Source organism: Haliotis rubra, unplaced genomic scaffold (genome assembly GCF_003918875.1).
Source record: "Haliotis rubra isolate DU_JTF1 unplaced genomic scaffold, ASM391887v1 Scf271, whole genome shotgun sequence".
In the NCBI taxonomy this organism is placed as follows: Eukaryota; Metazoa; Mollusca; class Gastropoda; order Lepetellida; family Haliotidae; genus Haliotis; species Haliotis rubra.
Genome location: NW_025766792.1, coordinates 394,072 through 538,250, shown reverse-complemented (window position 1 = coordinate 538,250; position 144,179 = coordinate 394,072). Strand labels below are relative to the sequence as shown.

Genomic DNA, 144,179 nt, shown 5'->3' with positions numbered 1-144,179 from the left:
ATGTCAAATATTTAGGTGTGTATATAGAAAAGTGGAAGGAGAGCATTGAAAGGTTTTTAAAGTTCTGCTCCAGAAAGGAGCACTATCACCAATTTCAGTCTATGTCAAACTTGTTGCCATGGAAACGCCAAAAATATTTTATTCAGAATTCCAAAACTACCAAAAGGCACCAGAACACCACCAGATCTATCTATGTGCCAAGTTTGGTGAAGAAATATTGAACACTTTTAGAGTTCTGCTCCGGAAAAGACAAATGTGCACGGACAGACAGACGGACGCACGGACGGAGTCCATTTTAATACTCCCCGCAAAACATCTGACACAATGTACACAACTGAGCGCATTCATACAATTTGCAGACAGAAGTGATCCTAGAGAATACTACTTGTGGTGTTCTCAACAAGTTGTCATCACCATCAACTAAACTGTTTGCCAGCACAGGAACCGATCATAATTTATGGCTGTGAGGTGGGGGTTTGGTTTAGTTGATGATGATATTAAGGGGGGGCAGCCCCATTTAGTTCGGGTGGGGGTGGGTGGAGTTGTCAGCAATTTCGTACATGAATATATCTAAAAATTATGCTTAAAAATTAGGGGGGTGTCACTTACTCTGTATGCAAATTTTTGGGGGAGGGGTTCATTCACATTGCACATGCTTCTGCATAAAAATCATCCCCCACTTTCCATAAATTATGAACGGTCCCTAAAGACAAGTCCCCAAGATATGTTTCAGTTTACGAAATGAAACCAAGAAAGTATCTAGGACCTAAACAATTTCCACAACTAAAAACCAAAACCGGTTCAGGGAGTACTGCCGGTTGTCCTGGTTATAAGAGCATGCTGGATAGTGCCAGCATCGTGGAATCCCTTCAGCTCAACATCCAGCAAATGGACATTTTCACAAGTACCCTGTATGACATCAAAGTCTGCAGTGAAGCTCACCTGTTTGAGTCCGACCACACCCACCAGCTTGCCAGTGTTGGTCACATACGCATGGTTCAGCCCCAGCAGAGAAAACAGGGAGTGCACCTGAAACAAAAAACCAGTGTCTCTTTATGAATATCAGCTCTTTCCACACAATGTTAGGCCGCTTGAAATATTCAAATACAAAGTCTCAGTGTTAGTAGAGATGCATTTGTATGCCTTGAAGTACTTCTCTTACCTTATGCAGGGAGGTCCTCTCTACCAGCTGGAAGGGGGCGGGGTCTATTTGTACACCCTCCCACTGTACTTCTCTTACCTTATGCAGGGAGGTCCTCTCTACCAGCTGGAAGGGGGCGGGGTCTATTTGTACGCCCTCCCACTGTACTTCTCTTACCTTATGCAGGGAGGTCCTCTCTACCAGCTGGAAGGGGGCGGGGTCTATTTGTACGCCCTCCCACTGTACTTCTCTTACCTTATGCAGGGAGGTCCTCTCTACCAGCTGGAAGGGGGCGGGGTCTATTTGTACGCCCTCCCACTGTATGCCTTGAAGTAGCTGTGACTGTTCCCATGCCTCTTGCTGTCAATAAATAAACAACATTCCACTGAAAAATCAAATGAGCCTTCAGTTTTGTTTGTTGTGGTTTAAATCTGGATGACACAACCTAGTGATTGACATAGTGAGCATCCATCTAAGCATTTGGAATATGATGTCGTGCATCAACCACGTCGGCAAGCCTGAACACCCAATCCTGTTAAACAACTTAAAAGCCACTTCCCCAATCTACCACATACACCATTAAAACAAACTGAGTCAGTATGATTAAATTTGAGCATTGATCCATCAAATATGGTCTTCATACAATGTACCCACATGAGGATTCAAACCCAGACCTTGGGTGTGCCAAGCACTACTTTACCACTGGGCTACCCTGATGCCCGTCATGATAGAGATTGAAAACCTGCCTGACATAGCCGTTCACAAAATCCTACAAGTAAAATACCTTACCAATACCTTGATCATGATACTGGCCAATAATATAGCATGTTTCAGTATCAGACAGTCCACATGCAACACAGCAAATAAAACATTGTGGGAGATTTGCATACACAGTGTAAAACGTTTACAGGCAGAGACAATGCAAATAATATCATGGTACATTACCACATATCAAATGGCTGGGCAATCATAGAGTTGAAGTTCATTTAAACTTTATCTGCAGAACATGTCTGGTTTGGACAAGGGAATCGTACACAATGGAAGCTTATATACCAAAATAGTTCTTGGAAAAGTTATTCTGAATGAAATTCTATCTGCTTCCAAGCTATCATTCCCCTGATGAAGGAGTCAGAATATACTCCGAAATGTCGTGTTCCTAATATTCCAATTTACGAATATTTTCCCCTTTCATGTGCATCACTTCTTAATGACATTCAAAGGAATTTGTAAGTGTGAGGCTTCAAAAATACTTTATGGTCACCACTGGTAGAATTGTAGCCTTTAGACTTTCATTTTCACCCCCCAAACAAGAAGACAGAGGTCATCCTGGCTGGAGAATAATCTTACCTCTTCTTGGGGCAGGTTTTTCACCTTCATGGGCTCTGGGGGCTAAAATTGGAAAAACAAAATACAACCACTCAAGCATGCTGCAGGGTGGACTAGCAGGCTACATCTCAACTGAGGTCAACACTACCAAGCAACAACTGGTGATAAAAATGGATTATGAAAAACATGACATACTAGCAGGCTACATCTCAACTGGACGATCAAACTGAACGATGATTAAAAACTAGCAAGCAACAACTGGTGATAAGACTGGATTATTAAAAACTGAGGATAGAAACATGTACTAGCAAGCCACAACTGGTGATAATCCAAAAACATAGGACACTGACATCACTGCCATCAATGCCATGAATCCAGGCAGAGTAAATCATTCAGGCACGTCACACTTTGTAACAACATGTAGAGTCTAACTTACCAGCTTGACCTTCTTACACAGACTGTGAAGACTGCCCTTCTGGAAATAAATTCAAATCACTTAGACACAAAGGTATAGTGGTGCTTCACAGGAATTGGTTCACGCTCAAGTGTAGACAACAGATCAGCAGGTCTACTGCCTTCCACGGAACACAGAGCCAGAATGGACAAGAGAGAGAATCTCAGATTACAATTTATATTCAGCAGATCCTGGCAGCTAAGGGAGGCAACTGTGAGAAAGTCATAGGAGTTATAAATGCCTAATGTTGCATCAACAATTGCAGGGTGAAGTGAGTGAGTTTAATTTTTTGCCACTTTTAGCAACATTCCAGCAATATCACAGCGTGGGACACCAGGAATGGGCTTCACACATTGTACACATATGGGGAATTGAACCCCGGTGTTTTTAGCAGGCCAAGCGAATGTTTTAACCATTAGGTTACCCCACCTCTCTGCGGTGGGTGGAAATGAGGTGAGGTGAGGTGAAGTGATGTGCAGGAATGTGAGGTGAGGTGAGGTGGGTGAGGCGAGGTGGAGTGGATGGGAATGAGGTGAGGTGAGGTGAGGTTTGATATTGATGATTATTGCAACCCATGATGAAGTGGCCATGTATCATGCTCCTGTACTTGTTCTGCGGACATGTCAACCATGTCAACATTCTAGTCCCAAACATCATGATGTACATTATGTAAACAAACAGATTCTCCTGTTTACTGACCTGTATTGTAAATGGTCTGTCTTCAACAATACTTTCTTTTCTTTGATTGGCAAGTTTTCTGTAAAATTTATTAACATCACCTGAAATAGACAAACAGGTGACAGTCAAACAGCTACAAACAGTAGTGAAGTTCAGTTCCGGGAAATAACATCGTAATGGTGAGTGGACACATGGCATGACAATCTCACCTTTGAGGTCCCCCGTGCTGGCTCTCCGCGGCAAGTCTTGAGACGAGGAAGACTTCTTCAGAATGGAGCGGAGAGGGCCTTGGTAAGTGTTGTAGTTGTCAGCACTGTGCATGTTGAGGGAGTCGTTGGAAGGCTGGCAAGAAAAACGCCAAAGCAGTTTTTATGATAAACGAAAGTACAGTTGAAAATACCACAGAAGTGCCTCTGAAGGTACATTTGACTGATCGGAAGGTCTTGGGTTCGATCTCCGACCGCATCATACCAAAAGACGTTACAATATGGTACTTGTTGGTCCCTGCCTGGCGCTCGGCATTAATGTCTGAGTGGGGTATTCCTGCTTCACTGCGGCATGGTATCTCAGTGGGCTAGCACTATAAAACCAGCTTAAGTCTGGGCTAGTACAAGCAGCCGCACATACATACACGTCGTCATATGAGTGAAATATTCTCAAGCACGACATAAAACCCAATTTCACCTCACCTCACATTTGACTGATTGGGATGTCAATCTAACAGATGTATTATCTGTTGTATAATTTTCCATGCTTCATGCATTACAAATCCTGCATTAATCAGGGTCTCACAACATGAGCCTTGGATCATAAAGATCATAAGTCAATGTTAAAATATGGTAACTGACGTTGTCTGGGGTAACACTGAAGAGGCTTGGAATGGCTAAGTCACCATAGCTGAGGTGATACCGTGGAAGAATTAACCAGTGAATGAATATTGCTGTTAATGAAAAGTTTACTTGTCCAAAACAAAATTAATCCAGACAGTCAGTGAAGGCTGGAGCAGCTTTTCACAAACCAACTGTACATGTACGCCACAAACTCTGATAACATGATCCATTAAAACTCCTAAAGTTCTTCTAGCCTTGGGAGACGTTTAACATTAACCAAACATACATCGCCAAGCAAGGGAGTGCCAACCTCCAACTGCTCACCACTGTCAGCATATTCATCTGGATGTCATTCCCGTTGGATGGAGGTACTGGTGGAGGGTCATCCACTTTGGTCACTACAAACCGAGGTCGAGGTGGGAGGTCTGCATCAGGTATGACGGCCAGGGAGGCCATTGATGGTGAGGAGCGACCGGACTCCAGGTCGTCCAGGGGGTCGGTGCTGTATGTCTGGTCGTAGCTGAGGTGAAGCAATAGCATCCGCTCAAGCTCATAGCGCTGTATGGAGCCCAGGAGCACCATGGAGTCTGGAGGAGGAGGGAGAGGGTACACGGATCATACTTACAACTACAGTCTACTACATTCTACTACAGTCAAGCACCGTTGTCTCGATATTCATGGTACCAAGAAAAAATAGCGGTTATCCGAACTTCGAGACATCATCACATATCACTATGAAAGAAAACAAAATGCTTCTCAGTATGTTTTGATTTGAAACTATAATCCGTTATCAGTAGTGTATAGTCGTAACAGTGAGTACTTCCTAATTAAATCCTTCTTAATCAATCCTAATAATAATATTAAATAACAAACAAGTGACAGCTTCAACTCAATTAGCCCTGATTAGTTTACATTACCGCATCCCTTTGATTCATGTCGCACTGTGTGTAAACGTCCTCAGTTCAGAGGGATACTTGCTCATGAAAGGTAGGTGAATATCGAGTTTCTTTGCAAATATCGAGTTAAAACTGTAATGTTGCTTGTTGGCACCATGAAATTATGTCTAGATATCCGAAATATCGAGACATCTGTACTGAGTTAAAAGAGCTTGAATAATGATATCCAGACAACCGAGATATCGAGTTATCAGAGTTCGACACAACGGTGTTTGACTGTACTTAGGTAGAGTAGGGATATAACTTAACTGGTGAGTCTCTTGAGGGTTTATAGCACACCTGGTCTGTAGTAGAGGAGGTATATAACTTAACTGGTAAGTCTCTGAAGGGTCGGTCTGTCATACAATAGGTATATAAGGAGGTATATAACACACCTAATCTGTAGTAGGGGAGGTATATAACTTAACTGGTAAGTCTCTAAAGGGTCGGTCTGTCGTACAATAGGTATATAAGGAGGTATAAAACACACCTGGTCTGTAGTAGAGGAGGTATATAACTTAACTGGTAAGTCTCTGAAGGGTCGGTCTGTCGTACAATAGGTATATAAGGAGGTATATAACACACCTAATCTGTAGTAGAGGAGGTATAAAACTTAACTGGTAAGTCTCTGAAGGGTCGGTCTGTCGTACAATAGGTATATAAGGAGGTATATAACACACCTGGGGAGTCCACAAGGGGGTAGCACCTGAAGAATGTGGTTGACATAAGTCGATGGAGATCACCGTAGGTGGAGTTGAAGGCAATGTAGCCGATGTCCTTCACCATAAAGTCCTCCACAAACACATTCCAGGTGCTGAAAGTAAGTACAGGCACTTATATGGTTGATAACCAAATAAAAACATGGAAGTGGGCAGTATTATCACGGTGGGTCAGCTTTGAGTGTGAAGAAAGTCAGACATTTACAACTTGTTGAAACCCACCAGCGTGGATACGTACTGACAGAAACATCTAGGGCTAACCACAATCATAGGTTCCTGGCAGGCTCAAGGGGTGCAACTCTTCACAGCTAACTGCCTCCAGAATATTTTTTATATCAGCAGATGATTCACTATAATAGTAATTTGGCATAAGATGAAAACTGCAGCTTACGAGGAAATATAACAGGTCCTTACAGACTTACATGAGTCTCAGACTAGCCGACTCATGTTGTTTTTTTCAAGATCAAGATGGTTTATTGTACATAAGGCCTCTGGCCCGTATACATTGTAATGACAGGCAAGGTATGGACATTGCAAACAGTGGAAAGCATCATAACATTGTGAAATTAGTTGACAGTGAATGTGTTAAAAACAGGCTAATATTACAAGGACAGATTCGTCTTTTGATGAATTCTTATAAGTGTTTCCCTTGTAGGGTGACCCCGATATTTCTGTGGAATGACTCTTATTATGCTCTGTACGTGACTCAGGTTCAAAATTAACATAAGCAACATACTTTCAGCCATGTTGACCACTCATTACATTCACGACATTAGAAAGTGGGGACGCTCTCTGTGAACATGAAACAACCTCAGATACTAGAGACTGGCATGATGCGAGAGTGAGTTGGGTTTTATGCTGCTTTTAGCAATATTCAAGCAATATTACGGTGGGGGACACCAGAAATGGGCTTCACACATTGTACCCATGTGGGGATTCGAACCCGGGCATTCGGCATGACGAGTGAACGCTTTAACCACTAGGCTACCCCACCGCCCCACTGGCATGATGATTTGGGTACGTTCTCCAACAAGGAACCCCCTATCGTGTCTACGTGGAAGAGTGTTAGATATTCCCCCGCACCTTGACTTGCTGGACACGATGTCTGGCAGGTACGGCAGTCTCTTCAGACGGATGATGCTGTCGTAGAAGGATGGCTCAAACAGGTTGGCCACAGCATTTGCAATCAGCACCGACAACTGAAACACAACACAGAGGTTACAGATTCCTCAACACAGCTGGAGGACTGACTGACTGAGTTTATATTTACGCTGCTTTTAGTAATATTCCAGCAATATCACGGCGGGGGACACCAGAAATGGGCTTCACACATTGTGCCCATGTGGGGAATCGGGTCTTCGGCGTGACGAGCCAACGCTTTAACCACTAGGCTACCCCACCGCCCCACAGCTGGAGGAAGTCTACTGGGGATGAACTTGTCACCACCGGACACAAGCAGCAATGTCACGTACAGTGAGACAGTTTAGTCTCACTCTAGTTGATCTACCTGTTTAATTTTTTTGTGAAAATGTTACATAATACTCACTACCAGGGATTTTAATAAGAATTGTAAACCAAAAGTCACCATGTTCTTTAATCTGATTGGTTGAAAACGTGATCGAATGGTATTCAATTACCGGAAATTGCAAGACTATTCGCTGCGTATTACTACTTACAAACATCACACACACCATTGTATTGTTGCGTTGTCAACAGTGGTGACGTCATTCAAATCATATTGTGACATAAAGTCGGAATGACGTCACAAATGAACCAGCTGAAACGGTCAGCTGATGACACTTCAATGCTGTACCTGTACTCGATGTCATTGTCAAGGAGTTCCGACAGTAAAACCCATGTGGGCCTTTTGGTTTACTTTTGTGTTCACAATGTCGATAAACATCATGTGGTGGCCAATTTCCGGGTGTTATTGAGTATTTGAAGCACTGGAATATTTCATTTGAAACCTCCGGCTTCAATTCCCATGCTTCAAATACTCAATAACACATGATGTTTATCTCCTAATGGGAATTTATAGCAGTTTGGACACAATACCACAAACATTGTCAAACTTTTGTGCTGGTAATTGAGCTATATTCACCAGAAGTATGTCATGATGAGTTTGATCTCAGAAAAGTCAGGTGTCATGGGGAAAGGTTTCATCTGCTGTGATCAGGGTCACCATTACCATCCAAAATTGACGAAACCAACACAATCAAATGACATCACTATTCTCTCTGCTTCAGAGTGAGTGAGTGAGTGAGTTTAATTTTACGCCATACTCAGCAATATTCCAGCTATATGGCATCGGTCTGTAAATAATCGTGCCTGCACCAGACTATCCAGTGATCAACGCAATTGGGAACCGATGACATGTGTCAACCAAGCCAGCGAGCCTGACCACCCGATCCCGTTAGTCGCCTCTTACAAGCATGGGTTATTACTGAAGATCAATATTCTAACCCGGGTCTTCATGGGTCTGTCTGCTTCAGAAGCTGGTCAGCTGCATTGTTTGACATTGAGGAAACTGGCTCACCGGTTAAACTGGACAGGCTGAGACACTGACATTCGACTCATGTTGACATATTTAATTATAAGAAACACTGGGATGAAAGTACCTGCATGTTAACCAGTATGACACACGGAATGTGGAACCGAGACTCAACTTACCACTGCAGGGAGCACATGGCTGATCTGCCCAGTCACCTCAAACACAATCACAGCTGTTGAAATTGTCCGTGTCACGCTGCCTGACAGCGACGCAGCCCCTGAATCAGAAATGAGTGGTAAAAATTGAAGAGAACTGAAAGTATGTGATTACAGTTTATGGCAGGATCCATAAGTAATGTCAAACAAATATTACATGATGTCTACAGTATGTTGTCTATTTATTTTCTTATCCTGCATTACATACAGCACAGTTCTCTCACTAACGAAATCCACACTGGCAATAAATGACGAACAAGATAGTGTCTTCAGCACCTCTTTTTGCCCAACATGGCCTCTGTGATGCCTGGCGGAGGAAGACATCCCACTTTACGTGGCCTCTGTGATGCCTGGCGGAGGAAGACATCCCACTTGACGTGGCCTCTGTGATGCCTGGTGGAGGAAGACATCCCACTTTACGTGGCCTCTGTGATGCCTGGCGGAGGAAGACGTCCCACTTTACGTGGCCTCTGTGATGCCTGGCGGAGGAGGAAGACATCCCACTTGGATGCGTGGCCTCTGTGATGCCTGGTGGAGGAAGACATCCCACTTTACGGGCCTCTGTGATGCCTGGTGGAGGAAGACATCCCACTTGTACGCGGGCCTCTGTGATGCCTGGTGGAGGAAGACATCCCACTTTACGTGGCCTCTGTGATGCCTGGTGGAGGAAGACATCCCACTTTACGTGGCCTCTGTGATGCCTGGTGGAGGAAGACATCCCACTTTACATGGCCTCTGTGATGCCTGGCGGAGGAAGACATCCCACTTTACGTGGCCTCTGTGATGCCTGGTGGAGGAAGACATCCCACTTTACATGTCTTCAAACACAACAACTGGACCAACTGCTGGCACAGAGCTGGATGCATTCCAGGAACAACTACTCTGTCTGTGGGGGACAGGCGATCCCATAGGTGGGACAGGCGACGATCCCATAGGTGGGACAGGCGATCCCATAGGTGGGACATAGGTGGGACAGGTGATCAGTAAGGACATCCCTGCATCTTGCCCCACCAGAATTCTGGATCCGACCCTGAGCGTATGTATGTGTACGTGCGTGTATACGTGCACACTCACAACTTCTGTTTGAGGACATCAAGTATAAGGGTGATATGAGAAGCCTTTAGGGGAATGCCACTGATGATAAGAAGTTGGCGTTCTATGGAATGACAACAGAAAAATATCCATCTATGTCCTCCCCGTATAGTCGGATTCTGATGACAGCATGGCTGATCCTGTCAACACACTTGTCTGCAGCACATACTAATGTCCTTTCAACTAGTTTACATTGGTAAGTGTATTTATCAAGTTAATCATGTGAAACATGCCACACTGCAAAACTGGAGTGTTACCTACCTACAACAGCGTAACCTCCAGGTACTATTTACCTACCTACAACAGCGTAACCTCCAGGTACTATTTACCTACCTCCAACAGCGTAACCTCCAGGTACTATTTACCTACCTCCAACAGCGTAACCTCCAGGTGCTATTTACCTACCTACAACAGCGTAACCTCCAGGTGCTATTTACCTACCTACAACAGCGTAACCTCCAGGTACTATTTACCTACCTACAACAGCGTAACCTCCAGGTACTATTTACCTACCTCCAACAGCGTAACCTCCAGGTACTATTTACCTACCTACAACAGCGTAACCTCCAGGTACTATTTACCTACCTACAACAGCTGTAACCTCCAGGTACTATTTACCTACCTACAACAGCGTAACCTCCAGGTACTATTTACCTACCTACAACAGCGTAACCTCCAGGTGCTATTTACCTACCTCCAACAGCGTAACCTCCAGGTACTATTTACCTACCTACAACAGCTGTAACCTCCAGGTACTATTTACCTACCTACAACAGCTGTAACCTCCAGGTACTATTTACCTACCTACAACAGTGTAACCTCCAGGTACTATTTACCTACCTACAACAGTGTAACCTCCAGGTACTATTTACCTACCTACAACAGCCGTGAACCTCCAGGTACTATTTACCTACCTACAACAGCTAACCTCCAGGTGCTATTTACCTACCTACAACAGCTGTAACCTCCAGGTACTATTTACCTACCTACAACAGCGAACCTCCAGGTACTATTTACCTACCTACAACAGCTGTAACCTCCAGGTACTATTTACCTACCTACAACAGCGTAACCTCCAGGTACTATTTACCTACCTACAACAGCTCCAGCAACCTCCAGGTGCTATTTACCTACCTACAACAGCGTAACCTCCAGGTACTATTTACCTACCTACAACAGCGTAACCTCCAGGTACTATTTACCTACCTCCAACAGCGTAACCTCCAGGTACTATTTACCTACCTCCAACAGCATAACCTCCAGGTACTATTTACCTACCTACAACAGCGTAACCTCCAGGTACTATTTACCTACCTACAACAGCGTAACCTCCAGGTACTATTTACCTACCTACAACAGCGTAACCTCCAGGTGCTATTTGCCTACCTACCTACAACAGCCGTGAACCTCCAGGTACTATTTACCTACCTCCAACAGCGTGCCTGAACCTCCAGGTGCTATTTACCTACCTACAACAGCGTAACCTCCAGGTACTATTTACCTACCTCCAACAGCGTAACCTCCAGGTACTATTTACCTACCTCCAACAGCGTAACCTCCAGGTACTATTTACCTACCTACAACAGTGTAACTTCCATACCTACAACAGCGTAACCTCCAGGTACTATTTACCTACCTCCAACAGCGTAACCTCCAGGTACTATTTACCTACCTACAACAGCGTAACCTCCAGGTACTATTTTCCTCAGCACATCTCCGGATTTGATGCCTCCGGGAAACCAGGCAGCCATACTTTCTCCCACCAGACGACCGAATGCGGCACCTAGACCACGGGAAGTGGAGTTATAATCCAGCAAAAACACACAGATGTTGTCATGCTTTCACAACACAACCACAAAGATGTTACTTCTCAGATTATCAAACACAACGTAGGTGACCAATATAAGCAAACACTGAACATGGTCGCCACACATGGTCCACCCAGCAAATACGTCCCAGAAAGAGGAGTCAAGGCAAGTACTGAAAGTATGTGTCAGTCTTAGAGGAGTGAGTGAGTGAGTGAGATTAGTTTTACGCTGCGCACAGCAATATTCCAGCTATATGGCGGCAATCTGTAAATAATCAAGTCAGGACCTGACAATCCACTGATCAACGGCATGAACATCGATATGCAAAACTGGGAACCAATGACATGTGTCAACCAAGTCAGCGAACCTGACCACCCGATCCCGTTAGTTGCCTCTTACGACAAGCATGGGTTATTGAAGATCAATATTCTAACCCGGACCTTCATGGGCCAGTCTTACAGGAATGACTATGTTTGAGGGTGATACATATTTCACTTACCTACAGTGAAGACTGGCACAAATATTCCTGCAGGAATGGGGAGAGTGTTTGAGAACACCCCCATCTGGAACTGAAAGCAGATCAGGACAGTTTTAGCAATGTTACATAAAGGTCAGGTTTGTGTCTTCAAGAAGAAATGCCATTCAGTCATGGCTATGGTAGCTGAGGATATCAAGAAACTTGCAAAACATCTGATTGATATCAATCAGCTATACCCTAAGGTAGAACAGGTATTAACATACAGTTAATCAAAATACATACTGAGTGAATGCTATCTAATGCCACAGTCAGCCATACTTGACACACGTAAAGTCTGAACCAGGTCACCCAGTGGCTGAAAGCATGAACAACAATCCATGGCTAGGTCACGACGACACACAATCAGCTAGACCACCTGATGCCTGTTGTCTCATCATGTACCTGGTTGTCCATGAAATCTCCACAAGGCTACTCACAAATTGTTTCGGGGACTGACTAAGTTTGGTTTTACACCGCTTTTAGCAATATTCCAGCAACATCACGGCAGGGGACACCAGAAATGGGCTTCACACATTGTACCCATGTGGGGATTCGAACCCGGGTCTTCGGCGTGACGAGCCAACGCTTTAACCATTAGGCTACCCCACCGCCCAATTGTTTCGGGGAAGTGAGGCTTGTAACATATGACTGACTCTAATGTTCCAAGTGAATCATTCATGGGACCCAGAATATTCTGTGGAGCTTGTCATGACATCCATACTACGGTCATACTCTCCATACTGCGGTGTCCCGCTGGAGGTGTTTGATGTCAGTACTCACTGTCATGATGATGAAGAGCACCAGAGTGACGTAGATGTTGGTCTGTGGGTGGCGCCAGTGCTGCAGGATGGCTTCATCGTCCAAGTCCTCCGCCTGCCCCGTTGTCCAGGTGATGTTGCTGAACAACTCGTTGATTGCTTGACGATTGGTCAGCTGCACAGTAGATATAAACATGTATTAACCATATTCCTATATGAACACAGACCGGTTTGCTGGACCAAGGTAGTCCTACATTACATGGATCTTAGCAATATGTACACCCCATAGATGAACATCTGACGGACAAGATAATTGATCCGCAGGATCTCTATGTTTATTTTAGGAATTACCTACACACTTTGAGGTTCATATTTATACAGCCTGGAATTATTGCAAAAAGGCTTTGGAAGTGTTACCTGTTATCAGTGTCTGTTTAACATGATACACTCAATTATGATTATCGAATAGAAAGACATCAAAATGAAATTATATGATGTATATATAAAAGAAACAGAATCAGATATTTCATAGTCGGCTGGCAACTGAAACCTGAGGAACACTGATGAGGTGAGGTGAGGTGAACCACTACACCACAGAGGCGGTCGAACACTGATGACATAGATGAGATAACCAAGAACTCACGTGTCCAGCGAAGAACTGACCGAGGCCTGGAGGGAATGTCAGAGATGAGATCACCAGAGCCACCAGCCCCGGGTAGATAAATCGACTGTGGACAGAGGAATCGGGTGTCACGGCAGATACAAAAAAAACACGAGTGACAAAATACAAGTGACAGTAAGAATTTTCAAATTACAAGTGAGTGAGGGAGTGAGAGGGTTTGGTTTAATGCTAGTTTAATTTGACCTGTAATTTATTTTGAGTTCTGACGAGAGTCCTAGATGTTAACCACTTTGGTAAAACCCTAGATGATGGTGCTGACAAATCTAGACATCTAATCTGGCTGAAACTGGTCACCTTGTCTACACATGCTACATGGATATTTAACACATAAAAAGGTGGCCTCAATTAATGGTTTTCAAAACTAAGGTCAGTCTTTGTGATTTGACTTGAGCTGAAGCAATTGACAGAATAGAAAAATGTATAAAAAAAAGTATAGAGATCTGATGTTTTGTTGGACAGACTGAACAAACGTTCATTTGAACTCTGCTGACTCACACACTGTGAGTGCTTCAAAGGAAGTCAAACCAACAAGGACAACAAATGTAAACTATGGATAGATGACAACAGATGACAACTACAGATGAGTCACCACCATTAACACAACACTTACACACTGACATGACCCTAGGGCCTGTTAATCACGCAGTCAAATCTGCAGGTTTCAAATAAAACCCCTTCAGTCAACATATTGTTATTCATGACCTCCCTGCCACAATCAAAGTGTCCAACAGCCCCAGGCAGTATCTACTTCATCACAGAGTACACTTGTAGCTGTCCGTAACCATAACAACAGCTGTACAAATAACACACAGCCTCAAGGGATGTAAACTGTAAAAACAATATTTGCTCTGAACATGTAGAACATGTAGAACATGTATAACATGGCATTCAACATGGTTCTACCTGCAGGCCTGGAGCAGTGAACTAGATACAATGGAAGATCAGTGAATCTACACAAGGGGAGAGGGCCTCATTGTATCTGTTCTGTGTATTGTGCATTGTGTTCTTAGTGACATTTGCATAGTCAGTGGGGTTTGGGCAATATTCCAGAACTCAGTTGGGACACCTTGGTTTAACACTGTGCCATTCTGGGGATAATGACTTGGGCTAAGTCAGTGTGTGGCATAACCACTAGGTTATGTTAACTGCCTTATCATATCCCAGAACATGTGATGAGCAGGTGTCCCAGAACACATGATCCACAGACACAGGTGTCTCAGAACAGGATTCACAGACACAGGTGTCACAGGACATGATTCACAGATACAGGTGTCCCAAAACATGCGATGCATTGACACAGGTGTCCCAGAACATGTGATGCACACACAGGTGTCCTAGAACATCTGATGCACAGACACAGGTGTCCCAGAACATCTGATGCACGGACACAAGTGTCCCAGAACATCTGATGCACAGACCCAGGTGTCCCAGAACATGTGATACACACACAGGTGTCCCAAAACATATGATTCACAGACCCAGGTGTCCCAGAACATGCGATGCACAGACACAGGTGTCCCAGAACATGATACACAGACACAGGTGTCCCAGAATATGTGATGGATGGACACAGGTGTCCAGAGCACGTGATACACAGACAGGTGTCCCAGAACATGATTCACAGATACAGGTGTCTGAGAAGATGTGATGCATGGACACAGGTGTCCCAGAACATGTGATACACACACAGGTGTCCCAAAACATATGATTCACAGACACAGGTGTCACAGAACATGTGATGCACAGACACAGGTGTCACAGAATATGTGATGCACAGACTCAGGTGTACCTGAACATGGGATACACAGACACAGGTGTCCCAAAACATATGATTCACAGACACAAGTGTCACAGAACATATGATTCACAGACACAAGTGTCACAGAACATATGTTTCACAGACCCAGGTGTCACAGAACATGTGATGCACAGACACAGGTGTCCTAGAACATCTGATGCACAGACACAGGTGTCACAGAACATGATTCACAGACACAGGTGTCCCAGAACATATGATACAGAGACACAGGTGTCCCATAACATGTGATGCACAGACACAGGTGTCTCAGAACATGTGATGCACAGACACAGGTGTCCCAGAATATGTGATGCATGGACACAGGTGTCCAGAGCATGTGATACACAGACAGGTGTCCCAGAACATGATTCACAGACACAGGTGTCCCAGAACATGTGATGCACAGACAAAGGTGTCCTAGAACATGATGCACAGACATAGGTGTCTCAGAACATGTGATGTATGGACACAGGTGTCCCAGAACATGTCATACACAGACAGTTGTCCCAAAACACGGAATACACAGACACAGGTTTCCCAGAACATATGATTCACAAACACAGGTGTCCAGAACATGTGATGCACAGACACAGGTGTCCCAGAACATGTGATGCACAGACACAGGTGTCCCAGAACATGTGATGCACAGGACACAGGTGTCCCAGAACATGTGATGCACGGACACAGGTGTCCCGAACATGATACACAGACACAGGTGTCCCCGAACACGTGATACACAGACACAAGTGTCCCAGAACATGTGATGCACAGACACCCAACACATGAGGCACAGGGAGGCAGTTCAAGTTTACACTAAACATAATTATTTTATAAGAATACAGTTCAAACCTAAAGAAAAATAGTACCTCTAGCAATGTCGAAGCAGAATGACAAGCACTTACTTTTTCTGTAAAAATAAAGATATTCTCTTATGTCTTCTCATCAATAAGATTATCTTTCTGTGCATTAAAATAAACAATGCGCCTCCGAATCCACAGGCAACTCTGAAATACAGAAGAAGAATATGAACTGCAGAATCATCAAGTTTGAACTATGCTCTGGTGAAAATCAAACACTGACATCAATACAATGTTACAAGGCTACATAGCTCTTACCAGCAGTAACACATAATGTGTTTATGTTCTTTGATACTACAAATGTGTCTTTATAGAGTGCCAGCATCAAGACATGTTGTGACGCATGAAGATCTGGGTAAAAATTGGTCTTCAACAACCCACGCTTGTCATTAGAGACAACTGATGGGATCGCATGGGCAGGCTTGCTGACTTGAACGACACATGTCATCATATCCCAGTTGATGCTCATGCTGTTGATCACTGGATTGTCTCATCCAGAATCGATTATTTACAGACCGCCGCCACATGGCTGGAATATTGCTGAGTGTGGCATTAAACAACAAACACACAAAATACATGTTGTGCAAGCTCAAAGTGCCAGTCAGTTCATGATATATTATCTTGCCTCACACATAAATGTCGTTTTCTGATAGGCTGAGCTCTCTTCCATTATTTTCAATGTACCCCGCTTACAAGCGAGTAACATTTTCTATGTACCCAGCTGGGAATGCCCAACTCATTTGCTACTTCGTAGTAGCAATTCTTTATCTCGAATTATATTGAATCACGTATGATGTACGGAAATTACTGATGTTTTACGAATGCAAATCGATGGAAGGGAGATAAACTCTAAATTTGTTTTTCTTGTCGTCTTATCGTCTGGTACTATGATCTGATACCCGTGCTTTGAACAGTTCAGAATTACCATTGAGGTGTTCAGTAAGATAAATACACTGTTCACTGGTCCCTCTGCGGCATGGTACCTCAGTGGGCTAGCACTATAAAACCAGCTTAAGTCTGGGCTAGTACAAGCAGCCGCACATACACATACACACGCATGCACGTCGTCATATGAGCGAAATATTCTCAAGCACGACGTAAAATCCAATTTCACCTCACCTCACCATGTTCAAATCTGCTATCACCTCATCTGAAACTGATCATTATAAGTTGTTCACTGGTCTGGAGGGGGACATGGGTTGATGTACCCTCGATGTTTGTTTATGTTCCCCTAAAAGAAGCTCAGGGAACATAAACAAACATCGAGGGTAAATCAACCCATGTCCCCCTCCAGACCAGTGAACAACTTATAATGATCAGTTTCAGATGAGGTGATAGCAGATTTGAACATGGTGAGGTGAGGTGAAATTGGATTTTACGTCGTGCTTGAGAATATTTCGCTCATATGACGATCGCATGCATGTGTGTGTATGTACCATGCTGCTTGTACTAGCCCAGACTTAAGCTGGTTTTATAGTGCTAACCCACTGAGGTACCATGCCGCAGTGAAGCATGAATACCCCACTCAGACACATTATACTGACTCCAAGCCGACCAGTCCTTGTTGTACCCATTAATGCCGAGCGCCAGGCAGGGACCAACAAGTACCATATTTTAACGTCTTTTGGTATGACGCGGTCGGGGATCGAACCCGCGACCTTCCGCTCTCCGGGTGGACGCTCTAACCACTACACCATGGAGGCGGTCGATTTGAACATGGCTTCAACTGAACATGATTTATACACAGAGGTAGTTTGTTTCATAATTCTGGCATGGCAACAGAGATTTCATGCCATAATTTGCCATAGTTTGTAATGTGTGAATGATCAGAGTGAGTGAGTGAGTTTAGTTTTACACCACTTTTAGCAATATTCCAGCAATATCACGGCGGGGGACACCAGAAATGGACTTCACACATTGCATCCATGTGGGGAATGGAACCCCGGATCTTCGGCGTGACGAGCCAACGCTTTAACCACTAGGATACCCCACCGCCCTGAATGATCACAGACATGGACTTTCCATGCAGTGACCTCTGATGTTTGTACTTGTCCTGTAGACTGCCCACATAAAGCAACGTGTCTAAATAAACTGTAATGAGTCCACCACAATGGCCACCTACCCTATTGCAGCAAAAGCAATCAACTCCAACGCATCAAAAGGAAACTCTGTACGTAAACTAGTCCTGAAAACGGCAGTAATTGTTTCTGAAAAGAAAAACATTATGATGACTTTTAAGGATAATCCAATAATTATATATCAAACAAGTGTTTGCCACTGATATGGCAATGTCCCCCGCCGCTAAAGAATGGAATATCTATATTTACTACTTTTTATTTTTTGGTCACATGCAAGATGCCTGAAATGGTGTCTGCATAATCACCCAATGTAGGCTGTCAACATACTTGAAAACATTAGGTGCAATGGTTTATGAGATATCGCATTTAAATAAGTTTGAAAAGTGGTCAAAGTGTCATGGTGACCTTAAAGATAAGGTCAAGGTCACCAAAATCAACTGGTGTCTGCGTAATCCCCCAATGTAGGCTGCCACCAAATTTGAAGATATTGGATACCACAGTCCATGAGATATCACTTTATCAAGAGTTTGAAAAGTGGTCAGTGTCATGGTGACCTTGAGGATATGGTCAAGGTCACCAAAATCCACTGGTGTCTGGGTAATCCCCCAATGTAGACTGTCACCAAATTTGAAGACATTGGAAACAACAGTTCATGAGATATGGCGTTAAGAAGACTTTGAAAAGTGGTCAAAGTGTCGTGGTGACCTTAATGATAAGGTCAAGGTCACCAAAATCAACTGGTGTCTGCGTAATCCCCCAATGTAGGCTGTCACCAATTTGAAGACATTGGGTACAACAGTCCATGAGATATCGCGTTAACAAAAAACGGCGGACGGACAGACACTGCTGAATACATAGTCCTCCATTCCGCGTTAGGGCGGGTGACAACAAAACAACTTCAGGGTAATATGTACTTTGATTTTACCATTCCTGTCCACTGATGAGGGATAAAGCAGAAATGATGGTGAATGAGGTCTAGACACTGTATCAAATGGTGTATCCTGACATGCGCAAATCTCAGCAAAGTCAGATCTGTTACTCAGATTTGATACCTGACCTTATCAAGATTTGACAATCAACCACAAGAAGCCTGGCCAGATGTAGCAGAGTGACTTTCATGTACAAAATTAGAAGGATGGAAGAAAGTAAGTGAGTGAGTATGGTTTTATGCCACTATTAGCAATATTCCAGCAATATCACAGCAGGGGACACCAGAAATGGGCTTCACATACTGTCAACATGTGTGGAAACAAACCCGGGTCTTCAGTAAGACAAGCAAATGCTTTAACCACTAGGCTACCCCACCGCCCCTCAAAGAGATGTCCAGGGTTTAAATAGTAATATTCATCTTCAATGACTATTGTCCGGAAGGGAGGATTTCTGGTGAAGTGTTTCACGGAGCCTAGTGTAACCAGATAGATGGATCCCTCCTCACCTTCATCTTTGAACCACAGAGCTAGCAGCCGGAACACGAGGGCTCCACAGACGGCCGAGAAGAATCAGCGCCAGTAGTTCCTCACGGCGAAATAGGTCGCTGTTACTTCAATACTGAACAGCACACCTGTCGAAACAGATCTAAACTGTATACATCCAGTTTCAGGTCCAAAGGAATATCTTTAAGAGAACAACTTACTAACAACTGTTACAGGTATTTGTCTGGGATCTTCAGGCAGGTAAATCAGCTTGGTAAGTTGTGAAAAACAACAACTTAACTCTGAGACATTTCAGCACTCAATTTCTCATAAAATGAATCTTGAAGTTTTTATTGTTACAGAAAGAGCAATTTTATGAACAGTGATTCAATATACCTTCAACTTGGCCTATGAGGGAGTGAGTTTAGTTTTACGCCACACTCAGCAATATTCCAGCTATATGGCGGTGGTCTGAAATAATCGAGTCTGGACCAGACAATCCAGTGATCAACAGCATGAGCATTGATCTACACAACTGGGAACCGATGACACGTGTCAACCAAGTCAGCAAGCCTGACCACCCGATCCCGTTAGTCGCCTCTTGCGACAAGCATGGGTTACTGAAGATCAATTCTAACACATATCTCGGCCTTTGAGAAAGCCTGTCTGTCACTTAATAATGGCTGATTAAATCTCTCTATTGTGTGTCAGCTCCTCCTTTACTTCAACTCATGTTCATCCCGACACGCTTACCTCCGATGGGGGCAGCGAAGGTTCCTGCCACACCCACAGCACACGCTGCAGCCAACATCTCCGACCGCCGAGATTCATTCTGAAAATATGAACACACATGAATACTGCAAGCACAGGGAATTCATGGAGCGTCTTACCTCCATTTGTCTTAGTTGTCAAACACACCAGACAAAATAGCTGCATCAACTTGTGCAAGAAGTTGACATGTCAACCCAAAGTAAAATCTTTTAAACAAAAAGCATATTTATCATTGTATATCTTAAAAGTTTGAAATGAATTCTTATGAACATGAAATATTGCATATCATAATTCATTAATAAACACAGTAAGATTTATAATTCAATCTAACACAATCCATATTTGCTGATATATCATTGTTTGATCTATCAGGGGTGGAAATAACTTTAAAATTGATAGTGTACTCCGGTACAGTGGCACATGAAATGTCACTTGCCCTGATAACTTTTCCACTATACCGACCGTTTTCCTGCTGATTTTTTAAATAAACAACATAATTAACATTGGAAAGTCAACTGGACACCGGTACAGTGTGATATACAAATTTGCTTGCCCGACAGAAAAAAACACTGGACTCAGACGTCGGGCAATGGGTTATTTCCACCCCTGTCTATATACAAGTTCCACGTACCTCAAATATCCCTCTGAAGGAGAGAATCATTTTACTGAGTAGAGTGGCCACAATACTGGCTATATGGACAAAGGGACCCTGAAAAGAGAAAGACAGTTATCATCTTGTACTAATAACTATCTGTTGGCTTCTATACAGAGAGTTTACATGGAGTCCAAGTTCCATGTAGCCAGACTTGATGCTACACTCTAGATTTCATGTTTTGAATCTATCCAATGTCAGTGTTGAGAACTTGGTTGAATGTGATCTCATAGTGTTGAGAACTTGGTGGAATGTGATCTCATACAGTGTTGAGAACTTGGTGGAATGTGATCTCATACAGTGTTGAGAACTTGATGGAATGTGATCTCATACAGTGTTGAGAACTTGATGGAATGTGATCTCATACAGTGTTGAGAACTTGGTGGAATGTGATCTCATACAGTGTTGAGAACTTGGTGGAATGTGATCTCATACAGTGTTGAGAACTTGGTGGAATGTGATCTCATACAGTGTTGAGAACTTGGTGGAATGTGATCTCATACAGTGTTGACAACATGGTGGAATGTGATCTCATACAGTGTTGACAACTTGGTTGAATGTGATCTCATAGTGTTGAGAACTTGGTGGAATGTGATCTCATACAGTGTTGATAACTTGGTGGAATGTGATCTCATACAGTGTTGAGAACTTGGTGGAATGTGATCTCATACAGTGTTGAGAACTTGATGGAATGTGATCTCATACAGTGTTGAGAACTTGATGGAATGTGATCTCATACAGTGTTGAGAACTTGGTGGAATGTGATCTCATACAGTGTTGACAACTTGGTGGAATGTGATCTCATACAGTGTTGAGAACTTGGTGGAATGTCTCATACAGTGTTGACAACTTGGTGGAATGTGATCAGTGTTGACAACTTGGTGGAATGTGATACAGTGTTGACAACTTGGTGGAATGTGATCTCATACAGTGTTGATCTCATACAGTGTTGAAACTTGGTGGAATGTGATCTCATACAGTGTTGAGAACTTGGTGGAATGTGATCTCATACAGTGTTGAGAACTTGGTGGAATGTGATCTCATACAGTGTTGACAACTTGGTGGAATGTGATCTCATACAGTGTTGACAACTTGGTGGAATGTGATCTCATACAGTGTTGACAACTTGGTGGAATGTGATCTCATACAGTGGTCTTGAACTATCCAGCCTTGGAGTCGTGTTCTGTGCTTTCTGTTCTGTGAAGCAGCAGTGATGTAATATTTCAGATCATATGGGAGACGGTAGCCTGTCAGGATAACAACATTAAGTTCTGATCAGAGCAGGGATAGAGAACTATGTTTACCTGATCAGGTCAAATGTTGATTTTTGGCAATATATTCTTGGTAGGGATCTGAAAGTTATTGCGTTCTTGTGCATTCATAAATGAGTGAGTGAGTGAGTGAGTGAGTGAGTGAGTGAGTGAGTGAGTGAGTGAGTGAGTGAGTGAGTGAGTGAGTGAGTGAGTGAGTGAGTGAGTGAGTGAGTGAGTGAGTGAGTGAGTGAGTGAGTGAGTGAGTGAGTGAGTGAGTGCGGTTTTACGCCGCTTTTAGCAATATTCCAGCAACACAGCAGGGGACACCAAGAATGGGCTTTACACTTTTTACCCATGTGGGGTATTGAACCTGGGCCTTCGGTGTGATGAGTGAACACTTTAAACACTAGGCTATCCCACAGCTCCCACGCATAAAGGAGGAAATATAACATATTACGCATATATAAATATAATTTATTATGGATAGTGGACAGACAATCAAGCCATGCTGGCAATGGCTGAGAGGAAAGCTCGTAAGTGGATGAGAGCTGATGAAAACGGTCTCCATTATCGTGCCACTGCTTCTGAAGAAGACCTGATCAGAGGTAGGGAGAGGTAGACTGACTGACTGACTGAATTTTGGTTTTACGCCGCTTTTAGCAATATTCCAGCAACATCACGGCGGGGACACCAGAAATGGGCTTCACAAATTGTACCCATGTGGGGATTCAAACCCGGGTCTTCGGCATGACGAGCCAACGCTTTAACCACTGGGCTACCCCACGGCCCCGGGATAGGTAGAACCCATGTCCCTCAATATGTCAGCTAACTACCTACCGGTACCTTCGTTAACATTCAATCTTCATAGCAACTGCCATCATCCTATCACTATCTTTGTTTTGAAGACGATCTCAAAGTTACGGTGTGATAACATATCCAAATTTGTACTGAACTGATAAAACCATTTGTCATATTTATTTCCACAAACACAGGAAAGAACTATTTTCTGCCTGGGGTGTGGGCATTTGGATTACGCATGAGAACAGGGTTTACCTCAAAACTAGTTCAGACACAGTTCGCAGTAAAAAGGGCATCTGATGACAAGATTAAACTGTATAATGACAGCCGACATATGGCTATGATTGCGTTGGAGTATTCGATCAAATTATCGTGATTAGTTATCATACCCCTGAGTACCCAGGGTGCTCAATACAGCATCACTGACTTAGTCTTGGCCTTAGTTTAACCTACAGATCATCATCTCACTGTCTCCAATATACTCACCTCCTTCCCCAGTGGCAGAGTGCTGCCCAGTGATGAACACAGGCCTATAACTTTGGCAATCAATGTTCGAAATGTGAGGTATTCTTTAAGTACCACTCCTCTCAATATAGTCTTCATCTCGGGAATACCAGACCCTACAGCCAGAAAATAAGGTTTTAAAACCAATAGAAAATCAAGACAAAACAACATGGAACAAGACATTTCACAGAACACAGAACAAGCATTTCAGACTACACACAGCAAGGCATTTCTCAAAACAAGCATTTCAGACTACACACAGCAAGGCATTTCTCAAAACAAGGCATTCACACAAAACAAGCATTTCAGACTACACACAGCAAGGCATTTCTCAAAACAAGGCATTCACACAAAACAAGCATTTCAGACTACACGCAGCAAGGCATTTCTTAAAACAAAGCATTCACACAAAACAAGCATTTCAGACTACACCCAGCAAGGCTTTTCTCAAAACAAGCATTTCAGACTACACACAGCAAGGCATTTCTGAAAACAAAGCATTCACACAAAACAAGCATTTCAGACTACATGCAGCAAGGCTTTTCTCAAAACAAGCATTTCAGACTACACGCAGCAAGGCATTTCTTAAAACAAAGCATTCACACAAAACAAGCATTTCAGACTACACCCAGCAAGGCTTTTCTCAAAACAAGCATTTCAGACTACACGCAGCAAGGCATTTCTTAAAACAAAGCATTCACACAAAACAAGCATTTCAGACTACACCCAGCAAGGCTTTTCTCAAAACAAGCATTTCAGACTACACACAGCAAGGCATTTCTCAAAACAAGGCATTCACACAAAACAAGCATTTCAGACTACATGCAGCAAGGCATTTCTCAAAACAAGCATTTCAGACAACACAACAAGGCATTTCTCAAAACAAGCATTTCAGACTACACCCAGCAAGGCATTTCTCAAAACAAGCATTTCAGACTACACACAGCAAGGCATTTCTCAAAACAAGGCATAAAAAAAACCCACAAAAAAGTCATTTCACACAGAACAAGGAATTTCACACAAAAACAAAACAATGCATTTCACATATGAAAATAACACTTTTCACTCAGAACAAGCCATTCACACAAAACAAAGCATTTCAGACAACACTGAACAAGGCATTTCGCACAGAAACAAATCAATGCATTTCAGATACAAAACTGATGGTCCTTTTACAAGAAATGAGGAATCCACAAAAAATGCATAATTTCACAGAACACTAAATACAAGACATCACTGGCATCCTAGTATGTAAAGATGTGTAGAAACAGTTAGACACAACCTTCAAACAGAGCCAGGTATAAGTAATTAAATAGCTGTGTTCACATTGGCAGCAAACATAACTCTTAGAGTGAGTGAGTAAGTGAGTATGGTTCTATGCCGCTTTTAGCAATATTCCAGCAATATCTCTATGGGGACACCAAAAATGGGCTTCACACATTGTACCCATGTGGGGAATCGAACCCGGGTCTTCGGCATGAAGAGTGAATGCTTTAACCACTTGGCTACCGCACCGCAGGCATAACTCTTAGAGTGGATGTGATCTGACAGACTTAAACTGTAGAGCTTGTTGTCCTAGGTATCATCCCTACGTAAAGAGCTACAAGAAGCAGACACCAACAAGTTAGGAAGTAAGATATGGGTTAGATAACACCAGGTGTTCACACATAAGGCACTTAAACACCTTAGTGAAGCATTTCTCTGCCTTGCAATCTCCATTTACAGTAGTATGTTGAATATAGATAACAAATTATTTCCTTACCCACAGCTTGAGGTGAGACGAGGTGTGTGAAGCCCGTGGCAAATAAAATAAAAAGCACAGAGTAGGAGATCCATGCGAAGTATTGCAGTGCGATGGAGAACTCCAGCTCCTTGTAGAGCCAGAACTTGGCTGAAACATACACAGGACAAACATCACGGGAGGCTCTAAACATCATGGAAGGCTCTAAACATCATGGAGGGCTCTAAACATCACAGCAGGCTCTAAACATCATGGAGGGCTCTAAACATCATGGAGGGCTCTAAACATCATGGAAGGCTCTAAACATCATGGAGGGCTCTAAACATCATGGAAGGCTCTAAACATCATGGAAGGCTCTAATGGGAGGCTCAAACGATCATGGGAGACTCTAAAGATCATGGGAGGCTCTAAAGATCATGGGAGGCTCTAAAGATCATGGGAGGCTCTAAAGATCATGGGAGGCTCTAAAGATCATGGGAGGCTCTAAAGATCATGGGAGGCTCTAAAGATCATGGGAGGCTCTAAAGATCATGGGAGGCTCTAAAGATCATGGGAGGCTCTAAAGATCATGGGAGGCTCTAAAGATCATGGGAGGCTCTAAAGATCATGGGAGGCTCTAAAGATCATGGGAGGCTCTAAAGATCATGGGAGGCTCTAAAGATCATGGGAGGCTCTAAAGATCATGGGAGGCTCTAATGGGAGGCTCTAATCATCATGGGAGGCTCTAAACATCACGGGGGAGGCTCTAAGGCTCTAAACATCATGGGAGGCTCTAAACATCATGGAGGCTCTAAACATCATGGGGGCTCTAAACATCATGAGGCTCTAAACATCATGGGAGGCTCTAAACATCATGGGAGGCCCTAAACATCATGGGAGGCTCTAAACATCATGGGAGGCTCTAAACATCATGGGAGGCTCTAAACATCATGGGAGGCTCTAAACATCATGGGAGGCTCTAAACATCATGGGAGGCTCTAAACATCATGGGAGGCTCTAAACATCATGGGAGGCCCTAAACATCATGGGAGGCTCTAAACATCATGGGAGGCTCTAAACATCATGGGAGGCTCTAAACATCATGGGAGGCTCTAAACATCATGGGAGGCTCTAAACATCATGGGAGGCCATCATGGGAGGCTCTAAACATCATGGGAGGCTCTAAACATCATGGGAGGCTCTAAACATCATGGGAGGCTCTAAACATCATGGGAGGCTCCTAAACATCATGGGAGGCTCTAAACATGGGGAGGCTCTAAACATCATGGGAGGCTCTAAACATCATGGGAGGCCCTAAACATCATGGGACGCTTCTAAACATCATGGGAGGCTCATGGGAGGCTCTAAACATCATGGGAGGCCCTAAACATCATGGGGGGCTCTAAACATCATGGGAGGCCCTAAACACATCATGGGGGCTCTAAACATCATGGGAGGCTCTAACATGGGAGGCTCTAAACATCATGGGAGGCTCTAAACATCATGGGAGGCTCTAAACATCATGGGAGGCTCTAAACATCATGGGAGGCTCTAAACATCATGGGAGGCTCTAAACATCATGGGAGGCCCTAAACACCATGGGAGGCTCTAAACATCATGGGAGGCCCTAAACACCATGGGGAGGCCCTAAATCATCATGGGAGGCTCTAAACATCATGGGAGGCTCTAAACATCATGGGAGGCTCTAAACATCATGGGAGGCTCTAAACATCATGGGAGGCTCTAAACATCATGGGAGGCTCTAATGGAAGGCTCTAAACATCATGGAAGGCTCTAAACATCATGGGAGGCTCTAAACATCATGGGAGGCTCTAATCATCATGGGAGGCTCTAAACATCATGGGAGGCTCTAAACATCATGGGAGGCTCTAAACATCATGGAAGGCTCTAAACATCATGGAAGGCTCTAAACATCATGGGAGGCTCTAAACATCATGGGAGGCTCTAAACATCATGGGAGGCTCTAAACACCATGGGAGGCTCTAAACATCATAGGAAGCTCTAATCATCATGGAAGGCTCTAAACATCATAGGAGGCTCTAAACGTCATGGGAGGCTCATGGGAGCAAACTGAACAGTCACAAACATCTGACGTCTCTTTACGACAGTGCCACATCTCATTGTCAAGTTTGTAAAAAACCTTAGCTGTTAATTCCGTGTTCTATGTTTCCATTAAGGATATCACTGAAACAAAGGTCAATTAGTCAGTAGTAGCAGGTAGTAACAGCTGCCAACCAATGAAGCTTATTTTACTGGCGTGAAATTGTCCAAAACACATTGTTGCAAAAGTTTGGTGATCTACAACATCATTAAGGAAATGTTTCTTTCTGTCTACTCAACCTAGAGTTATAGAGAAAGATCTCATACTTCTTTGTTTAGTCTGGCTCACCAATATTCCCCCTATAACTCTTCCCATACGCAAAAATATTTTCACAGCTGCACATATATCCTAAGGACGTGATATTATGTCCAGTCATCTACAACCCTTGCATACGACCAGAGTTTTCCAGCTGTAGCCTCTGAATTCGATGGACGAGATATTACGTCCGATGCTTTACAATGTTTCCATACAAGGGACGTGATAACTCATCTACTCATAGTAAACATATTTCACTGTTTTCTAGTCGTGTATCCTCGCCCTTCGAATGCAATTCGTGTACTTTGTGACAGTGTAATTTTTAGGATTTTTTGATTATCTCCCTTGGTCAAAACCATATGACCTTGACATTCAGTCACCATACAGTGTTAAATGGCTGGTTGTTGAGATCAGCTCAGACTGCAAGCCAAGCTCTATCTGCCATTTGTGATTGTGAGCTGTTACGATGTTCTTTGATTGTGAGAGCAATGTTCTTTGACCGTTCTTTGACCGTTGACTGCTCTTATAGTTGTTACCACAGGTAACACTCGTTTCATCTAAGTGATGACATAAATCTACTAAATTGTGGTTGTTCTTCCACCGTAGTGTAGTCACTGTATTGAAAGAAATTGTCACAATTACAAAAAAAACCCTGCATTTCCAATGTTTCTGTGCTAAAGACAACCTACTTTTTACTCTTTTTGTCTGAAATAGTTTAATGAAAGTGAATAAACATGTTTGGAAAACATTTCAGTTCATATGGATTTTAATGTTATGTTAGTCATGAATGGTCCATGTCAACCGTTGTAACCATGGAGACGTGATATCACGTCCCTCGTATGTAAGTGTCATGTTGCTAAAAATAGTCTCGTATTGAAGGGTTGTGACCCCTCAGACGCGATATCTCGTCCTTCGAATGGAAAAAGTTAAGATGGCACTCTTGTAAATAACCCAGTCTGAACAAGACAATCCAGTGACTGACATCATCAGCATCGATGTACGCAACTAAGATGAGATGCATCAAACCAAGTGAGTCTGACCACCAGATCCTGTTCGTCACCTCTAATGAGATTTGACATATACTTCAATATGACCCCACGAGTCACAACTGCCTGACCAGCCAGGGATGTGATCTTCGTATTAAAACCATCATACTTTACATACTGTAAACGTAGTATATTTCGCGCAGGTTTTATTTTCGCGCAAAACATTTTAGCGCGAAAATTTATGCACCGCGAATAAACCATAACACATCAAGTTTGAAGACAGAAATCTACGGGAATCTTAAAATGACGACTGATAGTAGCATAAACAATCATACTTAACTGTCGCTGTAATGGATTTCCCAAAACATAATTAAATAATGAGCCAAATCCCATCGCCGAATTAGCGAAAACAGCAATGTGTGTTGTGGCCGCCATGGAAATTGGTCACATGACAGATGGTTTGATACAAAACAGATTACCATGAAACGACTCGAAAGAAATAATACAGCAGTATTTTATTTATTCATTTAGATACAAACGTATCATCATGAAGCGAATAGTCACTTAACACTCAATCATCTCATTCACAACAACCCGGCTTGTTTGAAATCACAAAAAGCTTCATATACAGTATAAGTTAATTCGCCAGATCGTCAGAATTCGGAACATAAGACTGATGTGTTTTTCATCTCTTCCGGGAGTAAACGGGTTACTGTGTACTAGTATATCGCACAGATAGGGATTTCCTGTGAGTAAGCAATAAACGCCGCCTGACAGGTTAAGCCACTCTGTTTGTTTTCACTGCTATTAGTGGCGGCCAAAGAGACAGCTGGTAGTTCCGGCAATTACTGATTGCGCGAATAATTGACCGCGCGATGTAGTCTAAATTGTCAATTCCGCGAAAATTGCACCACGCGAAAATAAGTATGTTTACAGTACTTCAAAAACAGACTAAGACAGTCATTATCTCTGTCCCCGAATATAACTAGCATCCATTGTTTGTATTCTCGTGAAGCATTGAACATATATCAAACATTATTGTATTTACATAAGTCAAACTGTTGTCATACATACCTTCTTGGCACTTCTCTATGACGTAATCCATGGAAAAACTCAGGAACGCCATGAGAACACCCAGTAGGGCCAGGAACAGCCAGTCCTCGCCTATCTTCCTGAATATGAAGTCTTTCACAACTGAACATCGTCCTGAAAGGTGAACAGAAGGCAGCATACAGAATCAGGAATATTCTCTCCATGATTCCACAGTTAGAGAGTACATGCCATGGTACTCAGAGACAACAGGGTGAATTGGATATCTTAAACATCTTAAAACCCTGTATATCTTCAATGTTGCATATCTTACAATCAACTGTTAATATGTTGCATATCTTACATTCAACTGTTAATATGTTGCATTTCTTACAATCAACTGTTAATATGTTGCATATCTTACATTCAACTGTTAATATGTTGCATATCTTACAATCAACTGTTAATATGTTGCATATCTTACATTCAACTGTTAATATGTTGCATATCTTACATTCAACTGTTAATATGTTGCATATCTTACAATCAACTGTTAATATGTTGCATATCTTACAATCAACTGTTAATATGTTGCATATCTTACAATCAACTGTTAATATGTTGCATATCTTACATTCAACTGTTAATATGTTGCATATCTTACAATCAACTGTTAATATGTTGCATATCTTACAATCAACTGTTAATATGTTGCATATCTTACAATCAACTGTTAATATGTGTTATCTTACAATAACTGTTAATATGTTTCTTATATCTGTAATCAACTGTTAATATGTTGCATATCTTACATTCAACTGTTAATATGTTGCATATCTTACATTCAACTGTTAATATGTTGCATATCTTACAATCAACTGTTAATATGTTGCATATCTTACATTCAACTGTTAATATGTTGCATATCTTACAATCAACTGTTAATATGTTGCATATCTTACATTCAACTGTTAATAAGTTGCATATCTTACAATCAACTGTTAATATGTTGCATATCTTACATTCAACTGTTAATATGTTGCATATCTTACATTCAACTGTTAATATGTTGCATATCTTACAATCAACTGTTAATATGTTGCATATCTTACATTCAACTGTTAATAAGTTGCATATCTTACAATCAACTGTTAATATGTTGCATATCTTACATTCAACTTCTTTTTTTTGCATTCTCCCGAATCAACTTTCAACATTGCTAGTTCTTGCCCCTTCTTCAGGTGGATGCAGAAGGGCAAGAAGGGGCAAGAACTAGCCCAGAAACGTCGGGAGAAAAAAAAAGAAAAAAGTTATTATCCATAACATTTGTCTAGTATCACTACATCAACTTGCTAACAATGTAGTATATCTAACATTCAACTGTTATCATTGTATTTCTTACATTCAACTGTTAACAACAGTGTATATCTTACATTCAACTGTTAACAACAGTGTATGTCTTACATTCAACTGTTAACAACAGTGTATATCTTACATTCAACTGTTAACAACAGTGTATATCTTACATTCAACTGTTAACAACAGTGTATGTCTTACATTCAACTGTTAACAACAGTGTATATCTTACATTCAACTGTTAACAACAGTGTATATCTTACATTCAACTGTTAACAACAGTGTGTATGTCTTACATTCAACTGTTAACAACAGTGTATATCTTACATTCAACTGTTAACAACAGTGTATATCTTACATTCAACTGTTAACAACAGTGTATATCTTACATTCAACTGTTAACAACAGTGTATATCTTACATTCAACTGTTAACAACAGTGTATATCTTACATTCAACTGTTAACAACAGTGTATATCTTACATTCAACTGTTAACAACAGTGTATATCTTACATTCAACTGTTAACAACAGTGTATATCTTACATTCAACTGTTAACAACAGTGTATGTCTTACATTCAACTGTTAACAACAGTGTATATCTTACATTCAACTGTTAACAACAGTGTATGTCTTACATTCAACTGTTAACAACAGTGTATGTCTTACATTCAACTGTTAACAACAGTGTATGTCTTACATTCAACTGTTAACAACAGTGTATATCTTACATTCAACAGTTAACAACAGTGTATATCTTACATTCAACTGTAAACAACAGTGTATATCTTACATTCAACTGTTAACAATAGTGTATATCTTACATTCAACTGTTAACAACAGTGTATATCTTACATTCAACTGTTAACAACAGTGTATATCTTACATTCAACTGTTAACAAGTGTATATCTTACATTCAACTGTTAACAACAGTGTATATCATACATTCAACTGTTAACAACAGTGTATATCTTACATTCAACTGTTAACAACAGTGTATATCATACATTCAACTGTTAACAACAGTGTATATCATACATTCAACAGTTAACAACAGTGTATATCTTACATTCAACTGTAAACAACAGTGTATATCATACATTCAACTGTTAACAACAGTGTATATCTTACATTCAACTGTTAACAACAGTGTATATCTTACATTCAACAGTTAACAACAGTGTATATCTTACATTCAACTGTAAACAACAGTGTATATCATACATTCAACTGTTAACAACAGTGTATATCTTACATTCAACTGTTAACAACAGTGTATATCTTACATTCAACTGTTAACAACAGTGTATATCTTACATTCAACTGTTAACAAGTGTATATCTTACATTCAACTGTTAACAACAGTGTATATCATACATTCAACTGTTAACAACAGTGTATATCATACATTCAACTGCTAACAACAGTGTATCTTACTCAAGTAAATCCATATTCCTGAGGGTGGTTTTTCTTCCTCTCTTTGTAACTTAGCTTCTTTCCTCAACCTCTTTGCTGTGAATTTGGCAAAAGAACCAAGTTCCCTTGTGTATCTTCCATACAGCTGAAGGTAGAAGGAAGAGACATTGTGAAGGACATAACTCTATAGTACAGTTACGTAATGCAGAAATAGACAGTGGTTATGTTGTCATGGTAACTATATGATACATACAGCTGAAGGTAGCTGACTGACTAAGTTTGGTTTTACGCCACTTTTCGCAATATTCCAGCAACATCACGGCGGGGGACACCAGAAATGGACTTCACACATTGTACCCATGTCGGGATTCGAACCCGGGTCTTTGGCGTGACGAGCCAACGCTTTAACCGCTAGGCTACCCCACCGCCCCCCAGCTGAAGGTAGAAGGAAGACACATTGTGAAGGACATAACCCTATAGTACAGCTACGTCACGGCGCGCGGAAATAGACAGTGGTTATGTTGTCATGGTAACTATATGATACATACAGCTGAAGGTAGAAGGAAGACACATTGTGAAGGACATAACCCTATAGTACAGCTACGTAATGCGGAAATAGACAGTGGTCATGTTGTCATGGTAACTATATGATACATACAGCTGAAGGTAGAAGGAAGACACATTGTGAAGGACATAACCCTATAGTACAGCTACGTACTTCGGAAATAGACAGTGGTCATGTTGTCACAGCAACTATATGATACATACCGCTGAAGGTAGAAGGAAGACACATTGTGAAGGACATAACCCTATAGTACAGCTACGTCATGCGGAAATAGACAGTGGTCATGTTGTCACAGCAACTATATGATACATACATAATACACACAAGGTCCACACAATACATCCATGATACAAGGCACACTTCTTGGGTCCATTCTGGCATTTAGAAGTTGTACATTGATGTCCAAGATATTTTTATGGATTAAACTTCTTTTTTAATTTCTCTCACAACGTTTCGAGACCATTCCAGGTCCCTTCATCAGGTGAACTGATGAGTTCACCTGATGAAGGGACCTGGAATGGTCTCGAAACGTTATGAGAGAAATTAAAAAAGAAGTTTAATCCATAAAAATATCTTGGACATTCTGTTGTTGTTTTTAAAAAACAAACAATAATCACAATTTTTTAAAAATATTTCTTCTTACACTGGCACTTCAGCACGTTCAGGTACATGTATATTATTCACTGCAATGGAGGTCATGTGATGCCATTATCCAATCTGTCAGATCGATAAAACATTATATGTACCATATTTTCTATAGTACAATTCACATCCCTTTTCAAGGCTACATCTGTTTAGTGGTGACGAGCTTGTTACACAGAGATAATGAGTTCCAATCTTGTTTCATATAATCAAAAGACATTACTGTAACCATGGTAACTAATCTGTACCATTAATTACAAAGTTAATCTTGTTTTTACATATTGCTGTTATAACATTTTCTCATATCTCACTTTACCTTCGAATCTTTTATGATAATATTAATTTCATTCAAAATTGCATTCTGTATAGAATAGACTCCGAAAACACGACAATAGTTGTGCACGATGTTTAGTCCGAGGCCGGTAGCCGAGGACTAGACTTCGCACAACTATTGTCGTGTTTGAGGAGTCTATTCTACTTTAAATCCTAATTCAAGACTCCGTTATCCAAGTTGTTGGATATTGGCGCCTTAAAATAGAGCAGCTACAGTGGTGTGAAAAAGCCGAAAGCTTGACGTGCATTTCTCGCATATCGCTGACTATTGGAGACCTTTATAAGGCGGCGTACACGTGCATGATAGTTGCAACAACCACATTGAGATTTACACGTTCAGTGAGTATGTCGAAGCGACACCGATGGAGAAATATTCCTTACCCAGACCAAATTCTCACAAGATGCTGAGATTTCATTTGATGAAACAGACGATACTCTGAGTTTCAAGAACTGATAGATTCAGACTATGCAAAGCCCGATTTTGATATTGAATATGACTCTGACAAATCTGAAATAAAAGTAGGCAATGATTCCTCTGATGAAGAGCTTTTCTACGCTTCACAACAAATTGAAAAAAGAATTTTCCAGCTGCACTAGTTCTTCTCGCTTTGGAAAGCCCCTGACCAACGAGGAATGTATGGATTTACAAAATATGTCTAAAAATAAAAATACTGACAAAAATGTCAGTGGGCCGTTCGTATATTTGACTCATGGTACAAGGAAAGAAAGGGCAGATTTTACGCGCTTTTGGGCAGACTCTTTTGAAGTTAAGTGATGAGGATTTATGTAAACAATTGGTATTGTTTGTGACAGAAGTGAAAAACCAGAAAGGAGGCTAATACCATGGAAATACCATTCATGAAATCCTCATGTCAATTCAGTATTTCCTCCGAAAACGGTAGGGATGTAAACTTCAATGCTGATTTTGAATTTGCCCTCTGAGGAAAATGTTAGGCGAAAAAATGAGATCATTGGCCCAGAGTGGAATCGTATTCATAAGCTTAAAGCTGACGTGATAACTCGCATGAACAGGAGGATTTACTATGGCAGAAGGGGATACTGGGCGATGAAACACCACAAAAACTTCTGGACACAATGTTTTACATAAATGGTATATGCTTTTGTCTTCGGGTGGGATGAACATCATTCGTTGAAAACTGGGGAGAGAGGCAATTTCAGCATTGTGATGAAGAATGGTCAAAAGCATTTACGATATTCTGAGGGTGTGACAAAACAAACAACGGAGGTCTGAAACACAAAAAAATGTAAGTCCTAAGTGTGTGGTAGTTGCAGAAAATAAGGAAAATCCCCAACGATGTCCTGTCAGGATTTATGAGAAGTACATGTCATTAAGGTTTGTGCTGATATAGTGTAACTGTAATATCCCCCACACCCCACACCTCAACATCCCGCACCTCCACAACCCAACATCTTCACACCTTACATAAGTCCCCATGGACCCTAATTATGGTGGTCAACCTTCTATAGCCCATGTTTTATATTGTAACGTGTTCCTAAATTGAAATGTTTTATTTCTTCATGCTAGTTTCACGCTCATAACTGTGATATTCTTGTAATTTTACTGTCCTTTGTTGACAGGGTTTTACAATTTATCATTAATTTATTTGTACAGATTGTTCTCGTCACCATTTGCCTGAGATATTGCCGCTGTGACGCGTAAATATTAACTCACTCACACCTCATGCCCCAACATCTCACAATTCAAGACCCCACACCTCCACACCCCCATGAAAATGCATGCTCACAATAGTTATTGTTATACTGCAGTGATATAAACCGCACAATGTATTTTAATACCCCTCACCAATCAGTTTGTTGGCATAACTCTCAACTATTATTGCTGAAAAGGCACCCACAAAGTTCTAATCCTTGCATGATTACGACAGAAAGGGTAGTCTCAGATGCCACTGTTCGCTATGCAGAGTTGCGTCCCTTGTGCATGCCAGGAAGTTCTACACGCATGACACATTCGACATTTGGAGCTTTCCTTCCACTTTTAGCTGATAATACCGTGAATATAGCTGGAATAGTGCTCAAAGCGGCGTTGATCCATGCTTACTGTTCACGTAGTACTGTATGTAATGTATGAAGTTTTCATTCAAAGAAAGGTTGTAATGTATTATTTCTACCTGACTGATCATGATATGGTCTTCTCATCATGATATGGTCTTCTAATCACACAAATCGCATAACAAACCCTAAAAGTCTATTCGCTGCCAGTTGACAGTGGGGTTTGATTCGCTTAATAAATCTAATAAACGCTTACTTTTCGCTTTAGAATTAGAACATACTTTGAATTTAAGCGCTGCAAGTCCACTTTCTCTATTTTATGACAATTTCAAACACAGAGTCTGTCTTTATAACAAAACGCTTTTACTGCTTTCTTGAACAGACCAAGTGAGCGACGCATTTTACGTCCGGTGCTTTGAAATACCCCAAGCCTGACACTTGGTACTGCTCCAGTAGCAGTGGGGAGGCACACCTTGTCTGGCGTTGTGAAGAGGCTGTGCGAAAATGGCTGGCTTTAAGGGATTCTTCACAAACCATTCTCTCGAAAGTCACGACAGCCACACTTCTATACGAAGTCCGCATAGACGAGCAGCTGATCGCCGAAAGAACCGGACATAGATCCTCGGCAATCAGAGAGTAAGTAACTCTCATTTGTATTTTATCTAATATATACACGCTGCTTCATTCATACGTGCTGAAAAACACACCAATATTTTAAAATTTAATATCCAAACTTGAAAGTTATGATAAGATGTATTGGGTTTCATTATTAAAACCTAATGTATAAATTCAGAAGAATGTTATCATGCATTGTGCATACTGATAGGACAGATTAATACTGTGTTCCTTCCTACAGGTACAAACGGACAAGCGACCAGTTGCTGAAGGTTGTCGACGACGTCAGACAAAACAAACGCCGAGCAAAGCCTGCAACTTCTGCTGCGACATTACCATGCTCTTCCCGCCAGGAATCCTCATGCACTTCCTCGCCAGCTCCGACAAGTCTCAAACCACGCCAATATCATTTACAGTTGAGAGAAAGGGAACCAAGATTTCGCTCAAAATGTAGAGAAAAATAAATTCCTGAATGGTTTGTGTTTTTTGTTTGTATATTTTGAAAAGGCTTCAGTGAGTAGTGGAATAGGTTTCACCAATTCAGTAGACCGAAAAATAGTCCTAGTACTATTGGCCTCCTACTTAGCACTATTGGTGCCCTACTTAATACTATTGGCGCCCTACTTAGCACTATTGGCGCCCTACTTCGCACTATTGGCTTCCCACTAGGAACTAATGGCTTGTGCCCATGGAACTAACCAACTCCAATTTAGGTTTAAATATTGTTACGGTAAGTTAAGCTCAATCACGTGTACAAAGGCTGCTGGGCACATTGTACCAATTTACCATAATCACTGACCATGACAATAAAATTACCAGTACTGAAACTTTGAACCAAGCTGTCAGAGAATTGACGTACATCACACTATCATCTATGCCATACGCGACTCCTAAACTGTTGCAGTTGTCGTTTGACTATTATTATGATTATAAGTCAATACACGTGTTATGATATACGGGCTCAAGTCCAAATTTATATTGGCTAATATTGTTATGTGCTGTCTGTTGGCTGAAGCCAGGCGGTGTAGTGATGCCTATACACTGTTTATGACAGGGCAGTTTTTCTGTAACTTGTACTCTCTGGGGAAGATTGTACAGTTTTTCTGTAACTTGTACTCTCGAGGGAAGATTGTACAGTTTTTCTGTAACTTGTACTCTCGAGGGAAGATTGTACAGTTTTTCTGTAACTTGTACTCTCTGGGGACGATTGTACAGTTTTTCTGTAACTTGTACTCTCGGGGGAAGATTGTACAGTTTTTCTGTAACTTGTACTCTCGGGGGAAGATTGTACAGTTTTTCTGTAACTTGTACTCTCGGGGGAAGATTGTACAGTTTTTCTGTAACTTGTACTCTCGGGGGAAGATTGTACAGTTTTTCTGTAACTTGTACTCTCGGGAAGATTGTACAGTTTTTCTGTAACTTAATCTCGGGAAGATTGTACAGTTTTTCTGTAACTTGTACTCTCGGGGGAAGATTGTACAGTTTTTCTGTAACTTGTACTCTCGGGGGAAGATTGTACAGTTTTTCTGTAACTTGTACTCTCGGGGGACGATTGTACAGTTTTTCTGTAACTTGTACTCTCGGGGACGATTGTACAGTTTTTCTGTAACTTGTACTCTCGGGGGAAGATTGTACAGTTTTTCTGTAACTTGTACTCTCGGGGGAAGATTGTACAGTTTTTCTGTAACTTGTACTCTCGGGGGAAGATTGTACAGTTTTTCTGTAACTTGTACTCTCGGGGGAAGATTGTACAGTTTTTCTGTAACTTGTACTCTCGGGGGCAGATTGTACTCATGTGTTACACAGGAAGACATGATACACGCACTAGTGGTTTCTAGGCATAGTGCTCATTTTGGGGGTTTGAAATATTTTATGAGTATCTGTACAAAATCAGCTCCATATTAATCACTGTATGGTGAATTCATTGTGTATTGCATTGCTGGTTGTATGATAAACAGAATATACACGATTCACACATGAAATGCAAACATAATACACAGAATACACACATGGTACACACGCAACACACACGACTGACAAATGCCATAAACATGATACAGACACATATGATACATATAAGATGATATGATACTCACAACCCACATGACACATATATCACACACACAATACACACATCCATGATACACACAACCAACATGACACATACATCACACACAATACACACATCCATGATACACACAACCCATGACACATACATCACACACACACACGATACACATCCATGATACACACAACCCACATGACACATACATCACACACACAATACACACATCCATGATACACACAACCCACATGACATATACATCACACACACATACACACAACCCACATGACACATACATCACACACACACACATACACACAACCCACATACATCACACACACGATACACATCCATGACACACACAACCCACATGACACATATCACATACACACACGATACACATGACACACATCCATGATACACACAGCCCACATGACACATACATCACACACATGATACACACAACCCACATCCATGATACACAACCCACATTACATATATCACACACACGATACACAACACACATGTATGATACACACAAGCAACATGACACATACATCACATACGATACACACACACACGATACATAACACACACGAAACACATGATAGATCTTCCTCGATAATCTCCAGGGTATACGTTACGATAAATCTCCACTAACCCCTGGATGCATCTACGGCTCGGCCTGATGATTAAATATTACCTCCCTTGGCTGGCGTTTTATCCAATCAGGTGTCTACGCTGGGAAGATGAGCGTACCAATCACAACTCGCTTTCGCTTCAAACCAACTAAACTTGGCAACACTATAATATATTGTTGCAGAGGTACTCTGAAAGAGGTAGAAGGAGTTCTTGCATATACTTTTTTTAAGATTTCAGATCTGTCAATTTGTCAGTATGATTTCCCCAAAAAATCTGAGTGGTACTGCGAACAAACCTTTGTGACTGCGACCGCTATCTTTGTTGACACTGGCAAGCTCAGATGTAACGGCGGCTTAGATGATTGGCTACTGTGAGAATGCAGAGCCAGCAAAGGGAGGTAATAAAATTATAGGGGCGAGGCATAGATGCACCCAGGGTATAGTGGAGGTTTATCGTAACGTAAACCCTGTAGATTATCGAGGATGATGATAGATATGATACTCAGGATTTGACTTTATGTTTGACAGCTTGAGACCTTCATACAATCAATGTCCATACAATTCGATAATTGAACCTGATGATACTCGTACTTTTCCATATTTGTATCAATACATGACCTAGCAATAAAATACTTCCATAGTGTAGTGAGCTCAGTTCTAACATGGTAATGTGCCTCAGGATTTCAACCATGTCTACAAATATCTCTACTGTGGTAGTATTTTGTAATCTACATTTCATTTGTATTTTTAAAGTGTCATCATATTATGGATATACGCTTATGCATATCAGCAGGGTTTTACATGACGCTTATTTGACGATTCCTGCTTATTTGACGCAACAATTTTGTTAAAGACTCTCAAAATATTATCATACGAGTCAGGCTTGACGCAAGTTTTATGACTGGCCCTCAGAATTCAGTTCAGAGTCAATAAAATCAATTTGATAACAAAGAATGATCGTTTTTGTGAGGACTTAATTAATTTAGATATTTCTTTCAATTCATGTTAAAAACAGTATGTTACAGTGAATAAATCACAAGCCTGATTATTTGTTCAGTATACTGGAGTTTGTTATGAATGAACTGAACAGTGAAAAATATACTGTTTATTAACTAACATATAAATGACAATACAACACAAAACAATAAAATCTTTGCAAAACGCTTGGTTTTTTATATACACACAAAAATATTATGCAAAAAATTTCACAGACTCCCAAATACTGAAAATGACTCCCCAAAATAAATACTGTTTTTCAAAGTCTGAGTAAAACCCTGTATCAGTTTGTACTGACACAGAACACTGAGGCAATGTACAGTGTTTCGGTTTCATTCATCAACAATACTTCAGGATACATTAGTACGCCACTCCATCGTGTTTGTGACATTCTGACAGTCAGTCAGCAGTGCAAGAGTTAATCACATTGTAATGCATAATGCTCTGCTTAAAGTCGAGGGTGTTCTTCAAACAAATGTCAAATCAAAATATTTTCTTACCATAATATCTGAAAGTAGTAAAACTCAACATGTGAATGTTTTAAGTTTCATGACAAAAGCATATTTTTCTCACCCTTCCCGTAACTACGGTAACTCAATACAGCACCTGTGTACACTGAAGCCATGGCAACTGCACCCAACCCACACACTTTGTTACATCAAATGAGAAGCTGGCAAGTCAACACTCAGGGTGGACTCCCCGCCCGCCTTCTCATCACTCCGGAATGCAACTCAGCTACATCCCACAAATTCTTCTCAAAAATAAATTGAAAGGCAAAGATATTTTCATGGCAAAGAAAAATAATAAGCTGTAAAAAGTGTAAGATCCTTCGGTAGTACCAAAAGGCTTGATTTAAGGAAAATAAAACCGACTTGCACCCAGTGCAACCTTAGGTTATAACAGGTTGCACCAGACAACTGGTTGCACCTGCTGCTTAATATAGACTTATATACAAAGTTTGAGTTTTGGTATTATTCAGCACTGCGCGTCATCAGCATCCAGGCTGTTCAATCATTCTGTTTGCCAGTTAAATCGCACTGGCAGGCTGCATAAGCGCCCTGCGATGTTTAGTGAGTGTAAGACTGTTGTGTTTTAGCGTCATTACAAAACAGCATAAACAAGAATAGCGTGAGTGCGTGAGTGAGTAGTGAGTGCGTGGTGCGTGAGTGAGTGAGGTGCGTGCGTGCGTGCGTGCGTGCGTGCGTGAGTGAGTGAGTGAGTGAGTGAGTGAGTTTATTTTTACAGGCATTTAGCAATATTCCAGCAATATCACGGCGGGGGACACCAGAAATGGGCTTCACACATTGTACCCATGTGGGGAATCGGACCCGGGTTTTCGGCGTGACGAGCCAACACTTTAACCACCATCCCTAAACAATAATGCAGAACTGAAACAGGAAAGCTTTTATAAAATCAGTTCATTTCCTGCATATATAAGTCGTTAACAAAGGATGAATATTGATGAACCCATGGGAAATCAACACAGAAACCTCCGCATCCCCCCTCTGTCTGTGTGTGTGTGTGTGAGTGTGTGAGAGAGAGAGGGTGATTGTGTATGAGTGAATGTATGTGCATTCATCCATGCATGCACATTTGTGTGTCTTTTTAGTGGCTACTTTCACTAGTCTAGATTTTAGAGGTGTGATGATATAGAAATTTCTTGATACGATATCTTGGAACGATCCAATTTCATTTGATGCATATCACAAAAAGCTATCTTTAGTTAGTTTCTTTAAAAAAGTATATTTTGATAGCAAGTAACAATGTAAATTTGACATAACCGTCAATTACTAGTGACAGTTAAAAATTTCAAGGTCAACAATACATACGATACGAAAAAGGTATTGATATATTTATCGTCAGATAAAGTATCACGATTATCGATACTACGATGTATACTGGAATCGCAAACTGAAAAGACTTTTATCACTGTCAATCACTGTCATAATAACGGTGACACAACATTCATAAAGATCGAAGATTGATCGAAAGTAATATTTTTGTTCTTGTTGGCAAACTTAAATTCCACAGGCCACTCCTGAACAGCTGTATGTGAGCCCTGTGGTGCACTTGAGACGAAAATACATCTCTTTCAATGTAGATAAAGTAATCGATTGATGCAGGACAAGATAAAACACAGGTGTTCCATGAATACAGACATATCAATCAATGTGCACAAATGTGTACCATGCCGGTGATGTATAGACACACATAAACAACATCACTGAACTGTTGAATGTTCCAGGGATATAAAACTGAACCATTGAATGTTCCATGAATACAGACATCAATCAATGTGTACTGATGTGTACCATGCCTGTGATGTATAGCGACAGGTAAACAACATCACTGAACTGTTGAATGTTCCAGGGATACAGAACTGAACTGTTGAATGTTCCAGGGATACAGAACTGAACTGTTGAATGTTCCAGGGATATAGACATATCAATGTGTACAGATGTGTACCATGCCGGTGATGTATACCGACACGTAAACAACATCACTGAACTGTTGAATGTTCCAGGGATACAGAACTGAACTGTTGAATGTTCCAGGGATACAGACATCAATCAATGTGTACAGACGTGTACCATGCCGGTGATGTATAGCGACACATAAACAACATCACTGAACTGTTGAATGTTCCAGGGATACAGAACTGAACTGTGGAATGTTCCAGGGATATAGACATTTCAATGTGTACAGATGTGTACCATGCCAATGATGTACAGCAACAGATAAACAACATCACTGAACTGTTGAATGTTCCAGGGATACAGAACTGAACTGTTGAATGTTCCAGGGATACAGACATCAATCAATGTGTACAGACGTGTACCATGCTGGTGATGTATAGCGACACGTAAACATCACTGAACTGTTGAATGTTCCAGGGATACAGAACTGAACTGTTGAATGTTCCAGGGATACAGAACTGAACTGTTGAATGTTCCAGGGATATAGACATATCAATGTGTACAGATGTGTACCATGCCAGTGATGTACAGCGACACATAAACAACATCACTGAACTGTTGAATGTTCCAGGGATACAGAACTGAACTGTTGAATGTTCCAGGGATACAGACATATCAATGTGTATAGATGTGTACCATGCCGGTGATGGTAAACAACATCACCATGATCACTGAACTGTTGAATGTTGAAATAATCCATAGTTCTCAACTCAGGTGACAACTTATGATGCTTAGTCAACTTAATTGTTGCCTTATATGCCTCTTTATTCCGGTTGCCATGGTTACTGTGTTTAGAAAACTTCCATTACCTAATTAACCAGGGGAAGACTTTCGTAGTTAATTTTAGTCATCTGAAAAACTCACTATACTCAGGAGTATTCCAGCTATATGGCAGCGGTCAGTAAATAATGGAGTCTGGACCAGACACTCCAGTGATCAACAGCATCAGCATCGATCTATGCAACTGGGGTACGATGACATGTGTCAACCAAGTCAGCGAGGCTGACCACCCGATCATGTTAGTCACCCCTTACAACAAGCATGGGTTACTGAAGACCAATTCTAACCCGGATCTTCTGTAATTAAAGATGAATAAAATGGTGTGTGAGGTGTGTGTATGTGTGTGTCATTTCCGTGTAACGTATGTTTGTCTGGAAATATCAAACCAGTTACTATTGCTGATCGACTGTTCTGGGGACTTCCATCGTAAAGCAAATTTGTCCAGCTATTAACGTCTAAATCAAACATAACTTTTGTTTATTTGTCAAGATTCATAAAATGGTCAACTTTAGACATGCTAGAGTTACCTGTCCAAGTCTATGCATTTATCATATAATAATGCAGGTGTGGGGGTCAACGAGTCCAAGTCTTTCCCTTCATTAAACTTCGGTTTTCTTGGTACATAAAACTGAGCAAGCAGACAAAGAGGACATTCAGGGAGCCAAACTTTATCCTACTGACCAAAGTCTAATCCTTCTCACTTGATCATAACAAGTGTTTCTATATAATAAATAAACTGTAAGTTATTTGTGGGATCCGCTTGGCTCACTAAATATTTTTTTTAATACACATATGTTCCCATAAACCAGAAAACAATTTAGATCACACCCACTAACAAACTAAGGCTTCCTGATTGGCTGATAATATAATCTGCAGGTCTGTGTCTTTACTGCACTGAACCATGTGTCACTATTTTATGCTTTGGTCTACACAAATGTACAAATGTGTAATTTTTCATACCTCCAAATACTCCCAAAAATTATTGAAACTAATTCTTCATTAAAGACAGTGTTCCAAATTAAGTATGAAAGTTAAGGGGTGCTCAGCACATATTTAATTCAAACACTGAAATATCTCCCTCATTGTAACTCCACCTACATAATATTGCTGAAATCAAATTTTTAAAATATGAAATAAAATTTCATCACTGTAATTTATAATCATGAAATTGTAGATTGTTCTGGTCTAATAATTATATTCATGAAGTGATTTCTATAAACACATACAGATTGCATTGTACCAGGTATTACACATGCAACTATTTTGTTCAATGATACCACAAGTTTAGTCCTTGTAAAATATCATTCCTTGGTTTTACAATAACTGACTTAACTGTCCCTGACGAATTTCTCTCTTAATGTATGACCATCCTGGATACGTTTCTGACTTTGGTGTAAGTTATTACATTTCAGGGTAGTAAAAGTTTATGGTCACAATGTTTATTTGCTTAGGCTGTACATTCCCTTGTGTTTATTTTACTCTAGTCCATTTGAGCGTGGATGTGAAATTAAGACAAAGCACTTGTGACCAAAATATTATACAAACATAAATAGCCTAATCATGCTAATCACAATACCAATACGAATGTTCGATGAAAAGCTGTTATACATCCACACGTTACAGCATCGTCAACACTTCATGACACGAAATAAGGGTACGCACTTGTCAATTCGTGAGTCTCAGCTGATGGACAACACGTTGCTGTCAACAACCTGACAATGTCACATAAGTATTAAAGTTAAGGATCAAATACTGTAATTCTGTGCAAGTTGACTTCGGTATGTCTTCTTGTGTGAAATTCTGATACTATCTGTTGCCGGCGAGAGCAGACTCAACACATTATCGTACTTACCAAGGTTTGCTCGTATCCAAACTTCTGACGTTCCGCCATCTTTGAAGCGCCCTCTGTCGGTAATCCAATAAGCGCAATTGATTGGTTAAAAGTACATCGCTGAAAGTAAAGTAAATGTTATATGAGCATCTTCAAAACTGGTAACGTTCTTCGGTTTGAATAAAAAGAAATAAAAGAAATATCTACCCTTCATTACGTTATTTCTTAAACGAAATATAACTCATTTGAAATAGATATATTTCTTTACGTAGTTCCGACAATAAAATATTTTTACCTACAATGAAAATTAAGAAATATTTTATTCATATAAAAGAAATATGATACATTCCTCAGAAATCTTGAACGACATCTCAGTTATTTATCTAAAATCGTAAATCATCTTTTGAAACACCCTGGGGCAATGGAGTATACAAACCATATCTATCATATACCGTACATACGGTGACCGGCTACCGTCGATCTCTAATTGTGACGGCAAACTGCCTGTTTAAACTTTGTGCACTGTCAAATATATCACTGTTATGACGTAATTAACACCTCAAGGACTGATTGACAAGTGCTGATTTCACATGACCAAGTTCACATCAATCACAGCCAAGCTGAAGGACTTGTTTGTCAACATTTTTGCTCAATGTAAATTAGCTAACAAAGGGAATGGGTGTGAAAGTCTCACCAGCGGCCCGGTGTCATGACAGTTAGAGGATTCGAAAGAGAACAGTAAAGGAAAAAAATGTTTGTTCGAAATTCACTTGATGATTCACTCAGATTTAAAAGTTTACGTCTGTTAATTAACGCGGACATAATAAATCACTGTTACTTGACACATGTGTTTTTTACAGATTAAAATATAATGCAGCAGATGAGTGGTTTAATCTTCTTCTTATTATTACTATTATTCATGATATTATTTTCGTCATCGTCGTCTTCATCATCATCAACAACATCAACATCATCATCATCATCATCAACAACATCATCATCAACAACATCATCATCATCATCATCATCATCATCATCATCATCATCATCATCATCATCATCATCATCATCATCATCATCAACAACATCATCATCAACAACATCATCATCATCATCATCATCATCATCATCATCATCATCATCATCATCATCATCAACATCATCATCATCAACAACATCATCATCATCATCATCATCATCATCATCATCATCATCATCATCATCATCATCATCATCATCATCATCATCATCATCCTTCTTTCTGTTTCAAGGTTGATAACGCGTTCAAGGCAATATATAGACCGTGTGTTTGTTTACCACAGTGTACAACATATAATCAACATATTCAGACGTAGGTTTGTTTATCGATAGTCTGACTTAGTTCAGTCCCGACGCAATGATAACAGCAGTCGTCGGTGCAGTCGTAAATGGGCTGCACATCGTGCACACTCCGCCGTTGGATGGGCAGCAGGAATGAACAGGTCAGACTTGCTGGAGGCACACACTTGTACATCTTGAACCAGTGATACTCGTGTTTGCCTCACCAAAAACAACAAAGCTGGACAAAACGGAGACAACAAAGAACAGGAAAAACATCAAAGCTGCAGAAATTCTGAAACAAACACATCGTAGACTAACCCGTTATCATCGAGCTTAATTACTATAGTACGTGCGCGCATTCAGAGAGAGAACTCTCATATTATAGTCAGTGAGGGTTGGGGGTTTTACCCCGGTTTGACAATGATCTACCAACAACATAGGACATACACAAACTGGATCCATGCATCGGACAATGTCGGGAATCGAACCAGGATCTCAGTGTGACGGGCGAACGCGTTCACCACTGGGCTACATTGACACCACTGAATAAGGAGTAATACATTCATGTCACCATGTAGTGCAACCTTGTTAACTGGAAGATTGACCTCAGGTCTTAGGTTGATTTGTCCTGTCTGCTGGACCAACCGGAGCAGTTCAATCTGTCATGAAACCTTCTGGACCAATCGGAGCAGTTCAATCTGCCATGAAACCTTGTGGACCAACCGGAGCAGTTCAATCTGCCATGAAACCTTGTGGACCAACCGGAGCAGTTCAATCTGCCATGAAACCTTGTGGACCAACCGGAGCAGTTCAATCTGCCATGAAACCTCCTGGACCAACCGGAGCAGTTCAATCTGCCATGAAAGCCAATCTGCCATGGGACCAACCGGAGCAGTTCAATCTGCCATGAAACCTTCTGGACCAACCGGAGCAGTTCAATCTGCCATGAAACCTTCTGGACCAACCGGAGCAGTTCAATCTGCCATGAAACCTTCTGGACCAACCAGGGCAGTTCAATCTGCCATGAAACCTTCTGGACCAACCGGGGCAGTTCAATCTGCCATGAAACCTTCTGGACCAACCGGAGCAGTTCAATCTGCCATGAAACCTTCTGGACCAACCGGAGCAGTTCAATCTGCCATGAAACCTTCTGGACCAACCGGAGCAGTTCAATCTGCCATGAAACCTTCTGGACCAACCGGAGCAGTTCAATCTGCCATGAAACCTTCTGGACCAACCGGAGCAGTTCAATCTGCCATGAAACCTTCTGGACCAACCGGAGCAGTTCAATCTGCCATGAAACCTTCTGGACCAACCGGAGCAGTTCAATCTGCCATGAAACCTTCTGGACCAACCGGAGCAGTTCAATCTGCCATGAAACCTTCTGGACCAACCAGGGAAGTTCAATCTGCCATGAAACCTTCTGGACCAACCGGAGCAGTTCAATCTGCCATGAAACCTCCTGTTTCAATCTGCCATGAAACCTTCTGGATCAACAAGGGAAGTTCAATCTGCCATGAAACCTTCTGGACCAACCGGAGCAGTTCAATCTGCCATGAAACCACCTGGATCAACCAGGGAAGTTCAATCTGCCATGAAACCTTGTGGACCAACCGGAGCAGTTCAATCTGCCATGAAACCACCTGGACCAACCAGGGCAGTTCAATCTGCCATGAAACCTTCTGGACCAACCGGAGCAGTTCAATCTGCCATGAAACCTTCTGGACCAACCGGAGCAGTTTAATCTGCCATGAAACCTTCTGGACCAACCGGAGCAGTTCAATCTGCCATGAAACCTTCTGGACCAACCGGAGCAGTTTAATCTGCCATGAAACCTCCTGGACCAACGGGAGCAGTTCAATCTGCCATGAAACCTTCTGGACCAACCGGAGCAGTTCAATCTGCCATGAAACCTTCTGGACCAACCGGGGCAGTTCAATCATGAATTGTACACAACACTGACATGTAGGGGTCAGTGTAAACAATAAACATCCCTATGGGTTTATGTATCACTACAGAATCTGGGATTCGATCCCGCGGACATCGGATCCAGACACAGTAAAGGGACGCAAGTCCGAGTTAGACGAAACAGTCCATGACATATAATGTATGAGAAAAACAAAACTTAAAACTCACATTAATTAATCCCGGGGGTACATGTAAACACTGTGACGCAAACAACATGGATACCCAGTTTAACAGAACTCTTGAACATGGCTTGTAACATATATCCTTGAGCGGCGCACAGTAGTCTGACGTCATATCAATGTGTGCTGTAACGGGTTTACTTAACGTCGGTCACGACATGCATAAGGTTTAACGACACCTATCTCTGTCATCACAAGTGTAAATAAAACCGATTTTACAGGTCAGTGACTTTCAGGCAGTCGTGAAGCTATTGACACTTGTGAGAAGAGTGATGGTCGGATGGGAGTACAAGATCACCTGATCTCGTATGAAACTTAACCTCTGACCTATCAATGCTCGGGTACATTTCAACCCACGTGGGTGAGTGAGTTTAGTTTTACGCCGCTTTTGGCAATGTTCCAGCAATATCACGGCAGGGGACACCAGAAATGGGCTTCACACATTGTACCCATGTGGGGAATCTAACCCGGGTCTTCAGCGTGACAAGCGAACGCTTTAACCACTAGGCTAGCCCACTGCCCGATATTATTTAGAAGATAAAGGTGTCCACCGCCGTCATATTGCTGGAATATTGCTACAAGCGGCGTAAAACCATACTCACTCACTCTAAATAATATATTCTGAAATGCAAAACCAAATGGTGAAAGTGAATTATACAATAACAGCAACATGCAGGGCGGGCATCAGGAGGTGAAGACATGGTTAAGTCATGGAGCGGCGAGTAATGGCGTCTGTCATGGGCTGACTGAACATGCGGGAGTCATTAGGCGCACATTGGGTGTATAAGGAAAGAAAGGCTAGATGGAAGTAGGAATTGGTGAGGTGAAATTGGGTTTAACGTCGTGCTGGAGAATATTTCGCTCATATGACGACGTGCATGCGTGTGTATGTGTATGTGCGGCTGCTTGTACTAGCCCAGACTGAAGCTGGTTTTATAGTGCTAGCCAAATGAGATACCATGCCGCAGTGAAGCATGAATACCCCACTCAGACACATACTGACTCCGAGCCGACCAGTCCTTGTTGTACCCATTAATGCCGAGCGCCAGACAGGGACCAACAAGCATATTTTAACGTCTTTTGGTATGACGCGGTCGGGGATCGAACCCGCGACCTTCCGCTCTCCGGGCGGACGCTTTAACCACTACACCTCGGAGGCGGTCAGGTAAAAATTGGAATATTAATGCATTATATCAGTATTCATGCACACATGTAAATGAAATAATGTACATGCAAGAACACTTCATTCTATATGAAAATATGAATATGAAATGTGCTTCGACGTTTATCGGTAAAGTTGACAGAGCTATAGTAGGGCTATTGTTGACAGTGCTTGTCAGCAGACTCACGTGAAATCAAAAGCAGAGGGGGATATTATGTCTAAATTTTTACACAGGGATTTAAATATTTAAAACATTAATATTTGGGTCATGGATGGCCCAGGTTGAAGGGGAGTTGCGTCCCGTTGTCTGAGCAGGATCTTTCGATATAGTGGGTTCAAATCTCAGATGTGCGCCGATTTTGATACTTGATTTACTTACTTTCATGAATTTTAGCTTTACTCGTGATTTAACTGAATACCTAAATGATTATATCGGCCTTTCCTATGAATACATTTATGGTATAAAATTTATAAACGATGATTAACGAGATTTTTATCCATTACATCATGTTTTGGTTGACTGAAACGTAGCCTTATTATATTTATGTAAGTTTATTAATTGTATTTGATATTAAATTGTATTTTAATATGCCACATGGTTTATTCATTGCTCTGTGGGCTATGGTGACAGCTGGTAGGGAAACGAAGCCGTGGCAATATCAACTACAGTCATCTCACAGGAACTGACCTAACAGTAGAGTCGTAAGTGGGCGTCTTGTAACTTCTGACGCCCAGTGGTGGGTTTACCTCTGTATACAGCGTGGCAATGTATACCAGTGACAACAGTTTAAACCGCCATTCATTGTCTTTATCCTCTCCCTCGTTATAGGGCGGGTGACTGTGCGCCGGATGGGCTGTTTCGTCACTTGGAAAGCCAGAGTTTCAATTCATTATGAAGAAAATATGCTGAGTCGTCATTAATTTTTCGTTTTGATGTCATAATGTGATCTCAGCTAGAGATTCTTACTTTGGAAACATGTTAAAGCGAGTGCCACACCAAATTCCCTATTCGCTTGTGTCTATCCTAGTACATAAGCCAGTGTATGTTCAGCCAGGCTGTTGATAAAAGCCGTTTATGTGAGCATATAACCCTGTGTAAATTATGATATAAGTCGTAAACGTTGGTATGAGACAGTGTATTTAAGCCACTGTGTGAGTATTTAAGCCACTGTGTGTTAGTATTTAAGCCACTGTGTGTACATATTTAAGTCACTGTGTGAGTATTTAAGCCACTGTGTGTAAGTATTTAAGTCACTGTGTGTAAGTATTTAAGCCACTGTGTGTTAGTATTTAATCTGCTGTGTGTTAGTATTTAAACTGCTGTGTTAGTATTTAAGCCACTATGTGTTAGTATATAAGCCACTGTGTGATAGTATTTAAGCTGCTGTGTGTAAGTATTTAAGCCACTGTGTGTAAGTATTTAAGCCACTGTGTGTTAGTATTTAAGCTGCTGTGTTAGTATTTAAGTCACTGTGTGTTAGTATTTAAGCCACTGTGTGTTAGTATTTAAGCTGCTATGTTTAAGTATTTAAGCTGCTGTGTGTTAGTATTTAAGCCACTGTGTGTTAGTATTTAAGCCACTGTGTGTTAGTATTTAAACCACTGTGTGTTAGTATTTAAGCTGCTGTGTTTAAGTATTTAAGCCACTGTGTGTTAGTATTTAAGGTGCTGTGTGTTAGTATTTAAGCCACTGTGTGTTAGTATTTAAGCCACTCTGTGTTAGTATTTAAGTCACTGTGTTAGTATTTAAGCCACTGTGTGTAAGTATTTAAGCCACTGTGTGTTAGTATTTAAGCTGCTGTGTTAGTATTTAAGCCACTGTGTTTTAGTATTTAAGCCACTGTGTGTTAGTATTTAAGCCACCGTGTGTTAGCATTTAAGCTGCTGTGTGTTAGTATTTAAGCCACTCTGTGTTAGTATTTAAGTCACTGTGTTAGTATTTAAGCCACTGTGTGTAAGTATTTAAGCCACTGTGTGTTAGTATTTAAGCTGCTGTGTTAGTATTTAAGCCACTGTGTCTTAGTATTTAAGCTGCTGTGTGTTAGTATTTAAGCCACTGTGTTTAAGTATTTAAGCTGCTGTGTGTTAGTATTTAAGCCACTGTGTGTTAGTATTTAAGCCACTGTGTGTTAGTATTTAAGCCACTGTGTGTTAGTATTTAAGCCACTGTGTGTTAGTATTTAGGCTGCTGTGTTTAAGTATTTAAGCTGCTGTGTGTTAGTATTTAAGCCACTGTGTGTTAGTATTTAAGTGACTGTGTTAGTATTTAAGCCACTGTGTGTTAGTATTTAAGTCACTGTGTGTTAGTATTTAAGCCACTGTGTGTTAGTATTTAAGCCACTGTGTGTTAGTATTTAAGCCACTGTGTGTTAGTATTTAAGCCACTGTGTGTTAGTATTTAGGCTGCTGTGTTTAAGTATTTAAGCTGCTGTGTGTTAGTATTTAAGCCACCGAGTATTAGTATTTAAGCCACTGTGTGTTAGTATTTAAGTGACTGTGTTAGTATTTAAGCTACTGTGTGTTAGTATTTAAGCCACTGTGTGTTAGTATTTAAGCCACTGTGTGTTAGTATTTAAGTCACTGTGTGTTAGTATTTAAGCCACTGTGTGTTAGTATTTAAGTCACTGTGTCTTAGTATTTAAGCCACTGTGTGTTAGTATTTAAGCCACTGTGTGTTATTATTTAAGCCACTGTGTGTTAGTATTTAAGTCACTGTGTCTTAGTATTTAAGCCACTGTGTGTTAGTATTTAAGTCACTGTGTCTTAGTATTTAAGCCACTGTGTGTTAGTATTTAAGCCACTGTGTGTTAGTATTTAAGCCACTGTGTGTTAGTATTTAAGCCAGACTGATCAGTGCAGAATGACCCAGGTAGACCTTGAAATTTCTGTAACCAAATCACGTCACGACTCGATTCAAAGTCTGGTCTACAATATCTATACGACGTTGGACCACCACAAGGCCGTTCATGTAGACTCATAAACAGAAATATGCTTAGCAGTATTCCGGCTTATGAACGAAAACAAATAATTGGATCTCATACTTAAATGCGAATTCGTAGACATGTAAACTTAATTCCCCCTCAAACGTAAACCCCCAATGATTTTTTGTTTTGTTTAAAGTTTAAAAAAATATATACCAATCATCACACAAATCAATTATTTGGAAAACAATATCTGATAATAAGGGTTTCCAGATTAACCGATGACCGTTGTAACGAGCCTTTACTTCAGTGGGATGTTGTGTTTAGTTAGTTCAGTAGCGGTGCACTTAACCCCAAACAAAACATATTTCTGTTTATGTTTTTTGTAAGTTATTTTGTTATCTATCTAGCCTTGTGACGCTTTACGTAAACAATATAATATTTGGATTCGGTGAGTATGTATACTGATCATGATGACGGCGGAAGGTATACGGTTATTTAGGTAAATATGGCAAGCACGATATTGTGGACGACTCACTGGAAATCACAGCTCGAAAATATATAGAGCAATTATTTGTTGCGCTTATATGTATTCATTTTCAGTCGGGGTGAGCGCGTGCAGTGTGCCGCGTCTGAATATTCAGCAGCCGGAGACAATGTAAAGAACACACCCCAGTGTCACTCAGTGCTCGGAAATATCAGATATATACTTACATACTGACACTGCCTCTGTATGGCTTGTAATTATACTCTGACAGCCGGAAATTCACAAGTAGTTTAAAAGGGCATCTGATTACTAGTAATTACATGTATCTTCAAATGATCGTTACTTCAACAGGTGTATGCTCAGTTAGATTACTAACACAAATCAGGTATGTTGACTACATAAAAGGTTTTACATGTTGTTCAGAGTCGTAATATGGGTACCCGGTAGTTTCCGAATTATGAAAAAAACCGTAAACTGCAAAACGTGGCATAACCGATTTGCTTATTATGTGTTAAAATTAATGAAATTTGCAACATCGACGACGCATGTCCTCCACGACAACGTAGATTATAACGGTAACGTCTTTATACCAGTGACGTTTATTAGAGACAGCATAAACAAACAAGGTGAGGGGTTACACGACACAATTACTAGACAGATCTTGTATTGCTAGAATATATTTGGGCCTATGACGAGCGGAGTCGTGACAGGTGAACATGTTTGTTGCTTCATCACATGGCATTTACAGATGTTACCACGGACGTCTACATCAGTCACGTGACATGGGTAGCCTGTACCCATCGTGGGCCAGGGAGCTGGATAAAGCAGGGGCGTGTCGTCAAGTAAGGTCACATGACGAGGCTGGTGAAATAGAATTATAATTTAAAATAGTCGTTCTGACGCATGTCGATAACATGCAAGTAAGTGAATGTCTTTGTGTAAATTCATCTATATGTGGAGTACTTGAAGCCGGAGTAAACTCATTTTCCTGCATGCAGCCTAATGTAACAACGACATCGATGACTTAGATGATTGTGATACAGCCCCCACCCCCATCTCTCTGTGTGAATCACCTGGCGTGTACAGGTGTTCCAAGAAAGCACTGCATATTATCTGTGATCACGCCTCCACTGACGGTGTGGATCAATCACCAGGTATATTGATACATCAGTCATAAGTGTCGCGGACAGCTCCCACGGGCGGTGTATGGTTGGTTGAGGTATGGCGCACTATGGAACGAACATCTGTCTGTTTCCACAGGTTCTGGGGCGTTTTTATGTCTGACCTGCACGTCTTCGTCTTCATCACTGTGTCTGAGGGGCGGTGGGGTAGCCTAGTGGTTAAAGCGTTCGCTCGTCACGTCGAAGGCCCGGGTTCGATTCCCCACATGGGTACAATGTGTCAAGCCCATTTCTGGTGTCCCCCGCCGTGATATTGCTGGAATATTGCTAAAAGTGGCGTAAAACTAAACTCACTCACTGTGTCTGGTTCTACACAACTTCCGGCCTCTATCCATTGACGTCCTCTGCATCTATCTACCTAAGTCACCGATCTATCTATAGCTATCCTTATATATCTATATCTAACTATATATATCCATATCTAGATATATCCACCTCCTCTCTCTCTCTCTCTCTCCATATCAATCTATATATATATGTATATCTGTCCATATCTATTCATATCTATCTATCTATCTATCTATCTATCTATATGTGCTCCCACCTAACGGTTTCATGTACCCACATATCCATCCATCCATTTTTATCTACCATAACTCACCTATCCTTCCATCTCTATCCTTCCATGTCTATCCTTCCACTTATGCACAATGTATGAAAACATTACACAATGTCATGCCTGCGAATAAACTACATGTCTGGCGAAATACAGTGGTGACTTGACACGTGGGCATGAATTACAGGGCGCCAAGTTGTGTCGACAACGCTGACAACGTCGTGAGACGTGACAGTTTTCTACAAGTCGCACGACAAGGTCACTGTGAGGTGAATCTAACTTGTTCACAGCGCGAGCAGGTTTCTAGCACGCCCTGAGATATTGGTACAAGATGTGGAGTAGATATATAATGGAATATGGAGAACATGGATAGTTGAACACTTTTCATAAACTCTCATTGGTCCATATAATTTACAATGGTCATTAATTAGTAAACCGGACAAGATCTATGGTACATTTCACCCATCATGCATTTGCTATTTCCAATGGTGTAAATAATAAATGACACAATGAACACAAACAGTAATTTCATATTTTCAAATAACACTTTCGTTCATTGTTTCAGACGTTAAGCATATTACGTACTGTTACATACTGGTGCTTAGCAAATGGTATTCAGATGTCAGTATTCAAATGTGGTGCTATATAGAGAATATCTTTATGGCCGGACTTTGTTGGAAACCTTCACAGTATCCTAGAATATGGCCGCTCTGACGGCAAAAGTAGCCGAGCCGGGGGGACCAATGTCGGGGCTTTATGAGACTCGGTGTACACTTTTGACAAGTGTGATTTATCATTTAGCGTAACGGTTGCATTGTGTTATCTTTAGGGAACATTAGCATCAGATGAATATGTCAGACACCGATCCCGTGTGATTATACAGAGCAGCCTATTTTCTTAAACAAAACCAGCTAAGAATTTAAATGTAAACTATCAACGTAAACTTTAAAGCAATACAGCCCTTTCAAGGATCATAGGAAATCTCTGCGACATGTCCTATCTACGATTCCGAGTATATTGTGAGACAGATGTTTTGAATAACTATCAACTGGTGGTGATACCGGGTGTTCTCCATAAGGTCAGCGTATCCTGCCTGACTAGTGTCACAAAAACACGCAAAGGCAAGTCAATTGTTCACCAGAATATACACGGGAACATATGGTATCAATATCTGACATCATTTGTGTGACTAAGACGTCACAAGCCCTCCTCGTGTCTCACAGCCAACACGTTTGGAATGTTCAGACCTTGAATGTTGTAGTGAGTGAGTTTGGTTTTACGCCGCTTTAGCAATATTCCAGCAACATCACGGCGGGGGACACCAGAAATGGGCTTCACACATTGTACCCGTGTGGGGAATCGAACCCGGGTCTTCGGCGTGACAAGCGAACGCTTTAACCACTAGGCTACCTCACCGCCCCTTGGATGTTGTAATCATGATCATAAGCGTATGTTATGTGTAACGTAAGTAATTGGTTTATAGCGACAAAAAAGAAAAAGCAGTTATAGATAAAACCGCTTTTATAGTACAGTACAATAAAATAGGTGGCATCCCAAAACTTGTGGTTTTTTTATCATCCGGGGCCATAGGGTAGCCTAGTGGTTAAAGCATTCGCTCGCCACGCCGAAGATCCGGGTACAATGGGTACAATATGTGAAGCCCATTTGTGGTGTCCCCCGCCGTGATATTGTTGGAATATTGCTAAAGCGGCGTAAAACCATACTCACTCACTCATTCACTCTTTGTCATCCATCAAACAATTCCTATGATTTCATTGTTGATACGCTGTCTCCAGATGGTAGATGTACATTTCATTATTCATCCATCAAGTCAACATCAAAATCTATCAATTTTTCGTTATCGATTTAATGAATAATTCTTTCGGCACTAAGTCACGAGAGATCTTATCGTACTGATCTCATACCTTCCCCTAATACACGTGAAATAAGTAACAGACGGTCACGGAGTGTGAAATGACGTTATATGACCGCGGCATCAGCTGATCGCGTTACACAACTTGACGGTCATGTCACACAATGGGGTCACCTTGCAACTGAGTATCATCGCATCTTTATTATTTTCAACACCACGTACAGTGTTATTAACAAGATGATATCTTCCCCTGGGGTTTCTTGACGCCTACTTTGAAGTATTCATCTATGTCGACTTGACGTCATCCATCACGCATGGCCCTGGGGGTATGCTGGCTAAGTTTGGAAGTACAGATCATACTGTAGTGTAGTTGGATGGGTGACAATGTTAGGCAGCTTGATTCCTGGGAGATTGTCGAAGGCTTCGGCTCTGACCCACACTGTAGTGTCTCCTGACACAGTTGACAGTTCGAGATAGGCATTTTCACTCAGCAGTGAATGGGTACCCGGTAGGCTACTGTTAACTTCCTAGCGCTTTGCAGACAGCAAGGGTTGCATGTTCCTAAGGGAGCTGAGAAATCAGTCCACATTAAATACCGATGTGTACGCCTCTACGTTTCAGCAGGGGGTCTGGGAAGAGTGAGTGAGTGAGTTTTACGCCGCACTCAGCACTATTCCAGCTATATGGCGGCAGTCTGTAAATAATCGATAGTCTAGGGATCTAGAGCATGAACACCGATCTACGCAATTGGGATACAGTGACCTGTGTGAGCCCACTCAGCGAGCCTGACCACCCTATCCCGTCTTGGGAAGATTGTCAAGAGCTGACTTTACTCCCACTGTGGCAGAGCTTGAATTGGCCCAGGACTATTTGTAGTTTGGGTTGGGTGTTCAGTAAATGAACCATTGTTTTCACCTGAATCAGATATGATTATTCCAGGCTACTGTGATACTGCAGGGATATTGCTGACTGCGGCGTATAACAACATGCATTAGCATGTTACACTCACGGGTAAAGATGTGCTGTTTCTTACTCCGCTGTATATGTTTGAGTTGTTTAAACAGTCACCCACGTAAGATGGAGGCTTGTCTGGTTGCCTGTCATCGTTCCACGATGTTGATGCTCATTGCTTCATCCACTGGTTTGCCCCATCCGAGTTAATATATTGCTGAAGGCTGAATCACTCAACCCCACTCACAACCTCACCCACTACAACAGAATCTCACCCACAAACACACAACCTCACCCACTACAACACAACCTCACCCACTACAACACAACCTCACCCACTACAACACAACCTCACCCACTACAACACAACCTCACCCACTACAACACAATCTCACCTACAAACACACAACCACATCCACTGATACACAACCTCACCCACTGATACACAACCTCACCCACTGATACACAACCCCACCCACTACAACACCTCACCCACTGATACACAATCTGACCCACTACAACACAACCTCATCCACTGATACACAACCTCACCCACTACAACACAACCTCATCCACTGATACACAACCTCACCCACTGATACACAACCTCACCCACTGATACACAACCTCACCCACTGATACACAATCTGACCCACTACAACACAACCTCATCTACTGATACACAACCTCACCCACTACAACACAACCTCACCCACTGATACACAATCTGACCCACTACAACACAACCTCATCCACTGATACACAACCTCACCCACTACAACACAACCTCATCCACTGATACACAACCCCACCCACTACAACACCTCACCCACTGATACACAATCTGACCCACTACAACACAACCTCATCCACTGATACACAATCTGACCCACTACAACACAACCTCATCCACTGATACACAACCTCACCCACTACAACACAACCTCATCCACTGATACACAACCTCACCCACTGATACACAATCTCACCCACTGATACACAACCTCACCCACTGATACACAACCTCATCCACTGATACACAACCTCACCCACTACAACACAACCTCATCCACTGATACACAACCTCACCCACTGATACACAACCTCACCCACTGATACACAACCTCACCCACTGATACACAACCCCACCCACTACAACACCTCACCCACTGATACACAATCTGACCCACTACAACACAACCTCACCCACTACAACACAACCTCATCCACTGATACACAAACTTACCCACTAACACACAAGCTCACCCACTACAACACAACATCACCCACTAACACACAACCTCACCCGCTGATACACAACCTCACCCACTACAACACAACCTTACCCACTACAACACATCGTCCAAATACATGTACACACAACCTCACCCGCTGATACACAACCTCACCCACTACAACACAGCCTCACCCACTAACACACAACCTCACCCACTGATACGGCAATTCTTCACACACTTACACCTGTGCAATGTAACAAATGCAGGTTACAGGTAGAAGTCAGTATTATGTTACACCCATCTAAGTACACCAGCTGATTGAATAATACCAGAGGGCCTCCGGGGGCTCAGTTTACGGTGTCACATGTATACTGCACTAACACTCAACAGGCACACACACCAGCCTCTCCATCCCACACCAGCCTCTCCATCCCATACCAGCCTGTCATCAAATCTTCGCATGTTATTTTAATTAGTTAATATATAATATATACCAAATTGTGACATTAAAAAGTGGCCACCATTTCGTCACCTGTATTATGATTTCAATCGTTTGATGGAGTGTGTAGCATCCAAATTTCGACTTGTTTGTCGGACTTTGCTTCTTATGTGAAGACGGTGTTAAGTTCTGTTTCCCTTCATCTCAATCATCCACACACCACAGAATGTATGCAGGCACGAAACAGGTGTGTGTGTGTGTGTGTGTGTGTTAATTTATGAAAAGTATTGAAAATCAAAATGAAATTGTAGTTATGATAAGGTAGATATGGTTTCGTCTTATTTGCAAAATTTTCTATACTGTTTAAAGGTACTGTTTACACATGAATTGATGTATTGTAAAACAAATTCGTAACGTTGTAAAGATTATTGTCATGAGTTCAGTAAATGATGAAACTCAGTGAAACTTGGCGAATTCGTAACAAAACTTTACACCAAAACGCAGCTGTTTACATGCACAATATTTGCACATGCTTTTCAGCGATTTGATGTAATTCATCTGCATAGAGTTTGCAGCTGGCTCCCCCAAGTTAGGGGAGAAATTCATCTTCGATGTAAACACATATATATAAACATAACATATAGTGAGTGCTTTAAGTGAGTCTAAACTTTTGTGTCTAGACATATATAGATTACCAACGTAGTGGTTTCGTTATAGCTTTTATCGTACCATGGTGGGACAATGAGGACTTATTCAACACAATTAACACATTAAATACAATATTCAAACACATCATGGTTCGTCATATACAACAATGAATATATAAATGTGAAAGTACTTACCTGGCACAGCGAAACAAGTGACACAATGTGTTATCCTGCTCTAGAATATCTTAACACAGTTTGGATTGCTCCGACACAGTTTCCTTGCGTGGGACTCTCCGTCTCCGCCTGTCGTATCTCCGCCCCGATCACAGTTGTCGCCAATATGTATATGAGCTTTCCCATCTGATATTCTATCTACCTACATTACAGATGTCATACACACATACATCAAGCACTGTCTTAACGGATGGTAAATGCTTCAGGCATTTCGCCTCAAGGTAAGTTTGGCTTGCGTACCTACCACACAAGTTACCTCCCTTTGGTATACAGACATAGGATGGTAGGTACACGTATTTGTAGAGCCATTGTCTTACACAAGTGTTATTTATATGGTTTTTAAAATATGTGCTGTAACAATTCGTATTATTTATATAACAGATTTAGGATTGCTGTATAATGTCATATAGTTAGACTGTCTTTATAAGACAAGAGTTCATGGTGACTTGCTCTAGAATATTTTGGAGTTCGGTGATTTTTGTATTGTTTAACTGTTTGGTCGTTCGTTACTAGCTTAAGGTAAGTATTGGACCGTTTCACTGAATTTTGTCTTTAACTGTGTGCACACATACTGACATGTCTCTACTGGGCTCCTGATCTAGAACTTGTGGTTACATTTACAAAATGGCCTCATCTTTATCCGTGCACAATTTTTTTGCTCAACGTTCTTTACACGAAGCCGATGAGGTTAAAGGTCACTCCAGTAGCACGTGGTTTGGGTTGCCAGGTAACCATGGATGTTTTTTTGTTTTTTGACCATGCTGTGGAGGAAGTGTTTCCAGTTTCACCTGGGGGTTCTGGTCACTGGTTGACAGGATGACCCTAACTGCTGTGTGGAGTGTTTCCAGTTTCACCTGGGGGTTCTGGTCACTGGTTGACAGGATGACCCTAACTGCTGTGTGGAGTGTGTCCAGTTTCACCTGGGGGTTCTGGTCACTGGTTGACAGGATGACCCTAACTGCTGTGTGGAGTGTGTCCAGTTTCACCTGGGGGTTCTGGTCACTGGTTGACAGGATGACCCTAACTGCTGTGTGGAGTGTGTCCACTGCTGGTCACTGGTTGACAGGATGACCCTAACTGCTGTGTGGAGTGTGTCCAGTTTCACCTGGGGTTCTGGTCACTGGTCACTGGTTGACAGGATGACTGCTGTGTGGAGTGTGTCCAGTTTCACCTGGGGGTTCTGGTCACTGGTTCACAGGATGACCCTAACTGCTGTGTGGAGTGTGTCCAGTTTCACCTGGGGGTTCTGGTCACTGGTTCACAGGATGACCCTAACTGCTGTGTGGAGTGTTTCCAGTTTCACCTGGGGGTTCTGGTCACTGGTTCACAGGATGACCCTAACTGCTGTGTGGAGTGTTTCCAGTTTCACCTGGGGGTTCTGGTCACTGGTTCACAGGATGACCCTAACTGCTGTGTGTGAGTGTTTCGTTTCACCTGGGGTTCTGGTCACTGGTTCACAGGATGACCCTAACTGCTGTGTGGAGTGTTTCCAGTTTCACCTGGGGGTTCTGGTCACTGGTTCACAGGATGACCCTAACTGCTGTGTGGAGTGTTTCCAGTTTCACCTGGGGGTTCTGGTCACTGGTTCACAGGATGACCCTAACTGCTGTGTGGAGTGTTTCCAGTTTCACCTGACTGTGTGGACAGTTTGTTGGTGACATGGCGCATGGTTCACAGGATGACCCTAACACGTCACATGTCACTGGTTCACAGGATGACCCTGACATTGATAGAAAACACTTCTGGTCACTGGTGACATGCCGCATGACGTCACATGTTGGTGACATGGCGCATGACGTCTCATGTTGTGACATGCCGCTTGACGTCACATTTTGGTGACATGGCGCATGACGTCACATGTTGGTGACATGGCGCATGACGTCACATGTTGGTGACATGTCGAATGACGTCACATGTTGGTGACATGCCGCTTGACGTCACATGTTGGTGACGTGCCGCATGACGTCACATGTTGGTGACATGCCGCTTGACGTCTCATGTTGTGACATGCCGCTTGACGTCACATGTTGGTGACATGTCGAATGACGTCACATGTTGGCATGGTGACTGAAGAAGATATCTGCCGGAACCATGTATTGGAATTATTGCCGTGACTCTGTAACCGGAAGATGTGTACTTTCCTCTTTTCTTCTGGAACCCAAAAGCTCCATGACATCCCGTTCAAAGTGCGAGGTATTGCTGGGTATCAAAGGAACCTTAACCCTTACTATTATTATATAAGGACGGGCTTTCTTAGACTAACATCTAGTCTTTGAAATGAACATTTTTACATTTTTCATAAAATATAATAAAAAAGAGCCCAGAGACCTTCTGGACTTGTCACATATTCTAGACTTGCACGGGTTGTATTGGGTAGATTGGTTTCAGGGTCTGTATGACAAACTAGGACGACTTTCTTCATGTTCAGACACAAAGTTTAGTCAAGTGGAATTTAGTTAACACCTTGTGGACTCTCCAAAACTCAAATTATTACTTAATTCTATGGCAATCTCAGAACAGAATCAAGTTCAATGACGTCAGAACATTTGATTTTTCAACTTTATACATCACTATCCCACACGACAAACTCAAGTGAAGTTTCATTCCTTGAGGGAAATTTGTCAAAAATGAAAAGAAATGCCATCTGACTTGAAAACATTTTGTGAAATGTGGGACTTTCTCATAAAAAACCCCGTCTGTGTGAAATTTGAGGCTTTAAGACAGGTGTTTAGGAAGCAAGCATCCTACGGGCACCAGTCTGTTCCCGTTCTTGCCGATATGTTTCTATGTTTTGTTTGGATTGCCTAAATCAAAGCAAGGAAATTTGACCAAGAGCGGATGCTGAAACTTTCGGTATACAATGGCCTGATGATGTGCGCTAATGGTTAAACACTACGTCACTTCCGCTGATTTACCCACGTGTGTTAGAAGTATAGACACCAGTGAAACCGACTGCCAGTTTCATAGTTACATCCAAACATAAATACTCAGAGTGACAGACACCTTCCAACAATAGACACAAGAGGCATGACGTCCATCTACTGGGGTACTTTTTAAAATTTCAGTTCTTGTTCAAAAGTTGTTCGTATAGCCTTACGCCATTCAATACCTCAGGACAGGTCGCTAAAGGTTTGTAATGGGCGTGTGGAGGAAATTTCCACATTTGATGCCCCAGTGAGGAAGTCTGATGTCAGCTTCAGTTCCCTACTGAGGTCTTTTGGCCTGGTTTTTTTTTCATTCAAGGACGATTGCCACCCTCAGGACCCTTCTACCCCGGTACCACCCTTGCCAGTGACTGACAGACGGGTGCTAATGGGGTAGAAGGGTAATCGTACAGTCGACAGTCGACGTTTTGTAAATATGTATTCTCCATTCGCTAGATTGCTTGGGTCAAGGACTGACAAAAATCTCCGGATGTTTGGTTCAGAGGTTTACTTGGTGCCAGTGGTTGAAGTATTTCAGAGAACACGACTGAAGCCTGGATCAAAGGTTAACATGGTAACCCAAGATGTTTGATTGGAAGATTTACGTTTTTACCTTTGGGGGATTTTGTTTTGTTATGGTAGCTTAGACAGATGGGGTGTAGTTTCTCGTGTTCTTGGTGAACATGAGTGTAGGGTTCAAGGGTGTTCTTGGTGAGCATGAGTGTAGGGTTCAATGGTGTTCTTGGTGAGCATGAGTGTAGGGTTCAATGGTGTTCTTGGTGAGCATGAGTGTAGGGTTCAATGGTGTTCTTGGTAGCCATGGCTGTAGGGTTCAAGGGTGTTCTTGGTGACCATGGCTGTAGGGTTCAAGGGTGTTCTTGGTGAGCCATGGCTGTAGGGTTCAATGGTGTTCTTGGTGAGCCATGGCTGTAGGGTTCAAACGTGTTCTTGGTAGTCATGGCTGGAGGGTTCAAGCGGTGTTCTTGGTAGTCCATGGCTGTAGGGTTCAAGGGTGTTCTTGGTAGCCATGGCTGGAGGGTTCAAGGGTGTTCTTGGTAGCCATGGCTGTAGGGTTCAAGGGTGTTCTTGGTAGCCATGGCTGTAGGGTTCAAGGGTGTTCTTGGTAGCCATGGCTGTAGGGTTCAAGGGTGTTCTTGGTAGCCATGGCTGTAGGGTTCAAGGGTGTTCTTGGTAGCCATGGCTGTAGGGTTCAAGGGTGTTCTTGGTAGCCATGGCTGTAGGGTTCAAGCGTGTTCTTGGTAGCCATGGCTGTAGGGTTCAAGGGTGTTCTTGGTAGCCATGGCTGGAGGGTTCAAGCGTGTTCTTGGTAGCCATGGCTGTAGGGTTCAAGGGTGTTCTTGGTAGCCATGGCTGTAGGGTTCAAGCGTGTTCTTGGTAGCCATGGCTGTAGGGTTCAAGGGTGTTCTTGGTAGCCATGGCTGTAGGGTTCAAGGGTGTTCTTGGTAGCCATGGCTGTAGGGTTCAAACGTGTTCTTGGTAGTCATGGCTGTAGGGTTCAAGCGCGTTCTTGGTAGTCATGGCTGTAGGGTTCAAGCGTGTTCTTGGTAGCCATGGCTGTAGGGTTCAAGGGGTGTTCTTGGTAGCCATGGCTGTAGGGTTCAAGCGTGTTCTTGGTAGTCATGGCTGTAGGGTTCATGGGCGTTCTTGGTAGTCATGGCTGTAGGGTTCAAGCGTGTTCTTGGTAGCCATGGCTGTAGGGTTCAAGGGTGTTCTTGGAGGCTATGGCTGTAGGTTCAAGCGCGTTCTTGGTAGCCATGGCTGTAGGGTACAAGGGTGTTCTTTGGTAGCCATGGCTGTAGAGATCAAGGGCGTTCTTGGTAGCCCGTTCTGAAAGCGGCGACGGAACCTGGGGCCCATCTCTGGCGCAGTGTGTATCGGACACTCGGAGCCCAATGTCTGTTGTTATAGGGAAGATCTGTATCACCTGGCGCAGTGTGTATCGGACACGCGGAGCCCAATGTATGCATTGTTATAGGGAAGATCTGTATCACTCTGGCGCAGTGTGTATCGGACACGCGGAGCCCAATGTACCGTTTTATAGGGAAGATCTGTATCACTCTGGCGCAGTGTGTATCGGACACGCGGAGCCCAATGTCTGTTGTTATAGGGAAGATCTGTATCACTCTGGCGCAGTGTGTATCGGACACGCGGAGCCCAATGTCTGTTGTTATAGGGAAGATCTGTATCACCTCTGGCGCAGTGTGTATCGGACACGCAGAGCCCAATGTATGTTGTTATAGGGAAGATCTGTATCACTCTGGCGCAGTGTGTATCGGACACGCGGAACCCATTGTCTGTTGTTATAGGGAAGATCTGTATCACTCTGGCGCTGTTTGTATCGGACACGCGGAGCCCAATGTCTGTTGTTATAGGGAAGATCTGTATCACTCTGGCGCAGTGTGTATCGGACACGCGGACGCCCAATTGTATACGCTGTTATAGGGAAGACCTGTATCACTCTGGCGCAGTGTAATATCGGACACGCGGAGCCCAATATATTTTGGTATAAGGAAGATCTGTATCACTAAAGTCTGTATCGGACACGCGACATTTGTACGTTGTTATAGGGAAGACCTGTATCACTCTGGCGCAGTGTGTATCGGAGACGCGGAGCCCAATGTCTGTTGTTATAGGGAAGATCTGTATCACTCTGGCGCAGTGTGTATCGGACACGCGGAGCCCAATGTCTGTTGTTATAGGAAGATCTGTATCACTCTGGCGCAGTGTGTATCGGACACGCGGAGCCCAATGTGTACCGCTGCTGTTATAGGGAAGATCTGTATCACTCTGGCGCAGTGTATCGGACACGCGGAGCCCAACGTCTGTTGTTATAGGAAGATCTGCATCACTCTGGCGGAGTGTGTATCGGACACGCGGAGCCCAATGTCTGTTGTTATAGGGAAGATCTGTATCACTCTGGCGCAGTGTGTATCGGACACGCGGAGCCCAATGTACGTTGTTATAGGGAAGATCTGTATCACTCTGGCGCAGTGTGTATCGGACACGCGGAGCCCAATGTCTATTGTTATAGGGAAGATCTGTATCACTCTGGCGCAGTGTGTATCGGACACGCGGAGCCCAATGTCTGTTGTTATAGGGAAGATCTGTATCACTCTGGTGCAGTGTGTATCGGACACGCGGAGCCCAATGTCTGTTGTTATAGGGAAGATCTGTATCACTCTCGGCGCAGTGTGTATCGGACACGCGGAGCCCAATGTACGTTGTTATAGGGAAGATCTGTATCACTCTGGCGCAGTGTGTATCGGACACGTGGAGCCCATTGTCTGTTGTTATAGGAAAGATCTGTATCACTCTGGCGCTGTTTGTATCGGACACGCGGAGCCCAATGCCCGTTGTTATAGGAAGATCTGTATCACTCTGGCGCAGTGTGTATCGGACACGCGGAGCCCAATGTCTGTTGTTATAGGGAAGATCTGTATCACTCTGGCGCAGTGTGTATCGGACACGCGGAGCCCAATGTACGTTGTTATAGGGAAGACCTGTATCACTCTGGCGCAGTGTGTATCGGACACGCGGAGCCCAACGTCTGTTGTTATAGGGAAGATCTGTATCACTCTGGCGCAGTGTGTATCGGACACGCGGAGCCCAACGTCTGTTGGTATAAGGAAGATCTGTATCACTCTGGCGCAGTCTGTATCGGACACGCGGAGCCCAATGTACGTTGTTATAGGGAAGATCTGTATCACTCTGACGCAGTGTGTATCGGACACGCGGAGCCCAATGTACGTTGTTATAGGGAAGATCTGTATCACTCTGGCGCAGTGTGTATCGGACACGCGGAGCCCAAATGTCTGTTGGTATAAGGAAGATCTGTATCACTCTGGCGCAGTGTGTATCGGACACGCGGGAGCCCAATGTACGTTGTTATAGGGAAGACCTGTATCACTCTGGCGCAGTGTGTATCGGACACGCGGATGGTTCAATGTCTGTTGTTATAGGGAAGATCTGTATCACTCGGCGCAGTGTATCGACACGCGAGCCCAATGTATGCCGTTATAGGGAAGATCTGTATCACTCTGGCGCAGTGTTGTATCGGACACGCGGAGCCCAATGTCTGTTGTTATAGGGAAGATCTGTATCACTCTGGCGCAGTGTGTATCGGACACGCGGAGCCCAATGTACGTTGTTATAGGAAGATCTGTATCACTCTGGCGCAGTGTGTATCGGACACGCGGAGCCCAATGTACGTTGTTATAGGAAGATCTGTATCACCTCTGGCGCAGTGTGTATCGGACACGCGGAGCCCAATGTCTGTTGTTATAGGGAAGATCTGTATCACTCTGGCGCAGTGTGTATCGGACACGCGGAGCCCAATGTACGTTGTTATAGGGAAGATCTGTATCACTCTGGCGCAGTGTGTATCGGACACGCGGAGCCCAATGTCTGTTGTTATAGGGAAGATCTGTATCACTCTGGCGCAGTGTGTATCGGACACGCGGAGCCCAATGTCTGTTGTTATAGGGAAGATCTGTATCACTCTGGCGCAGTGTGTATCGGACACGCGGAGCCCAATGTCTGTTGTTATAGGGAAGATCTGTATCACTCTGGCGCAGTGTGTATCGGACACGCGGAGCCCAATGTCTGTTGTTATAGGGAAGATCTGTATCACTCTGGCGCAGTGTGTATCGGACACGCGGGAGCCCAATGTACCGTTGTTATAGGGAAGATCTGTATCACTCTGGCGCAGTGTGTATCGGACACGCGGAGCCCAATGTCTGTTGTTATAGGAAGATCTGTATCACACCTGGCGCAGTGTGTATCGGACACGCGGAGCCCAATGTCTGTTGTTATAGGGAAGATCTGTATCACTCTGGCGCAGTGTGTATCGGACACGCGGAGCCCAATGTCCGTTGTTATAGGGAAGATCTGTATCACTCTGGCGCAGTGTGTATCGGACACGCGGAGCCCAATGTCTGTTGTTATAGGGAAGATCTGTATCACTCTGGCGCAGTGTGTATCGGACACGCGGAGCCCAATGTCTGTTGTTATAGGGAAGATCTGTATCACTCTGGCGCAGTGTGTATCGGACACGCGGAGCCCAATGTCTGTTGTTATAGGGAAGATCTGTATCACTCTGGCGCAGTGTGTATCGGACACGCGGAGCCCAATGTCTGTTGTTATAGGGAAGATCTGTATCACTCTGGCGCAGTGTGTATCGGACACGCGGAGCCCAATGTACCGTTGTTATAGGGAAGATCTGTATCACTCTGGCGCAGTGTGTATCGGACACGCGGAGCCCAATGTCTGTTGTTATAGGGAAGATCTGTATCACTCTGGCGCAGTGTGTATCGGACACGTGGAGCCCAATGTCTGTTGTTATAGGAAAGATCTGTATCACTCTGGCGCAGTGTGTATCGGACACGCGGAGCCCAATGTCTGCTGTTATAGGGAAGATCTGTATCACTCTGGCGCAGTGTGTATCGGACACGCGGAGCCCAATGTCTGTTGTTATAGGGAAGATCTGTATCACTCTGGCGCAGTGTGTATCGGACACGCGGAGCCCAATGTCTGTTGTTATAGGGAAGATCTGTATCACTCTGGCGCAGTGTGTATCGGACACGCGGAGCCCATTGTCTGTTGTTATAGGGAAATCTAAATGTAACTTGGGTAGTGGGTACTAGGTTTAGAAAACATGAGTGAGTGAGTGAGTGAGTGAGTGGTTTAGTGTGTGAGTGAGTGAGTGAGTGAGTGAGTGTGCTCCACTTTCAAATCATCCTGTATGAATTAGTCGTGTAGGTCTGGTACAATTCCTTCTCCTGGGTGAGTGATTCGGTTCTATTACGGAGAGTAACAGTTGCCAAATACAAGCACAATAGTGAAATGAGCTAACACAGCTGACATGCGACAGCTTCAAGTCTTTCTGTTTCTCCCGTAGTATATTATTTACTCTCCATCAATTTGTATTCTTCATCAAAGGTTTGACACTTTTTAAATAATTCAAAACAATAATGAAATAATAAGATTTTTAGAGTTGCAAAATATATTCTACAATCGAAAGAACCGCAAGTGATTATACCCCATGCATATTGATAACCTTAGATGCATATTGATAACCTTAGATGCATATTGATAACTTTAGATGCATATTGATAACCTTTGATGCATATTAATAACCTCAGCTGCATATTGATAACCTCAGATGCGTATTGATAACCTTAGATGCATATTAATAACCTCAGATGCATATTGATAACCTCAGATGCATATTGATAACCTCAGATGCATATTGATAACCTCAGATGCATATTGATAACCTTAGATGCATATTGATAACCTTAGATGCATATTATTGATAACCTTAGATGCATATTGATAACCTTAGATGCATATTGATAACTTTAGATGCATATTGATAACCTTGCAGATGATGCATATTGATAACCTCAGATGCATATTGATAACTTCAGATACATATTGATAACCTCAGATGCATATTGATAGCCTTAGATGCATATTGATAACCTTAGATGCATATTGATAACCTTAGATGCATATTGATAACTTTAGATGCATATTGATAACCTTAGATGCATATTGATAACCTCAGATGCATATTGATAACTTTATATGCATATTGATAACCTCAGATGCATATTGATAACTTTGGATGTATATTGATAACCTAAGATGCATATTGATAACCTTAGATGCATATTGATAACCTTAGATGCATATTGATAACCTTAGATGCATATTGATAACTTTAGATGCATATTGATAACCTCCGATGCATATTGATAACTTTAGATGCATATTGATAACTTTAGATGCATATTGATAACTTTAGATGCATATTGATAACCTCCGATGTATACTGAAAGGCAAAAGAAATGTCGTAATATTGGAAATGACATTTAAGTATCAATGGAACATTTGAACCTATTTTTTTAAATAATACGCCACTGAAATGCAGTACCGACTTTCATCAGAGAAGATAACCCCTCTCCATTGTCCCCCACGACAGTTTTGCCGCTGTTGTGTCCACTTGGATACGTTCCCGGCGGTGACGTTGGGTGAATATGGGTCTCCTGGCAGGACATCGACAAAACAGGTTCCTGGCTTGGAGACGTCGCCGAATGGTAGGTCACTGACTGGTCGCTGGTGGTTTCCTATGGTCACCCAAGCTGTTTCTCTGGCCCTTGCGAATAGGTCTTGCACGTGTTGATGGACGATATGACGGTCCTGGCGACGTGTTGTTACACGGGGTTGACCACTACGTGGACGGTCATCAGTGCTGCTGGTGGCGTTGTATCGCACTCTAAGACGTTCTATCGTTCGTACGCTGCAACTGAAGTCATTAGCAATGACTCGAGCATGTTGACCAGCGTGCAGACGTCCAATAGCTTGTTGTGGTTGATCTCTCGTTAACCTAGTCATAGCTGCTGTGTTCAGAAAACAAGTGAACGATTGCCATTCAAGCCGGCAATTTATGCCTGAATGCATTTATGATGCACGTGCATCTCGATTTCAATGTTGTGTTTGTGGAACTTTTCCCTCTCCAAAACAAAAACATTTCTAACTTCAATCTCAAACAATACTTTATTGGGCAATGCAGGCTATACGACCACGATTCATGTTTCCTCAAACTTGACTTCTGGTGTATATTTAAAAAATAGGTTCAAATACTCCATTGATACTCAAATGTCATTTCTAATATTACGACGTTTCTTTTGCCTTTCAGTATATCACCGTGGAAGGAGTAGTCTGTCTCACAGTCCCTCAACCGCTTTATTTACCTTCAGCCCAGTCCTTTCTGCAGTGTTAAAACTCTAAATGAAGCAAGTCTAGGTTTCCTCACGTTCAGGTTCTGAATGTCCCATCTCACTATGGCTCCTTTTCATTTTAAAGGGAATTAATTGTTTTTATCAAAATTATATTATATTCAGAGACTAAGCATTGGTCTAGTTTAAGGATGTGAACGAGGTGTGTATGTGTGTTGCGGGAGGCGTGCGTGGTAGCCATTGTCTCATGTGAACCGATACTTGCAGGTGGTGCATGACAACATAGCAGGTCTTTAAGATATTCAATTCGCTCATTATATTTTAGTGTTCTGTGCCATTGGTCCATTGACACGATATTGCGATTGACATACTGGAGATATCTAGTGTCTAAATTAGGGCTGGGACGGGTACTCGGGTACTCGAATCCGGGTCGGGTACACCTGGAATCGAGTCCTATTTCTAGGAATCGAGTACCCGGAAAGGGAGAGAACTCTGTAATGTCAAGGGCAGATAATAACTTGTCTTTTTCATAATTGACGTAACACACATTTACATCATTGGTATTGTCCGATTAATGAAGGTTATTATTAACGACTGTAATTTATCTACGCATGAGCGGCGGTAACGAAAAGTTCTGTGTTTTAACGAGGAACGTAATACTGATACTCTTTATATTGGTTAAATAGACGTAAATTAAATAGCCTAAGATCTGTTTTAATGTCTTATTGCCATACTTTCAAGTTTCTATAATAATCTCTGTCAACCCGTGATTGAATATTCAGACAGTTGACAGAAGCGCTGTATTCCTTACATTTTCGGGTACTCGATTCCGATTCGGGTAAGCACATGCGGGTACTCGATTCCATTTATTCCTACCCGTCCCAGCCCCTAGTCTAAATCACCACTTGTCTTCAGAGACAAAAGTGTCCAATGGCCTATATATCCAGGACAAACTACACTTGGATGTCCGCCAGTTGACATGCTGCCTCGGGCAGATGGTCACTACCAGACCTGGAAAACACACGAAGAAAATGATGTAAAATTTACCATCTTCGTGATTTCTGTTCTCACTCTATAAATGTACATATAATATGTTTTCCTCACAACGTAACCCTAAGCCCTAACCTCTCTATATAAATATGGCGGTGGGGTAGCCTAGTGGTTAAAGCGTTTGCTCCTCACGCCGAAGACCCGGGTTCGATTCCCCACACGGGTACAATGTGTGAAGCCCACTTCAGTGTCCGCCGCCGTGATGTTGTTGGAATATTGCTAAAAGCGGCGTAAAACTAAAGTCACTCACTATATACATGTATATATACTATTGTCCCTGACAACGTGTCACTTTGGGGCAAAACAACATGCAGCCAGATACACTGGACAAAATAAGTAAGGGATATTGGTATTTTTATGATTGATATTTTATCAGTGTGTCAGTGAATAAATAGATCATTATTCATAATTTCAAAATTTACATATATCCCTCACTATTTTTGTCCAGTTTATATTGAAATATTTCTATGCCCATGATGTAAAACATGAACCGGTATATTTTACAACATATTCCCCGACTTACGTCGACCATAGTTCTCTTTATTTTTCTATACGTTGAGCATCCACTTGCATTAACGTGCATCAAGAACGCCTGCATATGCTGTATATCAAATAAGAGCTCTTGACTTCTACAATATTGTTACCAGATTAGGGGTATACACTCGTGCCACATGGTTTAATGATCGTATCACTCGTGGATGTTGTTATTTCGGCGTCACTTACAGTTACAGCATTTAAAGGAGACACTCCATGCCGGGTATGTGGAGGGCGTCATATATCAGCAGTTGCTTTTATGTTTTCGATATGACTGGTTGTAAATGATCTCTTTATGTCAAATAGACTGACTTGACACAAACTGCTCCCTTCTCTACTAAAATCTCTACTCTGCTAAGCCAGGTGATGTATCATAATCTGTTGTTTCAATTCACTGCACTTCCTGGGCTGTCCTATTACCTAAAAAGGGGTGATGGGGAGTTGTTGTTTTAACATTGTGTGGTAGTATTGGAATGTCGACGTTTTGGGATATAACCACGAATGATACATTGCAGTATGCAGGTGATTCTAGTATTGTTTTATCATGTAGGAATCAATAGCTCAAATAAATCTTTAGATCAGTATTAAAGGTTAGTGAGGGTAGGGGTGATGGGTGGAGTGGTAGTGGTGGGGGTGGGGGGCATAGATGGGTGGATGGGTGAGGATGGGTGGCTTAATAGATGGGTGAGGTGTCATGGGTGGAGAGAGATGGGTGAGAGAGAGAGAGAGAGAGAGAGAGAGAGAGAGGAGAGAGAGAGAGAGAGAGAGAGAGAGAGAGAGAGAGAGAGAGAGAGAGAGAGAGAGAGAGAGAGGGGGGGAGAGAGGAGAGAGAAAGAGGGAGAGAGAGAACGTGTTTTTTTCCTGTTACAAGGTAAGGCTAAGCTTCATTATTCCCAGAACAAACCGAGTTAAGTGAACGTGAATGTTTTCCACTCGATGCATTCCGCGTGCAACAGATTGAGTACATACACAGGGTCTATTGACGACAGGGGCTACCGTCAGCCCAGTCTAGCAGACCCACATGTTGACGATGCACACGTGGACTACAGGGCTTGCACTGTCAGCCCAGTCTAGCAGACCCACATGTTGACGATGCACACGTGGACTACAGGGCTTACACTGTCAGCCCAGTCTAGCAGACCCACATGTTGACGATGCACACGTGGACTACAGGGCTTACACCATCAGCCCAGTCTAGCAGACCCACATGTTGACGATGCACGCGTGGACTACACTTGCACCGTCAGCCCAGTCTAGCAGACCCACATGTTGACGATGCACGCGTGACTACAGGGCTTACACTGTCAGCCCAGTCTAGCAGACCCACATGTTGACGATGCACGCGTGGACTACAGGGCTTTGCACCGTCAGCCCAGTCTAGCAGACCCACATGTTGACGATGCACGCGTGGGACTACAGGGCTTGCACTACGTCAGCCCAGTCTAGCAGACCCACATGTTGACGATGCACGCCCAGTCGTGGACTACAGGGCTTACACTGTCAGCCCAGTCTAGCAGACCCACATGTTGACGATGCACGCGTGGACTACAGGGCTTACCCACATGTTGACGATGCACGCGTGGACTACAGGGCTTACACTGTCAGCCCAGTCTAGCAGACCCACATGTTGACGATGCACACGTGGACTACAGGGCTTACACCATCAGCCCAGTCTAGCAGACCCACATGTTGACGATGTTGCGTGGACGGGCTTGCACCGTCCGTCATGCACCCACATGTGGGACTACAGGGCTTACACCATCAGCCCAGTCTAGCAGACCCACATGTTGACGATGCACACGTGGACTACAGGGCTTACACCATCAGCCCAGTCTAGCAGACCCACATGTTGATGATGCACACGTGGACTACAGGGCTTACACCATCAGCCCAGTCTAGCAGACCCACATGTTGATGATGCCAAAGATCGCATACGTAACGGGAGAGCACAAGATTCTTAAAGGACTCTGGTGAAACTTGGTGCCTACCATTTCGGGCGAGGAAGATCGGTTGTTGCATTTGATTCCTTTCATCTGTGCCTGGATGCAGTTAAATGTTAGTCTGGCCAAAGCAAGTGAAAGTCAGTACAGCTTGACTTATAAATGTCTATTAGTTTAGCGGTAAGTATTGTGGTCGCGATGACGGAGATACTGTAATACTTGTCATGTCAACAAATGTTTAACGCTTGTAATGTGATTGTACGGAGTTTGTCATTCAAATTGACTCCAGATTCAGATTTGACGGCTACGTGTACAACGGGAAATATCATAGTGGAGGGAAACATATGAAACACTGGATAATCTAGTGCTCAGCTTTGTGACGGCGGTCGGTAAATAATCGAGCTAGACATTCCAGTGATTTACATCATAAACATCGATCAACCAAGTCAGCGAGTCAGACAACTAGATCCCGTTAGTCGCCGTACACGACAAGCCCAGGTTGCGGAAGACCATGTCTAACAGGTCTCTTCAAAGGGGCGTTGTTGGGCTAATGATAAACAAAGTAATAAAAACATTTTTAGCAATTAGACATGTATTCCGTAAACACATCCATAACGTGCATAAGAGGTAATCTATTCTCAGTAAAATGAAAAAGAAATATTCAGTGCATATATACAGAGTGACGCCCCGGATACGACCTCTGTGTGTATTTCTGAAGTGGGTGTGCATGTTAGCCCTTTACAATGACCCAGGTCATGAAATGACAACCGGCACCTTATATATTCATTACACAACACACGCAGAGCCACTGCCCTCCGTGGATAAAACAGTGTCGTGTTTCTGTAGGTTGTATATTGCAAGAATGAACGATGAACACAAAGGTTTGGGATTGAATGGCAAACAAGCGGTCGTGCTGAATACAATACTAGTCGAAAGTAACTCCCCCACCTGCGCTTATAGGTCATGAACCAGTCATGAACCAAGTGTCACGTCGTTCAGGTTTCAGACGGTTTTTGCTCACATTTGATTTTTTGTCTTATTCAGGCTAATATTTTCGGTAGGCTAGCCTGAATTTCACAATAGCCCATTTTGGACCTCCAGTCATACCCTGTTGTATCGAATACCTGAGCCATAGAAATGATTCTAACTTTCCGTGTTTCGACTCATCTGAATTGATAACAATCTGACCTTGCCATAAAACAACAAATGTTAAATACTCGACGCTGCAAAAATATGTTTTATGATAAACAGAAATAAATAGAAACAGAAACAAATATAAGTATTGTCGGACATGTATATTGTCGGACAAATATAAGTATTGTCGGACAAATATAAGTATTGTCGGACATGTATATTGTCGGACAAATATAAGTCTTGTCGGACATGTATATTGTCGGACAAATATAAGTATTGTCTGACATGTATAATGTCTGACATGTATATTGTCGGACATGTATATTGTCGGACATGTATATTGTCGGACATGTAACTTCTTTTAGCGGCAATTAGAAGCTGGTATGATGAAGCTAAACACTTGTTTATTGATAGACCACTTCTATATTACAATATATGCGACGTTTCGGTGTAGATCCTAACTACGTTATTTGCTTGATGACGGTGTTAGGATCTACACCGAAACGTCTATTGCAATATAGAAGTTGTCTATACGGTGTTAGGATCTACACCGAAACGTTTATTGCAATACAGAAGTTGTCTATACGGTGTTAGGATCTACACCGAAACGTTTATTGCAATATAGAAGTTGTCTATACGGTGTTAGGATCTACACCGAAGCGTCTATTGCAATACAGAAGTTGTGTATCCAATAAAAACAGTTCCCCTTAGTCGGACATGGAGTCATTGGACGTCGTTGCTGGGAACGTTCATTCAAACGTCAATCAGGATTATTCAAAAACAGGCTGAGAGGAGATAATGACACAAGGATATTTGTAAATTACACACATTTCTACAACACAATCATATGAGACTGTTTCAAATACTATTGACTCAAGACACAAACAGGCAGTTACATCAACTAAGACAGTGGGATTCGAGATGTGTTACTTCGTTATCAAGAAGTCCATAAACTCGATAAACCCTGATAAATGATTGCGATATACGTTTCAGTTAAACTCTAGACACAATTTAATCTTCAATACCAGTTTAAGAAATGCTTATCCTCGCCTCGTGGCCCACTCGTCCCTTGACAAGCCACAAGGAATATATGAGTTCGGATCCAGGATTCGTTCCAATGGCTAAACCTCTTCACAAGACCCAGGTATATTAATGAACAGTTCAAGTGATACGTGTCAGAACAATCCAGTTTCCGGCTGAAGCGCCATGTAATCGCCACGTGCCCGGCGGCCATGATGTGATTGTTTGGCCTCTTTTTCGATCTCGATCGCGATCTCACAAATATGCATCTATATCAAGCGCGCGATTTGGTAGCTTTACCTACAAATATGTGTTTATACAATAAAAAAGAGAAGGTTTATGATGGGTCACTGAATGAGGGTGGAGAATTGTTGCATCTTCCGAGCATCAGTGAGTGAGTTTAGTTTTTACGCCGCTTTTAGCAATATTTCAGCAATATCGCAACGGGGGACACCAGGAATTAGCTTCACACATTGTACCCATGTGGGGAATCGAACCCCCAAGGTGGGGTATAGCCTTATGGTTACAGCGTTCGCTCGTCACGCCGAAGAACCGGGTTCGACTCCCCACATGGGTACAATGTGTGAAGCCAATTTGTGGTGTTCCCCGCCCTGATATTGCTGGAATATTGCTAAAAGCGCTGTGTCACTCGCTCAACAACACCTGTGAATCTGAAAACTGTTTTCTCGCAGAAATATTTCTGTTGAAATACGGATACATCCAGTTTTACGACACTACTTGTTAATTTCAGAGCGACACGCCCACTATACCTCGCCACATTCCCCGGCATGGATGTGCATGTGAGGTGTATTATATAACAGCTGACTATTAGCTTGTCACACATCAGTCTAGTATGAAGACATAAGGAGTTACGTGGCGTTATACAGAACATTCATTGCATGTCTATCTACACATGTCAGATCTGTGCGTGTTTCACCGTCGCCCGGGGGTCGTGAGTCAGCTGACTTCACCGTCACCCTCCTGCTTGTTCACGCTTACTCCTGACTCATCCTCTATAATCCTCATCCGGGCGGTTGGGAGAAAAACAATAACCAGTCCACGGAAATTGCTCTGCGTCAGTGGCCCTTTAAAGCGTTCGCTCCTCAAGCGGAAGACCCGGGCTCGATTCCTCATATGGGTACACACGTGTGAAGCCCATTTCTGGAATATTGCTAAAAGCGGTGAAAAACCCAATTCACTCACTATATAATCCAGTGGAGAATATTATAAGTGGTTCAAAGCAAAGCGGGGCGGTGGGTGTAGCCTAGTGGTTAAAGCGTTCACTCGTCACGTTACCCGTGAAGATCCGGGTTAGAATTGATTTTCAGCAACCCATGCTTGTCGTAAGAAGCGACTAACATGATCGGGTGGTCAGGCTCGCTGAATTGGTTGACACATGTGATCGTATCCCAATTGCGCAGATCGATGCTCATGCTGTTGATCACTGGATTGTCTGGTGAGGTGAGGTGAGGTGAGGTGAAATTGGGTTTTTTTCGTCGTGCTTGAGAATATCTCGCTCATATGACGACGTGCATGAGTGTGTATGTGTATGTGCGGCTGCTTGCCCAGACTTAAGCTGGTTTTATAGTGCTAACCCATTGAGATACCATGTCGCAGAGAAGCATGAATACCCCACTCAGACACATTATACTGACTCCAAGCCCACCAGTTCTTGTTGTACCCATTAATGCCGAGCGCCAGGCAGGGACCAACAAGTACCATATTTTAACATCTTTTGGTATGACGCGTTCGGGGATCGAACCCGCGACCTTCCGCTCTCCGGGAGGACGCTCTAACCACTACACCACGGAGGCGGTCGATTGTCTGGTCCAGACTCGAATATTTTCAGACCGCCGCCATATAGCTGGAATATTGCTGAGTGCGGCGTAAAACTGAACTCACTCACTCACTCGCTCGTCAAGCAGAAAACACGGGTTAGGTTCCCACCATTCGTGACCCACTCGTGGTATTCCGGGACAAGCCGAATAGGTTACGGAAAGGGGCGAGTGGTGACGAATGGTTCCCCACGTGAGTACAATGCGTGAAGCCCATGTCTGCTGGAATATGGCTAAAAACGGCGTAAAACCATATTCGCTCACTCACTCATAGCAAAGCCCAGACCGAGGTAGCCGGACGATGAGACGTTGTGCTTGTATGGCAAGCTGTCAGCTGACTTGTAGAACTAAGGTATAACAATCTGTACCAAACACGTTTATTCGCTGACGGTGAGAAACACTATAGTGGCTGCGGCAGAGATGTTTCATACTTACATATGTCACCCTGGAGGTTTCAGGTCGGACATAAAAGTGTCACATCTGTCTAGTTGTCACGCCAGTAGTAGTACATCCTACTCTCCAGAAAGAATTAATCATACCTATTTTGAGAAACGCCTGGTTAAATTTGAAACTGAGTGGCATTTCGACTATATTTATAGTCCGTTTGGCTCAAAAGCGGACCGATGAATTGCAATCTAACTCGAAAACTAATAAAAATATAATACTAAATGAAACGCTTATCATAACCGAAACATCAGACCAACTCCGTGAGTTTTCTTGCAGACTTTATAGCGTAATAATAAAAAAGTTGTTTAGCAAACTATCATTAAAATATTTACATAGTTCACTATTTGTTACGAGGGAGGAGTGCAAAGAGAGGAACAGCCAGGTGTGCGAGAAAGGAGACAGCACAACACGGTGTACTGCCATTACGCAGACAGCCAGTTCGCAGACACCTTAAAACAACAACATTTACGGTTCAGTGAACAGATTATCTACTATCTGTTACCTACACATTATAATGGAATAGTCCAAATAAAAACTCAGGAACAAACTGAAGCTATATTATTTATTTGGAAAGATGGACGAAAAGACGTTAATTTGAATTTTTATTGCTGCAATATGAAAACAGTTTATTTTCATAAACATTTCGGTTTAACCTTCTAGTCTAACGGGAGTCGGCATCATCATATTGAAAACATTAGCTTAGCTATTAGAAATTGCGACACTGTTGTATCATATAAATCTAATACAGACAAATGTGAACTTAAATATTTTTCATATAGAATAAAAAAGTTATATGTTTTGCACACAATATTAAGATATATGACGATTGCACTTAATTACGATTTATTTAGAATAAATATTTAAAATATGACGCATCATGTCAATGTGGCCATGGGTGTGAGAATGTTTTTCATTACTTCCTTGAGAGAAATGTTTTCACACTTACTGTGTTTTTAACGATGTATGCAGCGCCGTTGCACCCCCTGAAGCCCTTCCTTTCAAAATTCCTGGATCCGCCCATGAGTAGATACGCCCTTTTTTGCTGTCAATTCTTAGATATAGTAATTTTAGGCCTTCATTCACAGTTTAGACTTAAATGCGTCAGTATTTATTCAGTTATCGTCGAAAAATAAAACTGTACATTTTATATGGAGTTGCTCGCATTTAGCAAACAAACTGTCCATTGCGTTGTGATTTTACTGTCCAGGAGTTGACAGTTTGTAGTTTTAACCGTCATGTCATCTAACGTTATTCTAGAGATATTTGTTGTGAACAAGAATGTTTTGTTGTAGACCTGGCCTATTTATTACGATTTTGTATCATCAAGTACGATTGTACACCCATATTACAGTTTGTTCGACAGGGATTTAATGTAAAAAACCCATGTACGATCAGAAGTGTATTAACAAATATACAAATACATATCTACCCCAGGAATAACCAAGTCCTGGGCCCCGTTTCACAAAGCTCACGTAAGCCTAAAATCTCGTAACTTTTCTCGTAGCATACGTACTTACTATACTGTAAAAATGAATTACGATAGTTGTAGCGCTACGAGAACTTTGTGAAACGGGGCCAAGGCTGTCCCAAAGTATGTACATTGTTCATACTATCATTCAGATATTAGTATTGTACATTTGGGTAAAGCACACCACTAAGCATCTGAAAACCAAGGGACATATAACCAGTGCTGAATGTGCGAAATCAAATACAATAATGACCTTCTTTGTTCCCACCGTTGGCACCAGCGATATGGACAAGTCAATGGCCGTTGTTAAAACAAATGAAATCCAAATGACACAAGAAGAGCAGCAGCCAGACCAGCTACAACTCCTACCACAAAGGGCCAGGAGAGCTGCAGCCAGACCAGCTACAACTCCTACCACAAAGGGCCAGGAGAGCTGCAGCCAGACCAGCTACAACTCCTACCACAAAGGGCCAGGAGAGCTGCAGCCAGACCAGCTACAACTCCTACCACAAGGGCCAGGACCAGCTACAACTGCAGGAGAGCTGCAGGCCAGCTACAACTGGGTGACCAGGGGCCAGGAGAGCTGCAGTCAGACCAGATACAACTCCTACCACAAAGGGCCAGGAGAGCTGCAGTCAGACCAGATACAACTCCTACCACAAAGGGCCAGGAGAGCTGCAGTCAGAGGGCCAGGAGAGCTGCAGTCAGACCAGATACAACTCCTACCATAACAGTTTGGACAGTTCTCTGCAGCCTCCAGCTAGACACCCATTTTAGGCTGGAGGATCCAAGACCAGTAGCGTTCCAAAACTACACCAAGGTTAACACCCACAGCTCTTCGATGAAATCCTGCAGATGATGGCCCCAGCAATCGATAGGGAGGCTGGAGGGTCCACCCAGTTTCCAGGCAACCACCACAGCTCTTCGATGAAATCACCTGGACTGAAACTGGCAGTCACCTGGACTTATGCACCTTCAGGCTGGAGACAACTATGGGTCCCTTGCGTATGCCTTCAGGTGTGGAGTGTCCACCACCTCAGAGATGGTCCCAGAAGTGTGACAGGCAATTGTGTTTAGCCTACCTGTGACCCCAGAAGCCTGGACAGCCGTAGCTAACCAGTTTGAACAGAGATGGATATATCCCACGCCATTGGAGCCCTGGATGGCGAACACATCTTGCACCGTCCATTCAATATAATGTACATATTTCTTAACTCTTTTCTTTTTGACGAGTCTACACATCTAATTAAACATCTTTGATAGAATGGTTTAGTTTCACTGAGAAAATATCCTAAAACATGTAAAACTATTTAGATTTGCGGCCCTTTGTTTATATAGGTTGTACGGTTCCACGTGCTGTCATCGAAGCAGACGGAGAACAAACAATGCAGCCAATTTGATATTTAAATATGTACTGTCATAAACCTTACTGTCGCAGTTGTGGATGAATATATATGTAACAATGTAAAACATTGTGAAGAGCGCGCCGAAAAGCTTGCGTAAGGCCAGTCTCTTCTTTTATGACTATGCGCGTTTGTTTACAAACAAGAGAAAAGTCCGGTCACATGATATGCAAATCAGCCTGTGGCAGTGATGTTATGCTAAGTCATCACTGCGCCGGAGTGTGATGGATGTCATGTGTTGTTCCGGGAGTGCAAACGAACGGCGGATAGCCGTAGGACACTATATCCCCCGCCGCGCGTTTAGCGGGAAGCGGGGGATATAGTATTAGGCTCCGTCCGTCCGTCCGTCCGTAATCATTTTGTTTCCAGAGCATAACTCAAAAACAGTTCAATATTTTTCAACAAAACTTGGTAGATATATCAAACAGAACCTAAGGTGGTGCCTTTTGCTATTTACGGATTTTTGTCATTTTTATTTTTCTCGGTTTCCATGGAAACGTTTTGGACTTAGTCTTAAAGGGGGGTGGGTTTCGTTTCCGGAGCATAACTCAAGAACCGTTCAATATTTTTCAACAAAACTTGGTAGATATATCAAACAGAACCTTAAGTGGTGCCTTTTGCTATTTACAGACTTTCGTGATTTATTATTTTCTCGGTTTCCATGGAAACAATTCGGACTTAGTCTCAAAAGGGAGGGGTGGACTTCGTTTCCGGAGCACAACTCGAAAACTTCTTAATATCTTTCAGCAAAACTTGGCAGATATGTGAGGCAGATCCCAAAGTGGTGCCTTTGGCTATTTGCAGATTTTGGGCATTTATATTTTTCTCGGTTTCCATGGAAATGATTCGGACATAGTCTCAAAAGAGAGGGATGAGCTTCGTTTCCGGAGCACAACTCGGAAACCGTTCAATATATTTCTTTTTTCACCCAACTTGGCACATAGATAGGTCTGGTGATGAACTGGTGCCTTTTGGTAGTTTTGGATTGCTGATTATTATATTTTTTACGTTTCCATGGCAACAAAATTGACTTGGAAATTGGTGTTGGTGCTCTTTTCCGAGCTTTAAAACCGTTTAAAATTTCTTCACCAAACTTGGCAGATTGTTAGGTCTGGTGGTGAACTGGTGCCTTTTGGTAGATTTGAATTTCTAATTATAATTTTTTGCATTTCCATGGCAACAAGTTAGACTTTGACTGAAATTGGTGTTGGTGCTCCTTTGTGGAGCAGATCTTAAAAACCTTTCAATACTCTCCTTCCTCTTTGCCATATACACACCAAAATATTTAACATAATCATAACTTGTTTTAATTATGTTTGTTTTTGTACAAAGTAAACTGCATGTCATGTACAAAATCAATGACCCCCTTCCCCCTTCCCATATTTTTAAAGCAAAGGTTTTAAATAGTTTTATGCACAAAATTGCTGAAACATCCCCCTCCCCGAAACGTGTATGTACAAATTGGTGACCCCCAGAACAAAATGGGTGCCCCCCCAAAGTCTTCATCATCATCACACACACACACACACAAAAATAAATAATTATGAACGATCCCGAAGACAAAAGCGTGTCCTAAATATGGGATCACGAAGTTCGATCTTTGAGAATATCTAAAGTATAAGACCAAATCTGATCAAACGTTTTGAGACTGTCCTGAGTAGACAGAAGACAAAATTTGTACCAGTGATGAGAGGACAACCGGAAGTGACGCAGGTCATATAAGTTTACCACTTTGGTGAAACCAACAGCATTGGTGCTGACAAACCTGGAAACAAAACCAGCATGAAACTGGGTAACTCGAACAAACGAGCATAGACTCCTGACATGCCCAAGGTAGGTAACTCTCCACAGTGAACTGAGGCACAAATCATGTCAGGGAACCTGATGTGGCCACTTTACGGTGATGTAAACCACGGAAGTCACAGTTCTATGACAATGTTGATCCACAATTTTAACCAGCAGATCCTGTTTAGCTGAAGGGATGCAACTCTGCACACTGATTTGTGGTGAGAGATAGCAACTCACTTCTCTGTGTTCATGTGTTAGGCTTGCAACGCTGCATAGCTTCACTAGAGTGGGTTGTGCCCCACTGAACATGGTTTTGCTTTCATCAAAATGTGAGTCATCTGAAGAAAAACTGGGATTAAAGTTTGACCCCTTTCTGTGAATTCCACAGTGCACCAAGAAATGGTATCAGCCATTCCAGGATTCAAACCTACAATAATAGGGTAGTGGTTAACCTAGGGTAGTGGTTAACCTAGGGTAGTGGTTAACCTAAGGGAAACAACTCATCAAAAGCATAAGAACATAGATTTTCTTTGAAATGAATTTTATTCTAAAATAATGGTATGAAGTTGTTAAATACAAGCTTGGTGGATAGTGAAACATATCGTGGTGTCAGATTTCACAGTTGAACACATTTCTTTCAGATGATAAGCCACACATGTAGTGAGACATAGTCAACAATTTAAACAGAAATATGTCATCAAATTAACAAACACATGAGAACCATCTTCCCAAACAGAATGAAAATTGCTGGCAGTTTCAACAGGCGTGATTTCTAAACTGGGAAAGTAAATGCAAATTTGTGTAATGCTACTACTTTGGATGATTTTACACAATTACAAATGTTTTGTATGGAACGATGAATTTGGCAGTTAATACTGATGAACAAACCTGTGACAAGTGTTACAACTGCAAGAATAATGAACGAATACTAGGCAAGCAATTTGTTCACAAATGGCAGCGAGATAATTTGATCTCTAACATCCTTGCAACAATATAATGCAATTCAGATTCAATATCTTTTTAGAAATCTGGAAAATCCAGATCAAATGTTTGATAAATGTTGACAAAAACTCCCAAATGTTTGGGAGAAATGTTATATTTGATGACATATTTACTTCATGCTAACTGTAAGATGCAAGCCCCTTGGACCAAAGCTTGCCTCCTGGCACCAGTCTTAAAGTCCCTGACCCTGGATAGCAATTTCTGTTAAAACATGTACAAGGCAAACGACATTTTGATTTACGCTTTCTCAACATTTTCCGCCAACTAGGTAATGTTAGCATTACCATGGCAATAGGCAAGTACCCAACAGGCTCGCATCAGATGAACAGCATGAACAGTGTGCCAACAGAAGGGGCGAGGTGAACATTAACAATGGCCTAGTATTTCTGGAGTTGCACTGTAAAACCTTAACGAAATCATTATCTACCTCCAAAACCATATCACACAAAATTGTTAACTTTAACAATCCTTTAAGTATATCAATCAATGGATCTTGAAACAGCACTCCGGAAAAAAATACAATATAAAATGTTTTACATTTTTCTCTGCTTTGACATTATTAAAAACGTTCAAACACAAACTGGAAATCTAAAAATCCAAATTATCTATCAAACGAATCTCTAAAACAAAACCCCCAATATATTGATAAATAAATACCCCTTGTGTTGGCAGGCCAAGCAAACCATTATTGCTGAGATGTCACTAAGTAAACACATCACTCATAAATAATGTAGAAAATATTAAATAGATGTATTCTAATGATGTACAGGACGCTCCAGCTTTCAACACTTCCAACACTATATACACGACACTCAGTTTATCAAACAAACCACCATGGTTATCTCCCCTTACATGTGACACTGAAAGCGGAAACATCTTCTAGCTTTAGAGATGGGAAATGAATGAATACCAAACATCCTAGAAAGGTTAGAGACTGAACCACTTTTAACCATTCTGCAGCAGATCTGAGAATTGGGGGTGGGGGTGTCTTAAGGGGATGCTGCTTCATACACTGACTACAGACATCTTGGGGAATCCACCACTACCACAACAAGCTGACAGTGTACATTTCTCAAACAAAGTCCTCAACAACATAAAGCTGTTCCCTTTCAAGTCGACTTCACTGAATATTGTAAAATATCTCAGGTCATGAAAATCACCATTCATGTAAGGGGAGCTAACTCATGAAAACCAATGGCCACCATTCTGGAGTTGCCTCCCTTCCAGCACTTAAAACGCTGCTTGTAACAGGCTCTGTAAAATACTACATTTTTTGTACACAATAAACAGAACAACCCCAGAACACATCACACACAGCAACATGTCTTGTCTTTGAAATTCTTGACATTGCACATTCTAATGTTGTTTTAAAAACATGTTTCCCCAAAGAAAAAGACCTAACTGTTTTTCGTATATTAGTTAGAAAATGCACCAATGCAGTCACATTTTAATATGAAACATTTTACTATTAACTATATTTTCACAAATGACACATTTAACCTATGATGAACACATGCTTTATGATTGGAAAGGTATTGAAGAACAATGAACAACAAAATTTAAGTATCGCACCGTTGGAAATCTATCTTTCAGAAATCCAATTAACAAAATAATAAACATCTCACACATTGAAAATAGTCATTATGCATATACTGTTTTCCTTTCAACTACTGTCATGAACAACTGAGAAGGCTGACTTCAACTGTCTTCTCTATGAACACTTTTCAACACAGAGCGTTCCGCTCAAATTATGCACAAACCCACATGAAAATGACATGAAAATGTGACCATTCTGAACCAACACTTGATAAATACATTAGAATTGTTTAAAAAATCTATCAGTGACAATATGCCATTATCAGGAAACAAAGAAATTAAGCAGCACATCAAACCATTTCTCTTGAATAGCAAACTTAAAATAGCTGGTCGCATGGACAAAATATCTACACATTTCAATCAAATCTGAATACATTAATGCACTAGATATGCCATTAAACTCAACATAGATCCTCTCCTTTCAGCTATTATTTTATTGAATCTATGCAAAGAAAACAATACTTCAGTGGTGGCTAGTATAAAAGAAGCTCCCCAAAATCACGACAAAAATAAAACTATTTAAAACCTGTCAGACTACATTTACAAGCATAAATATATACGGTCATTTCCAAAATAGTCCCTTTGGAAATATTTTCCTTGCATATTAGTCTTATCGAAGATAGTATTAACAAGTGTTTGTTCTCTAAACAATGAGTATGACAGGGTGACCCTCCAGGACACCCACGTATTTACATCAGAAACATACCATTCTGTTTACTCTCAGACTCAGAAATTAAGTGATACATTTGGATTGTTTTAGCTTACAAATCATCGAAAACTTTACGACAAAGCAATAGGAAACACTTGTTTTGGTTTCACATGAAAGTGGATTATCGCCTTGTTAAACAGTACCTCTCAGATTATCATAGATTTGGTATGTCCCTTGAGAGTGCAAGAAATGGAATGTTAAGGCGTATGAATGAACTAGTATACAATATTGATGTTAGGGACTAAGCCTTCCAAACTTATTTCTTTCAGCATTTTGCAAACTGTGTTAAGAGGCAGTTTGTCCCTAAAACCAAGATTGAGTTTGAAAACATGACAGTCTCCTTTTGAGCTACTATACAATGCTGTTCTCTACAATGAAATATATGTCTTCAAGACAACATAACAGAAAAATCTTACCAACATAAATTAACAGCCATTACAAAATGGACGGAGCGCTAGACATTTGGATTTGAGTTGGAGTTACCTCCCCTGAACAATGCCATCCTGCAGTGCATACAGAAGACGCCAGACAAACCTGAGGATTCCACCATGAATTAAATTTATTCAACCATTTCTTTTTTTGTAACCATTCTGGTTAGATGAGACATCAAGTGCTACAAGCTGTTCTGGCTACTGACCTTCCGAAACAACATTGACTTCCTATCCAACAAAATAAGGCTTACAATGGCCATGGTATTTACTGTTAACATTGGTCTGGCATGTTTCAACAATAGCGATGTTACCTGAGTTTCAGATAATCTTATATTGTACATATGTATTGGCCCAAATGCTAATATTGACCTCCACTTCATCATCGGACTAGCAAATCAAATTAACTATAATTTCAATTTTCAGAACACAAATTTCAGTCTCGATGTTAAACATGGTAACAATCATTAGAAGGTTAGTTAAAGGATTTGTCCGATGTGTAACAAACACACTATGAATGAATAGTTGAGTCCATCTTCATAAGACGATTGGGTAAAAACACACAGAAAACATCAACACGGGAATAAACTGGAATGTATAAATGTAATATTTAATGATAAGCACACTTCGTTCAACGATTGCCACACAAACTGGAAGATGTCTATATCAGCAGTGATAAACATGATCAATTAGCCATAACGAAAGGTAAATGCACTTTATAAAATTTGTTTGCACCTTTAGAATTGTTCTTGTGAAAGCCACATGTTCTTTCATTCTGGCTTTTCCGTTCTCAACTTCTTGACATCGTCCTTGGTGAGTGATATTGTGTGTTTGAATGTGTAGCGTGTGACTTCATAGTATCCCGGACAGTATGCGCTGTTCTGTGAGATGCTGGGCTGGGATGAGAGGCTGATCGTGGATGTGCTACTGGCATTGCGTGCGAGCGACTGGGAGACTTCAGATGTGTAGGCATTTGCCTGCTTGTATTCCACCAAGGACTTCCAGATCTTGTTGCGATGGCTTGTTCCAATCTTCATGGCTGACAGATCCTGTGAATATTAAAATGGTGTGCTTATTAACGGGCAGACGTGGATAAAGTGTTTAAGCCATAGGTTATTAATGAAAGACTTCCACTTATAGCAGTTCCTGAGCTTTTAGAGACTCTTTGCTATCTTTTAATCATCTGGTTCATGAAAACACTGATACTACCAGTGAGATCTGTGTGTTGTTCCATGTGAAATTCAACGTAATTCCAACCATATGGTGGTCTGGTGTCTGGTGTAACAATCGAATCTGGACTCGATAAACCAGTGGTTGATGTTATGTGCACATGTAGCAGCCATGGCTGATCAACACATATTTTATAGATGCTTGATTGGCATTTTAAAAGATGCTACTTGATGAACATTAAGAATTTCTGGATTTCATCTTCTTTTTATTCTTTGATACAACGTTTTGGGGCCTGTTCCATCCCCATCATCAGATAAAACTAATGAACAGTAACTGTTAACTGTGCCCCGGACATCACAACACTTTTGAAGTCACAATGTTATGACGATGCAATGTTCATCAAATATTTAATAGTCATGAAATATTTTACCTCATGAGAGAATTCATCGAGCTGGAACATATTTAGGAAGTTCTTTTCGTGGAAATTGTCGATGTAAGCAGAGAGACCAATAGAATTCAACCATCTGAAAAGGAAGCAAATCCTCAATGAAAACAGCAACTCCGGTAATAAAAAGAGGTGTACACTTTACAAGGATTTGCTGTAGAATAAATAATATGATCAAAGAGGCGCAAAACATTTGCACACATGTGGACAGTGGAAGCCTTTCAAGGCTTCAGCCACGTGGCAAACGAGTCCGTATAGAGACCTCACCAGAGTCACCAATATTCCAGCAGTCGGTAAATAGTTTGAGTCTGGACAAGGCAAACCCGGGACTGATCCACTGGCTGAGTATGATGAAACACAACCACACAGCACGGTACGACCAGCAGTGGGTACTGGGCCCTGGTCCACACAGCACGGTACGGGACCAGCAGTGGGTACTGGGCCCTGATCCACACAGCACGGTACGACCAGCAGTGGGTACTGGGCCCTGGTCCACCATACAGCACCGTACGACCAGCAGTGGGTACTGGGCCCTGGTCCACCACACAGCACGGTACGACCAGCAGTGGGTACAGGGCCCTGGTCCACCATACAGCACCGTACGACCAGCAGTGGGTACAGGGCCCTGGTCCACACAGCACGGTACGACCAGCAGTGGGTACAGGGCTCTGGTCCACACAGCACGGTACGACCAGCAGTGGGTACAGGGCCCTGGTCCACACAGCACGGTACGACCAGCAGTGGGTACAGGGCCCTGGTCCACACAGCATGGTACGACCAGCAGTGGGTACAGGGCCCTGGTCCACACAGCACCGTACGACCAGCAGTGGGTACAGGGCCCTGGTCCACACAGCACCGTACGACCAGCAGTGGGTACAGGGCCCTGGTCCACACAGCACCGTACGACCAGCAGTGGGTACAGGGCCCTGGTCCACACAGCATGGTAGGACCAGTAGTGGGTATTGGGCCCTAGTCCACACAGCACCGTACGACCAGCAGTGGGTACTGGGCCCTGGTCCACACAGCACCGTACGACCAGCAGTAGGTACTGGGCCCTGGTCCACACATCCCCGTACGACCAGCAGTGGGTACTGGGCCCTGGTCCACCAAACAATCTCTGTGCTCAGGCAGCACAACTCAAACACTTCGACACAGACATAAAATCAACAGCACTAAGATTTCTTTGTTGAGCAGGGACTAGATTTTCAAAGCTTTCTTAGAGAGCTAAGATAGTCGTAAGTGCCATATATTAACATTAAGTTACAACTATCTTAGCTCTAAGAAACCTTCGAAACTAGGCTCAGGTCTCTGGAGAACGTTCTTGAAACCAAGACCTCCAAAATGTTGGGCATAATACCAACTACAACTATGGCACTGGTCTATCATAAAGAGATGTCTACTAACGAGGCCACGGAGTTGTCCACCATGGTCTGTCCGTTGCCCATCACTTCCTCCTTGACGGCAGCCTGGTTAATGACGGCCTCCAGTGCTGCAGGCAGTGTGTCTCCATTCACCTGATTGGTCTGAGAGCTGCTCACGTTGCTGGAGTCGGGGCTGAATGGGAGGCTGGCTTGGTGTGGCGTCTCGGCTGGCTGAGCGATGTGTTCGTTGCTAGGGATGGAGATGACGTGTGGTTGGCTTGGGCTGAAAACAAACCATACATGAATGGGATGGTTGGAATAGTAGGTTAGTTACATGTTGGCTAAAGTCTTGGACTGACACAAAGGGACACTATATAATATGTCTATAAACCTCAGTTAAAACCACTAGCATAGATAAGCTGACAAATGAAGGATAATTAACAGCTTGGATCTGGAACCAAATGTCACAGATCTTTCTGGACCCCAGGCCTACAACTGATAGAGTGAGTGGAAGTGAGTGAGTGAGTGAGCGAGCTAGCTAGATTTTACTGCGCTTTTAGCAATATTCCAGCAGTCACGGGCGGGGACACCAGAAATGTGCTTCACACATTGTACCCATATAGGGGAATAGAACCAGGGTTTTCGGCGTGACGAGCGAATGCTTTAACCACTAGGCTACCCCACAGCCCCCACATGACGTGAGGTCCCTAGATATGTTCAATGAAGGGCATGGAACTAATGTGGTGTGTAGTTTTCTAATGAAAGTGATGCAAGTATTGTACATTTCCTGGATTCTATCTATCCATCATGCTGCCACCAGTCGGTGCTGGTGTGAAACTTGTTACAAAACCTCATCGTCATCATCACTGACTAATCATTAACAGCATGATGTCAATCTCCTTTCCCCAATCCTTTAAACCGTGGCATATGAAATACTAAAATAGAGCTAAAACCTGTTCACCTGCATATCCTCATCCAATGGTTGTGGAGCTGACTCAGATTAAATGTCAAACTGTGATGTTTTTTATGGGAGCGCCTATTAGTTTCATACATACAGGATGTCCAGTCAATTTCGGATACATATTTGGGGTGACAACAGACACTTCCTCGAGCTACCTCCAGGAACTGAATGTGGTTTCATATGCAAGGTATGGAGCAGAGCTACCGTGGCCTGTCTAGGCAAGACAGCGGACTTCATACATGAACTCAATTCGTTCTTCGTGGTCACTAGAATCTAAGATTTACGATTATTTTCTGAGTGAGATAAGCAAAAAGTACAAGTCATGCACTGATGCAGTAGTGTAAGTTTGCCAAGGCCTATTACGACACTATCATTAGGCTACATGCTGCTTGGTAACATGTTATATTTCGGATTACTTTCTTAGTTAAGTAAAGATTCTAGTACTTTTTCTGTACTTTACTAATAAATATAGCTTATCACGCGAGAGTTTTTGGGGATGGTTAATATCCTGCATTAAGAATAATCATTGTATTTAGCGAGCCTTATGCTAAAGCACGTATTGTTGTCAACAAATCCTAGCTTATGTTTGAAAAAACCCAACAAACTCACGTGGAACTTCAGAAACCTTCAATTAACCTTTTGAACAACCAAATACACTTTAATGTTAGCGTGACACTGTGCACCGTTCTCTCACTAACACTGACAGTCGGTCGGGGAACTGATTTTGGTATCTTCGTAAGCCTATGAATTTCTATCTTCGCTTTGTAATCTACTCTACCTATCAAAACCAGGCATGAATTTTCTGGGATCAAAGCACTGACAGTACCGTAACCACGGCCGTTAATCCGGACACGACCGCCGACCCTTGACGCCATGTTTGTTTACACTGTGAAAGCAGTCACTGAAATTTGCATATGACCTCTCTAATTTGCATCGATATCCGTATATGACCCCAACGGATACCGAAAATATCTGTTGGCTTTATCCAGCCGAGAACACTATCCATTGTATGATAAAGTGTAATCCCAAATATAACACGCTACATTTGACCACTTAAAGTAATGGCATTGTGTATTCATATTTATACGCTGCTCTGTTCACAATGTAGTGTTGTTGTTTTTTGTTTCAATGAAAATATGATTTAAATGTTTAATTTCTTGATATCAAACAAAGTATTCATGAATAAATATTTGTATGCATTACGATATATTTGTAAAACATGTTGTATTCTCTTCATAGTGTATTCACTGCAGACCTATTTCTGGCATGTCTCAGGAAAGTCATTCATGACAAAACGAATCACTGGGCCACACGTCCAAGAAGAGAAATCTGCAAGTTCTGATATGAGTTTTATTGGCAGTGAATTTTGTTATAAATAATCTACATACATACTATGGTGATCAACAAGGTATTATGTCCATGATTAATATAAGATAACAACAAATTGTAAGGCAGGATGGCGGTGTCAAGTCCCATGGTCCACGCCACTGCCATAAAATGACACAAGTTCTACATCTCACAAACATAGTACCTCACAACTGTCATCCAATGCATCGAATAACGTAACTGTCTGCACTTTATGCATGGAGTAAAGAAAGCTTCCTAGCCAGAACATCGACTTTCTGAATTTAACACATTATGGCCTTAACAGGACTTACAACACAATCACATAGATCTATCTAGGTACAATTTCCAAATAGGCATTTACAGAGATCAGATTCTCAGAGTTTCATGGATTCTGAAGTAAGCTGTGAAAAAAGTATGTTTTTTCAAAAAGGGATGTTTGTTCTATAAATTCCTATTTTCTTCATTGCTCATAATTAAGTATTCAACTATTTAGGCAAAATGAAGCTTTCAAGCTTCTTCCTGCTTTTTGGTCCCTACAATCATGGGATAAGCAGGCCCACCAACACCACCACAAGACAATCCTGGGATAAGCAGGCCCACCAACGCCACCACAAGAGATACAACTATTAACTGGAATTTCGAAACACTTTTTAATTCCACTTTGGTACTTGTTACTGACAAATGGTGCAGACTGAGTCCAATGGCTGCTTTTAAACAGGTCTTGATAGATCCTGGGATATGAGATATACTGATAAATACTTATTAAAAGGTGTTATTAGATGTTACCCAAAGGTAAGACCATCAGAGTGAGTGAATGCCGTCAGAAGAATACTTCAGTTATACCACAGCGCCAAATTTCATCTCCTCAACAAACGCCTCAAGTTTGAATTCTGGCTTCTCATTAACCAGGGATGCTTCTTGGCGACAATATCTACACTATTAGGAAACAAATTGACTTCTTTTTATACGATTTCGATTGAAATAATTTGTCTGATCATCATGGATGCTTTTTGTTTTATTTCACAACAGGAGAAAAACCTTTCAGTGATGATCTGTGGAGTATCATGTTCATGAATGGACATGTTCGGCTACAAGCACCTGCTGTTAAGTTATAACTTGGAAAATATATTCTTGAAATTCCTTCCACATGTTACACATCTCTCACATGTGCCATTCTCAGGAATTGGCATAAAACATCTGATGAGGATGGAGAGAAGTCAGTGGAGTTACCTCCCTTTAGTCCCTAACCCTTCTTGGTCAGGAAGCTTGAATGATGTTCACAGGACGGAATATACTACCATATGACATATTGTTAGAGTAAAGGTAAAAGTTCAGTTTACTCTTAAATAAATATAAAAATGATACACAAAGGATGTTTATCACAGACTACAAAGACAACATGGTATAAAATAAGATCTATCATAGCAACAGAGCTAGATAGTTCCACAATCCAAAACAAAATTTCAGGCATCTGAAAATCTTTCAAATTTGACTGAACCACCTTGCACTTTAGTGTACATACCGCTTACACAGTGGTTGGATGAGAATGTCACACAATATGTGGAATATCGGGGTATGGATATGTGAACCCGTTTAAACGATGACATCACATGGATGAAATACAAAACAAACACTTGTACTTCAAGAATGCAAATCTTGAACATGGCTACAGAGTAGAAATAAATAAGTACAGGACTTCAATGTAAAACTCGAGACATCTAAAATATATATACAGTCAGGCCGCGTTAGTCCGGACCCTGATAATCCAATTCCTGCGATATCCGAACGGCAGCTAACTGTAACCAATCTAGTTTACTATGTAAACTGTTGATTCATTAATCCGGTGCTTCACTCTCTGGATCCGGAAGTTAATTAGGGTATACAGATTAGCTAATTAAACTTGGTTTTATTTCATTAATCCGGCGGTACATCAAAAAGGTTTGGATAATCCCCCTACCTCATGAGCAACATTGATTAGCGCTGATCTTCATCGGGAAACTTCAATGGTGATTGATAAGTGAGGTGACACTTCCGAGTTGAACATGTCTTTGTGATTTTAATCAATTCATAGGTCTCACTTGTGCAAACACAACTGGCACAATCAAAATTAAGCCATTTGTCATCGCCAAGTCCACACGTACCAGATGTTTTGGAAGAGACTTAAACCCAGAAATGTATGTCCGCTATCGGTTCAACAATAAAGTGTGGATGACATCAGACATGTTATGTGATTGGCTGAAATCTTTTGACAGACAGATGCGATCACGTGGTCGACACCTACTTTGTGACAAGGCTGCCAGTCCCGAGTGTGCCAATGTCAAATTGACCAGTGTGAAAGTTCATTTCCTGCCTCCCAGCACCACTGTCATTGGCGTTTTCCATAAACCCGAGTGAGTTTTTGAGTTTTGATTGTTATAAAAACTGTAATAAAGTCATTGGATACATGTATACGTTATGTTCTTGTCTCGGTATGTCAAAGGGAAGCAACTCTACTGTAGTGGTTTACATAATAGTTAGTTTCAGTAGTCCATATGTTTCACTATCCGAACATTTTTGAAAAAACCCGGAAGTGTTCGGATTAACATGGCCTGACTGTATTTCCATCTAAAAATCTAATGGAAATAAATAGAAAGAAACCAACCAGATCATGGCAAAGCACTGTATCAGACATACAAGCAATCCCTTGTGAGGAATGTAAATACATCTATTCAACCAGGAATAAAATTATTTAACTTATCCAGGCAATAATTAATAATAAATAACAACAACACATCTTTCGCAGATTAATAAATATTGTTAAATAATTCTGTAGATGACATTCATGGTCTAGATGTTTCTACAGAGTAATATCAAGTAAAAAATGTCTGACATCCACAACACAATACAACTAGTAAACATATCGCATTGCAAAACTGGACGGAATGTTTTGACTTGTCATTCTGTGACAAAACATGAAAACAACGCTGATGATACACACTAATACTAACATGATCTGTGCATAGTGATTCTATATATAGCACTCTTCCTCAATGAACGATGTGACCATAAATGATGGCAAAAACCCCTAACTATCGAGGGTATGATTTATGAAAAATAAAATAGAGAACTCTGCCAAAATTATCCACAAGTAACATGCACTGATGCTTAATCAAAGATGTAACAAGTTAATGTTAGGCAGTACTGTACAACAGAAGGATGCAAACGTCATAGCAACAAATGAGTCAATAGACGATGCCCTTGCAAAACATAAATATGTATGATTAGAGTGAAGAAATACTGGCTAAATGACTTCTGAGTCAATGAATGTTTGGAAGAACAATAATCTTTGAATAAATACATAATTTGGGATCCATCAACATGTGTTTACCACTAACCAACCACCCGAACATGGTTATCACACAAGATGCGATCCGTGCTTCCTACTGATTATCTTCACAACACGACGTGTGAGAAACTTAGATTGTTAAATACAACAACAATCTTCACTGTTCCAATTTGGATGACTTCAGTACTTTGGACAAACAAATAGAGACAAAACTGTCATGTTGTCAACCGAACCACAGCATTGGACTACCCCGAGCAGGCTTCTGTTGGCATGTACTGCAGTATCTTGGATGATAAGATACATTTTGTAAGCTATGAGAGTAGGGCTGGCTATCAATATAGATCGTTAACTAAATACCCATCAATTAACAATCAGGCCAGATCAATTTTATTTCTTGTTTTACAGATCCGCGGGTCGTATTTTTTCAAGAATAAGAAAAAATATATATACAATTTAATTTTCCCGGCTCAAAAAATAAAATTCTAATGTTTCATTGGTCAAAACTGTAAATTTACAAGAAAAGTTTTTTAGATTGTGTTTTGCCCCAAATACGCTTCATAAATTGCCCGAAGTAAAATACTTTTAGTATTTTTTATTTTTATTTTTTCCCCCTCCTGCCTTTAGGTTTTCTGAGGACAAAATCCGTAAAACAAGAAATAAAATTGGCCTGGCCTTATCGATCATTTTAGCCAGCCCTACGTTAGAGTTATTGATACTCCATGTAAGCTAAGACTCTGTGGAGAATGGCGATCAATGCTCCATCTTAATCACCCTCCGAGGTTTATGGAGCAACTTCTTCTTCTTGAGGGTGTGCTTGTTTTTACTTTCCTGAGGCAAGACCATCGACAGCCACCTGTAGCCAATTAGAACCTCTCATTAGTGTCATGTGACTATCGCTATGGTAACAGGTGGCTGCCGGTGATCACCGAGGAAAGCTTCAATAATGAGAAATGCTTCAAGAAGGACAAAGTTTGATCGCCATTCTCCAGGACCAGATTATTTGAAAACCTGCAAAACTTGATTCAATGTTGAAAAACCTTTCCTCAATGTACTCACGTGCAACCACCGCAAGGGATGCTAGCTACCATGTAGCGCCATCCTACATTACCAGAAACAAGTCAATGTCCGTATCAAATAAACAAAATCATTATTCATCCAAACAAAGGCTTCATATGCTCCCAAAGGGTGTAATGTTTGTGTGTGTGTGTGTTCCACCTTTTATTTGATATTTTATGTGTCACCAGTGTCTCTCCCTATATCAGCCCCTAGAGAGAGGTAATGGTACATACTGTCTCTCTCCCTATATCAGCCCGTGGAAATGAGGGAATGGTACGTACTGTCTCTGGATTTCTCCTTGCTGTTTCCGGTACAGTTCAACTTGCTGCTGTGGCACCATAGACGACAGTTCTAAGCTGTCCCGAATCTTGCACAAAATCTCATAGTTTTCTCTCCCACGAACCTGTAACATAACACTTAGCTTAAAACAAGCACAATTCAGAAGTACAAAGTCAGAAATATGAAAACTAAGGATTGTTTCACCTTTAGCAGTATCTATTTCACAACGCCGCATGACCTAGTGACGTAAGTCTGCCTGCCACCAGACATTGGTGCTTTCCAAGTTTTCGTCATCAATTTCAAGCAATTCCACTATATCATCAAGCAATTCCACTATATCATCAAGCACTTTGTTATAGCTTTATTGTATGTCTCGTGATGCAGGTGGCACTTACAGTTAACGAGTACGCATCTTCCTCTAGTAACTTCCGCTTCTTCCCCTGGGCCACGGTTATTTCTGTTCCGACTGTAAGTTTTGTCAGCTGAGGCACTGCAACATGGGGAACATCACATCCATCATACACGTAATACTCTACCATAGATGCAATTACAGAGGAAAAATGAATGAACTGATTATTTTGTGTTTAACTTGGCTGTGTTCGGGACGTGGCGGAAACACCCAAGAGCCCCTGCACATGCAGCAGTCAAGCGAACCCATCTGACCCAGCAGCGTTAGTCTCTCACCGGCCGGCGGGACAACGACCTCCCACCCACCCGGCTCAAAGACTTTTAGTGTGTCAGCCTTTCTCTTTTAATTTTGTGATACTCCTTGTTTTTAATGTGTACTCCTTTTAAAGCAGTTTTCACATGTTTGTATATGTTAGAGGTGTATTTTAAATATATATGTCTATAGTCGTCAACTAAAATTGACATTTACCCCCAACATTGTCGTGTGATATGTTTGCATGCGAATGAAGGAAGAGTTAAAAACTAACATAAAAGAATGTACATGGTATAACAGCGAGATGCATATGTCACATGTACATCTGAAACATAATTTTTGTACTTGCAAGTAATCAGATGCTATTCCTACTTGACATGACTGACAGTTTACTACACTTTCGTTAAACTAATCTCCGATTGATGGACCCAAGGGGTAGCGGGTTAGAACGTCCCGAGCAACCTAATCTGGTCATTCAATGAGTGAGTGAGTGAAGTTTTACGCCGCACTCGGCAATATTCCAGCTATACGGCGGCGGTCTGTAAATAATAGAATCTGGACCAGACAATCCAGTGATCAACACCATGAGTATCGATCTGCGCAATTGGGAACCGATGACATGTGTCAACCAAGTCAGCGAGCCTGACCACCCGATCCTGTCAGTCGCCTCTTACGACAAGCATAGTCGCCTTTTGAGGCAAGCATGGGTTGCTGAAGACCTATTCTACCCCGGATCTTCACGGGTCTCTGGTCATTGAAGGCAACTTCACAGACCTTCACTAAAAGGCCTCCTGATTTTGTTGATTGGGTGTACTTGTACCCCGGGGGTATGCTCTCAGTATCAATCACTGCATTGTCTGGTTTACAGGCTGCTGTCAGGAATGACTATGAGCACATCGTAAAACAACAACCAGACATACTTCATGACATATTTACAGTTTCTCCAGTCACAACTAGATTCACTATGAATCCAAAAACCTGTAAAGACTGATAGACTGATTGGTGACTAGACTCACCCTTTTTGGGGGACTGTTTACAGGTAGGTGGTAATGCTGCCTTTTCATCGGCTTTCCGATCCCTCCCCGGACAGGCACAGATCCTGACCTCGACTGCCCGTCTGCCAAGAACCTTGCCCTCATGCTCCAGAGTGAACACAATCTGTATGGGTCGTCTGTTGGGGCCTCCCACACAGGAGCCCAAGCACATGAACTGGAAGAGGTTGGTCACCCACTCAGAACCTGCCTGCGGGATTTCGTGGGGGATGATGACGCTCTGACGACTTGTGTAACTGTCCTCGTGGTATCTGGCTAGTTTGTGTTCACAACGCACTAGGTGGGTGGGAGCAGGATGACTTTCGTTATGCTCCTTCGATGTGGCGTGATTGGGGCAGCGTTTTACCACCTCTTGGACGTGTTCTGGCTTCATGAAAATGGGCATTGCACGGATTATGGTTCCTACTGGGGGTGTCCTCTGCGCCCGGAATCGAACTGGACATGTGGTGGCCATTCTCACGTACAGCTTCTTCAGTGATTCAGAGTACTGGAAAAAATTATACCATAACTTCAAACAAAGTGTTGACATAATTGGTCAACATGCAACGAGGCATGGAGTCATAAGGACCTTGTCTGTCTGCAGAGAGAGAGAGAGAGAGAGAGAGAGAGGGAGATGTTGGGAGAATGGGATGAAGGAAGGAAGGAAGGAAGGAAGGAAGGAAGGAAGGAAGGAAGGAAGGAAGGAAGGAAGGAAGGAAGGAAGGACTGACTGACTGACTGAGTTTGGTTTTACACCGCTTTTAGCAATATTCCAGCAATATCACGGCGGGGGACACCAGAAATGGGCTTCACAAATTGTACCCATGTGGGGATTCGAACCCGGGTCTTCGGCGTGACGAGCCAACGCTTTAACCACTAGACTACCCCACCGCCCCAAGGAAGGAAGGGAGGAAAAAACAAAACAAAAAGAATTAGAGGGGAGAAGATGGTCAGATTGTTTGGTCAAGTGGACAAAGTGTCTGGCCTCTCATGAGAATAACCGAGAATCTCATTGTCGAACTTGGACAATCTATGGCTGCCACACATGCAAACATCTTGTTTCGAGCAGGGCTCCAGATAAGGGTTGTATCGGCGTATGTACAGATATAAATTAAACATGATACGGTAGGAAATAATTAAGAAAACGTAGCAGATACGCACAACAGCAATGGTGTATGGTTTTAGAATCATTTACAGACGTATGTATCTGAAAAGTATTGTTTTATTGTTTATTGTCCTGTTTACACAACTGACTGACTGAGTTTGGTTTTACGCCGCTTTTAGCAATATTCCAGCAACATCACGGCTGGGGACACCAGAAATGGGCTTCACACATTGTGCCCATGTGGGGATTCGAACCCGGGTCTTCGGCGTGACGAGCCAACGCTTTAACCATTAGGCTACCCCACCACCCCTGTTTACACAAGAGTAGCAATGTTGTGGTGCATATATGAAACAAAACACAAGATTACTGATACTCCATTAAATTCCATTCAGTACTCTAAATGTACTCTTAAGTTTTTCCAGAACTCCTATATTGAAAAAATAAGGAATACGTACTCCTGGTGTTGAAAATTATCTGGAGCCCTGTCTGAGCATACATTGTTTTTCAATGCAGAACACAGCTACGGTTTAGAGGTAATTCTGTTCATGCAGGTATGTTCTGCCTCGGCAAAGATGTAAGGTAAATTTGGGTGATGCATGCCTTGTCAATACTCACTGTCCATGTTGTGGATTTTGTTTCTTTGGATGGTTGAGCAAAACTGATTTCAAAGTTGAAGTCCCCAGGATAGTTGGTGCTGGAGGAGACATCACAAGTGTTACATAGTTTGTGGGGGAAAGGAACCAGTGCATAAAAACATGAAACAATCTAATATTCATAAATTTTGTACAAGTATTTCAACTGTACTTCAAATTCAACGCTGACGGCAATGTAACCTATCAAGATATTTTATCATATCACCTACTACATGCTGTGTGAAAAGCTGAGCCACTCCACCACGAGGACATGTTTGTTGATATATCTAGCACACTGTGTTACAATACTCACTCTCATCCTGGCACAGTGCCAGCAACACACTCAAGCCTTGGTATCCTGGTACAGACAGGTGAGAGGTCGGGTGGTGGCCCCACAATGTGATCCCCGACAGTTACAGGTCGGGTGGTGGCCCCACAATGTGATCCCCGACAGTTACAGGTTGGGTGGTGGCCCCACAATGTGATCCCCGACAGTTACAGGTTGGGTGGTGGCCCCACAATGTGATCCCCGGCAGTTACAGGTTGGGTGGTGGCCCCACAATGTGATCCACAACAGTTACAGGTTGGGTGGTGGCCCCACAATGTGATCCCCGACAGTTACAGGTTGGGTGGTGGCCCCACAATGTGATCCCCGACAGTTACAGGTTGGGTGGTGGCCCCACAATGTGATCCCCGACAGTAACAGGTTGGGTGGTGGCCCCACAATGTGATCCCCGGCAGTTACAGGTTGGGTGGTGGCCCCACAATGTGATCCACAACAGTTACAGGTTGGGTGGTGGCCCCACAATGTGATCCCCGACAGTTACAGGTTGGGTGGTGGCCCCACAATGTGATCCCCGACAGTTACAGGTTGGGTGGTGGCCCCACAATGTGATCCCCGACAGTTACAGGTCGGGTGGTGGCCCCACAATGTGATCTCAGTTACAGGTGTAAGTAGGAAGTTGGCAGCTTCACCTGGTTGAACTGTGTTGTGGGTAACACCTCCTTGTACAAAAATGTACAATATTATCATGCAATCATTCTCCATAATGCAGGACCGAATTTTGAAGACAGCTTGCACCCATTACCCGGCTTGCCCCGGCAGACAGGTGCCCCTCCCTGTACTTACTTTGATGGCACTGTGGGAGATGGAGACTGCATGTTGGTGTGAGGTGAATATGGTGGGGGTGACGTGACAACCTACAAATCAAATGCACAACAAACATAAGTACTTGCTGTGATCATAGTGACAAAACAATCAAAACGTTTTATCAAGCAAGTGAACATGCAAAACTTGACTCCTCAGAAAGACTACGATGAGGCGACTCTTCATTGTCCGACATTTCTCCGCTGATGCTTCATCATGTGATCACAAACATAAGAATTATCTCACTACACGAACATCAAGGCTGGGACTTACTCCATCATGGTAGGGGCTTGACGCAGAGCTGCCGATGATCTGTGTCTGAGAGTCTGGGCTCATCCCAGAGGCAGTGGTTGTTTGAGCGATGATGGGGTTCAACTGAAACAACAACACAACATTAGTGGTTGTTTGAGCAATGATGGGGTTCAACTGAAACAACAACACAACATTAGTGGTTGTTTGAGCAATGATGGGGTTCAACTGAAACAACAACACAACATTAGTGGTTGTTTGAGCGATGATGGGGTTCAACTAAAACAACAACACAACATTAGTGGTTGTTTGAGCGATGATGGGGTTCAACTAAAACAACAACACAACATTAGTGGTTGTTTGAGCAATGATGGGGTTCAACTGAAACAACAACACAACATTAGTGGTTGTTTGAGCGATGATGGGGTTCAACTGAAACAACACCACAACACTACAGCGATGTCTTGGAACACCCAAAAACCAGATCAGGTATAAGAAACACATTTACAAAACAGCATCTTTTTCAGCAGAATTTAGTGTAAGTGTATGTATTGCTATACGCTGCCCACAGCCAGTGTGGTTATGCTTGTGTGGAGATATGGCTCACTTGCCAAGGTGAGTACTTGTATGTACAAAGTACCCAGGATAACAGGGGTTAACTTATTCCACAACATAGCCTAAGACAGGATGTCTACATAACCTTGTTCTTGTCAATGCCAATCATAAGAAAGAAAAGCAATTTTTCAATGGCAGAATATTTTAAGATTTTTCATAAAAAATATTATGAAATATTTGTACATACAAATCATACACAACAAATCCATCACCACGGTTACAAATGCATGTGATCGTGAGAGGCAGATAATCTGATAAATGTGGTACACTTTAATGAACACACTGAGTGCCTCAATTAAGTTGACATCAGAGATGCTCGTTGTAATAAACTACAGAGCATGTCCCAGCAAGCAACATCCACCCCAACTGTGTCACCCTAACCTTCACCACCAGCCCTTATCTGTTTACTTATATCTAATAATAGTCTTCTAATAGTCCTCTAATAACAGTCCATGGATCATCAGATCATGCAGGAACAATACTTGTACATAGAGTCTTCACTCTGCCCTTGCTCAAGGATCACCTGGAATTGTCCTGTGGTAGGCTGACGGACAACTGGGACACAGGTTTCTGTCTAGCTATGACCTCACCACACAGTGGTAGTGGTCTAAATATAGTGCTGTTGTCATGATGACATGTATATGTTGAACACTGATGACACACAGGGAAGGGTGGTATTGAAATATGCTGCTCACTCTGTACATTCTACGTGATGACAGCTGCCATGTCTTAATTTATTGATGTGCATATATACATCCAAGGTGTAGGGCATACTTGCTGATAGTCGATCTACTGGGATGATATAACATCAGTGATTTCTTAAACAAACCATTGCAATTTTAAGTAAATCAAACAGCTTAAATCAATGACAAATATTTTCATACCATCAATGACATGTTTTCAGTGGGATACTTTAACCACCTCACAATTTGTGTGATTAAACCTTTCACATGGTACGTAGCAATGAAAAAGGGACATGTATTTTATAGTCTAAATGGCTTCTACGTTACTGTAGATTCACATTCCAGTTTATATCTGTCAGGTATCACAATCAGTCAGTTCTCCAAAACAATCTGTAACATTATCTACTTTGATTAAAGACTTGTCAAATGGACCCAACTACATTAATCCCTATACACTGAAATTAAGACCAGGCTTGCTACATATACAACAACCATGCACGTTTCCCCTGCCCGATCGCCACCATGTGGGAAGTGTTGACACCATGCATGTTTCCCCTGCCCGATCGCCACCATGTGGGTAGTGTTGACACCATGCAGGAGGTAGACCTACATCTGTCCCACCTAGTCACAACACAGCATAACTGCACTAATACTCTAAGTCTTTAGTAATTGCATAAGGTCCCATGTTGGAGTGATCAAGGGCTTAGTCCAAGCAAGTCCTATTGCCAAGGGGCCTATTGTTGCCTGCACAATACCCCAGACTATAAGCATTACACCAACACAGAGATCATGGACTCCTTGTTACATGGTAAGCCCTGACAACACTCATTCCAAGTCAACTCCACTGAAAAGAAACTCCAATCAATTATTCAAAATGTTTCCAAAGGGAGTACTTGTGATCAAAACAATTGATGAAGCGGTTCTTCGCAGGCGATGCAGGTATTGAGCTATATTTAGCCATCGGCTTTTCCTAACGATTTCAGGTAGATGCCTGGAGACTGGCCTGGGAAAATTGATTCTGTAGATACGGAGTCTGGTTCTACCTGCTGGAACAGGCCTCGTTAAGATCACGCCAGACAATGGCTTCAACTAGTGCTAAAAGACCAAGTGGTTTCTGACTGTACTGAAACATTTATCAAGGCCAACTTTGTTGTCAACAGCACCACAAAGATGACAACTGGCTCTGTTTAATACGCCATCTCCTTCACCAGCAGTATATCACTTGATAAAGTTATCCTCCAATACCTAGCTCCGTTACCATGAGTATATCTCTTAACATGATGTTTTGTTTAGGTGTTTCAATATTAATTGTTAGTTTAAAGAAAGGAATACAACCTTGCCTTTCACCTCGACAACAGACGGCATGGCTCACATGTTCCTATACTGATAGTACCAAGTCTGCTATCTTTCACAACATAAATATCCACAGGATATCACTGATTTGTGACAGCTAACTCAGGGGAATTATTTTCCATGGATAATTTCAAAACAACATATTGATACCCAGTTGACACTGACTTTGTTTTCAGACAATAAGTAAACAAAACAAAACAGAACTGATGACAATATTTCAGTGTGATTCTTATAACCCTGACACACTCATTCCAGTACCAATACATACTGAGAAATATTTACACTCAACAAAAACAAGGAACTAATCAAGTTCAGCATGTTGTCCAGCCATGTTTACATTAGAAAGTTGACTTTCGACACTAACAACACTGAGGCCATGATTGTGAAGGTTACAGGAGTCTCTCTACAACAAGGAGTGTAGTAGAACAGCCCAGGAAACCACCAGCGTGGTTACAGTTTCACAGTCCTTGTTACTACATGTATACACACTGGCAGTGTGATTGGCTCTGGTTTAAACACTCACCCGGTATGTGGTGAACCCTGTACGCTCCACTTTTATCATTCTGGACGGAATAGGATGACCAAATCCTCACGATAGCAGCTCAAATCAGTAGTAGAAATTGTTATATTTACTTCATCACACTATGTCATAGGCCAGTAATGGTAGAATTTCTGTGCGCGTATTTCAGGAACAAGCCTAATCTTGCCCAGCCTGCTACCAAGTGCTAGCATGTCGCTACATGCTCCGACATAGGTAAGTGGGGTAGGATTTATTATGATAATCAGTGACCTCACGGCTGGCTCGCTACACAATGCTGGAAGTGGGACAGCAAATAATATCGCAGTTCACTTGATCAAAGGGCTGGGACTGTGACGGTATTCAGTGTCGCCATGGCAACTCCAGGGAAGCGTTGTGTGCGTGGTTTTATTTTTAGCAGGATTGGGTTGGGGGAAGGGAGAGAATTACCTGTCAGGTAGTTAGGAGACAATAGCGTGTGTAAAATGGCTGGGATCAATTAACGTGATTATCACAAGGCTGTTTGGTTGGATTACTCAGGCACGCAAACATGGTTTAGAAAATAAACGCATTTAAACAAAGGGATAGGTTATCTCTTTCACACCTTTCTCATCACTAACAGTTGGGTTGGTTCAGTAGTATTTCAGAGAATTCAGGAAGTACTTCAAGCACCTGTTCACCTCATTTAGTAATCTTTTTATGGTGTTTACAGAGAAGCATCTGGCCAACCAGGTGTTGTTTGTTTCACCTGTAGGGACATGCACTGCAGTGTCATGTGAATCTGATTGGTAACAGGTATATCCCGACAGGTATATCCCTTCAACACTAGTTCAACACTGCACAAAGTTTAACAACGGACACACAGTGGAATGTAACTAAGATTCTGACAAAAGTACTTGTGGCTTGCAAACTTTGATGTTATTCTTATTTTATTAAAATTGTGACTTTTTAAAGGTTATCTTCAGAGAAATTAGGATAAGACTTAAAGTGTCCAGTTATCAGAGAAATCCAGGTTACCTCTATGAAGGCATGACATAGCATCGTCACCAGACTGTCAATTGTATCACGCACGTTAGAGGGCCTACTTACAGGTGCTAAATGGCAGGTTTAGATAAATCCTTGCAGCAAAGAACTGCACAACTGTATATTTCACCTACACTGCATATATATCCCCATTGAGTAAACATTAATTCATTAGAGAATACAACCACTATCCCCATACACATTTACAAACACCCCCATAAATAAATATATAAATAAATAAAAAAATTAAAAAAACATGGCTGGACTTGGCAGATCATCAATAAGTACATTTTCTTAAACTCCAGAAACAACAACAAAAAGAACATCTGTCAAATCACAGTAGTACTCCCGATATGCAGAAATAAACACTTAGAATAACGTGGAGAAATTTTACAGAAAGAAAAATTAAACAGCAACGTATGTGTAATAAAAGTCTACAGATTCATATTTTGCAAATTGACTGCCTTTTGAGAATCCCATTTTCATGATAGTACGGCCTTCTTGTAGACAGTGAGGAGTAATGTGATACTTCTCGTCCTTGCATTGATCGGGGAACAATAACATAATTGGAAACCAGGGACGAGAGGCCCTTTGTTCTCCTCCATATACAGGGCTCCATTGATTGACACACAAACATCTCGATAACTTAATCAATTTTCAGCTATCCCCTTCTGAACTTCATTGGTTGGGAATATAAATGTGGCAGACAGTCCTAATTTGCACTGGTCACACAAGACACTGGAGCAATATTGACCAATCAATTACAGTAACAGTCAGTTTAAAGCGAAATGTGAAATAAGAATATGAACAGATTTATAAAAACAACTTTTTATAAAATTCATGGATAGCCCTTAACAAACCTGTTCTTGGATTTGCTTCCATTTCAAGAAATGACAAGATATTGTCATTTCCAAATCTCCAAGTGGGAACTCTACATGAGATAGCATATTACAAGATGTTTGGATTAAGGGGGAACGATGCAAGTACGAGTTGTGATGTTTCACTGACAACAACTGACCAAACTATCATCATGTTATTTTACAAAACCTTTATTCAAAGTGTGATAACCTTTAATTTCTTGAGTTGGTTCGGGAACATGTCTGTCCAGAATAAAAACAAACTCTCAAAAATCGTTAGTCTGTCATATATAGACCCTGAAGCAAACATATCCAAGAAATCCCACACAAATCTAGAAAATGTGGCAAGTCTAGATTTCCACTATCTAAAAAATCGTAAACACTGCATCTAAAATTATTGGGCTTCCTATCGAAAGTATTGGCAGTTGTTATGAGCAGCAAATTTAAAAAAAAGGCAAACAAAATTTTAAGTGATCCTACTCACATACTCTTTTCGGAATATTCATCATTACATTCTGGACGCAGGCTGCGTATCCGACTTTTAGAACAAACAGGGTTCGCCACTCATTGTTCCAGCTGGTATTAGATGCATTAACAACAAATTCAGTGAATGACTTGTCTTCCAATTGTCCAAATTCTAGTCAATATCTTTGTTTGTGTTCTAAATTGATGTATTTATATCCTGATTATTTTAAACAATAGTTTTATGATTATTATTTGCAATGTTATGTATGGCTGCTTTATGAAAGAAAAACTGGAGAACTGTATATGATGCCAAACAAATTTCCCTTGGGACAATAAAGAATTATCTTATCTTAACATCTTGTGGGAACACACGTAACCTGGGCTTTTAATACTTGTCAATACTCAAACCAGTAAATTGACATAGAACCTGCATCATGGGGCCGAGACAGAAATTACAACAAAAATGATCTGTTCACAAACATAACACTCTCCAGGTGTGTCGACTCCGTGATAATCTGATTGATTAGTGAAACAGGTACACAATCATGATGGAAAGGTATATTACTTGATACCGTTAGGAAAGTCATTGATGAGATGGTTTATCCTTATTGGGTCAGTTTCACACTTGTCACTAAGAGCTGAAGTTTTTAATATTACTTCTTGTCAATGTCTGCCTTGAGAGATCTATGATTAACCTGAGGCAAATGGCTTTCAAACCTATAACATTTAAATCTGTTGTCAGGTGACAAACACCATATCACCAAAGATATTAAGTGTGCTTCACTCAATACTTTGACAATCCTTTTGTGTGTGCTCTTAAGGTGAATATTTTCAAAAACAAGTGTAGAAGTGAGCACAGCTCACATACCCCGCTTCCCACTTTGGGACATGGAAATGACTGATATTGATATATCAGCAGCTCACAAGACTTTCTCATTGACTCTACTAAACTATATATACATGTTAGATAATAGTTTTGCCATGTACTGATTACAGTAATAAGTTATGGAAACATTATTTTTTTTTGTTTTCAGTGGAAACCTGACATACAATTGAACTTGTTGCACACAATGAAGTGGACGTAGATGAAGATTGATATTTTTTAGCACATGGTATATCTGTGGGTCAGGATTAACTTGTGTATTAAGTTTGGTGAACCTAGCATGTATAATTTCGATGATATGCTGTGGCCAGGTAACCATCAAACACATTTTGCACCAGGTCATGTTTCCATGGAAACAACAAAACAAATTCTGAAAAAACTTTAAAATAGCAAAAGGCACATCAATGGGTAAAGATTAACATGTGTGTGAAGTTTGGTGAACCTAGCATGTAAACTTTAAGAGATATGCTCCGGACAAAGTTTCGGGACGGACGGACGGACAGACGGAAGGACAGAATGAACGCTATTTACCACCCACTTGGATAATTTCACTCCAACAATGCTCATCGAGGAGAATGCTGAAGGTACTGGCATTAAAACACACCCATCTTTGATGTAAGATCAGTCACACTAATCAATATCTGATAGTGATACATCCAATAGTTGGGAGACACAAGTGAGCTTGTAATGCAATTCCCATGGCCATATGCTCCCATGGCCAGTGATGGTGTTTGGACAATTTCAATTAACTCAGCTGTCAATACATAATTTTTTAACATTATTATCTGGAAAATGTCCTAGAAAAGGAACAAACTTCAAACAATTTGTGTGGAATATTGCTTTTTCACCATTAATCATTACAAACACTTTTGCTTGGGACATGTCAATACTGTGAGTCAATACAAGTTAAGGAATAGCAAATTCACTATCCCCAAAATGTTTAAATTTGTCAAGATTTCTCTTGTTAAGATGAATTATAAGGCAGAAAATTCAATTTAAAAGATAATTAATGCATCAGCCTAGTTGTTTTTCTCAGCAAAAGTTAATGAAATGCTATTATTAGCTAGTAATAAATAAAGACATTGGGTCTATACAAATGGAGAATAATCAATTATTTGTCAGTCAAGACGGCGATACTCAACTTTCCAATCAATGACAACGTTGAATATTTTTCTTAACAATATACAGATAGACTTCTGGCACATTCTGGGCAGGGTTCACCAACACTGAGTGTATTATCTGTTCAATAAAACTGTGAATTCATATTGCATCAACAAGCCTTCAATAATATGTCACAGCCTGACAAGTTCAGCAAGACCTTATTTAGCCACTCAAACCCTACTCGTTAACCCAACTTCTAATAAAATAGCGAACCTAATGCTGAAATGGAGCTATGGCAGGCTAATGGTTTATTTGCACGTTGATAAGCCAAGGTAGATATTTCAAACTACCGTGGAGGTCAGCATTGCTCGCAAAGCTGCTGCTGACCTGTCAGGGTTGTAAGTAGGTCAACAGGTGTGTTGTAATACGGAATGTGTCAGTTACGTACAGGTGCCTGTCTAGGTCGTAACTACCACTGATCTACGTAACAATACACCTGTGAACATACAGGAAGATTACTACAGCCAAGATCATGTTGCTGATGTTGCTGATGTTGGTGTTCCACAAGCATCTCTTCACCTGAACTATTTTGTTCTGTACTGCCTGTCAGTACCTGAGGTTACTGGATGGGACAGAACTATACATGGCTTCAGGGTTGCCCCATACAATATCAATATTAAATGGAAATCCTCAAAATTTAAAAGCTGATGAGAACATGTATCAGGCTCAGGGCTCCAGATAATATTTCATGATCAGAAGTATGTATTCCTTATGTTTTCTACATAGGAGTACTGGAAAACAATAAGAGTATGTTTAGAGTACAGAATGGAAATTAATGGAGTATCAGTAATCTTGTGTTTTGTTTCATATATGCACCACAACATTGCTACTCTTGTGTAAACAGGTCAATAAACAATAAAACAATATGCTTTCAGATAAATACATCTGTAAATGATTCTAAGACCGTACACCATTGCTGTGGTGCGTATCTGCTATGTTTTTTCTAAATTATTTCCTACCGTATCGTGCTTATTTTATATCCGTACATACGCCGATATGGCCCTTATCTGGAGCCCTGAGGCTTGTTCAAAACCTGAGGAGTGAGCCATGAAATCATCCCATGCAGATAATATTTTGGTATTTTTTCTTCTGCAAGATTTGAAGCTTCTATTATTTTAACAGCAAACTTCACAAATGCTATATATAGTATAGCAGAGGCTCAGATAAGCTGCGTATCCGGGTAAAATACACATAGAAAATTTCCAATTACGAATTGAAAAATAATTGTTGCGTACCAATTACGCATTTAAAATGTTAGATACGCTGAAAGTTTAAAACAAATGGTACGGAATATATTTATAAAAATCGCTTGCGTAATGAAAAAGACATCGATTGCTATCAAGCTGTACTGTTAGTATAGGACAAGTGTTGTACTGTCAGTATAGGATGAGTGACTCTTTATGAAATCATTTTCATTATATTTAAGTTGGTTTTGATTAGGTATGACATAAGGCAGAACATACCTGCTTAGTAAACTTACTCAATGACATATACTTAGGTGAGTAAAATGACTGAAATATGCACATATTTGAAAGCAGTGGGTAACGGAAAATGAAATACCCACTCAACATTCATAATACCCACTCCCAAAAAATATAGTGGGTACAGTACCCACATGAGTTAAAGCTTATCTGGAGCTCTGGTATAGTACTGTTTCTTTACAATACAGTGATTCAAACAACAGAAACAAACAGTGTTGTGACGAGATCACCATGGATAACATCATCGTAGATTAACAGACTGACATAAAAAAACAACCTAAGATAATATTCATTATTTGCCATTTCCCACCCAACTTACTTGAAACTTCAAACACTGATCCCCTGCTTGAAAGGCAATTATGATACTGAGGAATGCAGGATTTGTGGAAGTCAACTTCTATATTGTGAATAACAGGATGTTTCGGAGTGTATGCTTGCTCCTTCATCAGGCAAAGGAGCAACCTAATGAAGGAGCAAGCATACACTCTGAAACGTGTTATTCACAATAAAGAAGTTGACATTCATAAATCTCCCTTTCCTCATGCATTCCACTTCTAAATGCCCTTCAAAGATTTGAATTATGATACTCTTGAATATTTGATGCTTCTTGACACAGATTCCTATTTCAGGTGAAATTGGGAGTCAACAACAAATAGAAAAGGAGTATGTACACTTTTCAATGTAGATGTAGCATAAAGCACTAGAGATAAAGTTGTTTACTAAAGTGAAAGTATAAGCCATTCTGCCGACAGACTCTCCACTGATGTTTTAAATCTTCAGTGAAACGATATATTATTGAAATATGAATAGATACAGCATTTAAGTATAAACAGTGAGTGAGTGAGTTTAGTTTTAGCAATATTACAGTAATTTCATGGCGGGGGAACACTAGAAATGGGTTTCACACATTTGACCACTAGGTTAACCCACCACCCCAAAATATGAATAGATACAGCATTAAAATATGAATAGTTACAGCATCAAAATATGAATAGTTACAGCATCAAAATATGAAGATACAGCATTAAAATATGAATAGATATAGCATTACAATATGAATATATAGCATTACAATATGAACCAGGTTAGCGAGTTCTCCATATGGTATTGTGTGAGCATGCGTGCTTGTCGTGTCACCCCGTAAACAGCAATTTTCAAGCTTTATGATGTTTGTCTGTAAATAATCGAGCCTGGACCAGACGATCCACTAATTGCCATTTTGAACATTTACCTACTAGATTGGGATATGATGACGCATGTTAGTCCTGATAGTGGCCTCATACTACAAGCATGGGTTGCTGAAATCCAATACCAACCCTGATCTCCACGGTTTGTATTGTCTGAGAATATTATTGATGCACCAGTGCATCATGTGACATCACTATTTAAACACCATATAGCAGCTCAAGTCATGACTATTAAACTGGGTCATATCATTTAGGTCAAGCCAACCTTTGACTACTGACCAAGGTCAATCCAACCCTGGACTACTCTTTTAAGTCACGCAACTCATGATTACTTCCCTATGTCATGACAACCCATGACTACTGACCTATGCCATGCCATCTCATGATTACTGACCTATGTCATGACAACCCATGACTACTGACCTATGTCATGACAACCCATGACTACTGACCTATGTCGTAGACAACCCATGACTACTGACCTGTGTCATGACAACCCATGACTACTGACCTATGTCATGACAACCCATGACTACTGACCTATGTCATGACAACCTATGACTACTGACCTATGTCATGATAACCCATGACTACTGACCTATGTCATGATAACCCATGATTACTGACCTATGTGATGGTAACCCATGACTACTGACCTATGTCATGACAACCCATGACTACTGACCTATGGCATGACAACCCATGACTACTGACCTATGTCAGAACAACCCATGACTACTGACCTATGTCATGACAACCCATGACTACTGTACCATGTCATGACAACCCATGACTAATGACCTATATCATGATAACCCATGACTACTGACCTATGCCATGCCATCTCATGATTAATGACCTATGTCATGACAACCCATGACTACTGACCTATGTCATGATAACCCATGACTACTGACCTATGCCATGACAACCCATGACTACTGACCTATGTCATGACAACCCATGACTACTGATCTATGGCATGACAACCCATGACTACTGTACCATGTCATGCCAACTCATGATTAATGACCTATTTCATGCCAACTCATGACTACTGACCTATGTCATGACAACCCATGACTACTGACCTATGTCATGACAACCCATCATTACTGACCTATGTCATGACAACCCATGACTACTGACCTATGTCATGACAACCCATGACTACTGACCTATGTCATGACAACCCATGACTACTGACCTATGTCATGACAACCAATCATTACTGACCTATGTCATGACAACCCATGACTACTGACCTATGTCATGACAACCCTTCATTACTGACCAATTTCATGGCAACCCACGACTACTGACCTATGTCATGACAACCCATGACTACTGACCTATGTCATGACAACCCATCATTACTGACCTATGTCATGACAACCCATGACTACTGACCTATGTCATGACAACCCATGACTACTGACCTATGTCATGACAACCCATGACTACTGACCTATGTCATGACAACCCATGACTACTGACCTATGTCATGACAACCCATGACTACTGACCTATGTCATGACAACCCATGACTACTGACCTATGTCATGACAACCCATGACTACTGACCTATGTCATGACAACCCATGACTACTGACCTATGTCATGACAACCTATGACTACTGACCTGTCATGATAACCCATGACTACTGACCTATGTCATGACAACCCATGATGGTACTGACCTGATGTCATGACAATGACTACTGACCTATGCCATGACATGATGACTACTGACCTATGTCATGACAACCCATGACTACTGACCTGTGTCATGACAACCCATGACTACTGACCTATGTCATGACAACCCATGACTACTGACCTATGTCATGACAACCCATGACTACTGACCTGTGTCATGACAACCCATGACTACTGACCTATGTCATGACAACCTATGACTACTGACCTGTGTCATGACAACTGACCTATGTGTACCTATGTCCTATGACAACCCATGACTACTGACCTATGCCATGATGACAACTACTGATGACTACTGACCTATGCCATGCCATCCATCTCATGATTACTGACCTATGTCATGACAACCCATGACTACTGACCTATGACCATGACAACCCATGACTACTGACCTATGTCATGACAACCCATGACTACTGACCTATGTCATGACAACCCATGACTACTGACCTATGCCATGACAACCATGACTACTGACCTATGTCATGACAACCCATGACTACTGACCTATGGCATGACAACCCATGACTACTGACCTATGGCATGACAACCCATGACTACTGACCTATGCCATCTCATGATTACTGACCTATGCCATGCCAACCCATGACTACTGACCTATGTCATGACAACCCATGACTACTGACCTATGTCATGACAACCCATGACTACTGACCTATGTCATGACAACCCATGACTACTGACCTATGCCATCTCATGATTACTGACCTATGCCATGCCAACCCATGACTACTGACCTATGCCATGCCATCTCATGACTACTGACCTATGCCATGCCATCTCATGATTACAAACCATGCCGAAGAAACACTCAAAGAAAGAGAATCTGCTGTTAACCTGACAACAACTTACAACTACTTTTTTTAATTTGGAAACAATGATTCTAAAGTTGCTGCAAACTGTTCCAGGACGGGCTGCAGTCCTGTCTGATGTGTGGCGTGGGTGGTGAGAGAGAGAGAGAGAGATGAAAGCGGCACCTACTTTACTGACCAGTTCATTGATGGAAGCATCTGCATGGTTTTGTATCTGGAAGCTCTCGACTTGGAATGTGGCAGTTTCGTCTTCATTGTCATGATATTGATAGTCGAGATCTTTCGATGAAATATGTGTGTACTCCCTGGAAAAAATGCTGACAAATAAATGCATTATAGCAAGTGTTTGGTGTCCATATAAACATATCTGTTCAAAGAAATACTGAGTTGGAATTAAATCTGTTAGAAATATTCCAGCAATATGAAGGTAAGTCAACACTTATATGGAGAATCAGACTCTGGCCTTCCGGGGACGAGATGAAAAAAATGAAGCCAAGTCCTAAATTTTGTTAATCATATGAATACTGTATGAAGGCAACCTTACACTTAAGTAGCATTTAGTTTTTGTTGCCCAATGCAGCAATTCAAAATGGTCATATACAGTAACACACCAAACAACAGAGTCCAACCAGCCGCCATTAAATCAGCCTGTACAACCTTCACAGGCCAGTGGAGATCAATTCTAGCATGGAATCACCCGGGGAAACTGTTTATGTTGTACAGATGGTTGCCCCTTTGGTTTATATTTCCCTTTTCCACAAAACACAAGTAATCACACCCCACAATCTTGGCAGATATTTCTACCTCGTATCCGGACAGATAATGTTGATTGGATCCAAATATAGGTCTGCAGACCTCGCTGAATGCTTCACTTGACAGTCCAACACAAAGAGATCGCTTCCCTTGATGTACTTACCCATTTTCTGTACATTCTCCTAATGTGTTCCATAAGTAATCAAATGTATCTTGTGACATGGGCGGGTTTGGCGGAGTGCTTGTTGCCGAGAGCTGCGACATGGGTACGACTATTTTACCATATCTGAAAATAAAATCAGTTGGTCAAAAACGTGTGGTCTGATACCAAAACAGATAGAATGGCTCAAAATCCATACAACATGAATATGATTTGGGTGCTGACCTACAAAGTATTCAGGGTGTCCTGGCCTTTCAAAGGGAAGCAACTCTACAGTACCATAAACAACGGGGCACAGTGAACTACTGGCATCCAGACTAGAGCACACTACCAGTTATGAAAGTAAGAATGACACAAATAGTGCAATAAAGCATTGAGTACAAGGTGATGAATTTCTCACATTTCCTTATTCAGTGATTTAGTTAGACTGACAACCAGTCTCTGAAATGTACATATTTTACAGAAATAAAGTTCATAGTAAATAAAAACAAAAAACAAACCCAAAATGGAAATGAGCCCTGGGACTTTCTTCATTATCAGAAGCTGTGGAAATCTAGACTTGCCACATTTTCTAGACTTGCGCTTTCTTGGATATATTTGCTTCAGGTCTGTCTGGCAGACTATGATTTAGTCTGGTTGATGTTTAATATAAATGTGACCTTAAAATTTAGTGTCTGAAAGTCAGTTGCTTCCTGACACCAGAAGTGAAAATGAAACAAACTGTTTCTATTAAAAGCTAACAATAGCAATGAGCTCAAACCTGTTTGTCCAGGACAGTTTCCCTAATATTAAAGTTATACCAATGGATGGGAGAATTTACGAAATCCTGTGTGCATGCATGCATACGTGTGTGCTCACTAGTGTTGGGAATCGGAAACCAAAACCACTATTGATTATCGGAGGACTTGTGGTGAACGATTATTGATTATATTAGAAATCTATACACTTTTAACGAAATCACCAATTTTAAGGATATTTCCCCAGGTTTTTTCTAATGAATGCTTTTTATAACTAATACTGTCATGCAATGAAACGCACGCATGCAAAAAAGACACTGGACTTGTAATTAAACAATAAAGTGGTTAAAATTTTACGAGCATAGCGTTACGTTCTTGAGCGCATGTTTGTTGGTGAATATTCGTCAAATTTAATGGTTAGCTTACTTCATTCAGGTGAGTTATACTGAAACAACCAACTTCAGATTAATTGAAAATATGTTTTTTACAATCAATCATCATTTTCAATCCTTCTTTCGATCGATTTTCGATCATCGGAACACCACTAGTGCTCACCTACATGCCCGGGTCTATTATACAGGATCACTATTCAGACAACTACACTTTCCAAAAACTTCCAATACATCTTCAGTGACGCTTGCTTTTATAAAAACATTAGACCATAGTCACACCTCAACATGCTCAGTTGTCGGAACAATTAATCATAAAAATTCAAATAATTTCCATCCTATTGATCTAATGACAGAAAGTTTCACCTCTGCTGACACCTGTGAATGGTGTAATTAGAACAAGCCTTCACCACTTACTTGGAATACTACCTTGTGTACAGTTCAATACCCTAATGTACAGATACTACAACAAACACACACACAATGCATTAGCATATGCAATATAAATGAGCAATGATTAACGGCCAACGCCTCACTGCTACCAAATCATATCACAATCTTAATTGTTGGGTTACAGGAAGACGTATTAGATTAATCATTACAGAACACCTCACATCTTCATGGATTCTTCAGCATCTATTTAGGAGTCTAGAGGATCATTACAAATAACATTTTAAGGATGACTTAACGAATAAGGCGGCACCAAGCCCGTAACCTTTATCATGGCTCCCTTTATTTCCAACAACTTCAGGAGTCTTCCACCAAGATTAGAAGAGAAGAAAATCAAGCACACCTAACCTCTTTACTGAACAGTCACTGTATTTCTTAGCAGGTTGGAAACATCAACGGAATAGTTCAATAAACTGAATGATTTAGACAGAAATACATTTCTGAATGCAAATAATCTACATTTATTCTCCTTTTGCACGTGTATATGATAAACAACAATGCACAGGTGATAAAAATGTCTTTTTTTCTGCACAAAATTTTAACATTATAACTTGTGTGCCTATTCCATACAATGATTCAGGTTTCTACTGCCATGCTCTAATTTACAAGGAAAACCATCAACGTTTATTATTACAGTTGCAATAATTCAAAATAACAATTCGACCAAATTGTGTGCATATCATTATAGGTTTCTGCATTAATATATCCCTTATTTTTTTCCCTCAGTATATATATAGGCCAACCTACAAATACATGACCAGTTATACCTGACATGAACTGGTTCATTTACTGGCTTTGTTTGGCTGAAGTTTCCCAAGTTCAATGTATCAATTCAACCAAGACAAACAAGTTTTTCTCCATTTCTCTCTTAAGAATCAGCTTTAGTTTTACTGATCACTTAATCAGGATCAGTTGTCAGTGTGCACTGCAGTCACAGAGGCCAACATTTCAAAGGTCACACGAAAACTTATACTTGGTCTTACTAACTCTTACTACCTTCATGAAAGAGGTTAGGTGTTAACTTCAAACAAAATGAAGTATACTATTTGGACTTTGCACATTTTATCGTTTGAACTGAGCAGTTTTAGTTTGACATCCTTACTCATTGTATAATTACAATTTTGTGTTCACAATGTTTGAGGCCAACTTGTGATATTAAGTGCTGTGCAAGTAGCAAAACATTATTATTGAAACTGACAGCGTTAACTTTCCAGATAGTTTTTTCAATTAAATAAGATCAACTGAATATTCAAACGATAAAAAAAAAAAATTCCCACCAAAACAACCTGAGAAGGACGAAACACCTCTGTAAGAAATGTATGATTCTGACCAAGGGGTAAGATATGTCACAGGTATTTCACAATGTAATCCACATGACTTGTAATTTTGTATTCCGAATCAACTAGCAATAATCATACAGTTAAAGGAGTCAAGTTCATTATTACAGAGCCGTTATGTGCACATCACAAAAGCATGTGATGTATTTTGCATCATAATCATGTTAATTGCACAACCATTCAATGTTGAACAGTAACTACCTGTGTCCTCCACACATTGCACCACAACCATGAGGTATAATATCAATATTATGCAATTGCAGCCATTTGGAAGCTATAGCAATTTCAAACAATCATACAAGTATTTAGCAGAGAAACAGGTTCTCACTGATGTGAAATACACCCTACAGCCTAAAGCAGTCAGGTTTGGAAATGCAAAATTCTGCAAAGATATATGCACCTTCCCAAACCTTTGAAGGACCTTGAAACCATTCACACCTTGTACATGTTCTAAAGCTCACAATGTTCAGGAAGAAGGCAAAGCCTGCACATACACACAGGAATGTAGGTCACCACTTGTGCTTCATTCATGATCGTAGTATACCTGGAAAGGGGTGGGTGTATCTAAGAATGCAGAGCTTGCTAACAGCTAAAACTGAGCTGCTCATGGTTGCAAAGGTTGGACTACCCATTGTGTGAATCAGAAATGCAGCATATTAACAGTAAATAGATGCAATGGCTTGCTAGGCAGCATTTTTTTGTAATAGCTTCAAATTGCAAGTGTATTACCTATGTACAGCAAATAGTGGAACTTATAATGTAAAAGAAAATAGTAAGGGCGAAAAGAGTAGGAATATAAACTGGTCCACATAGACATAAGGCTCGTAAAAAATCATACAATCAAGAACACAATTAACAGCAGATCTGAGAATGTGAAGCATTTTGTTGGACTTGATAAATGAAAATGTATGTTGCTTTTATTCATGAATAAAGCCTGATCTATGTTTGATTATCACATCATAATATTCACAAAACCACTCTATAAATAAATATACAGATTAATTTCCTAATCATTCGTTACAGTAAATATCATCTTTATAATTTGACTATATGTTGTTTGAACTTTCAATATTAGATTATTTTGATTGAAAATGTAAAACCTTCCAAATTCAACAAGAGAACTGACTGCAATCTGCTAAATACCATCAAGTTTAGGAATTCCTATACTCATATGAGGGCAACAGAGTATGAATAGCTTCGATACTTGCAACAATATATATATATATGAGTACTACAGATTTAGAGATCATATTAATTACTCAATATCTACACAATATATAAATTAAGAGTAAGTCTGGATAAATAACGGGTGTGCACAAATGCTTCGTTTGAAAAAATATCACGAAATTCCTTCTGCATCCGTGTGCATGTTTTGTAAACATTGCATGCACGTGCTAACGTCAAACCATCACACTTAATGCATCGAACAATAAAGCTTGATGAAATTATGTCACCTTATAGTATTAACTGTGTATTAACTGCATGATGCACACTTGAAACTAGATGTTCAAAGTGACAACAAATTGTATGGAAATCGCAAACATGACATCGGACAACACTCAGAGAAAATGGACGCCATGTTTAGTAAAAATCTTTGAGGGTTTCCATCAAATAAATCGATCAAACGTGAACGATAAGTAAGAATACTTACGAAGATGTAGATTTAGTTGTGCAAGCTGTTGCTAAAAGTGCAATCACATCACACACAGTAAGTGCCAATAGATCTCCAAATAATCGGTCAACAAGTTGTTCCTGATTTTACCGCTAGTCATTACCCACGTGCTGATCGAGAAATGCTTTCAATGCTAATAGTCTCAACAAATATTACTACGCCAATGTTTCCGTATTGGCTGACGTAGAATAAAGCGTCTCAGCACATCACTTTGCTTTTGTGTGCATCGTGAGCATATTGTTGTCTAACATTTTACTGTAATGCCTTTTGATACAACAATACATATTCTAATTAACGAAACAATGGACTATTTTCATTGACCGCGGAGAAACAGGTGCGCGCTGTTAACAGGTCATTAGGCCGTGCACGCTTTGGTCTTTTGTTCCAAGAGACGATATGTTTACAACAAACTTAACTAATCCGTTAATCTCTTATCACATTTTAATTATGTTGTTTTAATAAAGTGACATTAATTTGCACGAACACGATAATCACCTTGTGATTCAGATCACGGCGAGAGGTGTTTGGCGCCTTTTTCAAAATGGCGGCTCCCACATGTTGTCACTTGTAAGACTTCGTTCGTTTGTATTGAAGAATATTCAGCGATTTCTGGTCACTTCAGGACACTAGACATGAACTTTTCAGAGCTGTTTAGACAATCACATCATCTGTGCAAATTTTCGCCTGATGGCAACTACTTGGTAAGAAGAATACACTATATTTTTACTAAATTCTCGGCTGTCAAGTTATGTTCTTGTAATTTCGTGATATCAACAAACGTTTGCACGGTCGGTTTTTGTTTGTAATCTAAGAGAAACGTGTCAGTATATCAGAGAAACACGATCGGTTTAACTGATTTTCACGTTTTTAAAGGAAACTGGTAATCAGTGTATTCGAATGTGACAGTCCAGTGTCAAGTCACAACCCAGCGTGTGCATCCTGGAGTGGATCAACCTGGATTTGTTTCGATTTGAATTAAAACAACAGAACAAGCACTGTAACAATACTTTGTACAGTGGGATGGTAAAAGTTGATTTGATCTCATCAAATTAATCAAACTATTGTAAACCTACACTACAGAACAGATGATAGTCAAGCTTCAAAGTTCCAAACAAGTTTTTCATGGCAGTGTTTGTTATCATTATGAGAGAACTGGGCCAAAGACTGTTTAATATGTTAAATGCGATCTACTTTTGTCACATTGTACATACAACTTTGAAATATAAAAGTATTTTACTGAAAGAAGTCCGATTCATGAGGAATAACATGTCAACTTTAAAGGGCAATAACTCTTGTTTCATTACAGGCATCAGCAACAGACTACAGACTTGTGGTTCGAGATGTTGAGACATTACAAATACAACATCTCTATTCCTGTCTTGACAGCATCCAGTGCATTGAGGTAGAACAATGATAATTAATAATTTAAAAAATGAATAGTTGATAATTATTTAAAACTTAAAAGTTTTTATTTTCTAATTTTATTTTGTTATTCTGTTATAAAATCTGTTCTTCATTAGGTATTTTTTAATAGATCCTATTGCTTTTTGTTGTTTCAGTGGTCTGCTGATTCAGATTTCATTCTCTGTGGAATGTTTAAAAGAGGCATTGTGCAGGTAAGCATCAGATTATTTTATGCATTATTTATATTTCCTATGAGTACTACTCAAGACATACGTAAGTCCGGGTTAGAATGTGCCTTCAGTAACCCATGCTTGTCGTAACAGGCGACTAACGGGATCGGGTGGTCAGGCTCGCTGACGTGGTTGACATGTCATCGGTTCCCAATTGCGCAGATCGATGCTCATGCTGTTGATCACTGGATTGTCTGGTCCAAACTCGATTATTTACAGACCACCGCCATATAGCTGGAATATTGCTGAGTGCGGTGTAAAACTAACCTCACTCAATCACTCACTTACTCAAGACATACATAGATAATTGTGAAAAACTGATGTTTAGATATTAGATCATTGATCGAATAAATGTTTTGACTAAAAATTGTCACAGATGTTAGTAACGAAAGATCAATGATACATGTTCTTGCATACTTCCTATTTCTCCACTTGAGCTTCGATACCTGTCAGCATCATGCCAGTGGATGCCAGCAGATGCTACTTTTTTGTTACCCTTACTCCATTACTGAACTATGTAAAATAAGGACTGGTTGTCTTGGAGACGGTGTGCAGTGTGTGATGGGATTATCCATGTTAAGCTGCACATATCAGTGACCTAGCAGAACAACACACAGAATAACAGACACAAACATGCATGCTTGTTGCATTGTAAGTGCAATAATCGTAAATATAATATAAATAATTAAACAATCTTAAACATCATACAATGTTCCAGGTGTGGTCCATGGAACAGCCGGAATGGAATTGCAAGATTGATGAGGGTTCTGCAGGGCTGAGTGCTGTACGATGGAGCCCTGATGGTCGACATATACTCACAACAGCTGATTTTAATGTGAGTAAACCACATCCTAGATTAGACTTTAAATTGGCCATGGACAGCACTTTCATATAATCATTGGCCATGGAAAGTACCTCCATATAATCATTGGCCATTGAAACTATGTTCATATAATCATTGGCTGTTGAAAATATGTTCATATAATCATTGGCTGTTGAAAATATGTACATATAATCATTGGCCATGGAAAGTACCTCCATATAATCATTGGCGATGGAAAGTACCTCCATATAATCATTGGCCATGGAAAGTACCTCCATATAATCATTGGCCATGGAAAGTACCTCTATATAATCATTTGCCATGGAAAGTACCTCCATATAATCATTTGCCATGTAAAGTACCTCTATATAATCATTTGCCATGGCCAGTTGAAGTACCTCTATATAATCATTGGCCATGGAAAGTACCTCCATATAATCATTGGCCATGTAAAGTACCTCCATATAATCATTGGCCATGGAAATTACCTCCATATAATCATTGGCCATGTAAAGTGGAAAGTACCTCTCCATATAATCATTGGCATTGGCCATGGAAAGTACCTCCATATAATCATTGGCCATGTAAAGTACCTCCATATAATCATTGGCCATGGAAAGTACCTCCATATAATCATTGGCCATGTAAAGTACCTCCATATAATCATTGGCCATGGAAAGTACCTCCATATAATCATTGGCCATGGCATGGAAAATAAAGTACCTCCATATAATCATTGGCCATGGAAAGTACCTCCATATAATCATTGGACATGGAAAGTACTTCTATTTATAATTATTGCCCTTGGAAATTACTTCTATATAATCTTTGGCCTTGAGAATTACTTCTATATAATCTTTGGCCTTGAAAAGTACCTCTATATAATCTTTGGCCATGTAAAGTACCTCTATATAATCATTGCTCATTGAAAGTGTGTTCATACAGTCACTAAGTCTTCATGTAACATATGTTCTATTTGTGATTACACTTCCTCAAGTGGAAGTCGCGGTAGCTGAGTGGGTTAGGCGGCTGACTTTGTGTGCCTGATTCTGAGGGTGTGGATTCGAATCCCAGATGGAACTCAACCCAACAAAAGTACTAGAATCTGTACTTTACTGAGAAAGTGTAATCCCAAGTATAACATTTGTTACAGTTGACCACTTTCTAAATGGCGTTGTGTAATCACTAAGTTTTCATATTTTCAATTAAGAGCTTTATAGATATATTGAAAAGTTTAGCCTGAAGTATAGCCTGAAAGTTAGAAAGTTAAACCAAAGAGCATGAGAATGCTGCTTTCTGATTGGCTAATGTCAATTTTTTGATGGTAATTTATTGATTGGACCAAGTTTGAGAGAGGTCTGGCACGATCGGTGATGGAATGTCTTCAGTTGTATGTGTAGCAGTAGCAAGCACTTGGATTGGTCAGTCTTTGATGATGGAATAATTCACTACCTGGCTCCCTTACTTCGTTAAACTGGGTTGGAACTGGGAAAGAAATATCTGTCAGATGGCAAAATTATTTGATCACACACTGGTTTGAAATAAATGCCATGATAAAAGTCATGATCTAACTGCTGATCCAGTTGAAATCTATCACAGACCTTGTGATCTTTCTGTCTGAAAGGTTTTTCTTAATGAAATACAACCATTAAATTGATTAAGTAGATTTCATGTTTCCGCTACCCAGCAACTTCAACTTTGGTTGTATCAATAGCTTTGGATGAAATTGTTGCATCCAAGCATGAGTGTGTCTTCATTTCCTTATAATAGTTTTTATTACCATAAATCTGCCAGTAAAACCGTATATGTGTTAAAAGTAATATTTTATTTCTGAGGTAGGTCTATGCCCTGGTACTTCTTGTCACCATGCCTGAAGCTTGGCATGTATGGGGTGGAACAAGGACTGGTCAGCTGGGAGTAATATTAATGTATCTGAGAATGGTACTTGTTGTCACCCTGCCTGATGCTTCGCATGTATGGGGTGGAACAAGGACTGGTCAGCTCGGTGTAATATTAATGTATCTGAGAGTGGTACTTGTTGTCACCCTGCCTGATGCTTGGCATTAATGGGGTGGAACAAGGACTGGTCAGCTGGGTGTAATATTAATGTATCTGAGAGTGGTACTTGTTGTCACCCTGCCTGATGCTTGACATGTATGGGGTGGAACAAGGACTGGTCAGCTGGGTGTAATATTAATGTATCTGAGAGTGGTATTTGTTGTCACCCTGCCTGATGCTTGGCATGTATGGGGTGGAACAAGGACTGGCCAGCTGGGTGTAATATTAATGTATCTGAGAGTGGTACTTGTTGTCACCCTGCCTGGTGCTTGGCATGTATGGGGTGGAACAAGGACTGGTCAGCTCGGTGTAATATTAATGTATCTGAGAGTGGTACTTGTTGTCACCCTGCCTGATGCTTGGCATGTATGGGGTGGAACAAGGACTGGTCAGCTGGGAGTAATATTAATGTATCTGAGAGTGGTACTTGTTGTCACCCTGCCTGATGCTTGGCATGTATGGGGTGGAACAAGGACTGGTCAGCTGGAAGGGGCATATGCACTTTGGTGTTCGAATAACAACACATTTATTGTTCCAAAGCTGCAGCTGATTACTATACTTTCAAAACAAGTATCAATGTTATTTCCAAATTAACATAAGCCCCCAACTCTGAAACTAGTGAATTAATGAAGGGCTGGTGCCATTTCCTTGTGGACTTCCACCTTTTCACTAGGCAGATAGAAACCTTTTACCTGATCATTTTCCCTGACAAGTGAAAATGAAAATGAAAAAATCATTTCGAAAGACGACTTATTCCGAAGGGATCACATTTTAGTACCGTATGGTAATGAACTATAACTTGAACGCCATTTACCTCATGACAGGCAGTAAACATGACGAGGGCCCCTCCCCATGACAAGGGCCTTGTATTATAACAGAGCCCTTCCCCCTTCCTTGATAATCAGTCCCTTTCCAGGGAATGCTATATGAATACGTGATAGCTTCCTGTAGTGTGTAACACATGGGCGTGACGTGACACTGCTACCCCGACACGGTGGCATGAATTGGCATGAGATGCATATTGATATGATTTATGGAATTTTTTCACGGGGATGCTTTGTATAATTTTACCTTAGTTGAGATGTTATAAAAAATGCTAAGTCTTTTGACGGATTAGTGTCAGTTGAAGGTTTTGTATACTTATCAATGTCTATGCTTGTCCCAGATTGTTTAGTTGCTATTTGTGAGTATGTTCCAGCTAGAGTCGTGCAGTTTAGTAACAGGTGTTTCCAGTTATACATTCAGTAGATTGTGGGTATTAAAATGTAAGAATTCTGAAGAGAGTGTGGGTTTGAATCCCAGATGGGTCTCAACTAAAAAAATACTCGAACCTGTTCTTGACAGAAAAAGTGTAATCTCAAGTATGCAAACAATGCTCTGAATGAACACAATGTCGTGACATATGCAAGAGTTGTCTTTCAGATAATGTAGAAATTAAGCATGGAAATAAAGGGGCAGGGTAGGAATATAGTTCTGTTTTCTCAAATCAGCAGAAATAATCTGCTACAGAGTAGCAGTCTACCTGGTAAAAAGTGGTAACTAGTCCACAAGGAAATGTCACTAGCCCTTTATGAATGTTACCAGTCACAGACTAGCAGGCTAACATTAATTGTGTATGTTAGCTTGTCATAACCCTAACTATACAACTTTGGTGCTCCTTCAGTCAGAAGCTGTGACAGCAAACATGAATACCTCTCCATAACATCGGCCAGTGTCCGTTATGACCGAGTTTGTTTTGATTAGATAATTTTTAGAATCTTAGAAATTATTTTCTTTCAGTTACCTGCCCCAAACTGCAAGTTAAGAAAATGACTGTAGAAATGTTTTGTTTGTTTTGTAGCTTCGAATCACTGTGTGGTCTCTCGTTACCAAGTCCGTGTCATACATCCGATACCCCAAACAATGTGAAAAAGGTAGGCTTGTTCAGATTTTCGGTAAAAGTCGGTAATACCCATTAATTTCATCATATTATATTTCATCTGCGTCTGTGTTCCACTGATCTGCTGCTGCTGGTATGACAGAAAGGTAGTGTTTGTCCACTGTATGATTCAGGTGTAGACTTTAGCTATGGCGGGAAGTACATGGCGCTAGCTGAGAGACGGGACTGCAAGGACTACGTCAGTATCTTTGCCTGCAGCACGTGGGAACTGGTCAAGGTGAGCATCACACCACATGTATAAGGAAGATAAAGTATTTAAATATGTAGGCATATAGTTTTATCCTCCCGTCATGTATTTCAGATATATGAAACAGATCTTGAAGTGGTTCTATTTACACCACTTCAAGATCTGTTTTTGTTATTTACAGATTTTCATCATTTTTATTTTTCTCGTTTTCCTTGAAACGATTCAGACTTAGTCTTAAAAGGGAGGCGTAGGTTTCGTTTCCGGAGCACAACTTGAAAACCTTATCAATATCTTTCTACAAGGCTTGGCAGACATATCAAACAGATCTTGAAGTGGTGCCTTTTGTTGTTTACAGATTTTTGGCATTTATACTTTTCATGATTTCCATGGAAACGACTTAGTCTAAAAAAATTCAAGTTGGAGTTTCAGTAACTGTCAGATGATTTGTTCTTTCAAATATGTGGGGGCCGGGGGGGCATTTGTCATCTTCTGATTACTCTTGTCTTGATTTCCATGGAAACGATTTATACTTAGCCTCAAAAGGGAGGGGTGGGCTTGGTTTCTGGAGCACAACTCAAAAACTGTTCAATATCTTTCAACAAAACTTGGTAGATATATCAAACAGAACCTAAAGTGGTGCCTTTTGCTATTTGCAGATTTTTGTCATTTTATTTTTCTTGGTTTCCATGGAAACAATTTGGACTGAGACCAAAAAATCAAGTTATGCTTTAAGTAACTGTCCGATGATTTGTTCTTTCAAATTTGTTGGGGCCAGGGAGATTTTTCATCTTCTGATGACTCTTGTCTAATGATCTAGAGTTTTACAAATGTGGAATGATATATTTAGTGATGAAAATACTGAAATAGGCCAACAGGAAGGGAAAGAACACCCTGACTTTTTATATCTCCATAGGGCTTGAAGAGGCCTAAAGTCAACATTTGTCTTGAAAATGCTATGAAAAGACCATTAATTACTCCCAAACCAAACCAATAATATTACTCTTTGTATTCAAAATACAATAAACTACAGTTATGTTGAACGGAAAGGGACCACACTTTTCTGCTAAAATGTACAAGTTCCTCGCTTTTAACTTCAAGTGCCTTGCATTTGTTTAGTAAAAATCTGTACACAGGCTTCCCTTAACTTCTACAATGCTTTATTACACCAAATTATCATGGTTCTACATACATGTATCTACAATTGACAAAATAAGATAAAATCTGCAATGGGTGATTAACAATATGGTCAGAGTGAAATATTTTGTCATTAACTCGATTTATCGTCTTTGTACATCGCAGCATTTTGATACGGACACAGAAGATCTGGCAGGGTTGAAGTGGTCTCCTGATGGCCGTGTTCTGGGTGTGTGGGAGTCGCCTGTCAGTGTAAGTTACAGTTCCCTCTCAGACTTGTATGTTGTTGCTGCAGGGTGCATCTCTGTGAAGATCTGACCACCTCTTCATGAGAGCATGTAACAGGGGAATGTCCTGATCAGCGAGTCAGTGAATTGGACATTATATAGTTGTGAATGTTTTACACACCTGTCATTCCTGCTCTACAACCAATGGGAAGTACTGCAGAGGGGAATATTTGTCTGTATGGACATTCTTTGGAACTGTGTTAAAATGAAATTTTAATCATTTTAGAAAAGCTAACTGCTCAAATCCTGCACATCCTTAATAGTTTAATAACAGCAATGATTGTTCACTGGGTTTACGGGACACAACTGTCTATGGAGTGATGTCAGAACTGATTTGAATATTTACAATGTTATACAAAACGTGCCTGTTTGAGATAATTACAATGTAAGTTTCACTTGACGTCAATAACACAAACTAAGTAGTCCTAAGGGTCTTGTGTTAGCCTGGCACCAACTGTAGGTCAGTGTTTAAGCCTGTGCATGGACAAAAACTCCCACAGACCAAACATAAAGCTTTTTAGTACTAGCCCCTTGAATAGTGTGTTTGCCTGCCTCACAATAAATCTTGGTTCAAATCTCTGCATGGACATTGTGTAAAGCTTGTTCAATGCTGGCTTCTTATCTTAAGGCTTACTGTTGTGGCCATGCAGACGGGACCATTTGTATACAGCTAAATCTCTAGATTTGATCCATTTCTGTCATAATGGACAAATATAAATTGTTAATGTTATCCAAGTCCAGAAATTATGAAAATAGTTACTTACGTTCCAAACACTAGATTTGGTATTATAAAAGTGCTTCGTTTCACACTGCTAATTCACCATGGAAAGTATGCAGTATGATTGGTCATTACAACAGGCCACAATGTAACTGAAGACATAATGTTTAGGAGGTGTTAATTATCACCTGTGTGTGACTTGCTGAACTGCTAGACTCTGACCTAGTTGAGGTAATATGAGGGATGTATCAGGTTATGCTTGCAATGTATAGACATGAAGTGATGCCCTTGTGTGCCCCCAGGGGTGGGTGGGAGACATGGGGTGGTGGGAGACATGGGGGTGTGTGGGGGGTGGGTATATGGAGGGTGGGGTTGTTTCCTGGAGGTAACATGGGGATGCATCAGGTTATGCTAGCAATGTATAGACATGAAGTGATTCCCTTGTGTGTCCCCAGGGGTGGGTGGGAGACACTGGCTGGTGTATGGGGAGGTGGGTTGGGAGATAGGGGTGGTGTATGGGGGTGGGGGTTGTTTCCTGGAGGTAACATGGGGAATGTATCACATTATGCTCACAATGTATAGACATGAAGTGTGATTACCTCGTGTCAATTGCGCCTCAGGGTGGGGGGTGGGTGTATGGGGGTGGGGTGACACCTAATCACAGCCCCAGTGGGATGGCTGAGTACTTGCCTCGTACTCCAGAATCAGTGACACACAGCTATTCAGCTTGAATATGTATTGACGGTTTGTTTCCCTGGCCATGCCACAACAACTTGTCAAGAAGCACATGTTTGTCTGTTACAGTCAGCAATGTATTGTTTGGTTTAATCATTTGTTAATTATTACTTTTATGTAAACTTCAAGGGTAAAATGCTGGCACATCCGATGGTATTAGTTATTCATGATATTCATGTTTGTAAAGTGAGCTACAAAAACAAGAAAAGACGAGTTACATGAAGGATGTGGATGATCTATATCAGCTGGACAGCTTTGGTAGCAGAAGCAGACGTGAACCACAAACACGGAGACATTTCCCCGAGAATATAACATCAAAGAGGAAGGTTCTTTTTTCAGGTTGTAAATATGTTCTATCATATATCCCCCGTGGCAGCCTGGGTGGGGGTCCTTCAAGTGGCACTTATTGTACACTTGGTGATCTTAGCGTATAGCACTTTGTGTATTGATGTATGCATTTGACTTTGATGAACTGAGATTGTCAACTGCAGGTTTTGCTCTTGACTTTGTAACTGATATACATGTTCTTCGAGAGTGTTTGAATCTGTAATAGGTTGTGTCATTATTAAACTGTGCATGAAGAAACCAAAAGTGATATTTCGATCACTCAGATACTAAACTTAGGTGTTAAATTCTTCGTCTATGGACTCAAGAACTCTGTGAAGTCAATAAATCTTGTATATTTATGTGAGTTGTGAAAGTTTTACTACCAGTTGTCGGTCTCTGAGCAGGTACAGGTCTGGAGAGGCTACATATGCCTGACAACTAATGAACTAGCTAATCCTGATGGTGTAATGAAGTATTGTAACTAATTAATGCCCTCGTTAACTTGATAGTGTCATGCCATGTCACAGATATGTTAATTATGTTGTCTGTGTAGGTACGACTGATAGATTGGATTAGGTTAGTGTAACGACATCCAGCACAGATCTGTTGATTACCTCACTGTGTCAGAGTTAACAGCGACTTAGATAACTGCTATTGGGGGGATTAGATAGTATCAGTCAGACGTTTATAGATATGTCAACGACGTAATTACATGCACCACTCAAGCAGTACTGCACTTGTAAACCGAGCTTAACGAGGTCATCACCTAAATAAGGATGTCAGTCTCACACTCACTCACACTCACACACACACACAAAAAAAACCCCAACAACAACAAAACAAAACCAAAAACAAAAAAACAAAACAAACACAGACACAAAACACACACAAACACAACACAACACAACACACACAGAGCTGTCAAACATAACAATATTCTTATATGGGTACGTACTGATATCATGAACCCCAAATATAATGATATTCTTATATCAGCGTTCAAAGTACCGGCCTGCCCGTCTGCCCGGGACAGGTTATTTTCAACACGGACTGCCAGATTCTCAAATTCACCTGCCCGACGGTCGGGTTAAAATTTAGACATGTATATGAAGATATTTTATGGTCAGGTAAGTTTTGGTCAGGGCTGACAAGTTTTTAATCTAACCAGTCCTGTGGTCTGGCTGAAATTTTTGGGAGTTTCATACCCTGCTTATATGGGTACATACTAAAATCATGTCGTACCCCAAACATAACGATATGCTTATATGGGTACATACTAAAATCATGTCGTACCCCAAACATGACAATATGCTTATATGGGTTCGGGCAGTGGGGTAGCCTAGTGGTTAAAGTGTTCACTCGTCCCGCTGTAGACCTGGCTTCGATTCTACGAGTGAGCAGAATGTGTGAAGCCCATTTCTGGTGTGTCTCTCTCTCTCTTACCAATATGCTTATATGTGTACATATTGAAATCATGTTGTACACCAATGATAACGATATGCTTATATGTGTACCTGCTGAAATCATGTCGTACCCCAAACATAGCAATATACTTATATGGGTACATACTGAAATCATGTTGTACCCTAAACGTAACAACATACTAAAATGGGTACACAATATGTCCCTCCACCCCACCCACATGACACCCAAATAACCCACATGACACACCCAAATAACACACCCAAATAACCCATGTGACACACCCAAATAACCTACACGACACACCCAAATAACCCATGCCACACCCAAATAACCCACACGACACACCGAAAATAACCCATGTGACACACCCAAATAACCCACATGACACACCCAAATAACCCACGTGACACACCCAAATAACCCACGTGACACACCCAAATAACCCACGTGACACACCCAAATAACCCACGTGACACACCCAAATAACCCACTTGACACACCCAAATTACTCACATGACACCCAAATAATGTTACCTCCACCACTCTCACACAGCGCACCCAGATAGCCCAAATGACACACCCAGATAATACCGCCCCCCCAACCCACAACACCTAAATAATGCTTCCATCACGATACCCATGTCACGATTCAATACAGAGCACAATACCTATTTTCGTAGCATTATTGCATAAATTTAGTTACATTTTGAACATTAATATTACATATTTTATAATTTTCCATGAAAAGATCAACATTTTTTATTCTCAGAGATTAAAAAGTTCTAATTTCCCATCTTTGTGCATGAAAAATAATCATTTATTACTCTCATAACATAAAAAAACATGGTACAATTGCAAAATGTAAACGATACATATATTTAAACCGATACTTTCAAAACTAAATATCGATACAGTTTTGAATGTATCGATAATTGTATTGTCTTAAAGAAAGTATCGATGCATCGTGGCATCCCTACAAAACACACACTGCAATAATGCTAGGTCCAAACCCCCCACCCCATAACACACCCCAATTACACCCTTTGCGTGTACCCACATGGACACACACCTCCCCACCACTCCACCATAGCTGTACCCGGTGATGTCCCCTCCCAACATGGCCAGCCCCCACCTCCACAGGTGCTACCCTGGCACTACAGGTAGGTATACCTGCTCTTCCTGTTGTTGACACATGTAAACAAATCCACACAAAGCTGAGGCTCACCTGCATCCAGGGTTAAATGTATACGTGGCCATCTTGTACATAGGGCAGTGACGATAGAAGGACGGATGATCTAGAGGATAAGTCCACTGGTTTCAAAACATCAGCTGTCAAACTTTGTGGTTGCTATGGCAACCAGGTGAGATGGACGGAGAAGAAATCCTGCTTTGTGTGTAGATAGGGTCAGCACCTGTAATTAAGGATAAAGACAAGTGTGTAAGCCACTGGTCAGATGAGCCCCTGCGGTCATCCCAGTCTCTCCCCCCAACTTGCTTTCAAGGGACGAGTCGGAGAGTGTTAAAACTGGAGGTTGTTATTGTACAGGTCCTGGTTGAGTGATCTGCACATTTGTTGTGCTTCGTTGGTTCTGTAATCTTCTTCAGCGTCAGTTTCGAGGAAGTTGGTTCCGCTAGCCCTCCAAGATGTCTTGTGTTATAATTCCACCTATTCAGATTTGTCTTTGCAAAATGATTCAGTCAGCTGTGTGGGGTCATTTTCTGTGAGCAGTGTCTGATTTAATTGATGAGGAAAAGTTTATAGCTTGTCTGGAGAGGGGTTGGTTTTCAGATAAAGGGATGTAATTAGAATTTCTGGAGAGTCTTTTATATAAGCCAGGCCATTTGTGTCGTCATTTCGAAAGATGCTGTACGTCTTTGTTCACTAACAAATCTTGTAATGCCAGCTGCTGTATCAACGTGTTAAAACAGAACCAAGTCGAACTTTTGAAATTTATGAAAGTTTAGATTTTATTAGTGGAGGTGTATGATTGAAAATCTACTTATTAGAGCTTTTGTGAATTTATGACAAATGCGCAGCAATTCATTGCTTCATGCCGAGAGATGTTTCAATATGTCTACAGTGTACAGTTACAGTGAAGTTTATAAACTGCCACAGAATAAGGACTCTACACTGACTGTAAATAAGAAATATGCTTGCTGATGGGAACTAGACTAGAGAAACTGACATAAAGGTGGCAGTGGGATATTGTGGGTCACTGGATTGTCTGGTCCTCGATTAGCGACGTACTGCAGTAACATGTCGAGAGTGTTTCATTAAGCAACAAACAAATAAATAAAATATTATGCATTTCAGAATAAATGAGAGACAGAATATCACTGGCGTAACTCTGGAATAAAAGAAACTAGTTGCTGTACGTGCTGAGTGAGTGGCTCGCTCCAATGTCGGTCATATGTGTGGAAAACACAAGTTTGTGATTTTTTGGCTAAAAGGCAGATTCCTCTGCCACATTCCCCCTTAGAGGGGCGGTGGGGTAGCCTAGTGGTTAAAGAGTTCGCTCGTCGTGCTGAAGACTGGGATCGATTCCCCACATGGGTACAATGTGTGAACCCCATTTCTTGTGTCCCCAGCCATGATATTGCTGGAATGTTGCTAAAAGCAGTGTAAAACTAAACTCACTCACTCGCTCCTCAGATGTTAGTAGCCTGATGTCACCAGACCACTGGTGAAAGTAGCATTCAAGCGTACATGCACTGATTCACTTGTCAAGTATAAATTTTTTTTAATGCAGTCATAGGTTGTTGTCAATAGTCATTGTGTACAGTTGCTTGAATATAATCAAATTTGTCAATTATTTTGATGTGACTTTTCTCTATTATGGCAACCATTGAAAACTACAATTAGTGAATGCTTGGATTTGATGAGTTGTATTACCCTATCAAGAAATAGAGTCAATCAAAAACATTAATTGCAAAGCAGTTCGCGCATGACAAGAATTGACTTATTTCAGTTGGGACACAGTTGAGTTTTACACAGAATGAACTGATTTTGAAAACTGTATCACCAGAGGAACTTTATACATCACTGACTTTTGTAGTAGCATAATTAGAATATGTTGGGGTAATAGGTAATAATTGTATTTCAAGTTGTTCACAGACATTGATTACTGGGCTTTCTGTTTCTGATGACTGCTCATGGAGAAAATGTATTCATTAAACATGTTGCTGCTGTTCGTTAAGTTTAGGTCCGTTTATCTGGTGTGTCTTCAATCTACTTTGCCAGTTTTCTCATTAGAGAGTGGAGAGCGTCAGTGATAGTGTAGATCTTAGGATGAACTAATGGTGTTGTACTTGTTCATTTTTTCCACTTAATTTATTTCCTAGAACAGCTGTCTAATATGTGCAAAGTATTTCTTTGAAGAAAGTTGTCTGATATAAATAGTTGCATCCCTACATCTTAGAGACTGGAAGCTCTGTAGACCGAATGATGATAAGAGTTGGTTGTGGGTACCCAGCCTGGCATTATCTCGCGTGAAACGTGAATGAACTATTTCTCCCCATCAAACTTCATAGAAATGTGATTTTCCCAGTTTGCCCTGTCTCTCAGTGGAGTAGCTGAGCATGTTAAGTTTCTGATAAAGAAAGATCACAGAACGCAACTATCAACTATAGAATCGGGTAGATATAGATAGGTTCAAAGGTCATGTGAAATCAGCCTGTATTGTTCTGTAGATATACCAGGGTACATTTATCTGATCTCCGGGGAGAAGAGTTATCTCAAGCTATGTCTCGTGTCACGGAGACAAGGGAGGAGGCCATTACAGCTTCTAAAGGAACATTCATATGGCTGGTGTACTAGTCGGGGGATAGTGTGGTAGTCGGGGTAGGGGTGGGGTGGTAGTCGGGGGGATGGCATGGTAGTCGGGGATAGTGGGATAGTTGGGGGATAGTGGGTAGTCGGGGGATAGTGGGTAGTCAGGGGATATTGGGGATAGTCGGATAGTGGGTAGTCATGGGGATATTGGGTAGTCGGGGATATTGGGTAGTCGGGGGGTAGTCAGGGGATAGCGGGTGGCAGGGGAGGGATAGTCAGGGGATAGTGGGTAGTCGGGGGTAGTCAGGGGATATTGGCGGTAGTGGGATAGTGGGGTAGTCAGGGGATTGTGGGTAGTCGGGGGTAGTCAGGGGATAGTGGGTAGTTGGGGGATATTGGGGGGGTAGTCAGGTAGTTGGTGGAATAGTGGGTAGTCAGGGGGATAGTGTGGTATTTGGGGAATGGCGTGGTAGTCGGGGGATAATGTGGTAGTCAAAGAATAGTGGTAGCCGGGGCGATATTATTATACTAAAATTGGTACAGCGCCAATATCCAGCTCAGCTGCTCAAAAGCGTTTTGAATTTCTCTCGATCATTGGATGTCCTAATTCAAATGGCACATCATGTGGTAGTCAGGTGAATAGTATGGTAGTCGGGGGAATAGTGAGGTAGTCAAGGGAAGAGATTGGTAGACAGGTGAATAGTGTGGTAGACATGAGAATACTGTGGTAGTCAAGGGAAGAGATTGGAAAACAGGGGAATAGTGTGGTAGACATGAGAATACTGTGGTAGTTAAGGGAAGAGATTGGTAGACATGGGAATAGTGTGGTAGACAGGAGAATATTGTGGTAGTTAAGGGAAGAGATTGGTAGATAGGGGAATAGTGTGGTAGACAGGTGAATATTGTGGTAGTTAAGGGAAGAGATTGGTAGACAGGGGAATAGTGTGGTAGACATGGGAATAGTGTGGTAGACAGGAGAATACGGTGGTAGACATGAGAATACAGTGGTAGTTAAGGGAAGAGATTGGTAGACATGGGAATAGTGTGGTAGACAGGGGAATAGTATGGTAGACAGAATACTGTGGTAGTTAAGGGAAGAGATTGGTAGACATGGGAATAGAGTGGTAGATAGGGGAATAGTGTGGTAGTTAAGGGAAGAGATTGGTAGACATGGGAATAGTGTGGTAGACAAGAGAATACTGTGGTTGTCACAGGAATAGTGAGGAAGTCAGGGGATATAGTGTGGTAGACGGGAATAGAGAGAAAGGAAATTTGAATATGCCAAACGGAAGAATGAAGGATGTGGCTAGTGAGATGCTCTTGTCGTTCTATTGAATTTCCCAGCAAAACCTGCTGCTTGACTTTGGGAAAGAGTGTGATCAGTGTCCTCACAATCAGACTTCAGATAATAATGGTGCTTGGTTGAAAACTCTTGCACTACAATTAAAACCTATCCATGAATTGGCAATATGTTAAGTTATGGTAAGCACATTTAGCTAAAGCACTGTTCTCACTCCTGATATGTTGTCAGTGTTCAAGGTCAGTTATATCGGTTATCCCTGACAAACCTGGTAAAAACACAAAATGGCCATCCTGGGGTCATGAATTCAGAGGTCAAGGTCACTGAGCTATTTCACATGTTTACCATGTTTTTAAGTGGTCAAAGGGTTTTGTCTTATGATACGATCGTTGTGCTATGACTCTGATAAAATATGAATGATTTAAACAATTTTTCAAAAGCCTGAGGATCATGTTTTGTTTGTAAATTCCAGTACAAGATGCTAATCTACTCTCTGGATGGGCGTTGCCTAGCAACCTACACAGCGTATGACTTTGCACTTGGCATCAAGAACATTGCGTGGTCTCCGTCCAGTCAGTTCCTCGCCATTGGCAGCTACGATGAAAAGGTCAGTACTGTGTCACTTGGATTTCCAGAAGTAAACTTCTTCATGTCATGATGACTGCCTCTGTGGTGTAGTGGTATGAACGTTCGTCCGGAGAGCGGAAGGTCGTGGGTTTGATACCCGACTTGTGTCAACCGACTGCGTCATACCAAAAGACATTAAAATATGGTACTTGTTGGTCCCTGCCTGGCGCTCGGCATTAATGGGTACAACAAGGAATGGTCGGCTCGGAGTCAGTATACTGTATCTGAGTGGGGTATTCATGCTTACCTGCGGCATGGTATCTCAGTGGGCTAGCACTATAAAACCAGCTTAAGTCAGGGCTAGTACAAGCAGCCGCACATACACATGCATGAACGTCGTCATATGAGTGAAATATTCTCAAGCACGTTAAACGTTAAACCCAATTTCACCTCGCCTCGCTCGCCTCGCCTCGCCTCGCCTCACCTCACCGTGTCATGACAGGCGAAATTTATTAATATTAAAGTCAGGTGGCTCCTAACTTCTTGTGAGTAGTGTAAGTCAGGCAACAATCAAAGGTACCGCTCTGAACGCTGAAACACCTTCATGACAGTCGGACACAACTTTCTGTCTGTCATCCCATTGTTTGGAGTCAAGCCTGAGAGTCTTGAATGTTACAAGATTTGGGGCATCCATAGATTCAGATACCCTTGAGGAGGCCTGAAGTGGTCCTAACCCTAATGTTACAAGATTTGGGGCATCCCTAGATTCAGATACCCTTGAGGAGGCCTGAAGTGGTCCTAACCCTAATGTTACAAGATTTGGGGCATCCCTAGATTCAGATACCCTTGAGGAGGCCTGAAGTGGTCCTAACCCAAATGTTACAAAATTTGGGGCATCCCTAGATTCAGATACCCTTGAGGAGGCCTGAAGTGGTCCCTACCCTAATTTTACAAGATTTGGGGCATCCCTAGATTCAAATAGCCCCTAGAGGATACCCTTGAAGTGGTCCTAACCCTAATGTTACAAGATTTGGGGCATCCCTAGATTCAGATACCCTTGAGGAGGCCTGAAGTGGTCCCTACCCTAATTTTACAAGATTTGGGGCATCCCTAGATTCAAATAGCCTTGAGGCTTGAAGTGGTCCTAACCCTAATGTTACAAGATTTGGGGCATCCCTAGATTCAGATACCCTTGAGGAGGCCTGAAGTGGTCCCTACCCTAATTTTACAAGATTTGGGGCATCCCTAGATTCAAATAGCCTTGAGGCTTGAAGTGGTCCTAACCCTAATGTTACAAGATTTGGGGCATCCCTAGATTCAGATACCCCTGAGGAGGCCTGAAGTGGTCCTAACCCTAATGTTACAAGATTTGGGGCATCCCTAGATTCAGATACCCTTGAGGAGGCCTGAAGTGGTCCTAACCCTAATGTTACAAGATTTGGGGCATCCCTAGATTCAGGGCATCCCTAGATTCAGATACCCCTTGAGGAGGCCTGAAGTGGTCCTAACCCTAATGTTACAAGATTTGGGGCATCCCTAGATTCAGATACCCTTGAGGAGGCCTGAAGTGGTCCTAACCCTAATGTTACAAGATTTGGGGCATCCCTAGATTCAGATACCCCTGAGGAGGCCTGAAGTGGTCCTAACCCTAATGTTACAAGATTTGGGGCATCCCTAGATTCAGATACCCCTGAGGAGGCCTGAAGTGGTCCTAACCCTAATGTTACAAGATTTGGGGCATCCCTAGATTCAGATACCCTTGAGGAGGCCTGAAGTGGTCCTAACCCTAATGTTACAAGATTTGGGGCATCCCTAGATTCAGATACCCTTGAGGAGGCCTGAAGTGGTCCTAACCCTAATGTTACAAAATGTGGGGCATCCCTAGATTCAGATACCCTTGAGGAGGCCTGAAGTGGTCCTAACCCTAATGTTACAAAATTTGGGGCATCACTAGATTCAGATACCCTTGAGGAGGCCTGAAGTGGTCCTAACCCTAATGTTACAAGATTTGGGGCATCCCTAGATTCAGATATCCTTGAGGAGGCCTGAAGTGGTCCTAACCCTAATTTTACAAGATTTGGGGCATCCCTAGATTCAGATACCCTTGAGGAGGCCTGAAGTGGTCCTAACCCTAATGTTACAAGATTTGGGGCATCCCTAGATTCAGATATCCTTGAGGAGGCCTGAAGTGGTCCTAACCCTAATGTTACAAGATTTGGGGCATCCCTAGATTCAGATATCCTTGAGGAGGCCTGAAGTGGTCCTAACCCTAATTTTACAAGATTTGGGGCATCCCTAGATTCAGATACCCTTGAGGCCTAAAGGTACCCTGGGTCCCTTCATTCCCAACACAATCTTCTGACAATCTGTGACCAGGGCTTGCATGAAGACCACCAACCTTCTGATGAGTCAACTTCATAGCTTCTCCAAAACAGAGAGATTATTGCTGGTGTTCATTTGAAATTTGCTCATCTTTAACATTTGGTTGATGGGTGTGTGACATGACTTTTCAAAACTCGTCATTGTCTGTGGAGAATATCTTCAGTGTTATTGCAAGTTTCTAAGATATTTTTTCACAATCTGTTTTTTCCAAAGATGCGTCATTTGGGCCTATTGTCACTCAGTATACTGTAAAACTCCAATCATAATAACGTGTTAAGTTTGAAGACATATCAGGTGTCACAGTTTTATATCCATGCGAAGGTTTTACACCAGGTTTTAAGAAAAACACATAAATTTTCCAGTGACTCTTATTGACGTACAAGGCGATGTTTGTCTCAAACTATATGTCTTTAAAAGAAAAATGTTCAAATGTTTGAATTTTCTGTGAGCATGACATATAAGCCACATCTATGGTTGAGAAGATTGGTTTGCTGCATTTAAACCTGATGCTAGTGTGAGGTCATGTGACCCTAACCGTAATCATGTGTGTCAAAATGAGTACCCGGGCTAAGTAAGAAGGGGTTTCCGATTTCACGTGGTACTCCCTGGAAATGAATGTTTGTGTTACGGCCAGTGGCTGGCTATGCAGCTTGAACATTGTGACTGTTAAAAGTGGTTTTATCAGCATTGTCCTGCGTAACTCGATCCTGGTACACTGGAGACTCCATGGTCGGAGGAAGATAATAACTTATAACGGGAGAACACTGCTTGAGATCAGGTGTCTGTTTGTGTACGCTTGCTGCATACCGTTACTTCAAAAACTAGGTATTGTGTGAGGGGAATATCTCACCACCTAGGAAGATGGCGGTAACTTTTGTTATGGTAAAATATGCAGTAAAATCCGAGTCCAAGCTATCAGCTATCGGAGCCTAGGGCAGAGGGTGTATTTGATATGATAGATATATATCCGAAAAGTTTATTCAAATTACTTATGCCTATGATTTTATCTTTGAAGATACTAATGTGTTCCGACAGCTATTCATTTGTGGTAGTATGTTGGCGTATATTGTAGGTATCATAGTTGCTTGGTAGGAATTTGAAAAGATTTTTGTGAAATCTTGGCTTAGTTGTAAACTTTGGTGCACAGTGAGCAGAGGCATGCTGACTGAAACTACAACAGAAATGGGCAGAAATGTATGAAAATAAGCTTCATTATCATTCATAGATTATTATTATTATTACATTTTGAATGTTCTTAAAATGATTAGGTACCGTATATGACTGTCCATAAGCCGAATTTTGAGGACCAAAAAAAAAGCAGTCTGTAGAAGGGGGTCGTCTTATCCATGGGTTACGCTTTCGTCAAACTTTTTTCCAGGGGGTAAGAAAACAACATCGTATCACTTCGCGTATTGGTATTTTAGGAGCTGCATTAGCATTTTACGTTCAATTCAACAATATTTTGTTAAAAGCATGCTTTTGAAGATTCTTTTATTTCTTAAATTTGGAGGTATTTTAACATTTTACTGTAACAATGCAGTACAGTAATTTAGAGCTAAGCATAAAAAACCTCTTTCTCTTCACTGGCCCTTACAGTTAAATACCAGCTGTGATTTTGCTGGAATATTGCTAAAAGCGGTGTAAAGCTAAACTCACTCACTCACTACAGTTAAATACAAGGCCATCTTATTGGGTACAAATATATAAACATCAACTGGAAGTTTTCATTCTGTTTGGCGAATTGGCCCCGATGTATGCCACATAGAGCCATCTGGAGCTAATAAACAGGACTATTTTCTATAGTTCTAACAACTGTTCATTGATGACAATTGAAAAGGATTAACCCAGCATGCCAAGATAATGTCTTGAGTGGTTGTATCATTGCTTTCATAGCTTGACATGATTTAAATGCTGTAATTTAGTTTTGAAAAATTGACCGTTGCCGTGTTGAAAAGAAACTGTTGAAAGTGAAAAAAAGAGAGATTATTATAAACTGAGTTGACCCTGACATGTAAGTGTCCCTGATTACAGTTTGACTAGTATCATTAGATTATTATTATTACATTATTATCATTAGATTATTATCATTAGATTATTATCATTAGATTATTATCATTACATTATTATCATTAGATTATTATCATTACATTATTATCATTAGATTATTATCATCACATAATTATCATCACATAATTATCGTTGGATTATTATCATTAGATTATTATCATTACATTATTATCATTAGATTATTATCATTAGATTATTATCATTAGATTATCATTAGATTATTATCATCACATAATTAACATTGGATTATTATCATTAGATTATTATTATTACATTATTATCATTACATTATTATCATTATATTATCATTAGATTATTATCATTACATTATTATCATTACATTATCATTAGGTTATTATTATTATCATTACATTATTATTATATTATTATCATTACATTATTATCATTAGATTACCATTAGATTATTATCATTAGATTACCATTAGATTATTATCATTAGATTATTATCATTACATTATTATCATTTCATTATTATCATTACATTATTATCATTACATTATTATCATTACATTATTATAAACAGTGGTAGGAAATCCTGGTCAGCAAGTATTGTAAAATAAAGTTCACCAAACAAAGTTAATTTTGACAAGCCATGGAGACAGAATTTTGACCTCTGTATTGCTTTAATGTGATGGTGCAGGACAAAGTTGTAGATAAGTCAGCTTTGTCTGGAGACAACACTGTAGAAAATGCTATTTAAAGAAAATGTCTCCAAATCCTTCAAATGTTGTTGACATTTCACCATAAAAAGCACATTTCCCAATGTAGGGTTTATCTCAGGTGAATAAAAACAAAAACAGTTATCTCCTCACAGGTAAGTCCCTAACAGGATACCCTTACATTGATGGTGGTGACCCCTCTCATATCTCAACAACATCAGCATTCAGGGCACACATATCAGTGTTTGTCCACCAGTTGCCACGGCGATAGAGGCTTCAGTCACAGGCAAGCCTGGACCGGTCAGTAGGTGATGGGTTATCTTGACCGGGTCTGTGTACCCACAGATTTCTGGTAAACAGCACATAGAAGTAGATATGTGCCTTTAATGGTAAGGGTATAGTAAGCTGTACCGGAATGTCAAGTCCTGAATATATGTCAATATCATACAGGAGGTGATATTGACTGGTGTCACTTCATGTACATAGCCCTTAATATGCTTGTCAACAGGTGGTAGTGAGAGTGAGAGGTGCGATAACTGTCGTAACGTACATGGAGTAATATAGGAGTACTCACCGTGGCATCTTGTCCTGGTGGCTGAGGCTAGGGGTATGGGTAGCTCGGTCGCTCGAGCAGATAGGACGACTTTCTAGCGAGCTATTCATGCATGCTCAAAAAGTGGATCGTGTATCTCTGTATTGGTGGTGACGAGCCTCAGCTGTCATCAGGAGGTGGATCATAGGATATTGAGGAGTACGGTAACTGTTTGGAGGAGTGGGTGATCTCCATGTGGACTGCTGATGAGGAGCAAGGGGGGTAGTCTTAATGGGGTGGAGTGTTGGTGGAGCAGTGTGAGGGGGGTAGTCTTAGTGGGGTGGAGTGTTGGTGGAGCAGTGTGAGGGGGTAGTCTTAGTGGGGTGGAGTGTTGGTGGAGCAGTGTGAGGGGTAGTCTTAGTGGGGTGGAGTGTTGGTGGAGCAGTGTGAGGGGTAGTGTTAGTGGGGTGGAGTGTTGGTGGAGCAGTGTGAGGGGGTAGTGTTAGTGGGGTGGAGTGTTGGTGGAGCAGTGTGAGGGGGTAGTGTTGGTGGGGTGGAGTGTTGGTGGAGCAGTGTGGGGGGGGTAGTGTTAGTGGGGTGGAGTGTTGGTGGAGCAGTGTGAGGGGGTAGTGTTAGTGGGGTGGAGTGTTGGTGGAGCAGTGTGAGGGGGTAGTCTTGAGTGGGGTGGAGTGTTGGTGGAGCAGTGTGAGGGGGAGTAGTGTGAGGTGAGGGTGGAGTG

General features: G+C 41.3%; 2 protein-coding genes and 1 long non-coding RNA gene across 15 annotated transcripts in view; all 3 read right to left on the bottom strand.

Annotated features, from left to right (window-relative positions):
- LOC124280667 (chloride channel protein 2-like) overlaps nucleotides 1–45,746 on the bottom strand; it is a 46,964-nt gene extending 1,218 nt beyond the window's left edge. Inside the window, 24 exon segments of the mRNA XM_046716658.1 lie at nucleotides 943–1,029; nucleotides 1,397–1,501; nucleotides 2,489–2,530; nucleotides 2,904–2,942; nucleotides 3,621–3,700; nucleotides 3,809–3,941; nucleotides 4,754–5,016; nucleotides 6,045–6,178; nucleotides 7,167–7,282; nucleotides 8,754–8,851; nucleotides 11,554–11,664; nucleotides 12,189–12,258; nucleotides 12,987–13,139; nucleotides 13,608–13,692; nucleotides 16,347–16,448; nucleotides 18,424–18,508; nucleotides 19,815–19,940; nucleotides 20,545–20,623; nucleotides 21,194–21,271; nucleotides 23,752–23,885; nucleotides 25,532–25,660; nucleotides 29,927–30,058; nucleotides 32,675–32,798; nucleotides 45,651–45,746. Coding sequence (XP_046572614.1) covers nucleotides 943–1,029; nucleotides 1,397–1,501; nucleotides 2,489–2,530; nucleotides 2,904–2,942; nucleotides 3,621–3,700; nucleotides 3,809–3,941; nucleotides 4,754–5,016; nucleotides 6,045–6,178; nucleotides 7,167–7,282; nucleotides 8,754–8,851; nucleotides 11,554–11,664; nucleotides 12,189–12,258; nucleotides 12,987–13,139; nucleotides 13,608–13,692; nucleotides 16,347–16,448; nucleotides 18,424–18,508; nucleotides 19,815–19,940; nucleotides 20,545–20,623; nucleotides 21,194–21,271; nucleotides 23,752–23,885; nucleotides 25,532–25,660; nucleotides 29,927–30,058; nucleotides 32,675–32,798; nucleotides 45,651–45,689 — 2,544 coding nt within the window. The 5' untranslated portion in view covers nucleotides 45,690–45,746.
- Nucleotides 45,747–84,615: 38,869 nt separating this feature from the next.
- Nucleotides 84,616–143,552, bottom strand: LOC124280663 (cellular tumor antigen p53-like). Of its 13 annotated transcripts, none has more exons than XM_046716643.1 (13): nucleotides 143,483–143,552; nucleotides 133,366–133,552; nucleotides 116,292–116,414; nucleotides 115,545–115,692; nucleotides 102,620–102,721; nucleotides 102,329–102,399; nucleotides 101,168–101,261; nucleotides 99,448–99,970; nucleotides 98,166–98,260; nucleotides 97,773–97,894; nucleotides 90,846–91,085; nucleotides 89,427–89,520; nucleotides 84,616–88,875 (listed from the first exon to the last, which is right to left on the bottom strand). In XM_046716643.1, exons 2-13 carry the CDS (start codon nucleotides 133,404–133,406, stop codon nucleotides 88,597–88,599), a joined length of 1,932 nt encoding a protein of 643 aa, XP_046572599.1. In that variant the 5' UTR covers nucleotides 133,407–133,552; nucleotides 143,483–143,552; the 3' UTR covers nucleotides 84,616–88,596. The 13 variants fall into 13 exon arrangements, with proteins under 13 accessions (XP_046572599.1, XP_046572601.1, XP_046572602.1 ...); XM_046716645.1 differs by having other exon boundaries at nucleotides 115,554–115,692; XM_046716646.1 differs by having other exon boundaries at nucleotides 115,545–115,680; nucleotides 143,483–143,551.
- On the bottom strand, nucleotides 93,100–96,841 carry LOC124280666. Its single transcript, XR_006899739.1, has 2 exons — nucleotides 93,732–96,841; nucleotides 93,100–93,691 (listed from the first exon to the last, which is right to left on the bottom strand). It is a non-coding gene; the product is annotated as an uncharacterized LOC124280666 (long non-coding RNA).
- Nucleotides 143,553–144,179: the final 627 nt, after the last annotated feature.

What these genes read in the sequence shown, in the direction of transcription:
- LOC124280663 (XM_046716643.1), bottom strand. Translation starts at nt 133,406, where the DNA reads ATGTACAAGATGGCCACGTATACATTTAACCCTGGATGCAG. An exon ending in TCAATGAACTGGTCAGTAAA is followed by an intron (nt 102,722 to 115,544) that starts GTAGGTGCCGCT and finishes TTGTTGTTTCAG; the next exon opens with TTGAACCCCATCATCGCTCA. An exon ending in GTGGACAACTCCGTGGCCTC is followed by an intron (nt 89,521 to 90,845) that starts GTTAGTAGACAT and finishes CTTCCTTTTCAG; the next exon opens with ATGGTTGAATTCTATTGGTC.